Below are 140,780 nucleotides of genomic sequence, written 5' to 3' on the forward strand. Positions count from 1 at the left end.
GAACTCCGGGTACCGATGTAAAATCAAGACGACACTATATACACTTGGCTCACTTCTGTAGGCAAATACCTATCAAAATTGAGTAACTTGAAGTAATAAATTTCAGCTGATTGTCGCTTTAGCGGCAAGGTGATTGCGAAATCGAAGCAACATAGTTTGGCAATGTATGGTAAGCAGTCGAATGCAGTGAACGCGATGGCCTTTGGCAGCAAGTAAGGGAACCGTCAGTATTTACGACCTGGGGGTCCTTTATAAGGGGGTGCTCAAAATGTTTTTCTTTGTCTTACTCTGTCCTCAATGAAATAATGATAAGTTGATTATATATATTTTACTCTGATACATATTAAATAAAAAGAAAAATACTCTAACAGTACAAATAAATATCAACTAGAAGGAAGGCAAAAAACTACAAGTAGGTGGTACTACTAGCAATACTTATTATGAAAGAGAAGATAGTGACGATGAGAATGATATCGTTGTTCATGTACACAATGGCACCAGCGACAGTAAAGATGAGGATCAACACTGGTGATGATGATGTCACACAGTAGTTTTCTGCAGTCATTACCAGGGTTGGAAGGAGAGGCTGGGTCATGGAGAAATGTTCTCGACAGATATCACTATAAGTGCACAGGATGAAGGACAAAACTGAACTGTTGTGAATTCATCCTTTATATTACCATAGAAATGTATATTTTATTTGACTTGAGTTCAACAACCATTTGGACATTTAACCATACCATAATGACATGCTACCCATCCAAATTTAGCAATACTATATGGTCGGAGACTGCTTATTAGTGAGCTTTTATATCTACATATTGTTACATGGGCTCAGGTAAGCCAAACTTTCTGTTAGAGAGGGGGTTACTCAAAGTCTTCATGGTTGGCTGGGGTGTGACTCAAAATTTCGGAGTTTCTAATGTAATTCCTCCGACCCCAGATCGTAAATAATGACGGCTCCCTAAACAGCTGTGAACGCCTGAGTCAGAACGATCGGGACCAGTATACGCACTGCTGTATCTCAGCGAAAATTTAGAAAAAAACAATGGAGCTACTGCTAAGAAATTTACAGACTCTTGGCTCTTGATGCATCAGTTACTGAGCTTTTATACTGGTAAAAAAGCATTCTGAATACAGCGGTAAATTTCCTCCCAAACGAGAAAGGATAACACGTGGGCATTTTGCAATGGACGCTGTCAATTTTACCTTGCTGCAGGCCCCACACCAATCTCGGCCCGGCCGCCCGCTGCACTTATACAGTCTACTACCTCCATGTAGTACAGCCTTACAGGACTAGTAGCCGGCCAAACACACAAAAAACAATGTCGCAGTGTAAAATCCGTAGGTCAGAACCGTTGATCATAAATTTTTAGAACCAGTGATGTTTAAAAGTTTTGTATTGATCACTTCATTTAGGTTTATGTGAATGACTTTCTCATCGAGCTGCAGCTGCGTCTATAATTGTCCCGGGCATTGTCCATGCAAATTTGGGGCCTGCCTTAGCTCCCTCCGATCGTCTGTAGACTACAGCCAAACTCACAGTCCTGAGCAAATTGTACAGTTGTGAAAGTCAGATATATGTATCATGAACTTTATACAAAAATATATAAACAACAGAATCAAACCAAGACGTTAGTTTGCTGTCGGGCCGGGTGCGCAGGGGACGACTTTGCAGTGAGGCCGGGATCTCTCTTGTGTTCGAACTTCTAAGCTTACAATGCCTGGAGCTCCATCGCATCGCAGCTAGCCGATAATTGTACTACTGTAGTCCTTGTGAGGATTAGATACCCGTTACGTTCGATACTATTTTGAAATACTTTTAAATTTAAAGCCTAAGACTGATGTACTGCATTCAAGATATAATTTTTCCTTTCTGAGCGTTTTCAATTACGCCGTACGGCAACGATATGCGAAGTTGATAGGCTGTGTTGCCTGCAGCGTAGCCTGGCCGTACACAAAACTTCCTTTGAGTAGACGAAGCAGAATCAGTCCTGTCATTTTTTTAAACGAAATTTTCATTATACTACATAATGGAAGAAACGACTAGTTCAATTATTACAATGGTGAAGTGTTGAATTTTTATTCATATATGTTTTTCTCTCTCAATTCATTTAGCAAACTTGATCTCCGTGCCATCGGTCACAACGTGCAGTGCCTTGCATGAAGCTTACAATCGACTGCCTCCGTCTTTAGTTTAGCTGTTCAAGAAGTTTGTTTGCACGGCTCATTATAGTCAGAACAATCTGTAAACACTTACATATTTATATCTTTCCGGTATTTCACCCAACTTTCGCGCGTTTTTAGCTGAGTCTCCAGTTTCGATGGACCAGACCTTTTCGAAGAGCGTATGGTTTCTACGGACGCCACAGTAAAACTTGCGTAGATGTGGTTGAGCATGCGCGGTGGTGTGATTACGTTTCGTTTCGTGTGTCAACAAAGCTGACTTCTGGTCCGGACAAGAAGTCATTTTGCACTCCTTTTACTGTTAATCGTGAGGCGGGCTAGGCATGCAAACCATGCGATTCAGTATTAATTATGGTCTACTTTCACATACTGAGGATGTCATTTTAATCAAAAATATGAAAAAAATTGTTAAAAGTTACAAATACTGGGGCTTTAAGACATTATTTCACGGCAAATTATGCAAATGAGCCATACCCGGAACTGCTTTGTTTTTGTAAACATTGCCTACAATGTTACGATCGATGAAACTCGGCGATTATTGAATAATTGGGCACGTAATTCAAATATCCTTCCAATCTGCTGTCTCAAAAACAAAATAGTAATCGCAGATATATTCAGGAGCCTCCAATTTTACCAAAAATTTACTTGCTTCCAACAAATATTCGTTGTATTTGCCAGCGCGATCTAGCGAAGCTTACCAAAGGACTGACGAACTGACCTAACATGACCTCACTTTGTGAGTGGCTGGGCCAATCAGAGAGCGTCTCACAGTTGCGTCATCAATGCCTCTTCACCGTATCAAATATCCGTACGCCATGGCCGATTATTGCATTTTCGTCAAATTTGAGAGGACATATGCAATAATAACAGAACTTCATGACCTCTGCTAGCTCTGTTACGTACAGAAGTTATTTTCACTCGTTACGCGGCCTGTTCTGCAGTATTTTTACTCGCTGCGCTCGTGAAAATACCGCCGCAGAACATGGCCGCTTCCACAGGCTCTAGAGTCAATGCAGGCGAACCGCTAGCCGCCACTGATACAATAAAAGCTTTTGATTTTTATTGTATCAGTGGCGGCTAGCGGTTCGCCTGCATTGACTCTAGAGCCTGTGGCCGCTTCACTCTTGGAAATAACTTCTGTACGTCACAGAGCGCGCGCAGAGGTCATGAAGTTCTGTCATAGTGTCCAACATATCGACACAACCTGTACGTGTGTAACGCCAGATGTTACTGTCAACAATTAATCTGGAATAGGATTCATTTGTCAATAGCAACACCGTATATTGTATACAATGTATTGTGATATTATTTGTCTTGATAGAAGAGGGCAGAATTGCACTCGGAGCAATTTCGAAAAGTTTTCACAAGGGGTGTCTTTAAATGTAAACATACTGGTCTACACTGTAAGATGTATAGAACAAATGTCAAAAAAAATTGAGGAGGGTGCAAACGCAACTGCTCTGAGGTTGCGGTCACGATTTTGAGAGCTATGGCCAGTCGTTGGTAAAAATGCACGTTTCACATTGTTGAAGCTATCGTGCTATGGGGAGTTGTATGCCATTGTACATTATAGAACCCAAACGTGTAAGGCAAACGTGCATGACTAAACACTGTAAAAGTCTGCACGTTAGACATTTTAGACACGTTAGGTCCGTACACGTTAGGTTTGCACAATACACGATAGGTTTGCATGATTGGCATGATAGAAATTGGAGTCATGTGGAGAACCTAAAATGACATACACGTTAGACATTTTAGACACGTTAGGTCCGTACACGTTAGGTTTGCACGATACACGATAGGTTTGCACGATTGGCATGATAGAAATTGGAGTCATGTGGAGAACCTAAAATGACATACACGTTAGACATTTTAGACACGTTAGGTCCGTACACGTTAGGTTTGCACGATACACGATAGGTTTGCACGATTGGCATGATAGAAATTGGACTCATGTTGAGAACCTAAAATGACATGCACGTTAGACATTTTAGACACGTTAGGTCCGTACACGTTAGGTCGGCACGATACACGATAGGTTTGCACGATTGGCATGATAGACTTTGACTCATGTTGAGAACCTAAAATGACATACACGTTAGACATTTTAAACACGTTAGGTCCGTACACGTTAGGTCGGCACGATACACGATAGGTTTGCACGATTGGCATGATAGATTTTGACTCATGATGAGAACCTAAAATGACATACACGTTAGACATTTTAGACACGTCAGGTCCGTACACGTTAGGTATGCACCATACACGATAGGTTTGCACGATTGGCATGATAGATTTTGACTCATGATGAAAACCTAAAATGACATACACGTTAGACATTTTAGACACGTTAGGTCCGTAGACGTTAGGTTTGCACGATACACGATAGGTTTGCACGATTGGCATGATAGATTTTGACTCATGATGAAAACCTAAAATGACGTACACGTTAGACATTTTAGACACGTTAGGTCCGTAGACGTTAGGTTTGCACGATACACGATAGGTTTGCACGATTGGCATGATAGATTTTGACTTATGATGAAAACCTAAAATGACGTACACGTTAGACATTTTAGACACGTTAGGTCCGTAGACGTTAGGTTTGCACGATACACGATAGGTTTGCACGATTGGCATGATAGATTTTGACTCATGATGAAAACCTAAAATGACGTACACGTTAGACATTTTAGACACGTTAGGTCCGTAGACGTTAGGTTTGCACGATACACGATAGGTTTGCACGATTGGCATGATAGATTTTGACTCGTGATGAAAACCTAAAATGACATACACGTTAGACATTTTAGACACGTTAGGTCCGTACAGGTTAGGTCTGCACGATACAAGATTGGCATGATAGAGTTAGACCTTACCGTGTTTGTAGGCCATCACGTGACTCTTGAGACATATCGTATAAAGTGCCGACCTAAGATTTACGGAGCTAACGTGTCTAAAATGTCTAACGTGTATGTCATTTTAGGGTCTCCAGATAAGTTGAATGGTACAGTCATGATATACACGTTATACATTTTAGACACGTTAGGTCCGTACACGTTAGGTTTGCACCATACACGATAGGGTTGCACGATTGGCATGATAGATTTTGACTCATGATGAAAACCTAAAATGACATGCACGTTAGACATTTTAGACACGTTAGGTCCGTACACGTTAGGTTTGCACGATACACGATAGGTTTGCACGATTGGCATAATAGACTTTGACTCATGTTGAGAACCTAAAATGACATACACGTTAGACATTTTAGACACGTTAGGTCCGTACACGTTAGGCGTGCACGATACACGATAGGTTTGCACGAGTGGCTTTTTTGGTCACGTTAGTTCCGACCTAACATGTCAAACATGCACTACTAAAATGTAAAAATGTCTAAAATGAAAAAATCCCGACTTCTGGCCATGGATGGATTTTGAAAAATTTCTACTATCGGCCTCTTGTTACTCCTAGCTCCAACCCCACCAGGAAAACCGCCACTAGTCCTCTTTCCAACGACAAAAGCTCCTTTTCGCAAAGCCCGCAAGCCACGGAATCACGTCTCTTACTAAGGAGTGAGCGAAGAGAGTAATTTCTTAGACCTTTCATCTGATGAGTAAAAAAATTGCACTACCACCCAGACGCTAATGCGAAGAGAAAAAATTTAAACCGCTTGTGAACAGCTTTATGATGTGAATAACTTTGTTTACTGCCCTCAATTGCTTTCTCAATGTGTAAGCTTACCTGCGGGGTCGTGGCGGGAATACTGCTAGTTTTCAAGTATAGGATAAAGCCCGAGTACGAGGGCTCTTCTCGTACATAAAGTCCAACCCAACGATAAAATGTCGAGGCCGCAGGCCGAGACATTTTATCGTAGGGTTGGACTTTATATACCAGAAGAGCCCGAGTACGAGGGTTTTATCCGACTTAAAAACTATCGCCCCTAACTGATATATTTTCGTTTTCAATGTGTTTACGTCAACCGTCCCCTTTGTCAATGTAACATGTTTAGGATATGAATTAAACCTTTTATTTGTGAAATAGCTTCTAATGTAATGGAACATCCTATAAATGTCCTAGGGCACATCATATAAATGCCCTAGGGCACAGCAGATTTTGTGTTGCAGCTGGTTTCCGCTGTGTTACCAAATTTGAATATTAAAACGTACCAGATGTCTACAGAATATGACATGTTCACTTTTGATAGGACAGTAGTATACTACGGCGCTGTCATTCGTTTCTGGAATTTTATGACCAAGGCTTAACGAGTAAATAAAACACCCTGAATTGAGCACTCTGATTGGTCAATCAACAGTGGATAGTTTTTAAAGACATTTAAACGTTTAGATAGGCGCCCTCATCTTTATGATGTGAAATCTAACGTGCACCTGTGGGGTCGTGGCGGTATTACCTCCAAAATGTTTAGATAGGCGACATCATTAACTTATTTTTCTAATGTTTAAAATATCGCAGTGAAACACAGATACTGGAATGGAAAACACAGGCAATTACGTCCGGCAATCGTTCTGTAACGATGTTCTTTATTTGCTTATATTGAAAAAATCCAGGATCGAAGGATACAATCGAACAGCTTTCTCTATATAACATTCATAGCTACCCCCTCACAATATTCAAAAATCCCCTCCTCTTTTGTCCTCCTCTCTACTAATACTTCAATTCTTAAACTCCCCTGGTCCTTGCCAGGCATATTGAAAAGTTCAAACCGCCCTCTCCCGGGTATAAAAGCTTCCAGCTGTCCTCTCCCAGCTCTGATTTTGACCTTCCTAAGTGAACCACTACGGTTTACCATTTTGACCTTCCTAAGTGAACCCTCATAGATGACGAATACCCCGTTTACCGCCTGAACAAATGAATAAAATTCATGTCCATTAATGATAAAAATACTTGCCCATCTTTTCTTCTCCCTCTGAGTAAAAAAAGAAAAACATGCCCGCCCACAAAAATAATTAGAATATTTATCAAAATGTTAAGGCGACTATCGCCTTGAACTTAGATAAACTTTAAACCATAAGCAGTCAGCATATTCTACGCAGCATATTTTCCCCAATATTAAAACTTTGCATTTTTATTAGACTGACAAACCGTCGCTTGGCTTTTCTTGGCAACAATTACTGGCTGGCCAAGTGGCCAAGGCGCGTTCACCGCATGATCTACATGATCTACGCAACAGCCTACCACTTAGCGTGACAGTCTGCTGAAGTTTATTCCTTCAATTTATTGTTTTGATATTTATGTGCCCACAGAATTGGAACAAGTCTACCGCTTCCAAAGTATTGTAATTTTTCTTTTCGATTTGTGACACTTTTTTTACGGAACGATCAAGTAAGTCGCAACTCAGGCCGCATGTAAAAAGTGAACTCTCTAGATGTCTATGTGGGTGCATGGGTTGGGTATCTTGTACATTTGTATGACCTGTCTACATGACCGCTCAATTTTTAAAACATGGTGGTGAGATATTTCAACTATGGAAATCATAAATAATAGATGAAATTGGCGTCGCTGACCTTAAGGTTGTCATAAATACTCAATAATTGCTGACCTGACGATGGTTTATGGCTGCGTACTGGAGTGTTTTGACCTGTGTACGGCCTACTACGAGGGTAACAAGATTGTTCCATCAGCTCATGATCAGAAATCAAAGCCGTAGAGGTGACAATAGCTTCACTCCTCAAACAGAGCATAACTTCATTGTTGTCAAAAAGACTGGGCATGAGATGTTGCGTGTTACTGTGTATATACTGTGCAGAAATTAGGAGCAATCGTTAACGCGTTATTTGATGCTACAGTACTTGCATTAGGATACCGCAGTTTACCCACAGATACTTGCGGGTATTTTCATCAAAGTTACACCGAAATTTATTTCAAATTTATGCGCACAAAATTTGGGCTTTTTAAGTTATTTAATAAATGAGTGTGTTGCTTTTATTAAAAATTTAATAGAGGGTCGTTGATTTATATGGAACGCTTTAAATTAGAAAAAATGATGTTTATATCATATAGGACAAACAATGACTAATTGTCTCCATTGTCTAGGCATATTAATAATGTGCTCATTGAGACTCCATGGGTGTCTTTCCAATTTTTGATGAAAAATCAGCTACATTGTTTTCCAGTACATGGAATTTGTGGAACCCGCTTTTTTGGATGATTAGAAACACGTATATCATTCTTTTCATACTGCTATGTTTGATCCATCATAGCAGATTTTTTAACAAATCAGGGTAGTCTTAGTCACATGACTTTTTGAAGGGTTGCTCGTTCTCCACAACTACGTGTAAGTGATGAGCGAGTCGGATGAGAAGTACCATACAAGACGAGATGACTTTGTTCCCCATGTCCACAAAGATCATTCTTCTACCAGGTTTTCTCTGTCAGATAGTGAAGGTAAGGTCAAAAGTTATGTTGCTATCGACAATGTAAATCGTAAAGCGCTTAGTCTTCCGCTAAATTCAATCTCTTCATATGCTACAAGATCGCTGCTCCCAAGGAACATGCCCGGTCAATGATCAAGATGATGGCGTACGTTGAAAATGCCGGCCTGTCTTAACTTTTACCACGAGCATCTCTGTGCAGAATCTCAGGGACTGCGTTACCATCTTACGCCTCTGGGAAGTTCAAATGACACTAATGCACCTCGACATTTGATACTTGGAATATCGAACGATGTTTTAATAATTCCAGCTTATTGACTGACGATGAATGCACTACTGCAGAACAGGAAATGTGATCGATATTAAGGTTCCCACAGCAATTAAATATCACAAAGATTAAAAACTTTTCCAAACTCTTGGTGTATTTTCATTAAACTAAATTAATCCGTTGATCCTAGAAGAATTATAAGAATATTTGCAAGGCATGTTCATTCATTATTTCTGTTCAATATCACCTATACCCATTCATAAATAAAATAAACATCATGCTAATGTCTTGAATTCGCTGTCTCGCCTGCAAGGTTTCTGATGATCGTATCATATTTAACGTCAACAAGCTTACAACATCGGTGTCACTTAATTTTTCGCATAGCTAAAATTACATTATATTGTTGTCATTACCAATTTGCATGCACCCGCATATAATTTGTGACTTGCTTTTCGACAGGTACATACCCAACAGTGCATCGGGACTGGGTAAGTATTCTTTTCAACGACATGGCGTGATACAAATCTACCCGATATTTTTAGTGAGCTACTTTTGCTGTATATCTTACAGGGATCGGTGACACACTTTACCTGCACGCTTGTACAGGCTGTAGAGAAACTGAATACTTGGTATTTATTGTCTACAAGACGGGAGCAGAAATAATGGTTGAGACGCAGGAACAATATTGAAATTATAGGCTAGCTCGTAAATCCAAAGTTACCCTCAATTTGCACTAATGTCGTTGGTTGAGACGCAGGAACAATATTGAAATTATAGGCTAGCTCGTAAATCCAAAGTTACCCTCAATTTGCACTAATGTCGTGTAATGGAATGGTGCTTTGTTGTGAATAGATCTTTTATCTAACACTAAATACAGGTGCATGTACTTCAGTTTTTGAATAAGGATAGGAAATCACCGGCTTGCGCTAGGCTTGATCGCTGAATTTTCAATATTATTACAATTTTTGCTTAACAATTCCAGGTGTGACGATTCCAATCAGGAAGAAGTGGAAACTACTTCATGGCAGATACCGTGAGTTCATTTTCTGCAATTCCTTCTCACAAAATTCGAGATCGACCCTGTCACCGACAAATATGCGTCGGAAAATATTCCATGCTGCGTTCATTAATTCCTATGTCCTGTTGGAAAATACTGTGAGCAAAATCGGTCTGAGCTGTCGTCTGGAGTAAGCTAAGACGTAGTAAGACCTTTGCACATGCCTACGAGGCTGCACCGACAGAGACCTGTCAATGCCTTTATGGACACATATGCATAATATCTACCTTTTGTGTTGCTATTCTATGCACAGAAATTCATTGTTTGTAGGTACATGTGACATTTTTCATAGCAAAAGACTTCTGACCAGTGACTACCACGAATTTAATTTCCAAGTCATTATTTTGGATGATACTGACCTCAGCCATCAGAAAGGTTGGTTGTTTCTATGTGCAGCAAATGCATGTTCATTGTTGTCAATCACTTGAATATACCTGATTGACTTTCTGTTTTGAATTTTATCTGACTTTCAAGAATTGTTTCAAAGTTGAATTTCACCATATCATCATTTGGTTGGCCAGGGACCATTTAGGCAGTTGAATTTTTATCAGAGATAAAAACATCGCTCGTCAGTAAACGCACGTCATTAAACGCACTCAATGCTTAAAAACGATTTGCAATAGGATACTATACATTAATTTCACAAAATTACAACATCTCCTAAAGGTAAATGTTGAACGAAAATACAGTCAACATAAGAGGCCTTTTGATGCAATACGATCACACCAGTATTTTCCCGGTCAGTGAAGATTTCCTCCAATATCAAGTTTGAAATGTTTCACATTTTTCATTGTCTGGGTTACAGGGTTATCTGCGCAACAGCCGCTGCCATTGCAATTGTCGCCGCTTTGGTCGTCGCCGTTGCCGTATTCCTTTGTAAACGGCGACAGAAGTCCGTCGAACCAGCGACTCATGAGAAACCTACGGAGCTAAGTTCCTCGTACGGAACATTCAACAGCGATGAAACCGAAGAGGGTGATTCTCAAAAGCCCGATTCAACTCAGACATCGACGGGTGAACCAGAAGATTCAGCTAACATTGGCCAATCGGAGCTTGCTAGCGATCTAACCGTTACTCTGGAGGACGAAACTGTTGCCAGGGCGATTGCGGACGCTGGAAATGGGCGAGGTCGGAGCGAGCAACGGCCCTTTGTGCGTGGTAGAGTCGACTCAGATCAGAAACAAAGCGACAAGAATAAAATGCATCGCGGTGAAGGTCCAAATATGGAAGATGTGAAGGCAGCTCCCAAGCTGCATCCTCGACCGCTTATCCATCAGCGTCGTAGCCGTTGGCAAGCCGCTGCTGCTGTCGAACGTCCTCCGGGTACGAAAGCTGTGTACATGCCGCCTTCGATAGACAGACAGTACGGAGTTACTGTGTTCTTGGCCAAGACGCCAGAGGAAATGGAAACTGAACGTGTCGCCATTTCCAAGACGGACAGAGCTCAACAAGCCGCCGTTCGTTCAGAGACGGACCGAGTACGTCAAGCCGCTGCCCGTTTTGAAGCAGACATCGAGCGTCAAGCTGCTTCAGCAGCAGCTACTGCCGCCCCTTCCAAGGGTGTACCTACAATAGCACCACAAGAAGCGAGGGAGAGATTCCAACGACCACGGTTGCGGAAACCAACTACAGAGCCTGTCAAAAAAGAAACCAAGGAAGAGGACTGGAAGAAGGATGGGAAAGGGAGGAAAAGATACGAGGATAAATTTGTGCAAACTGATTCGTCCGATAATGAAGAAGAATAATAAACGACAATTATTGAAATGTAAAAAACTATAAATAGACAATTAAAATTTAATTCAGCTTTAGTTCCGAACAGGACGGTTTATAATGCAGTTGAATACTGGGGTTTATGTCATGACTCACCTTTACAACTTAAAGCTACTGAATTTCAATAAGTCAGTGTTCCTCAGGAAATATATTCTTTACTTTAATTTACGATCAGCATAACTTTTACACCGAGAGTGCAAAATCGACGTAGGATAAAATAAATGACATGTAAAGTCCAAAATCTCCCGCGATTTTATATCTCTGACTCACTGCTGTCTGATTTCTTAGCCTGCATTTTTGACAATGCTATCATTTATACGACGATGAACACATTTCGATGGCGGTCGCATTTCCATCATTAACCAAACCGAGGTCTATCTGCCGTGACAACGCCTCGCCTATAAGCATTTTACATCCGGGTACCTCGACGCAACTCTTTCACTTTCGTTTTTATTGTCGAGGATGCATGCAAGCCAGGTCACTCGATGACGCAGCAATGAAACGGACGGGATGTACAGAAGTAATATATTGAACTTAAGAGCATGGTATTTATATAGTTGATAATCTCTTACAGTTGATTGGTCTTATATAGTTGAATGATGATCATTGAATTTTACAGTGTTTTTTATACCACTGACGATTTTATACGTTTTATTGAAGACAAATCGATCCGGATCAATAAAGAGAACAAATATCTAAAACTGGTGAGGAGGCTAAAAGGTTGTCAGTCTGTTTGTTTCAAAACTCATAATGTATGAAGAATACAGACTCCATGAACAACCGACAAGATGTGGTGGTCATTGCAAAGTGACCCCGATTTAACATCAGACTTGTGTGCCTTACTGTACCGCTTACCTATGCGTTGATCGGTCAGCAAGGTTGTTAATAAATTATCAATACTTGCCTAAATAAACAACATCGGTGAATGTAAGGTCCAGGTCGATTGATCAAATTATTGTTGACCAAGGTACAAAGCCGTCAGATGGACTATCAATTTTGGCGGACTGACGGAATTTGAATCATGGATGGACGTGCGATTTTCTGAGTGTCGGAAAGCACGTAGTGTTTTTCACCCTTTTTTCATTCACCCTTTTTTCACTCACCACCACCATCACCGAGATTAATTGATAACGATGGACCTTCACATAAATCTGTAAATAATGTTTTATGGTTGTCAAATTGAAGGCTGCGTTGACATCAAGAATATATACAGCACCCATATATAAAATGTCTCGTGGTAAAATATTGTAAATTCACATAGTTGCTCAAAATTTTCAAAGTAGCATTTGTGAATTTTGCGTCTAGATTGCAGACAAACAGATTACTTCATTATTATAGAGGAAAAGGGAAAATAACCTTGCATCGTAATAGCGATAAATCTAGACTCATTTACGCAATGAGTCGAGTTGCATTGACAAGCTACGCCGTCATGTGACTATATAAGACGTACGACCCTATGAATCGATCTGGTTGGGGACAAAGGTTATCCCGGGTCACCTTTGTATAGTATGTGTGTTGGAGGGAACCATGGTTGTGCCAAAACCACCCCTAGCTCTGCTCTTAGTGGGCCTTTCTCTCCCCCTTCTATTTCTTCAGGTAAGTGTTGGCGGCTGTCATCTGTGGCAGTGTGATTCGATCGCCTTGAACTACATACAATGTCTGCAGTTCGTCCTTATCGCTAAGGCCACTCTGTGTATGCCATACTCATAGATTGTAGACATATCATACTCGTTGCGCATTCGTTGGGATTTTGATGTAGTGTAGTCCCTTTGTAGTTCAATTACTTGGCTAAGTTCTTGTCCTGTCAATATGTTGTAAAACTACAAAACGAGTCGAAAGTGTCTGAAAAGTGTGTCATAAACAAACAGGTCCTTCGCTATGAATGGCATTACTGTAAGCTGAAGGTGGCGGCCAAGGTCGATGAACTTATGGCTTGTGTGTGTGAAACCCGCTCTAACGATAGTTAATATGGGCGTCTAATCTTTAACATATATCTTCTCAATGTACAGGTCAATTGCCAGACATGCGAACCAAGGTAAGAGAGAAATCGAACTACTGGGCACGTTGCCATGTTTTGAAGGTTGAAGCTCTTTTATGCTGTTTATTATAATATTTAACCCTTCTTTGTGTTTTCTCGTGAAAGGAACTGCCTCAGCTAACTAGTTAGTGCCTGTCTGTTTCACAACACCTACACAATATTATATGCTCTTTTCGGATAATGTCAAATTTCCTTTCATTCTTCCCGTATGTGTATATATATATATATATATATATATATATATATATATATATATATATATATATTACATATATATATATATATATATATATATATATATATATATATATATATATATATATATATATATATATATATATATATATATATACATATACATTACAAAAGTATTCCGTAATCATCCTTGGGGATAAGACATATTAAGACACATTGAGCAGTACTTAATGTCACATCGATCACTTGTCACATTGATCACTTTTGGGCGGTTCAGCCGCCAATAGTTCTGTGCTGGTAAACAGTGGAGTTAAAGGATAGTTATGATGGGGCTGACATAGAAAATAGCATGTGACTGGCGTTGAGTTGGGAGCATGACGATCTTTGTCGCTTCGAGTTGACAAAAGCTGACATTTGAACTTTGTCAGACAAGTTTGTGGATCTGGACACAGTCTGTGACCTATATTATAGTCGTCGTAAATTCTTAATGAGTAGTCAGGCTTGACAAACAACAGAGTGAGGTGGTGATATCTCGTGCGACAGTGAGTTTTTAATAAGAGGCGATTTAAAGTTGATCTAGTCGCTGACAGAGGGTTCATTGCATTTAGCTCTAGGGTGAAAGTGATACCAACATATCGCAGACTGTTGTTGTACTGGCGAAGGTCAAACATGACTTTATTATTCGCCAACACGAAGGCGTAGTACTGCTGAGGGCGGATATTGTTTGTGTTGACGCACATCTTTGGAACATCCACAGCACAAAGACGTCTACCTTCATTTGATGTAGTCTATGTGGAAATTCAATAAGAAACCAACGACACTCGCCCCTTTCCCGCGGCACGAAAAAAATTAGGAATATTGCCCTCTGTAAACAGCTTTTTGCTGCAATGCAAAGATTTCGTAATTTTTAATAATTAATTTGACACCTCTGTCCAAACACTCAAAAGACTCGATTATTTTTATCTACTACACAACTTGTGTGTGCTTCATAACAAATAAATTCAACATACAGGCAACTGTCAAGCTCGGATGATCTTTCCTGTAGTACATATACAGCTTAGCCCGTAGCCTTGGCAGTTGCCTCTCAGTTGTTGATCTACATGAAAGAATACGCCCTCAATGTCTGGACAAAAACTTTAAATTTATTCCGAAAGGCTAATATGTAATCATTTGGCTTTATTTCCTCTAGGTGTCCAAGAGAGCAATATTGCTGTAATAACAACACATGCTGTTACTACAATTGTACAGCTAATCCGTGAGTAACACTTTCACAGCATTTCAGGTTTCAGAGAGCAAATGTATATTTCATATTTTGTGGACAAAATGGATCTTGTCATTTGGTGTTGAACGTGGCGTTCAACAGAAACAAGTTTATAAAGTTTGTCGCTTTAAGCATAGACCCTCGAGGGTCTATGCTTTAAGCATTGGTATAGGCGCAGCAGTCCACTCGATTTCCAACAAGCTGTATCTCAAAACGGCCGAGGGGCAAAAGATTGAAACACAGACTTCGTTTTTATTGATTTTAAGTCTCCAACTACAGTTCATTTCAACTTATTCACTTTCTTAAAGTTCACTGAACTATTGGTAGGACAACGTTGCACACGTTTCTGCGCTCAGTCGGTTAACAACATATACAGAAAGTGTACGCACGACCAATAATTCGCGAATTTAAAAAGTTCACAGACGAAATCCATTTGAGTTTTGGCAAGATTGTTAAACAAAGAACACGAAATCACAGGTTGTGCTCCCATTAAAGGTATACAGTCACCAGTAATCTAAATAATACGGTCAAAGGGGCGTTCCTTGGTATCCAAAATGCCCATATGAGGGCGCTGATTTTAAAAAACGGCAAACCGCTTAAAATCTGTGATTGGTTAGATTTCCTCTTTCCATAGTAACTGTGGCAAAATTGGAACAGGTGATAGTATACCTTTAATGACCCGAATCTTTCGCTACAAACTGATGTAGAAGGCCCAAAGTGAGTTGTGTTTGATCGACGCGCGTATCACAGGAAAGCCTGCGCGTCAACCCTTGTTTTAATGTTTCTGTGGAGCAGTATTAAGGCGATACCAAAGGATTCAAATTATTAAGCAACGGTTGCTAAGGATAATTTCCAAAATAAATCAAAATGCAAAGCTTTCATGGTTTTCTTTGCATAATAAAGATTTACAGAACCATACGATTCCAAAAGACGCAGGTTTGTCAGTGACGTCAACATATACAAATTTCCACAGCTCTATGACTTCAATAACCCTAACAAAAGTCAGCTAAATTGGTTTACAATTGAGAGAGTTGAAAGATTTTGAGCATTTTCAAAATACCAGGAGTCGAAAATCCATAGAAAACAACGGAACGGTATGATTTTGCACGTTCAAACGTGCGCGTTTGGAACGTTGCCAGCGATAGCAATTAAAGTCGCAAGGCGGCAGTGTGCTTCAGACAAAGTACCTTTGCCCACAGCGTTCAAGTGACCAAAATTCAATACAACATGTGAACATTAACTGTAAACATATGTTTGGAAAGTAAACTGCCTACCCGGAACTAAAAAGAAAAATTGAACAAAATGCACGTCGTCGCCCAATCTTTTGAAAGCAGCCATGGCCAGAAACAATCCTTGTTTCTTTACCTGACAGCGGCCTACCACCCACAGGCTGTAATTTGTCGGTAACATTTTCATTATTGATATCCTACAAAACAACATCAAATTCTTACTCTTCTTCCTGTAGTATGTATAAACACAAAACATGAGTCTTGCAAACACGATAGGTTGGTTACATTATGAATGTTATTGTTGACAAATGGATTATAGTCCGGACTAGAATTCAGTTGTCAATGGTGACACTGGACACAACACAACACAACAAACCGTGAACACGCGCGCACATACAAGCTGTATTGACAAGGTAAAATCTGTAGACATTTCAAAATTATTTTGGAAGTAGTAAAAGAAACTAGATCTTCCAAACGGAACAAAAAGTGTTGGAAAATTCATAGAAATCAGAGCTTATACAGCTTGAATTACGTGTGTTTGAATTCAAGGAGTAAATCACTGCATAATAAGCTTATTCATCATATTAGCAGAGCGTGCTGAAACCCTGCGCGCATGCTTTGCTTAGCGATATAACGCGTAAATTTGAAAAGAAAGCTCGTTTTCATCGATTCGAAAGTATGGTTTTAACCCATGTCGATATCAGAGATGGCAAGGGGACTATTCTTTGGGAGAGTGTTTATTCATCGTTAGAAGTAACGTTATTAATGTGTTCAAAATCTGCAAACGTCTCCTTCGGCAACCTGAGAAGTGTATTTTCGATTCTGCGATATAACCAACTGACACAGAGGTCGAAGGTGATGTTTACAAATGTTTCAAAATACTAAACACAACTTTGGACCTGCACTGGCTAACTGGCAAAGAAAAGTTGCAAATGGATATGGTTCACTTTCGGAATAAACTTGTTAATCTTTTACAGATGTAACGAGCATACTCACTATTGTTGTGGCGAAAACAAATGCTGTACCGTCGCTTGGTATTACGAATGGTGGGCATGGTAGGTACAGCTATATGCTTTTTCATTACTTGATTTATAGTAAAAAAAGTCTGAGGAAATTAGAAATATCTACCATCACTTAACGGCGTTTATTTTTCGTTTCGCTCGTAGGTTCTTGATCGTCGTTGGGGCTATTGCGCTTTTCATACTTTTCGCAGCGGTTTTTTACTACGGCTCAAAGGCGTGTGAGAAAGATTCGCGATCGTCGAAGAGTTTCGGGACAAAATCTGACCAGACGGGGACCCCGAGCGATTATGACAGCGGAGATGAAAGAACCCCGTTACTAGGAGGCGAAAGTGCTATTTATACCGAAGAAAAGGAAGGCAAACGTAGTCCACCGAGGACTGATTCAATATCAGACAAATCTGAATCTGAACCCGAACAGCAATCAGCCCAAGCGTCTGAACCCGAACAAGAACCAGAATCACAAGAGGATCTCATAAATTTAGAGTCTACAGCACCGCCACCCCAGGGACCAACTCCAGCATCCCCTCCACCTCAAGGTGCCTCTCCTTATCCAGTCCCTACCCAGCTACCCCAAGAAGATTTACTGTCGTCAACCCCTGTTCAAAGAGCTGCGACAGAAGCTCTGCGAGGCCAAGAGTCCGGGCCTGACGGACAGAGGCCCGAGTCGTCGACTGCAACCGGGGATTCTGGCGGCGACGCATTGCAAATGCAGGACGTTTCTCCAACACCATCGGACGAAGAAAAGACTCCTGGATCACCACAGATAGAAGAAACAAGCTTGGATGATGCCCCTCGGGAAAGGGAGGGAGATGTTTCCCCGCCCACGGAAAGTCAGCCAGAACCTCGAAGGGAGGAAGAAGAAGCCGATCCTGCCGGTGCCCCAGTTCCTCCACAGCAACCATCGAGTGAACCAGTAGAAAAGTCAGAAGAACCCCTACAACCTGTAAAAGATGCGACGGAGCAAGAAAAGCAAACAAGAAGCGACCAACCCGGTACGGATGACCAGAAACCAGAAGAAGAGGAAAACCAGTCTCGTTCGCCGGAAGGTGAGGCAACGCCAGGAGACAGAGATGCAGTTGTGGACAAAGATACTGACCAATCAGAGGAACCCAAGGCAGCTTTAAAGGAAGAGGATTCAACAGGAACGGACCCAGCGAAGTCGCAGGTCGATACCGAAGCCGAGGAACCTGCCAAAGAAGAACATACGACGCCCTCTGATGATGGTAGTCAAGAGGGAGGCGATCAGAGTGCCGAAGAAACTGCAGAAAAGAGGGACCAGTCCACAGATACGCAGGAACAAAAAGAAGAAACTGGGGAAATGCAAGATGAGAAAGAAACGGGTGATAGCGAGGCTAAGGAACAGACTACGCCAGAACAACAAACAAAGGAATCAGAATAGCTCTAAAAATTGATTGTTAAAAACCGTGAACAATGTAAACAAAACAATACATGAACCGATGAATGCCCATGTGATCGCCATTATGTGCCAGAAATGACACTTAATTATCTCAGGTATCAACGAGAAGAAGCCAAGTAACATGAAATATCCTACTTCTAAACTGGTTCATTGCAGATTAAGTTACATCAATATACTCCTTTAGACTTTGCGTCGACCAATACAGGTCCGCAAATATATAACCAAAGACTTACATAGATCCGTGTACACTTCGCAGTTACTGATTGATTCATGATCAAAATATTTATTCAGATGGGTTAAGGTATTGTTCCATCCCTATCAGTTGACTCCGGATCCCGGGCTCTGGATTCTACACGAACATTCCTTCAAATTGACGGGGTTTACATTTGCAAACTTTCACATTTTGTCTGATGGTTTAACATTGTAAAAATTACTTGCCAGTCAAACAGTATGCAATGTCTCATTTTCAGAGTGCTACATGATGCATGTTTATTAAATGTCAACTGCGTCTTTTAGATGAAAAATTACAAACCGCATATAGTCGACGTCGGCTCTATTTTTGCGGTGATTTCGTCGGGGACTAACATTCAATCCCGCACATTTAGATAAACAAGAGCAAAATGTTTAAGCAAAGTTGAAATTCAGAGCAATATTCGCCAATGTATCCATGCGTTCAACAGAATATTATATATAAGCTTATATATATATATATATATATATATATATATATATATATATATATATATATATATAAATACACACATATATATATGCTCCAAGCTCAGACAACAATACCGGTATACATATGAACTGATCGATCGGAATGTTAATAGGGTTTTAGGGTCAGAATCGGGCCATATAAAATGTTGATTGTGATTTGAGCGCAGACAGGTGCGCAGTTCTCTACTGATTACGAATACCACTTTTCAAGTTTGGCATCAGCCTCGTTGTCATGGAGTGAACTGCCTAACATGTGACCGGCGATATCGCTATCCGGGATATGCTCGTATTGTACATGTTACCTGCCCACCTTGAGTTTCCACAGAAATATAAGCGTTCAGCAATCTTGCTAAACAGGCTTTACAAGAATACACGTGGCATTTAGCAGCTCAAAAAAACACTTTTATGTCAAAATCTGAGATGCCCTATAAGTTCCGTTACTATATCCACGTAACCTAAATTATGCAGTAAACTCAGTACAATCAAAGTAAAATTATTGTACAATATCAAAAGACTAGTCAACAACGCTGTATAGTAACCATACTCGATAAAAATTCTTATATAAGGTGCTAAAAGTCTGAATCTTTTTTACCGAAATTTCTTGACTCAGTTTTATGGATGTAATTCCTAATGCATTCAACATTTACTCGCTCTCTGTATACACGATTTTTTCTAATACCTTTTATAAATACCGAATGTAGGGTAGAATTTTTCTAATGCTGATTTATTGATATGTTGCAAACTGTCTTGTCATGTTGACAATCGTACAAAGTGGTATATTTTTAGCGCTCATGTATGATTTTTTTGTAAATAATTGTGGTGTATTTTGTATATGATTGCATGTTGATGGATAGAGCTGGTGTTTTAGCATTTTTAAAGTGGCCTTATAATGAAACTAAATTTTTGGATGTCTTTGTCACAGTTGAGAGGAATATATCCTTTATAGAAATCCGTCATTGTTGTCATCGTCATAACTACGATATGATTGTGATCATCGTCGTCATTCTCACTCGGTTATCATCATCGTCATTATTATTATTATCATGATCATCATCATTATCGATGTAATCGACAAGAAGAACTCAAATATACTCGGTATCAAGAAGCGGTAGGAAGATTCAAATGTGAAGAAAAATTGTTGCCCATTGACGTGTATATATCCGTAAAATAGCCTTGATAACATTGTTCAACATGAAAGAAAAGAAAAATTAAGACTTCTGCCCAATAACGCTTGAAAAATCCCTGCCAGCGTAAGTTACCTCGATAGTCTATACACAATTTACAATCTTCGGTTTTAGCGGGGACGATTCTCATAGATCACGTGACTAGTGGTTCAATTACCGAATATTTATCCAATAATTACTTACTGAAATGATATAACTGAAATGTTAACACAAGTATTATCTCTTGTACCATTCGACTTCCGTCATTTTCAAGATGTAATTTGACCTATATTCATATTAGCGGAGTAAAGGGTTATCTATCATTGGGTGGTGTTAGATTCAGAAAAAGGATATTCTCGCATGTTTATGAAGTCATTTTAGGGCTTCGATTCAAGTATATAGTTTTGAGTATTTTGTAATTAAACTTCCAAAGCATCTTTTCTATACCATACATGTAAGATTTCGAAGTAACGATACAATAAAAATAACTGTGTAAATATTTTCATGCCGTTGATTCATTTGTTAACTGTGATTGGAAGTAGCACCATTAATTTCCTGGTGAGTTTGTGCTTTGTTTTAGCCGACAATTCCTTGCCACTGTGCTGATCACATCAAAAACCAAGTAATAATCCTAGTACGTGTATTCAGGTTCATTTCCATGCGTAACGGTATCCCTGCATCATTTGATGTTGTTGGCAAACGTACTCATTTTTAAAAAATAAGTTGTTTGTCTATAGAGATAAGCAGACTGTCAGTTATCGAGTGGGTCACCTTTCTGGTGAGCAAACTTCAGCTTCACTAGTACTATAAATATGAAGTACAGTCCCTCCACTTTGGTATTATCAAGCTATGTATATCTGTCAAGCCAGGTGAAACTCAGAGCAGGGCAGAAGAGCGCCCCCTGCAGCTGCCTATTTCAAGCAATAAGTGGGCTTTGAAGAATTCGGAAACATCAAGAGGCAGACTTTGATATCTATGACCCCTTTGGAAACCCATTCCATATTACGAGCAACACGACGCGTGGTTTTGCGAAAGCATAAAGTTTATTAGGTAAGTCCTCTTCTATCACACGTAACTGAGAGTTGTCAGAATAAACATTTTACTTAACATATTTGAGAGATATCCCTATACTTAGGAGACAAAAGTAAACCAATTACCAAACTAATAAACTTCGCAGTTTGCGGAGCTGTACTGGGTACAGACGTCATTGTCTGTGGTTTCGGAGTACCCCTTTTCCGTGTGAAGTTGTGCTCCTGCAAGGAAACAATAGATACGATGTGACACTTCAGCGATTCTAATTGAAACAAGTTTGCAGCACTCACAAAAAAACTAGTCACTCAACCTTATACAGTTATTTCGACGTTAATAATTCAGTGACTGCTCTTAGTATGCAGTGTCTTCAAATCATAACATTAATATGCACGAATGCGAATATCAAATGGTTTTCTGAGAACACTGAATGAGACTTGATAAAGCCATCCATTCAACTACAGAGAAACTCGGCATATCTGGACAACTTCAAAGAATTCAAGTTTTAAGTTCTCATTGGGGATATCAAGTGAACGTCTGTAATTTTTCGAACTCCTTGTCGTGTGTTCCAATCACGTTTCGTTTTCTTATTTCTTTCTGTGCTAGAAATATCCCGTTCCAAAGTTTTAACGTGTCCACGCAGAAGTGGTTTGGATATCGTTGTTGATCAATCTCGTACATCCGTTTGGGTGCCGCATCGAAACAAGCTGTTGTATATCGAATAACTGCCTGCGTGCGCAGCGAATTCGCTCACAGGTAATCTGCATTTCGCCACGGTCACTCCACAGATATAACCGTGATTTCGCGAAGAATAACTTTGCAAAATCCAAAGGTATAGTTGCTGGCCCGTTGGACCAACAAATACGTACCTTCAATCAAGTTGTGTAAATTGCAATAGTTTGTACTGTAGTCCAGATATGCATAATCTAAATCACTACTCGAGGTTCCCTGCAACAAGAAGAGAGTCATAATTTCCAACATCAATTGAAAGTTCGAGACATGAAGGCGTAAAGGTGAATTTTCTCTTTCACTTTATCCCGCCAAGTATTAGAAACCAGACGAGAGAGAATTTCGATGACTTAAAAGCTATACGTTTTTGAAGGTAATGCAGCTCGGAAATCAAAGTTTTGGATTTTTATTTGATGTAATTTTGTTCGAAATATCATTACGCTATTCATTTTCGTCAGAAAACCATAGAAGTAAACTACCTAAATACTTGACGATATCTAGTATAAAAATAAACCCTATTCTTTGGGACAACTTTACACGGCAAATGTATATTGCCGATTTTCACAGAAACAAGACTGACGTGAAATATCAATCTTCTATGCAAGTTTCGAATTCAGTTCGCACAAGCCGTAGATCAGCAAAGAATTTGGACCTTGTCAAGGGCTGTCCAAAAGAGCTTCCTAACGGACTGTATTGGGGTGGCCGATGTTGTGAGGGCTACCATCTATACCCTGGACTGGTTACTGAATCACTTGTGAACAAATCTACTGTCGGAACAGCTTGGGCACTGAACATTACTAAATGTCGACAAATCCCACCCTGAGCGTTTGATTAACTACCCGGGATTGAAGCAAAGGATCTCTTCTTAGACATGCAAATGAATATCGAGATTAGCAAATGTCCATCATGTCTTTCCGACTTCGTCAGAGACACGCAGTGTTCTTTGTAGAGAAGGATATTTCTGCTGCAGATGGCAATAAAGAGAAAAGCGGGGGCGCACTCCAAATCAAACTGAATGTACCTTTACTTTGCAGAGTCCGTCAGATTCATCCAGAATAAACCTTAACGAGTCGACATACTTATTTACGGGCGTCGTGTGCTTCCCTGTGATAGCGCCACCATCGGAAGATGTCAACTGTGAGGAAAAGTAAGTGTGAGTAATGAGAACAGAGAAATAATATATGACAAGTTGATACATGTCGTTGATTCTATTATAGGCTTTCCTGTGACTTTCTAGTGGCATGTGGTTCACAGACTGATAAAATTGTTTATGGATAATGGTCTCTGCCTTGGCATTGCATGAAAATAATATCCCTCACATCAGTCAAATATTCAAGGAATTGCGATATCAGTGAGACCCATAATGCCATTTTTATCAGCAATAATGTAGGCACTATACTGAAAATTATTATAGTGTACCTCGTAGAGACATTTTTCTCCGCCACTTTCACAATTTTCTGGTCCTTTCCATTTTTGCATTTGGCTCACGATGCGATCGTGTACTTCCTGACATGGTAACTCGAAGGTCCTATGGATGTCGGTGTGAGGAAACAAACAAACAAACAAAAGAAATCAGTAGAAAACGTGTTGATATTTTATTGAAGCTATGGAGAAGAAAAACCTTAAATTATACTATTAATGAAATGGCAAACGTATTTCAGAAAGTTGAAACGACCATTGTTGCAGAACCTGTACCTTGGAACAGTTGTAACGCTCAATGTGTTTTGGTTGTACAGTATGATTCAGGGATTTTGAAACTATACACTCATTTAAACAAGGAGGTGCCCGCACATATGAATGCAACATAAAAGAGTATTTCGGTAACCTGTTTATTTCACCAATACATAAATTAATAACTCGAAAGCAGACATGGAGAATTGCAATGCCACATGTAATGGTATCCACAAGCTTGTTACAGTTCGTTTCAAGGATAACTTGCGAATGATAAAAGTTACTCTTCCTTTGATGATCCTTATCCTGTACAAAAGCTAGTGATGGGAAAACTTTTGGCAACTGACAATGCAGTTGGGAAAGAAGAGAGAGAGAAGGAAAATAAGATAGGACCATTTATGTACGATGTGTTTAGATCTTCATTTTAACAATGCCTCTGACATTTGGTCAACTTTCTCCAAGAGACTGAAGTACGGTAGAGCTTATTCTCTGGTGCTCGTTTTCTTGACTCCTCGATAAAGTGTTCATTTCAAAAAAAGGTATACCGGACACTTGATAACTAAAACGGGGAGTCAATGTCCTATCAATCATTCGATACCATAATCATATCGATACTAATCGGTAAACAGAAACGCAATCTTTGATGTCCTAAGAATATTTGCAGTACTTTGATGAACGGGAAAAACTGAAGAACTGTTAGCACACTCTGAACAGTTTCACAGATCAACGTAATCCTATAGGCGGTCCAGTTGCTGCGTAAAACCATGGGAGGGCGTACTAACGACATCTCAGTGTTTTCACAATGATGACTAGTTTCAGTGTTCTTGAGGCGCACTGATCAATGTCTCGCCTTGACATTTTTCTTCTTGACTTAAAAAACAACCGATACACACTGGGTCTGCCATCAAAGCCTGGCTCACAAAATAGAGGTAATGTTCAACATGCAATGGCATCCAAGCATTCTAAGACTTGTATATACCGGCGATGATGAGGAGAAATCAGCATTTTGGTTACTGCGCATGGCAAACGTATACTTAGAGAAATTATCAAATATTTCAGTTTAGGACACCGTGAACGATAACAGTCTGTTTGAGGTTAATGAAGGCATCATACTGATACCGTTGATAAGAAAGGAGGTATTAAACGAATATGACCATATCGACAAAATGAATTATGCATCAATTCACCATGGCCTTCACGAGGCTTACTAAACAGATGGTATGCCCTGCTCACGATTCATTGGATGATAACAATATATCTGTTGCTGTTCCCAACTACGCATAAATGTCAACGAAATATTTCGGACCATGTCCCAGCCTTTGTACATCATGTGTTGTATAGCCTTTGAAGAGAACAAAATCAAATATGAAAGAGAACTCCAAAGACTTGTGCAATAAGAGGGCTAACAATCGCTCTCTGCCTATGGTGTCCAATCCATGCCAAAATTACTACTTTGATTTTACAACACAACATGCCATTCCGGATTCTGTTTTACAATTCAACATGCTATTTCACAACACAACATGCACTTCCAAATCCTATTTTACAACTCAACATGCTATTTCACAACACATCATGCACTTCCAAATCCTATTTTACAACTCAACATGCTATTTCACAACACAACATGCACTTCCAAATCCTATTTTACAACTCAACATGCTCTTCCCATTTCATTTGACAACACATCATGCACTTCCAAATCCTATTTTACAACTCAACATGCTATTTCACAACACATCATGCACTTCCAAATCCTATTTTACAACTCAACATGCTCTTCCCAATTTCATTAACACATCATGCACTTCCAAATCCTATTTTACAACTCAACATGCTCTTCCCAATTTCATTTGACAACACATCATGCACTTCCAAATCCTATTTTACAACTCAACATGCTCTTCCCAATTTCATTTGACAACACATCATGCACTTCCAAATCCTATTTTACAACTCAACATGCTCTTCCCAATTTCATTTGACAACACATCATGCACTTCCAAATCCTATTTTACAACTCAACATGCTATTTCACAACACATCATGCACTTCCAAATCCTATTTTACAACTCAACATGCTCTTCCCAATTTCATTTGACAACACATCATGCACTTCCAAATCCTATTTCACAATTCAACATCCCATTCTAAAACTAGCTCTGCGGAGCAGGGCAGTGTTACTGGCTATCGAACAAGATTCAAAATGGCGGACGCGAAATGGTCCCATCGCACAGAGAGAGAAATGCAAACTTTGCACAAGTCTAAAAACGCAGCTTAGCACATTGTGTATCTAAACAAAATGAGCGTGCTCGAAAACTAGGATCGATCACGATTATAAAATAAAAATTGGCTGTTTTTGGAAAAGAAACTGCGCGCTGCAATCAGCAGTTTTGTCTATTGTGCACCGTGCGTGGGAGGCTTATCGTGAAAGACCGAGATTTACTATATGGCGCATCTGATACGGATATGGTCCCATCGCATCGAGAGATGACAGTGGGCTTTGTGTAAGTTCAAAAGCACAGCTTAGCTCATCGTGCATCTAGACAAGTTGAGCGTGCTCAAATAGGAGATCGATCACGATTTTGGGTGAAAAAAAACCGAGTTTTCGGTGGAGAAACTGCGCGTTGCAACCAGTGGTTGGTTTTGCCTATGGCGGTCAGCAGGGCTGTGGTGGGAGGCCTTTAGCCGGCAAAGGGTGGACCATTGGGGAGTGGAAAATTTTCGGAAAAAAAATTCCCCACAAATTTCAATAAAAATAATCAGCCAAAGAAATAGGATTTGGAAGTGCATGTTGTGTTGTGAAATAGCATGTTGAGTTGTAAAATAGGATTTGGAAGTGCATGTTGTGTTGTGAAATAGCATGTTGGATTGTAAAATAGGATTTGGAAGTGCATGATGTGTTGTGAAATAGCATGTTGAGTTGTAAAATAGGATTTGGAAGTGCATGATGTGTTGTCAAATGAAATTGGGAAGAGCATGTTGAGTTGTAAAATAGGATTTGGAAGTGCATGATGTGTTGTCAAATGAAATTGGGAAGAGCATGTTGAGTTGTAAAATAGGATTTGGAAGTGCATGTTGTGTTGTGAAATAGCATGTTGAGTTGTAAAATAGGATTTGGAAGTGCATGTTGTGTTGTGAAATAGCATGTTGGATTGTAAAATAGGATTTGGAAGTGCATGATGTGTTGTGAAATAGCATGTTGAGTTGTAAAATAGGATTTGGAAGTGCATGTTGTGTTGTCAAATGAAATTGGGAAGAGCATGTTGAGTTGTAAAATAGGATTTGGAAGTGCATGTTGTGTTGTGAAATAGCATGTTGAGTTGTAAAATAGGATTTGGAAGTGCATGTTGTGTTGTGAAATAGCATGTTGAGTTGTAAAATAGGATTTGGAAGTGCATGTTGTGTTGTGAAATAGCATGTTGAGTTGTAAAATAGGATTTGGAAGTGCATGTTGTGTTGTGAAATAGCATGTAGAATTGTAAAATAGAATTCGGAATGGCATGTTGTGTTGTAAAATCAAAGTAGTAATTTTGGCATGGATTGGACACCATACTCTGCCTTCCAGGAATGGCTTGACAGTTCACACCGTGTTATACGGCTGAACATAAATTAGTTTTATATGTATTTTCTTCGGGGTAATACACAAAAAACGTCCGTGTACAGCACAATTCAACACACTATTACATGTAACAAATGTACACGTCGATCAAGCACCTATTCATCCAGCTGACGTTTCTGTGCATGGGAGAGGTGACTGCCACCACAGTCACCTGTGGTCTATTCGATATTTCGCTCTGCGTCTATGCGCCTCATAGAGGCGTGTACATATGCCTTCTTCTCAGGCATATGTACACACGTCTATGGGGCGCATAGATGCAGAGCGGAATATACCCCAGGTGACTGTGCTGCCACCATGAATTCATCTCCATATCGTTATGTAATATGAGTTTGGAAATGTGTGTGCTCATCTCTCATAACTCAAGTCTTTCCGAGAAGATGAAGCACTAGTAACACTCGAAATTATATCAAGATTTTGTATTGTTATGAATCAATATAGCTTGTTTAATAAATGAGTTGAGATGGCACGTTGATGGGTTTCATAATTTATGAATTTGCATACCGCACGTTGCATTACGTCATCAAATGACGACAAAAAAGTGCTAATAAATTCACGCATACGTCGACGAAAACGGCGTGCAGGATGTATCTGCCAAATCGGTGATGGACAGAGAGGATAAACTCTGAGAAACGGACCAATTCAAGGATCGCAATTGACCCACAAAACAAAATACTGGACAGCCATTGTCACACATGACAGACATCGTCAGTATCCCATCTGCTTGTATTATTGTAACCTGAAATAATTTACATAATTACTAAAAAATCCCCGGTTTCTTAACTTACCAATCAACTTTGCAAGAGGCGTGTCTTGGATATGCTCCAACTTTGATCAGACCGAACAGAAATCCGCTGATAATTGCAAACTTCACAACCATGGTCGTACTGCGGAATTGCTACGAAATGTGGATTTTCGCACTGTTATTACCCTTTGACCTGATTTAAATTGGGCTCTTCCGCCTTTGCACGACACCCATGCAGGACGTCAACACAACAGACCTGACCTCGACAGAGTTTGTCTTTGGTTACGGGGTTTTCCTTTTTCGGTACACTGATGACGTTCAGTCTAATTTCAGAGTTGCATACGATTTCAATTCATTCAGGACATTTTTTAAACAGGGGACTCGGTGTTGGAATGGGTTTCAAAGTCCACCAGGGATGTATTTTCGTTCCTCTTCGTTGTAAATGTTCTGCCATTTTTACTTGAAATATTTTATCATAATCAACTAAGTTTTTACATCTAACCATTGTGTCGAGAAATCTATGCGTTTGCTATTTGTAAAGGGGCAGGTGGGTAATTCATTTATATCGTCACTAGCTCTGTGTATGCCTTCAAAAATGCATGAAAACACTGGAAAGTGTAAAATGCTTGTCCACTGTCCACCTGAATGATGATTGTCAGCTGTTGCGTCGCAGGGAGACTTCTTGTGTTGATTAATCGTTATTGTTTTCAGAAATTTTAAAGGGCGAAGGTTTCTCACTTCTCCGGTGGGAAATTTTGCATCAGTCAAATGATTATTGGTTATCATTCTATGGATGTGATTTGCCCAACTCTAAAATCAGTGATAAGATTTACACTTTTCTGTTCGAAGGACATTATATTTTGCGATAAGGAGGAATTTTGTGAGGGCAAGAAATGAATCACTGTCTTGAATACACGCACTCGTTCCTTGAATTTAACAAGACATCAATCCTAGTGTTCCATATTCAGATGGAGAAGAAAACAAAAGTGTCCAATTCTGCGGTGTACAGCATATATATTTACAAAAGAATTAAGAACTCGAACGCATTCTTTTGGCGATTCATGTATGAAGCCATAACAGGGATGTCAGTACAAAATGGTTCTAGGGTGGGAGGGTGGGAGGATATCTTTCACTTAGTCCTGTATCCCTGCACCGTGTGTATTCCTGCAGTTTTGTCTTTGATCTGTGGTCGAAGGTCATTGTCTGAGGTCAGTATCTGATATCGCCATGCGGCAGAATTTAGATGACACTATCTGTTCACACATGAGTAGCGATGCAATTCACATACCTCCTGGCGAAGTTGTTCCGTCGCTGAAGTAGGAGATAAGTTTACAACAAAGCTGTGATCTAATTCGCATATTAAGACAAAAGCGCTTTCATAAATTCAGCTTTAAATTTGTACTTTTCAGAGCCATCATTAATGTGGTTTGAACATTTTTTTCCATGTGCAGAAATAGTTAATTATCCAGATGTTCTAGGTACAAAAATAACATATGCGAAACAATCATCTGATATTTAAAGTGAGTTTTACCAACGATGAAATATTCTGCTGACACATTTGAACTGAATTTCGAGCTGTTTATTTACGTTTGTACTCTTTTGATTAATACTGGTCCCGTTTTATGATTAATTCATTCTCTCTGTATAGACATAGCTGTAACGTTTACGGCACTCTTCTGTTATTTTGGGTTTTTTTTATTTTATCCCGTCATTTTGACAGCGTCAGCCGTTATTCATTTTTTTAGATTTGACTTTCATTTCCGGAAAGATTTGCAAAACGTGTTATTATCGATAGTGTGACAGTCACCTTCACAGATTGATACCTCTTGATGTATTTCTGACTATACTTCAATTCGTTGAAAATGCCAAAATTCAACCATAACGGTTGATTACTGATAGGTACATCGATGAGATGTTGTTATCGGTAAAACATGGTGTGTGAAATTGATCTTGTCATTGCTGATTAATAAGGGTGGTATACGCCTCGAAAGTGAAAGACTTAAACCTTTGCGCTAATTTTCTCAACAAAACTTTCAACCATTCTCAACCAAATCAAGAATGAGGGGCCGGGGGTCAATCGTTCAAAGTTTGGAACCAACGAAACAATTTACCCAACATTTACCGACGTTTGAAATTCAAAATGGCCGCCATCCGGATCCCCGTGTTATCTTTATTGGGGAAAAATACAATTTTCAATTTTCAAAATACTAAGACACTGAAAATTTTCTCACTCAAAGAGCTTCAAAATGAAGCCCTTGAGAATGGTAGACCAGAGAATTACTGTAAACATTTGACAGCCCAAATATCTGTTCCCGAGGCACATTGTACCTTTTATAAGCTTATATGCGAAGCACATAAGGGTTCGCAAACTGAGATACGTCTTGAGGAGGCAATTAACAATATTCACCGACTTTCTCAAACTAACAATTAGTTACCCTACAATTTTATTCACTCTTCGGTTTCTGGATATTAAAAGCAGGATAATTAATATTCATAGTTCTGTAGTGATCGTATGTTGATAGCTTCTGTGTCGATGTGCAGTATGATTAACCTGACATATGGCATGAACATGAATTGGCTGGGCGGTGAAAATATTGTAAAGCAAAATTATAATACATCTTCCAAAGTGAGATTCTGATGGTAAGTGGAGAGGTAGAGCTATTCGAGGCGTGAATATAATAAATGAATGAACACTCGTGGCTTTTGCATACCTCATGGAAATTAGTATGTGTAGTACTAGAAAAATGAAATGAACAAACTGTTTGTAAGCATATTACATATTAGTTAAGGCGTTACTTACTGCAACATCAGAAGGCCGGGACTCTGCGACATTTTGTCCCTGTTCTTAAAACTTTTACGGTATCAAATTTGGTAATGTTTATTGATACAAGTTCTTTTTGTCGACATCCATGCTTTTTTCATACCTCTGGAACTTTGTCATTTTTTTCGCTTCATAGAAATGTGTTATCAATATGGTCTCCATCGTCACTGAGAAAGCGAGTTTTCTTCACATCGCTTACAAGCATGTAAACTGTTTCATGAAAAAAAACCAACATCGGTATCGTGGATTATCGAGATTTGCAGAAATCTGAAATTGGGAACTAATCCGGACACAGATGATGTGTCTAGCAAGTGAAGGTTAAAACAAACGTGTCTGCCTCTGCATGATTCGTCCACTTTTGAAAACTATGAGCCGGCGAAGGACCTGGTAACTAAGGTAAATATTGCCACTAGAGGCGCCTTTGGTCAATCCATACCGTGGCAATGGCACAATGATGTGTTTGCTACGGACAGATGTTTTATTCCTGAAATTGTTCAGAATGACACATTTTTAAAATCAAGAAATATGGCACGGGAAATTTATTCAGAAAACAGGTGGTACATGGTTGATCTTCTACAAGAAAGAGTTTAATTTGTTCAATGTCAAAGGACAGCCTAGTGGTTTTGTGTGTGAAAACATTCACGAAATGTTGACAAAAAAGCATGCAATCCCGGAGAAAACGATGGACATCTAAACAGGCTGATACACGTCACAATTAGCACTGCTATATTGGGTACAGACGTTGTCTCCCGTGTTCTCAGTGTAACCCTCGGCTTCGTTAAGTTTTGATCCTGCAATAGAAATTAATTAATTGTTAAGGATCTTTGATATTTTGCTGTTTTCTACATTGTATTATCTTGTGTGCAAAATGACGATTTTTTTTAAATCAATCGCCGCAGTACCAAAGTCAACGACCTTCTTAATCAGCTACAATGGAGTGGGTCTTAGCGTTACGTCCTATGAATATCGGTTTTGTTCAAAAGAAAAATAATGCTAAATTGTAATGGTGTTTGTGATGTTATCTTATATTCTTCCAAGCATGTGAATAATAGATCAACCATTCGGCACGAAAACACACTATCGCTGTGCAATCGGTGAAGTTGATTCTTGGCGTACATTCAATTTCATTACAAATTGATATGCATAACAGCTTAACACGATAAAAAAACGTTCGATTTAAAATACGAGCATGTTTTCACGAGAAGACTCTTATTTTGTTACCGCATATAACAAATAACTGACAGAAATAATCAATCGTCTAATCTGCTACTCCCTATTTCTGAAAACAAATCTCTGGCCAGAAAGACGCCGGGAATACAATGTGTTAATATTGAAGGATGGGCTTCCAAAGGATGATAATTCATCGGTTGCACGTCCAGGGAAAAGACTATACGGTTATGGGGTCTATCGGTCTCTTCTTAGAGGACAGTACGTACCTACGATCAAATTATGCATGGCACAGTAATTAGCGCCGTTGTCAAAAACTGCATCCTTTGCGGAACGCGAGGAAGAGCCCTGGAGGGAAAGATGATATTTCTCATTATCCACATTCTTGTAAGAAAAAAACAATGGGCTATGAAAATGAGCAGGACCATATAATATGATACCATGACAGATGTATTGTCTAAATAAGGGAATGTGATATTACAGTCACACCATAAAAACATGCCATACATACAGCGACAGACAGATGGACAGAGAGACAGATAGATAGATAGATAGATAGATAGATAGATAGATAGATAGATAGATAGATAGATAGATAGATAGATAGATAGATAGATAGATAGATAGATAGATAGATAGATAGATAGATAGATAGATAGATAGATAGATAGACAGATTTGGTTTTTATATATATATATATATATATATATATATATATATTGATGATTGATCGATCAATTGATTGATTGATTGACCAGTTGATGCATGGATAGTCAGATAAATTGATGAACACAAAAGGGAAAATTAAATGACCTATTTGCCCGGTTAAGTACATACCTTTAATTTACATATTCCATCAGATTCACTGAGGACCATTGTAAATACATCAACATGTTTTAAGTCAGGAGTTGTGTGCTTTGCTCTCAAAGCTTCGCTGTTGGCAAATGTCTTCTGCAAAAATAATAATCATAATAGATCTGATAAGACAAAACAAGGTAGATTACATCAGTACGGTGTTTGAATTTCGATTGGGTGTGCATCAACAAGTCACCTTGATGTATTGGCTTATACTTTCAAGAAATAAAAAGTGTGTCAGAAATTGTGTGCACAGTAACATAAATGACGTCATGACATCACGACAGTGACATTGTCATACTCTTTCCAAATGAGATATAATTTGAGAGAGCTCCGTCAAACTTGGCTGCGTGTTACACATTACAAGAACTGTAAACTATCTGTTACTTAAAGTATTAAAGATCGTAGATTTTCATTGTTGTAATTTTGCTACATACGGTGTACCGGCATTTGATTCCATCACCGCAGTCAGGTCCCATCCATGCCTTCACTTGGTCTCTGATACGATGGTGAACTTCTGTGCACGATAATGCAAACGTCCTAAGCACATACACACATAAAATGAAACAATTTTGGTGTTCACTGATTCATGGACACTGTTCGCTGTTATAGAAATTTTCAAGTATTATTAGAACATCATTTTTTTACTGTCATTCTCTTTCGACAAAATGGACGGATTCAAACTGTAAATGCACTAATGCATATCTATATATTTTGCCAGCTATGAAAGCGAAAAAATTCAAGAAGGTTCTTAGACCAAAACAAAACAAAAATCTTACATAAGCTGTATAGAAGGGGGTGTTGCGTAAAAAAATAAAAATGTACATGTTCGCCAATGAAAATGGTGTTGATCTGACCCCTAACGTACATATGCTGGTAGAATTGGCATTCTCAGAACCTCTTTGAGAGGGATGATTCCCGTGTGTTACTATAGAGCTATCCTCAGCAAAACCTTTATTTATTGACACGTCAACAATACCGGTAAGAAAATTATATATCGATATGTTGTGCAGACAATAAAGTAAGACAATAATAATAATAATTAAGTCGCGAAACATAACAAAACTCCTTATTCATTTAACAGTAAGTTCTACTCGAAATATATAATCAGTTCCACTCAGACTTACCAGTCAGCCTTGCATGAAGCGTGCTGTGGATAAGAAGTTTGGTCAGCTCCAAGACCGAGTTTAGCACAAGCGATGAGAAATCCGCAAATTATTGTTACCTTTACCAACATTGTGCGGAGGTTTATAAGACCGGGTTGCTAAAACGGAAGTTGTGTAATTCAAACATATTGGTGCATAAAAAAGCGACCGGGAGACCAACATATTAATCAGGCTGTTCCAAAGTCGATTTGCACCCATGTCCGTCTTCTCGTCTGTTGAAGTCTCGTCTGTTGCAGGGGCGGCCGGATGAGAGCTCCGCAGAGCAGACGTCTGTTAGACGGATCTGTGAACCGATAAAGTTCATGTATGTGGCCTGTTTCTGTCTTTTAAAAAAGACGAGGATCCCCAACACATGAACATAATTTTCAACCGACAGCGAGTGCTGCGTTTACTACGTCTTGGATTCGGCGAACTGTGGAGTCCGACATTTTACCATCTCAGAAGAGGAAAAATCGGCGATCATAGATCTACACTGACATTTGTAACCTCCACAAATGTAATAATCTCCACAAATGTAATATCAACCACAATTGTAATAAAATGCACCCATAAATGTAATATCGCCCATAAATGTAACAAAAATCAACCATAAATGTAATAAAAACACCAACCACAAATGTAATAAATGGTAACCATAAATGTAATACAAAAATCACCCATAAATGTAATACTTGTCAACCATAAATGTAATAAATCTATTGTGTCGTTGCAATTGAGGAATTAGCCCTTAAATATTTATCTATGTAATAAGGAAAGCAACTCCACACATTCATTTCTTAATTGTTTGCGTTTAGTGTGTTTTGCATATTTGAAAGTGTATTTTACGTTTCCCTGTTTTGTGTACAGAACTGATTGGTCATGGCGAGACACAGCTGTAATCTGAATGTCAGTGCAGTCTCTACTCCAGAGTGGGGAAGACTGTATAACACTACGATCCTTTAACGCCGTTTTTTCGAAAATTGCCGTACTTTCTTAATCAATTGCCTCAAATTCGTCTTCAGTGGCTAAATTATGTGGAATAATCGATAGATTGTCTGTATTCCTATGTTGTCCCACTTGAAGTTTGTTCCTTCACTAGGGATGCCAGGATGTCTAATTTTGTTCTACTGTGTTCAAGGTAGTGTTCGTATTGTTTTTTACTAGATTGAAATATATGTTCTCGTCAACATGTTTTGTGTCGTAAGTTTCTGTTATAAGGTTTTATATTTCTCTGCTATTTGTTCTGAGTCATCTGTCATAAACTTTGTGTGGTATCACTGATTGACGAGTTATTTTGACGCTTCCTTATTATGTAATTATCAGTGTCTAGAACTGCTGTTCCACTTCCATTATCTAACGGTTTGATCAATACCTCGCCGTTTTCTGTTAGCGTTCTCAAAGTATTCTATTCTGTGTTTTGGAAAGGAAACCTAGTTTCAGGAAAGTATGCAATAACATTAAACTAGTCTTATTAAAGTTATTATTTACTCAGGGCATTGATAAACAAATGATCACATATGCAAGTTCAAGTTTATTACGTTTATGGTTGAGTTTTATTACATTTATGGTTAATTTGTTTATTACATTTGTGGTTGCGGGTTGTTACATTTATGGTTGACTATTTTATTACATTTGTGGTTGATTTTATTACATTTGTGGTTGATATTACATTTGTGGAGATTATTACATTTGTGGAGGTTACAACATTTGCGTGTAAGAAATGTTAGCATACGATATATAGGTAGGAGACAGTAAACTAAATGTACAACAAAATATGTAAATATTCATTGGTCATTTTAGAAAGAAAGGAGACGCCCTCTCTTTAACAGCTCTGACAGAAACCTGACGCGATTACTCAGTCAACATGGTGAAACGATATTTCAATGAACGAAATAAATAAAATTTCGTTTTTTAATAGATGACTTTGTTTCAAGTTCAAAATCGTCTTTAGGTATCAGCCTACTTTCTAACAGCCCGGAACTAATCGGAGGGATTTGTCCGTGCATGGAAGGACGAATTTTTCATTCCTTTCCCCTGGAAATTCCCGTAGTGGTACAGGTTTAATCCTTGCCATTCATATTAAAGATTTAGATCGCACATTTCAGTGGTCTATGAGCTTATTTTATAAATATTTATTTTATTTATCTATTTTATAAATGGATTTGCCGAATACTACATCTAAGCGTTTATGGTGTCTAGACACACATAATACGCTGCGGTGCTTGTCAGTGGGTGGATGGATGGATGGATGGATGGATGGATGGATGGATGGATGGATGGATGGATGGATGGATGGATGGATGGATGGACGGACGGATAGATGGATGGATGGACGGACGAAAGGATGTATTATCAGAGATGACCGATGGGTTTAAACTTGTTCGTCGACATCACGTATATAGAACTGATCACTACGTAGCCAAAGTCATTGCTTTGAGCCGGTGCAATAACCCTTATATCGATCTAAGGGTTAACTGAAACGAATGAATAATGACAAAAATAATGAATAATGAGAAAGAATGTGGATGTGGACACGTTGGTCACGTTATGATTCACATATGTCGGACAAAACAGAGCTTGCATTCATCCATTTTAATAATTGATACTTCCAAGGTCTATTTCAGGTATTGTGTGCCATGACGTCATCGATTGTTTACACCCATACGGTTACCGTGCAAAAATAATATCGTAGGGACTCTTATCTTGGGATAATTATACCATTGACATTTGCGATTTATGAACACATTTCAAAAATAAAGGTAATGTAATTGATACAAAGTCTTCTCAAAATTCATTTAATACAAAATATACCGGCAAGAATTGTGTTGGAGCGATTAGTGTAAAACTAAACACAATTATATTTACTGTTTTCACCCATGTGAAATCTAAGAGGAGAGGTTTTATTGAAAAAGAGACGTAAACATTAAGGTCACAGGCAGTTTACCAGGGTCATGATCTTAGAACATGGATTGCCAATGTATAGTATCAAACACTGGCAGAACAACATAAGAGTTCACATGTTCGATAACTTTTTTACTAAATAGCATAAATAAATAAATAATAAATAAATAAATAAATAAATACATAAATAAATAAATAAATGTTGTTATCATGTTTAGTGTTCGGCTAGCGGACGTCATTTGTGAACAAGGCTAAGATATCTCACATTCAAACTGTGGCGACTGTGAGACGCATGTTGCAAATACAAGATAGGTAGCACCTCTGACTTACAGCCTATCAAAAGGTAGCGCCTCTGACTTACAGTCTATCAAAAGGTAGCACCTCTGACTTACAGCCTATCAAAAGGTAGCACCTCTGACTTACAGCCTATCAAAAGGTAGCGCCTCTGACTTACAGCCTATCAAAAGGTAGCACCTCTGACTTAGCCTATCAGAAGGTAGCACATCTGACTTACAGCCTATCAAAAGGTAGCGCCTCTGACTTAGCCTATCAAAAGGCAGGAGAGCAATGACGAAAACAAAATGATCGTATACTTTTGGATTTGGGGCGCTGTACAGCGTACCTGACCGAGGGACCAGAATCCTCACATGTTGTCATTGGATTCGGACAGTTCTGTAACACAGAGCCTTCATTTAATCGTTATGTTTATAGAGCTGCCAGTCAGTGCTGGCGGCTCCTTGTATACTTGCATGCATGTATTATTATCGTTTAGCTGGAGGAAAACATTGGATTCTGGGCGTGCACTCTTTGTCCTTGTAGCCACCCTTGCGAGACTTTCATGTTTGTAATAGATCATGGGTGCTTTTGTAGATTGTGATATGAAAAGAATATCTTGCCATATGAAGTTATTAGAAGTTGTTCTTAGTAATTTACAGAATTTATATCTATGGAAACCCAATTAGTAAAGTGTACACTTATGCTAAGGTTACTTTACGGGAGTAAACGTAAGCGTGATAACTCGTATTCGCATCAACAATAATATGATTACAAAACAACAACAACAACGTATTAGTGCTCTTCAATTTTAAGCACAAACACGGTTAAACCAGAGTACTAATTAAAAAACCCCAGTGAATAAACCAGCAATGTATGTCTTCTTTCGTTTTTCTTACTTAAGAAAAACGAAAGAAGACATACCTTAATAAGGTAGAATGTGCCTCGGGGACAGATATTTGGTCTACGAATTTTTTACAATTCTATTCTGATCTACCACTTGTAGAGGGGGGCTCATTTTAAAGCACTTGGAGTAAGGAAATTTTTCACTTTCTTTATTTTTTTGATAATCGGAAAAAAATGTTCACTTAGGCCTATAGTTAACAAAAGGATGGCAACCATTGTGAATTTCAACTTCGGTAAATATTAAATAATTTGTGTCTCTAGCACTAAACTTCGTGCGGTGACCCCTGATTTTTATTCTTTATTTGGTAAGAGAATGTTTGAAAATTTCATTGAGGAATGTTTGAGCAGAAGTTTAACTTAAGTCTTTCACTTTTGAGGCACTTACTACCTTAAACAGCACTCAGATCAGCAATATACTGTCCTTTTGACGGATGTGTCCCAAGTCTTCGGTGCATTAGAATTTGAAGTTGCCGCATGATGGCGGGAGTCAAGTGAGTATGCAAATTTCAACAGCTCTGCTGAATCATAAACTTTCGAGAATTGTTTTCTCGGGGTTCTACGGTGAAACCGATGCTGTTTTCTAAATTTGCTATCAATAGACGCTCAGTTTTCATCGTATTTTGACCATTTGACCTTCTCTTGGTTCGAAGTATACGTACTTTGTCATCCCTCTCTCCTCTGGAGCTCCCCAATAGCATATCCAAAGGCCTAGTTCGAATTTCGTACCCCTATGTGCATGTTATAGCTGCTCTTCTTAAAGGGACAAAGTCGGCCATTTTTCATGAATTTTGTTTGATGCGAAATACTACTTATATTGTTTGACATGTTGAAAGATACTGAATGAATTGGTAACTCTGCATATATTCGACCCCGGTTTTAGACACTATACATGAAACCATCGCGAAAATGAATTATTGGTCATGACAATTAATTCACTTTCGCGATGGTTTCATTTTATTTGTCGAATATATGCATGGTCGTCTATTCAATCAGTATCTTTCAACATGTCAAACAATATAAGTGATATCTTGTATATCAAACAAAATTCATGAAAAATGGCCGTCTTTGTCCCTTTAACACAGAACCCATAGACATTTACTGTAACAACTTTGAAACGTAGTCCGTCGTTTTTTTGCTGATACGGAACAATCTACGATCAGGTGATACTCTTATACCATTTGGCTTCCGAACAAAAATAATGTCATGAATATTAAATTAACGCATGACCATATGTTAACTAAGTTTACCGAGCAGATGGGCTCAGTACGCATCAGATGGTCTTTGAAACCCGAATTTGGAATATGTTTGAACCGAAGGCTGAAATCAATAATTAATATGTTCATTTCCGATAAAACGAAGGAAAATCCATGGATACAAACGGTTGCTCACTGTTTTATAAGGTAATACTTGAACGAGTCAAAAGTTGCAAAATCTTCAGATTTCATTTGTAATGTTCGCAGTTGCTGCAATCTTAGAAATCTTGACGATACTTTGTTTTCACTGATACTTCTGTAGTTCAGGACACATCGAATGCTATAATATTTTCTATGTCGGGCTTTTCTACATAATTCGGCAGTATCGGAATACAAGGAAAGGAAATGATGCATTGTCGAATTTAATAAGACATTGCAATTCTAACAGCTGGCATCAAAATTACCCATAATACCATCAAGGCGAAGTGAATCAGACCCCCTAGCCCATCAAGTAAATGTATTTCACTTGGAGTTGACTTTCAGATTCTCAGACTCAGATTCTCAGATGTCAAGACTCAGATTTAGACCTCAGATCTAAGGTGTAACATCGATTAGTTACATCAAATCTATACCAGTTATGATCTTTAATATGAAACATGTGATAAAAAATGACAAATTCGACAGATTTACTGGTTACTCAAAAAAAAGGAGCCGTAGTCGAAATTTGTAAATTCCGGATTTATGGATGGAAATGATCATCTGTTTGATAAAAAAATCATTTTTAATGTACTGAGATCTGCCTTTCTGTATCAAAATATGTTTTATTTTTGATTTTATTTCACTTATTCTTGCGTGAGATACTTTCAAGATTTTAATTTTAATGTGAGATGTGAGATACGTCAAGTTTCTCAGACCTGAGATCTGAATTCGAGATATGAGTCTGAGAATCTGAAAAGTCATCTCTACCATTTCACTTGCTTCTTGGAACAAGTTGCAATATCAATATGATGAAACCATAGATTGTGTCGTGGTCGTCACTTGGAAAATGAGGAATACGATTGATCAAATGCGGTCTTTGCTTCTTGAGCACTGGACACTGCAACAATCATACAACAACTGCGGTAAGTGTTAGGACTTATCAACGAGCGTTGTTGCAGACGTCACTTTTAAGCAGTTCTGTAAGATCTCTACAAATAGCTACTATACATGGAATACAACCGGATAAAATTTCCAATCCAAAGCAGGCCTTCACCTTCTCTGTCTTTCATAAATGTAATTTCATTTTATCGGGAAGAATGACGAAAGATTCATAAATTGACTCGTATTCGAAGTCACAAAATGAAAATGACGGGTCTGATGTTTCAAAGCTTTTGGATGACATGTTTCGTATGAAATGTATCGTCGTTCCAATTAATTTGTTATTTGTATAATTTTGTTAAAGTTAAATAATTAAATTCAAAGGTTTTACCATGTAACAAAACATTAGAATGACCCAGAAGGCACAATTTAATCATATATTTAATTCGACGAACAGTTTATTTCCTCAGTAATCATTAAGATATCACAACGTAACTTAAAATCTGTATCTAAATAGAATAAAATACCATCTCACTTGACTTGTTGAACTGTAAATGGAGCTATCGAGAGCTTGTTCGTCGAAAACTTTTCTATGATCATGAAAGCATAGCAATTCTTGCGTTGCCTTAGTAACCACCTTTTTGTTATCCTTTCTATGATGTCATAAATTGACTTTTACATATAATATTTGGTCTAGTAGCGTATTTCGGACAATTATGCTAAAATGTGCACTGTCCATTAATATAGCTTAAAACTATTTTATGCTTCACCTCAGTTTTAACACTCAGAAATAATGAGTAAATTTCCACGTAACTTTTATTTCTTGGGGTCACGGTAACGCAATGAGTTCAAACCCGACACATTCCGTAATTCTGAGCTATATTACACACGGTCATTTTTTATTTTGGCCTCAGCATACTGTATCTTTATTTCTGAAATACCCAATCTAAAGCATAAATAACCTTTTTTAATCAGACTGTCAAATTACGAGGGTTTAGGGAAGAAAACCGTCCGAAAATTGTCGCACTACTGTGCAGTTGAGGACAAGTGAGCAGAAATGTGCGAGACTTAGTAGGTTGTCTAGGCAAAGCATTGCTGTGAAAGGACGCAAAAATGACGTGTATGGTGGATCCATGTTGGCAAACCATGCTGAGAAATGGGTACAGGGACACGGCGCCATGTTTGCCGGAGATTCATAATTGAAATCATTTCGAATGACACGTTTTAAAGAAATGTGTGGAAGACACTGTTTATTGCGATTACAATTTGTATGTAATAAATCTATCCCAGGCTATTCTCAAATGCTAATTACAATCATTTAGGAAAAAACAAAGTTACACTGGTGTGTAGACTTCGCAGTTAGCCACGCTGTACTGGGTGCAGGCAGTGTCACCTGAACTCTCGGTGTAGCCTTCGGCTTCATGAAGTTTTGCTCCTAAAATAAAAAAGAAGGAAAAATGGAGTTCAGTACAAAGTTGTAGTAGGTGTCGTCGATTATTTAGCAATAAATAATTTATCGAACAATTTTGCATCACTTGTTCAAAATGTGACAGGATATCCAGGACCGACAATAGAGTAGACATGCAAACTACATCACCCTCAAGTTTATATTTGGTCAAATCAGCAACATGTACATAGTGTACGGGACCATTGTCTGTATATTTTGTGTGCTAGGTTTAAAAGAATATTCCATTGTCAAATCTCGGCGGCATGTTGAAATACCAGTTATTGAGATAGAGAACACAAGCATATATTATCCAACACTTGTACGGTTATCTTCGACTTACGAATTTCATAAACTAGTGATAGTTAATATTTTATGCGATGATGATAGTCGACGTCAAACCAACCGGTATTTCTCGGAGACTAGACTTCAATCGTAAATATTGTGAGAAAGTACTGACAGAAAGTTTTGGCCATGAAAGGGACCGTAAGTGTAGTCTTGTTGACATTTTCAAGTAATCGGTACGTCTCAACGAGAATTTCATTGTCTATTACATTGCAAATGGTAAAGTTATACGTTCTCAGTATTTTGCTGGTAAACACTCTTTATATGTATGGTAAACATTATTATTGTTTGCACAATGCATTATATACGGATATGAATGTTTTATTGAACAATAAGAATATGCCCTATCATTTACGATTACGTATTGACGAGCAGAATACTGGGTATTTCAAGTGTGTTGGGAAGCAAAAAAAGTGACAAATATGTGATGTACAGAACATAGTCACAGCTATTGTCCCTTGAAGTATGCTATGATATCGATACGCTGTAAACGGAAATTCGTATTCGAAAGTGCTAATTAAAAAAAACAAATAAAAGCCCAAATATCAAAGGTTTTCAGCCAGAAAAGCTGGGCCAATTCAGGCTTACTCCTCCAATCGGCTTTTAGGGACGTTACATACCTACAACCAAGTTGTGCATGGCGCAATAGTTCGCACCGTTGTCCAAAGTTGCAGACTTAGCAGTACGGCTTGAAGAACCCTGGAACAACAAATAAACAAACAAATAAATAAATAAGAAAGAAAGACAGAATAACCCTGTTATCAACAATTATTCCTTCCGAGTCTGGCGCTGAAATTGGACAAGGTGAAAACAAAACTTCTTGAAATCATCTGTTAATTTAAGTATACTTTTATGTTATGTTATTATGATCAAACCACTGATCTCTCACGATTGTCGTACTGTTTCCATGTTGAATCAGAAACTCAAAAATAAACAGAGGACTAATCAAAAACGTAAATGTATGAACGAAACAATGTAAAACATAAAGGAGGGGTCGAATCAGACACGGTAATTCGGAATCACGTGATACAAACCGGAGTCACGTGACACAAATCAACGGATAGATTGCGAATACAAGGACAGCGTACATCCGATGCTACACTTTATTTTTCCTGCCTAGAGGAGAAGATGAATTTACACATTCGAAAGTTACACGATACATTACCTCCGTTCCAATATCAAAAGACCAAGTACATATTTGAAATGTCAGAGATTTAATATGCAATGGTGATTTTTGCGTAAATTTAACTCAACTTTGCAACCTCCGCTAAGATCCAGCGCTTTCTTCCCAATGGTTTGGAACTTTCCGATGAAATTCACTTACCTTCAATTTACATAATCCACCTGATTCATTCAAGACAAAGGCCATAGCGTCAACAAACAACAAGTCAGGAGTAGAGTGTTTTGCTCTGATGGCACCGCCGTTGGAAAATGTCAACTGAAAGGGGTTAATATGTACATTAGTAACTAGATAAAAAGGGGGAAAGAAAACCAACTGTACACGATCAATTGAATTAAAAGGAAATGTCATTGCAGAAATGCTTTTTTTCATTCTTTAAAATTTAAATGTAGTTTCTGTTTATACATAAATAATTTAAAATTCAAGGTTCGTGTAAGAGCGCTTTCATATTAAGGTGATTACAAATTTCGTCTCATCTCCTACCGTTCGCGTAATTGATGACTCACCACAATGCATGCAATGAGAATCTTTTGTCTTGGAGATAGACGCGCCTCCGCTCTCGTGCAGTACATTGGATCTCAGCGGGCCAATCAAATATCACAAAGAAGCTGAAATATGTTAATTACTTGCAACTTGATTTTTGTTTGATGTTGACCACATACCTTGTAATTGCATTTGATTCCATCACCACAGTTGTCTGGGCCCTTCCATGCCTTGATTTGAGCCTTGAGCTTGTCATGGACTTCCGTGCACGGTAATGCAAAAGTCCTAAGAGTACATACGCAAAAATAAAAGCACAACGGTTCAGGAATTTACAGAAATGTTTCATACATTCTGCCAGTTTGCCACCCTACCCTCTAAAAATCATGAATAAGCGAATGAGTGTAGATATCTTAATGTGCCGTACATTGATCCAATTGGCTCGGAAACATTGAAACTATAGAAGAGCGACATCAAACCCATTTCTCAGTTTCATAAAGCATGTAGACATGACAGAATTATATCATCAGCGACATTTCCCCAACTACTAACTGTACATAATATATGATAACTGAGAAAGAAACAACAGCTGTAAATTTTGATAATAATTCCTGTTCTATCAAATAAAAATATATCATTATTCTCTTACCCATTGTGAATACTGTATGCCACTCAAAATACCGTGCGGTATGCATGCTATTGTTAACGAATGAATTCCAGTGTGGGCTAAAATTTAATTCCTTGTCAACAAGGACGCCAGACATTACAAACTCGTATTGTACTGACAAGTTGTACACTGCATTTGGACAAGATATAGGAAGTAGTACGAACAATTGATTTGACAGAGAACATAATGACTGGACAATGGATCGGAGTCACAGCTTATGGAGATTAAAGGATTGGATTGACCTTCCCGTGACCCAGGCATCTGATGTAATCTTCAAATACAATGGACAAACCGATGGTCACATACGCATTTCAATAATTCATATTTCCCTAGCATGTTTTGCAGCCGTTCTGGTTTCACCATATGCATTACATATGATCACCAGAATTTCAGCATGCCCAACCTTTAAATAGCAACATATGCTTTCTTGGTTAAAAAATACTGGTAACAAATTTTCACGTAAAGTTGACTAGATTTTGTCCTCTGACATTTTGTAGTCTTCCCTTCGATCCGGGTACTTTTGTTAACAGTAACATTTACGGTCGCGATGGAGTGTATTTGTACAGTACTTATATCTCCACCTTACTTCAGATGATAGAATATGTCATAGCACATGTTATCAAGCGATTACATTTCCTGAAAGTTTTCTACTAATCCAATCCATCCTTTTCATTTTGTAGAGTTGTGGGTTAGTAAAGAAGATCCATTCAACGGTAATAATAAGCAGAAAAACAAAAAACTGATTACCGAGGGGCTGATGACTGGGCTAACGCAAACGACATGTTATTTGGATGGGGAGGTAGCAGACGACCGTACCTTGTAAAAGCAACCGTATTTCCTCCCTTTGATCATCGTCTAGTCCAGTCGATTTTACGAACGTTTTACAGAAAAACAGGCTACTATAATATGCACTCTCTTTTTCTTTTAGAAAAGCATTGCTGTAGCAAATTCTCAGCAGTTTTGTCACGGTATTAAGCCAATCAGTGGTGGTTTAACGGAAAAATTTATTAAATTTCTGCACACGTTGATCGTCTATGAACTGGTCGGTGACACACTGGAGGCCTGCACAATATTTCAATATCATACACATTATGGTAATAGTCTAGCTATTGCGACGATTTATAACTCTTTTTATCAGATAATCTCTTCGGTTAGGTTTAAATGAAAATTCAACATTATCGGACTTTAAACCACTGGCATCTTCAGTTACTTATCTCGCGGGCAGATGTTTTCAGAGAGTACACCAGATGGTCTACGAAAACAGGCATGGACATCACCACCTTTTACATTCAGCAAGCCGAGACCTCGATCACGTGATCAACGACCAGGAATCATACAAGTTCCGGGAAAAGAGAACTTTATCGTTCTTCGAGACACCGGAACACGATTGAGACTAATTTGGGAGTGTAGAGTAAAAGATTGTAGTAATGTTGGATTAATAAACCAACAAATTTCAGCTCATCTACTTTTCTTTTTTCGCAATTCACTTGTTTTTATGGGTAATTTGTAATATTGCAACTTTCAGCTATAGGGCACCTATACTTTTGATAAATTTGAACAAATAAAAGATCATATTCTCCCAAATTAGGTCGAATGGTGTTAGTAATAATATAACTGAAGTCATCGAATGGCCAAAAATTTTTACGGTGGTTTGCTGTGCTATAAAGACCACAAGCAAAAGTTTGACAAATAATACCTTCCATAGACCCACATGTCAATTACAGAAAACATATTTAACGATTAAACCAGAGATGATGCCCCGAGATATGTTGTATTAAACTTTGGAAAGTTACATGATCGTATGGTGTCCTACAGATTACGTATATGTTCTCGGAACAGGTGCCGTTGCTGCCGTTTTGGCAAAAAAGTATTTTTTCATTTGAAACCTTAAGTTTAATGTAACATTTTGAGAAAGGAGTAAATATTTCACGTGAGAACAAAGCTTTATGTATAAGTCACAACTCGACAGAACAAAGCTTTATGTATAAGTCACAACTCGACAAACTGAAAGTTACAAAGTATGTCGGAAACGACGAAAAACTTCGCAGGAAAGAAGAATACCCTAAGGAGCTTACCAATCCGCTTTGCATGATGCGTGGTTGGGATATGACGTTTGGTCAGCTCCGAATCCGAGTTCGGCAAAAGCGAACAGAAATCCACAGATTACGGTCAACTTTACGAGCATCTTGGCAATCTGGCGGGCTAACCTGCAAGTGAACAATTTTTTTGTGAACTGCAAGGTGTATATCGTCACGTCATTTGCATAAAGTACCATGTGACCTGAAGTTATGCTGTTCTCCCTTCAAACTAAACCCACGGGGAATTGAAAGTACTTTGATAGGTTTCTTCATTCATGGATGGTAAAATTGCCTGAGACGACTGGACATCTTGTATTCTAGTTTGAAAGAAACCTGTACCCTATTTTTAATGCTAGCAGAAAAATTTAGTCCAACCGAATTTCCCACAATGTCAAATTTCCAACAGAGGGAGGGAACAGCCATGGTTCCACACCTTTACTTTCTGCTACCATGAGGTTGGCATACGGTGCCAGCGCGGTGATGTACACAATAAGGATGAGAATTATTGGTTAAAATCAACGTTTCACCTTCCCTTTTGTGAAATTTTCGCCCATGAATGAAATCGTTTAAAATAAGTACACTGCCATATTGACAGAGATTCCTAGCATGCATAGCTGCTTTACCACCTTTCAAAGAAACTGCTCACTTCTCCAAAAACAAATGAATCTTGCGTTTTGAAGAGCTATTTATAGAAAATTGTATGGATAGAAAAAGACACGTCTACACCGTATGGCAAAGAATTTAAAAGTGTTCAGTTAAAAATACGGCGTTATGACACGTCGCCAAAAATGTGCAACATAATTTGGTGAGCAAACGGCTGGCCAATCGGATGGCGCTATGTATAGATTACAAGGCGTATCATCTTTGTAGATCAAAATGAAGATAGCGTTAAAAATCTTTATTTTTAGATCTGAGAATTAAACCATTTATAGGTAATCTAGTATTTCGAATAAAATATTCAACGTATAAATACGAGAGAGTTGGATGGACAGGAAGCCCGCTGTAGACATATGATGTGAATATCTACAGTAAGTGCAATGTAAACAACACTTCAATGAGTTGTTTCGGCCGCTGCCCGATTCAAAATGTATGGAGGCGTATGCCAGGATAAGACCTGTGCGGCCCGTACAGTTTTGAAGATAAAGATGCGTGTAGCCAATTTCACAGTCACTTTATATCATCGTTTCGTTTTTAAACTGTTACATTCTTGACATTTTTATTATTTTCTGGTATTTTGTTGTGTTGTGAAATACACGTTTCTGCTCTGAAGCATCCAAGCATGTCTAGAGTTCATCTTGTTAACCGTAGACCCTCCTAAAGATTTTTGGAGGGTCTATGTGTTAAACTATCTTTTGGCGTTTAATGCCAAATATGGTTGTTGGTACCTGAATTCTAGTTCGGACTATAATATGTCAACAATAGCACTGCATGGTGTACAGAATTCGTTGTCTTCAACACTAGGGTAAGTAACTAAGTATTTCAACATACCTTTGGGAGAGTAGAAAATGTATTCGTTTCATGGAAAAATAATGAAAATATTATCGAAATTTACAGATATTTTTCCTTTGAAACAAAGGAAGATTTAAAAAAGGAATGTTGTGTTGTTTCGGTTTGGATTTTCACAAATTCTGTGCTTCTGAATTCAAACTTGTTGTCACAAAAAACACTACAAAAGAGGTTGGGTATCAATTAGCAAGACATATTACTATTATAAATGACAAGCCATATGTTACAGATTTTGACAAAAATTTTGCATTTGCATTAACTTTGTTGCCCGACATTTACTTGCTAGTAATTTAATTCCATTAGTGAAATACCATTCTTCGTTGATAGAGTACGTATTTCCAGGAGACTTCGTATAAATCTCACTACACAGTATTGCCTAGATTTGATGAGTAAAAGCTATTCGATGCCACCATTTAAATCACTTAAATTAGCTGACATCCGGTATTTGCAATCGGTCAGAGTGTTTAAAACCATCCAACTCAGTAAGCGTGTTGCTAATCTGATTATATTCGTGAAGGGGAGTGTGTGTGTGCTTGGATGGTAGAAGGGGGAGGGCGCCCTGGATCGAATTTCTAATTTGGACGCCTATCGCTGCGTTCTGCTTCACCTCCGTATTGTGTCACTGGTGGTAATATTCCATTTGCAGTTATTTAAATCTTCTGTTGGCCGATGCAAATGATGTGAAATTTTGGTGAACAGATGGCGCTAATCGACGGGCGGTCTGGTTGATGCGATGACGTGGATTCAAGAGGGAGCTTTCACTAAAATGTGGAGACGGACAGTGTTGCTTGGGCGGGAAAATTGGCATATCGAGGTACATTTCTCTTTCTCCAGGATGATAGTGTTTCGTGCTGTGATCTGCTCTATTGATGAAACTAGGGGATTCCTCCAAAGGCAATATCTTTCAAGGTTGACCAGCTGGCCAATGTCTTCAGACATGGTGAATCTCGTTGTTTTGATTTATAAAGGGTCAACACGAACTTCACCAGTGACAAACGTGTTGTAACCCAAATACCCTTACTGCAAGTATTTCATGACGTTTTGAGCTGAGCACATATGAATACGTCTAAAATCAGTTGTATGAATTCGAATGGGAAAGATTCTAGCCTACCGTAGGTGTTCAAACAGACAGATACCATGGGATATGATTTTGCTTGATCTAGGACCCCCCCCCTTCAAAACGGATGTAATGAAACTCAAACTACGCCAAAGGGGCTATTTAAAAGCGTTAATCAAAAGTCATACACCACATCGGCTATTCCCCCATTCATAGGTTTCAAAAGAGTTAAAACCGCACGGTCTCTTTCTCCTAGTTTGGTTTATAACCTACTACATGGGATAATTGTCTCGTACAAGTGTCTGTGGTGAGGGTAGTAAAATGCGGTGGTTAATTTGCTATACGTCAATTTTCGAACGCTACAATGCGTTTCGGTGTATTGCCTTCATTGAAATTTCCTGGTCACTTTTCCGTTGAAAAAACTAGTATTTGGGTGATGACTTCATAGTGTACGTTTCTGAGTAATGAGACTAGATTTTGTAGAAACCACCATTGGCCAAACGTTTCAGTTTTACTGCAATAATAAGGTAGTCCATTTATACTTATTGAAGACGTAGTGGATAAATTCCCGAGGTGTATATGTACAACCTGTTCTTAAAATTTGTTGATCTCGTGTTTACACTACTATAGGAGACTCTCATGCAATAGACAGTAGAGGGGCAACTTCTACTTTACATGGTTATGCAGTGACACTTCGATAGCAGCGTCACGACCAATCAGATTCTCTCTACTTGCACCATCAACATACCGGTGTACGAACCTCCGAACAAGACTTCAGCCAAAGTACCGCCATACCCACGTAGTTATCACACTAGCGATGCTTTCATCATCAAAAGAAGTGTAATGGCTAATTCTGAGTAATATATCAAACTTTTACTGAAAAAAATTTACAGGTAACAATGGATTTCAATACTTAAGGTCTGCTGATGGCTTTCTTGACGTTCTCTTCTCACTTCTATTTCAATAATTTGTATTATGTATAAAGTAACTCGTCATTTAAGCCCACTTGGCTAAAGGGTATTATTCTTGATGTGTAAGTCGTCCTCATATTACTGAAATTAACTTACCTATGTAACTTAATTGTATTCATTTTTACCTTACCGATTGCTAGCATTTTTATGAAAATAAAATAAACTCCGATTGGTATCATTTCTATGAAAAAAGCAAACTATCAACAATATCACTAGAATAGCAAAAATTTGTATCCTGTCCTGATGAGCAGTTCTCAATGATCCATTTTTGTGAAATTATTTTAAAATGAATTTTTTTCAAAAAAATTAAACGATAGGAATGTTTGACATAAAAAAATCTTCCTGTAAAGGCATTTCGAAGTTGCATTGAGTGCGCCCTCTAGTAGACTGTACAGTTGGCAGAGCTGTACTGTGTACATATGCTATCGCTGGTGGTTTTGGTATAACCTTTGACCTTGTGAAGTTCCGCCCCTGGAAGGAAAGACAATATTGTCAAGACCAACGGTGAGAGCTTGGTAAGTACTCCTGTGTTGGTTTAATCACATTCCGCATTAATTTCCTTGTTTTAAGGCAGATGAAAGGTGTTGTCTTATTAAAAAACTCGTTCAAACTCGTTTGTTCCAGCAAGTTATTTCCTATGGAGGGGGCGGACTAAAAGTTTTTGGGCGCCTAAAAACTGTTTGTTCATACTTTGCTGAAGTAAGCTAAAAACAATTCTCTTTCCGAAACAAGGGTACAAGTCAAGGGTCATTTCACGTATTTTGGGACTGAATAAGAACACAACTTAAAATTTACCGACATTTGAAATACAAAATTGCTGCTATAACGTGTGTTAAAACAGGAAAAAATTAAAAGTTGATTTTTCACAAGACTAGAAAGTGAAAATTTCATATGTTAGACATACAGACCAACGAGGAAACAGAAGCAACAGACTAGCAGAGTATTGTGAAATATCAGTCTACGAAAAACTGTTACAGACGTGAATTCTACATCCTAGAGAACGGCAAAGTTCCCCGGATTTGAAATGACAGAAACCGTTCAATGTACCCTGGATGTTATGAACTTTGGAGACTGTTTCTCCAAGTACACATTTCTTTGATATCATGATCAATACATACCTTCGATTAAGTTGTGAATATTGCAATAGTTAGTGCCATAATCCAAAACTGCATACCATACGTCGGAAGACGAAAAACCCTGAAATGATAAATTGGAAAATGCACACATACGTGAAAAGGGTCAAGTTAAGAAAAATATTAAAGGGTGATACGGACAAATATGGCCATAATTTGACGGCAAATCAGGAAAACTACTTCGTACAGATGCAACCTTGCTGTGTAAAGTTTTTGGGTTTGAAAGTGTTAAACAGTCTTGATATTGTTAGGCAACGAGTTGTAGCAACTGGAAAGAATACAGTGCGGGCAACTCTGCTGTTGGTGTTCCAACTCGGACTTTCTCGTACTTGTTGTATAAGGGAATATATTAACGCACTGCTTTTGGAATAAAAATAGTTTCATTCGGAAGGAAGTGATATGTCAGTCAGACAAATTTGGGATAACAAATATTCACTTATACATACCTCGGCCTTGCAAGTCAGGTTCGCATTAACGAACGTAAATGTGAACGTATCGACATATTTCTTAACAGGCGTCGTGTGTGTTCCTTTTATGTAAGTTGCGTTTGAAAATATCACCTGCAGAACAAAGAAAAACCCAAAATATGATGAATTAGGTCCGAAAATGTCTCACTCCTGTACACATGAGGCAAGACTACAAATACAAGCTTGAGAAGCAAATAATCAGGTAGCATTAAAGGTTGCCAATCATAAAAGCTAGCGTACTGGAAACGTATTTCTTTATTTTAGAGGGGACGGTAAAATCCAAATCCGTTTTGTGTGCGTCAAAATCACAATGAGTCCTACTCTAATAAAATAATGAAACAAAAATTCAGAACGCTAAAACATAATAAATACGATATATCAAGTGCAACACATGCAAGAAGAACAGAAGAGAAACTCGACATTAATGAGAAAGAATGGACAGCCACGAGACGCGTATTCGTGAGTGGTTTTGTACGTGTTGACTCAACTAAATGTGACTATAGGGCTCCGATGTAGTCCTATCTCTGCGTTCATAGAGAAAAAATGGGACACAAATTACGACAGCCTAAAAACCAAAAATAACATAATTTGAACTCTGATAGAAGAATACAGACTACTGGAAATTGAAAAAGTATTAACGTAAAGTTTGTTTGATGCATGTGTAGATTTTGCACAACATGTGCGTTAAAGACAGGCACTAGATACTAAAAAACAGTAGCTTTCCTGAAACCAATTTCACATAAAGGGGTTTCTTTTTTGGGGGGGTTGACACCAAAATGAAGGAATTACGTTCTATAATGTGTCAGCTTGCATGATCGACAATCCCTTGCCAAATCTTGTCCCTAAGTTTGTCAATAACGCTAACCAATACTTGTAACCTTGAACAGAATCAACACTGCGGCAATGCCTTCGGAAACTGCTGTTCAGGTTAGGGGCTAGCGATGTCTTCGATTTTAATGCGTCATCTAAGTAACCATTACATCATAAATAACCGGAAATTTAGAGTTTCATACCTCGTAGAGACATTTTTCTCCGCCGCCTTCACAATTTTCCGGTCCCTTCCATTTCTTCATTTGGTTCACTATCCGTGTGTTCACTTCCTTGCATGATATGCCAAATGTCCTGTTTAAACAGCGAAATAACAAAACAGGAATGACTGCTCAATGAAAATACCGACATTAGTCAGAAAAATATGGGCAGTTCATCACGTGACAGTAATGGTGAGGCCTTTCTAAAATATGGCGACCCATGTTTCAACAAAATCACCATTGTCCTTTATACTCAAAAATTATTTTGGAGAAGCTGAATGCAAAAACAACGTTGAATGCACAACAGACCACCTGTCAAGTCGTCCTAGAAGTTCAAGGTCATCAAATGCGGGGGAGTTTTCTCCTTCATCTTTCGAAGGATAAACAAACAATGCAAACAACAATGAACGCGGGTCAGCGTCATTTGTGATTCTCACCCATAGACATCAGAAATGTGAATTCAATTATAAAATCGTCTTCACACTGCGTGAAGATTTTTTAAAGCTCCATAAACTGTATCTTTTGGCTATTTTTTCAGAACTTTTGTTCTGTGGCTTCCCTACACTTTCTACATTGAATACCTAAACTGTAATTTAATGCCAAGTATTTAGCATATCAATACAACCTATATGAGTATAATCTACATTGTTATTGTTGAAAATTGTATTCAAGTCCGGACTAGAATTCATTTGTAAACAATAAACAATGATCACCACACACATATAAGCTGTGTTGACTATAAGAATACAGCGTGACAAACAGATTAGGGTCAGACACGGCTAATGGTAGGCTGTTGCGTAGATCGTGGGGTGAACGCCTTGGCCAGCTAGTAACGCAGTTGATGTGAAAAGCCAGGCGACTGGGGCCAGTCCATTGCCCCCCCCCCCCCCCCCCTAGAAGTGAGGAGGAACTCACAGTACATTTTTCTATTCATGACGGGCGAAAACTCATGCCCAATGCGAAAATATTTTAAAAGATTTTTCCCCTGAAAATGAAAAGAGGAAAGCAAATAAACGTGACGATGGATGGAAGTATTTGTGAATGGCTGGATAGATTTCTTTTGACAGCGAGCGCAAGCTCTTCCAGTTGTCCTCTAACACGGCGATTTATGTTCAGTAAGGAACACACTATAGCTACAAATGTAAGGAGCAAACTAAATTCTCGTAATTTTAACGGAAAACAGTGGGCTCTCGAAAAAGAAAAACATCAACTAGTCTCCGGGAGGGGGAAACTTGAAGATGTCTTGACACGTCCATATTCACACGATTGGAACTAATTTGGGATAATTGGATGTTCTTATTTTTTAAATTTCTCAAAATATCCCAATTAGTTCCAATTGTGTTTATATATAAACCAGTTGTTCTAATGATTTTACCATACAGAATTATGTTGTACTGGACAGCAACTTGAAGTAGTGTCTGATACACGACAGCTATATCGATTGAATTGAATACTTCGTTAAGAACGCTAGTCACACAGTAACGACTGCGATAACTTGCCCTGGAATCTTAAACCATAAATTACAATACAACAACCTAAAACGTGAAATAGCGAAAGTTGTTTGACCTATGGAACAATGTTCACGACCTTGATGACCCTTCCGAGGCCAGGGATAATGGGCCCTTATCTATACGATATATGCCTGCAGTTGCCTTGACTCGAGCTTGTTGACGTGTGCTAACCAAACAATAAAGACTGGAGCACAAAGACAAGGAATGCGCAATATGAAGCCGTGTAAGTTGTAATTTCGACCAAATGCAGGTACCACGAACATCACAGCACCTGCAGCTCTAGGCCTACAAGTACGACCGCTGTCTCTCACACTAGTACATGGTTCATACCACAGACATCCAGAGATGTTGGCTGCGGTGTTTCTCGACATGTTGGTGCGAATGAGCACGGGTAACTAATTTTCCTGCACAGCAAAAGTGTGTGGTTGAAGCAAAAGTGTCGTAAAAATTCGCTGACGACACCACATCACAATATGATGATGACGTAGTTACGAAGAGGCGTGGACAGCGATTTGTTTACCTCGGCCTATAGCATTGTATAGCCATGGTATAGCCATGTCTCTGCTGAACAGAAACACCTCGGAATCTTACCAATCAACTTTGCATGACGCGTGCAGTGGATTTTGAAATCCATAACCCAGTACAACACATCCAAAGATTAATCCACAAGCAACGGCGAACTTGGCGTGCATATCTGAACGGTGACTGTGTCTTCCAACACGTGATATATTGTCAAGTTGTGTTACTGCGACGCTCCTGTGATGTGTCTGCAACAGTCACGGGATCAGGTGATGCGAATGTTGGCTATTCTATCTTTTAACGGCACCCACATGCAAATTACGCCATGTGTGGTGATCATCAGGAGGGAAACCATACGTACTATTTTTGTTTACAGGAAGTTCTTTGAAATTGTTCTCATTTAACAGACCAATTAACAAAGAAAACAGGGTTATTATTATTTCCTATATAATAACGAACTGAAGGAGAATCAAGTATTCCTGAACAAGTAATTACATGTATAACTTCAGCCGTGATTGTCAGGCAAACTTGAATAATCACTGGTATTTATATGGTTTTCAATGGCTTTTATTTATAAACATTTGGACTACAAAAACGATATCTTAATCTGAACAATCAATCAATTATTATCCATCTTTTACGTGCAAAACTGTATACTAAAAGATAATTCATTCACACTTGATTATCTTTGAAACACGGGATGGGGATGACGTACCGAGCAGCTCTCCAGGAGCCAAGACGCACTATAAACGTATGAAAGTTTTCATGATACGTTTTTTTGCAACATAAATTGTCCAAAATCTCTGACTAGCGTGAGTGGCAAAGTCAAATGGAATAAAATAACGGTACACGATTTCGTACTTTCAACCTAAGTTGTTTAAAATGACCATGCACTTCTTGTAAAAGTGTTCTATTGTACATAATGAACACTAAAACCAAGAAAAGGTTTATCAGCTGCGACCAGAAACGGAGTTTGCAATGAATACTGCGCTCTATGAGTTCAAAGTTCAAAGTTTTTTCAATAGATATCACAATCGGCGGTGGCGAACTGTGTACAAATTTTGTTCTTGGTGTCTTCTGTGTACCCTGGAAGTTGAAGAAGACCAGCTCCTGAAAAAATTAAAGACTCATGATTTAGCAGATGTTTCAGAAATAAAAATTGTGTGAGTTAAAAAACAAAAGCTGGATGAGATAAAATCACTTCCCAAGATTCAGGACAGATTAGAACAATGGTTGAGCTACCATCACTGATAGCGTATAGATGATTGTGTCACTGTATGCATAGTTTGTGTGTGTATTCAAGTATGTATAATTATGTGAATATACAGTCACAGTGTATCAATAGCTGTATCTTTTAGCATTATTTTTGTGATTTTTCTTCCAAACTGAAACAAGTTCCTGGGAATGTACTCATTGTGGGGTGTTTATACAAGTATAATAAACTGTCCACTTGGACTGCATGTGCAATTTTGAACAAGATAATTAACAAACATTTGCCCAAACGTAAAATGGCGCCCTCATTCAAATAAAGAGAAAACACTGTATGCCGTGCGACGAGCACATATGCATTAGAAATCTTCACTGAAACAACAGAGTAGTCCAATATAATGCACAGTGCTGAATGTTTTCCACTGTGACACCATATGCTTTGTTTTCTTTGTAATATTACCAGTTTTTAAAAAATTGCAGGAAAGCAATATAACGGTTAAAATTTAAAATTACTTGTCCAATTTTTCTGTAGTAAAAGATTATATTCTTTAAAATTTGTACAATTTAAAGAAAACCCAAGAAAATAGAAAGCATTTTTCAGGTCAATACATTTCAAGAGTTACAGCAAAGCTGCAGACAAACAGTGATTGGAAAGTGGTTACACTACTCACTGCTTATTTCAACAATGCGAACACTACGCTGTGCAGCAGATCATGAAAAATACAACTTGTTTTGCAATTTTGGCTTTATTTAATTAAATAAAAATAAATAAAATTTAAATTGAATAAATAAATAAATTCCACTCTGATCTCATGAGCAATATTAATCTGACTCACCAGATATTATGTTGTGTAGATTGCAGTAGTTTGTCCCATAATCCAAAATAGCATACCACAGCCTTGACCTTGAAAATCCCTGCAGAAGAATATTGTATAGGTCGTAAAAGAGAAATATTTTAAGAAGTGTATATCATTGGTAATGTTGCCAAAAATCTGAGAGCAAATCTGTCATACTAGGAAGATGAAACGCTATGGTTAAATAACGAGAATGAATACTTACTCACCTTTACATGACAGCTTGACCCTTCAAAACAAAGTTCAAATGTCATGTCATCAATATATTTTTTCACTGGAGTGGTATGTGTTGCCTCGATATATGTGTCATTTGAATAAATAAGCTGAAATGTACAATAAAGCATTAAATAAGATGTAAGGCTATAGACATTCTCGAGCATCATGACTCATCTTTAATGATAAGAATCTGCATTGAATGACTGAAATGACAAAACTATTGAAATGGCTTTGTTGTTATATTTTAGGTATGAGATACGGCATTGATAAATAGCCTGGCTTTCTTGTACCCCCCCCCCCCAAAAAAAAAAAAAGAAGAAGAAGAAGAAGAAAACAAAACTGAAAGCTAAGTAAAATAAAAATAAAAGCTATATTTCTTTTTTTGTTTTATTTTGATCGTTTTGCTCCTTTGCTTGTCCAATATATTCCTGAACTGGTGTAATGCAAAACGTTCTGACTTTTAACTTGAATAGGAGCTGATCATGATCTCTCTCAGCTGAATGACCGCTAAAAATGAAAACACACAACGTTATCATTGACAAAGTGACAGAAGGGAGGGGAGGAAAGCAAAATGGATAATTCTTATGAAAATATCCACCGTTTGGTGGCCTTTATTATGACCTACCTCATATAAGCATTTTTGACCCCCACTTTGGCAGTTGTCTGCACCAGTCCATTTCTTGAGTTGATCCACTATCTTGGTTTTGATGTACGTGCAGTTCTCCAAAAACGACCTCATAAATATAGACCGAAAAGGCGATTATAAATACTACTACTACTAGTACCTGCAGTACTTGGTAGCGAAATGTGTGAAAATGCACACGACGCGTCGAAGACGAGTTCATTTTTCCGCCTGTATCAATAAAATATGTTACTTTAGCTATATGAGGGACGTTTTTTGTGCTGTTCGTGTAATACAACTATCGCAAATGTCACTTTGATATTTAAAAGCACAGTCCCTCTACACACGGAGGAACTGTGTTAAAATTGATGAAAACTGCGGCTCTGGCAATAAACCACGAAGAGCCAACGCCAACTCACCAATCTACTTCGCATTGGGCATGCCATGGGTACGGCCACAAAGTATATGAAGTTCGAAACAGAACGACTAAGCAAAAGAGGATAAAACCGGTCTTCATGTTAGAAATTTCCTCACTGCATCGTGTAAAAAGTAAGGTTGACAGCTCGTAATACACTCCTACAGGGTACAAGGTGACAGCACCACTACTGCAAATCAACTCGCCCGCCGCCACATCGTATGATTTGTTCTGTCCTCATGTTGACCTGCGTAGATGTTGAATTTTCTGATTTATTCCCCTACCAGAGGGCCGTCAAAGTGGAGTAGATTTGTCCTATTACGGCATCTGTGATCGTTCAAGAGTATATATGCCCTTTTAAAAATTTTATTGGCTCAATATTTCATTTTTCACGACGCTCCTTCCGCAAAAGATAATTTGAAATTAAACATTAGTCACTGCCACAAAGGGAGTAAGATATCCTCCCATAACAGCCGATCACCTGATATCTTCGAAAATGACGTATTTCACCTTCGACCTAGTCGTTCGTTTTTAAAATGCTGCTTTTGACTTTATCTTCCATCTTTCTGAAATATGAAGCAATAAAACTTTTATTCATTTCTATTTCAGAAGGAAAGCTTCCATGTCACAGAGCGAGATTTATTTTATTTTGAGGAAAATACCGAATGTATCAATAATTAATGTTGAGGGCGCTTTGTACTTAGCAACCATTCCAATATGGCGACTGTTTAGGGCAGAAATACACTCCGTGGAAATAGTAGGATACGCAACGATTTTGCGAATTTTGGTAATCCGCAAATGCTATTCTGAATTTCGGAGAGTGTGATCATTTCAAGATTCGGATCTACTTTACTTAAAAACGCCATCTGAATTCCTTGGAAGTGGATCGAGCGTATTGTTTACATCCATTGCACTTCCACAGGCACCGAGGCCCGTACCCAGTCAGCAGGCATTGGCAACCTACAACTTGTAAACGGATTTCATTGTCGGATAAACAAGAAGTTACCTTGCTGCTTTTTGAAATAGTTGCAGGTTTATATCCTTTCGAATGATTGTAGACATTGAAATGCGTTCATAAAGGTCTTAACTTCACTCGTTCCGTATCGAACGGTATACCTTTGGCATTGACACTGACAGTTGGCGTAGTTAAAAATTCAAAATGGCTACTGAACTTCAGACGACGAGGCCTGCAATTCCACTGGTCGGGCATATCATCACCGATGAGGAAATGGGAATACAGCAGGTAAAGTACACCTAATCAAACAATTTTACAGGCGGAACACCATGACCAAGATTACAAGATTGGTTGAGATGTCTTTACAGTAGCTGTAAAACGTGCTCGTATCTCAATAACCCAAGAAAGAAAATATTACCGCTTGGTTGATGACGATTACGTCTTTGACAACGATAATTTCGAAAATAAAGTAGTGATCAAATTCCTTTCGCCACGGATTTATGTTCTTTACGTGCATACATGATGATCAGATAGCAGTTGTGTTTGTTGGTACTCTACAGGGAAGACTAGAATTTCAATTGATAATAGGTAATGAAATGATGTACATCTTTTACTTGCAGGGAACAAAGCTGCAAGCAGTGAATCTTGGGAGAACAGTCAAACTACTCACAGATCCTCACTCTGTAAGTATCTATATGGAGTCAATATTTATCTGAGTACGAAACAGAATTAACAATATGGCAGTATCATAAAATCCAAATTTCTAGGTAAAACTAGCTATTAAAGGGGAAATTATGACATCCATGAAAGTTTTGATGAATATCTCAAAACCATGGAAAATTCTTCAAAATCTGTGTTTATCTGTGCGTGGCTTCATGTTTGGAGTAAAATTGACTAACCGTAAGGTTTTATAGTCACTGAGTGTTTCATAACATTTTGACTTCACACTGAATTTAGAAAACCATGTTTTCATGAGCAAGTGCAGATTTTTAATATTTTTACCCAAAAACGGGTATATGTTTAATTCTTACATGTCCTGTCAAAGGGACTGAAAAGTTTTCATAATTCTCAAAACAAAACAAAAAATAAGGGAAAGTCATTCTTTTTCATAAACATTATTACGTATGCAATGTTGCCAATTTGTCATTCTTGATTTTTTCCCTTACAGGCAAACATGTACGAACGACATCTCCATTCTATGTGGAAAGTTATCAGACACTATAAACATGGTTTTGTATCCTTTTCAATGTGCAAATTCTTGCTGTGTATAAACTGTTAACAAAACAAGAGAAAGATGTTGTCTTGCTTGACTATTTGACAGCTGATTTCATATCACCATCGTAAAGTCTAAGTGATTTGTGTAAAGTGACAGAATCAACTGTTTAATATTGTGTTTATCTACTTAAAATAATAAGATTAAATATTGATGACTAATTTTTAGCTCCCATAGCCATATGTATATATGGCAATGGAAGCTATTCTTATAGGCTAGGAAAATGTCTGTATGTATGTATGTCTGTATGTCTGTATGTCTGTATGTCTGTGTGTCTGTATGTCTGTATGTCTGTATGTCTGTATGTCTGTCCGTCAACATCAAAAACTCCAAAACCGCTGTACATTTCATCTTGATATTTGGTGTGTACATGGATGATGGGCTGTAGATGAGATTTTGTTCAAATGAAGTTGTCATTGCCAAAAATATGCAAATTAAGTGAAAAAATGTAAAAACAGTCAAAATTGAAAAAACTCAATAACCACTGAGCAGATTACATGAAAAATTAGCATGTAAGTACTTTGGGCTGACATGAAATGATTGTGCGCATCTTGGGTCAGTATCTTGGACTTGCTATTTTTCATGAATTTTTTTGTAATTTTCTCCCATTTTTGGTCAAAAAATCTCCTGCTCTGAAACCACCAGTTCGATTGATTTGAAACTTGGTATGGAAGTGCATAGGAGTGACCTTTCCCAAATTTGGGCGAATCGTGGTGAAATTTGCATATTTTTAGTTTACACGTCCATAGACTCCCATGTATAAGGCAGATCTCCATAGACTCCCATGTATAAGGCCACAAAATATAAAAATTTAGTTTCTCATCGTATTCATATTGCAAAAAGGATGCAGTGACACAATTTTTAGTCCCCACTGATGAAGTCCAGTGAGCTTATAGATTATGTCATGTCCGTCTGTTCGTCCATCCGTGAGTCTATCCGTTCACGCAGATATCTTGGATATTTTGACAAAATGTCATGTGACCTTGATGACCTTTGATCTCAAATATACATATTTGTCCATAACTCAGTAACCACAAGGGCTACCACCCTTCATATATGGTATGATGGGACAGCTTATGACGCCACATATTGTACCTCATTAATTATGCACATATCTAATTTTGAGCGAGCCAATAGAGCTAGAGGTCTGATTTTTGGTATATAGGGATAACTTAGCAAAACAATTTTTTTGACAAAATGTCACGTGACCTCGGTGACCTTTGACCTCAAATATACATATTTGTCCATAACTCAGTAACCACAAGTGCTACAGCCTTCATGTATGGTATGATGGGACACCTTATGACGCCACATATTGTACCTCATTAATTATGTGCATATCTAATTTTGAGCGAGCCAATAGAGCTAGAGGTCTGATTTTTGGTATATAGGGATAACTTAGCAATACAATTTTTTTGACAAAATGTCACGTGACCTCGGTGACCTTTGACATCAAATATTCATATTTGTCCATAACTCAGTACCCACAAGTGCTACAGCCTTCATGTATGGTATGATGGGACACCTTATGACGCCACATATTGTACCTCATTAATTGTGTGCATATCTAATTTTGAGCGAGCCAATAGAGCTAGAGGTCTGATTTTTGGTATATAGGGATAACTTAGCAATACAATTTTTTTGACAAAATGTCACGTGACCTTGGTGACCTTTGACCTCAAATATACATATTTGTCCATAACTCAGTAACCACAAGTGCTACACCCTTCATGTATGGTATGATGGGACAGCTTATGACGCCACATATTGTACTTCATTAATTATGCACATATCTAATTTTGAGCGAGCTAATAGAGCTAGAGGTCTGATTTTTGGTATATAGGGATAACTTAGCAAAACAATTTTTTTGACAAAATGTCACGTGACCTCGGTGACCTTTGACCTCAAATATACATATTTTTCCGTAACTCGGTAACCACAAGTGCTACACCCTTCATGTTTGGTATGATTGGACACCTTATGACGCCACATACTGTACCTCAATAATTATGCGCATATCTCATTCTGAGCGAGCCAATAGAGCTGGATGTCTGATTTTTGGTATATAGGGATAACTATAGGAGAGAAATTTTTTGACTAAATGTCATGTGACCTCGATGACCTTTTACCTAAAATATATGTTTTTGTCAATAAATAAGTAACCACAAGTGCTATGTCCTTTGTATTTAGTAGGATGGGAGACCTTATGACAACACACGCTTTACCTCATTAATTATGTACACATCTAATTCTGGGCAAGCGAATAGAGCTAGAGATCTGATTTTTTTGGCATATAGGGATTAATTAGCAATATAATTTTTTTTTTTCAAAATGTCATGTGACCTCGATGACCTTTGACCTTGATTATACATATATATGCATATCTCAGTAACCACAAGTTCTATACCCTCCAATTTTGATAGGATATTAGACCTTAAGATGTCACATCTTGTACCTCATTTATAATGCACATATGTATTTCTTGGCTGGCCAATACTGCTAGAGGTCTGATCTTTTTTCCCGATTTAGAACCGTAACTTAGACATGCCTCATGTGTTTCAAATTGGGAACAACGACATAGACCTATGTGCCCATAGATCTCAACATATACACTCCAGTGATACTTCTTAATGACCACATTTTCCTGCCCCATCAAGACTAATACTCCTATTACAAGTGGGGACTATGTCATTGTAAATGACTTGTTGATTTAATGGTTGTATCACAGTATTCGATATATCTAATTCTGTATTTTTTCCATTTTATATTCTGAATAATTACATTAAACATATTTCTCTGTCTCCAGTACATTTCATTTAAGTATTTTCACTTCATGCACTTTATCCCTTTCACACATGTTCAAATATCTGACCAGAGAACAAACACTAAATAGTCCAGGATGGGAGCTACAGTGTCATTGACGCTATTTTTCATTATGCCATTATTCATTTACAATGGGCTTTCTTGAGTATATTTCCGATGACTGAAACAGTCAATGTGTGATGGTACACACTGACAGTGATTTCCTGATAAAGCGGATAAAAACTTCCCTAAAATTAACAGCAAGTAACCAATGGAAGATGGGCCCAGAAAAAACAAAAACAAAACAGGTTTCACGAACACATATCAATACTATGTCCTAATTTAGTCTGAGAACTTATTTGGACAGTTTTCATTCTTAAAAACATAGAAAGCATCTATGCTGGAACCCAATGAACAAAGAAAGACCAAGAAAAATATTAAGATCAAAAAAAGTTTTCAAGATTGTCATTCCTACATATAAGCTCAGAAGAGTTTGTTCACAAGCATTAGAAACACTCTATAGAGCTGTTTATGCATTTGAACAAAGGTTGTTCCATGACCAAGAAATCACAACTGCACAAAACTCTGTTTTTTATGAGCCATAGTTATATACATATGTCAATAATGCTATTTCAGTGACTTATTTGACTCTTTATAGAAGGTTAGATAGTACATGTACTTATGAAGAATATATCCATGATAAAGATGACCGCTATTTAATAGATTAATAGATTAATAGATTTCTACAGTGCCTGTATATGGTCTATTACACATTAATATCAAACTGTACTTTACTGCTATCTCTTGTTCATAATATATTTTTTCATCTTTTGAAAAAGTCAAATTATGACCAAAGTTTAAATGTGTTTGTAATATGCCATGTAACACAATCCATCAGATGCATGTTTCCTGGTTTCCTTGACATACAACTACCAGCTTATGAAAGATTTAGTGCAAGTGTTCAAGATATTAAATGTTTGCGTAGACAGAGTGAATGAACATCCAGAATACATTGATCCAATGTGTGAAATACTAAAAATTTGCAGGTAAGTGATACCCAGAGTTTCTTACATGTCAGATATCAGAATTGCATTTTTGTTACAAGTGCTATGAGAGCATTTTAATATGAACTCTTAGTTCATTTTATGAGATTATATGTGTGTAGAATCAGACATGGCAAAATAAACTTAACCTGCAAAGCACACTACTGACTGCATTCGTGTAAATTATTTCTCTTCATAATATGGTAGACATGTTTCATGCATGTGTGATGAGAAATTGCATTTACATGTATCCTTTGCCAGTTTTGCATGTGAAACAAGTGACACAACTTACTGTACAGGTATTTTCTGAATGACTATAATGTTTGATATCTGTAAAAATCTCACTCGAAGTGTCACTTGCACATATATGTTTTATCTTTCAAGATAAACCACACAGTATCAGTTTACATCACAGCTATGTCGTATGATTGTTTGAAAGGAGTGACATAGAGAGACTGATATTTTTTTCCTTTGCTTTGCTTTCTTCATTTGCAGCCTACCTTTTCTGAAAGAGAAATCTTCTGATGAAACAGCATATGCCCAGATAGCTATGGAATCAATTTCACAGTTAGGTAAGCAAAACATCTATGAACAATAACATCCATACAGTTAAGTTCAATCGTACCATCTTTGGTATTTGCCTGACATTCACAATATGTGACAGTACAGGGCCAACAGATATACATATAGACAAGTCCTTCGATCAATAGAAGAAAAACATAGAAATACAAAGAGAAAAAAACATTTCTGTGACAGAGCTGGATTGGTGAATATATGAGACAGTAGTACGGTAAAACGTGCGATGGGAACAGCTACTTGGACCCTCAAATTTTTACAATTTGTTTCTGATCCAGCACTTGTTGGGGCTCATTTTAAAGCTCTTTGAGTAAGAACAATTTTCACCTTTTTAGTTTTTTAAAATGCAAACTTATTTTTCTCCATAGAGTTAGCACAGTGATGGCAGCCATTTTGAATTTCAAAAATCAGTAATTTCTTTCGCAAGTGCCAACTTTGCATGTTGATCCATGATTTTTATTCTCATTTGATGAGAGAATGTTTGAAAGTACCATTGAGGAAGTTTAAGCAAAAGTGTAAGTCTTTCATTTTCAGTTGCACATCATACCATAAGAATTTGAAGGGTGCTATGTCTATACGTGGTAGATGCGGATATTTGATATTTTCTGAACTTCAGTTCAAAGGTTTCTTTGTGCTTTTCATCCAAGGCTACTTAATGAGGGTTCCAAGTGACAAAGTGAGGTCACAGATCTGTAAGTCACTCATCAGTTTCTATGCTAAAAAGGCATCGGAGAAAACCATAGTTGGACACAAACAGACAACAGAGGAGTACAACAGGGTTGTCATTGAAAGGAGTGACATTGCAGAAACCTTGGTCAAGGTAAGATAGGATTATACTTATTAAGGAGTACTTCAGACCTATTTCAAGTTGAGATCATCAATCTGGTGAAATTTATGAAAACATTTTACATTAATGAAATTTAAACTGGCAGATTGTCACTCATAGGTGCTCTGAGAACTATCTTTTGAGGAACTGATTCAAAGAGTTCCTGGAGCGATGACTCTTCCAGTTTATAATGGAACTACAAGCTGTAGACACCTTTTCTGCAATGTCTGAGTGACTGCAGTGTGTTTGTTGTAGAGTAAAGCTGTAAACCAGGTTTTAGTTTGATTTTCTGAAATGCTGAAATAATGAAAGAATTCAAATCACACTCTGACCAGTTGTTTACTCTACACTCTGGCTGCAAATGTCTTTCATTTACTCTTATTTGTAAGTTTCTTGCAGAAACAGAAACAAAGAATGTTAAACTATAAAAAATTTCCAAATTAACTGCTCTTTCACCTGAGACTGAACAATATTAAAATTGAAAAATCTTTTTATATTTGAGTGGCAAGTATTGCTGGCCATTGCAGGTACAAGTAATATGTTGTGAAAAGTTATGATTATACACATGAACTCCATCATGGTAGTCTGTTCAAAGTTGAATAATCTTCAATTAATTAATTATTCAATTTTTAACATAGGCTTTAGCATTGTTAGAACACGACACTGACATCAAGCTTGAGGTGATGGATGTCCTTCAGAGACTCTCCTCAGCCTCGGCTATCAATTGCGATAAGATGTTACAGGCAGAAGCTGCTGGTAAAATCTGCAGTAGAATGTTGGACCCTGACCCCAGTGGAAGGTACGTGTATAATTACCCCCTCCTGTATACACATTGGTCAGACCTTTGAACTTTTCAGTCAAGACACAGCACACACATGAAGACTTTCAGAATCATTGCAGGTTTTTCAATTCATAAACATTTTGGTATCTTTAAAGAAAATTGTAATGATTGGAATTATTACATATACATGCTCATCAAACCATCTTCATTCATATTTCTGCACTCATGCTAGTTTGGTGACCATGATGTAGTACATGTATCTGACTGAAGCAAGCAGTTTCAATGGTGAAACTTGTCCTACTCACAGATGCTCTTCAGAAATGAAACTTACAGGGTTTCACAGCATCTATAACGACTGCTGTGTCCGGTTTCCAGATTTTTTGATAGCCATTGTTTGGTCAAGTATTTTTCACATAACTTCTTCATGTGACCCTCATTTGGAAGCAAATATTCCCTTTCTTCTCAGGTTGCTTTTCCGGTCGGTAGAAATCCTCTGGAATCTCCTTGATAAAGGTGACAGAAAAGAAGCTGCCAAACAGCTGAACAATGCAGACTGTATAAGGTTAGTTCAGCACACACTTTTACAGGTGATACTTTTGTTGGATTGTCTTCGAAGTCTGCTCAAAGTCAGCATTACCTACTTATTTTTCCCACTCTTGTCTCATGTGTGGAAGGTAAACTGCACCATTAAAAACAATGATTCAGTTAAATCATGTTTTACCGTATTGAGTATGACCACTATTACAAGGCAAATTGGGATAGTAAAAAGTCGGGCTTTGAAGAAAAAGTGTGATCGATATAATGAAATACTGAAAAAACATGAGTACAGGATGTGAAGTATCCTTCACACAAAGCAACTGTCATTTGCATGAATATATTTTGATTATTCAAAAATTGTTGATCTTAGTGTACATGAAAGTTTTCCCATAAACTTCAAATTTATTTTATTTATGAATATCATCTCATCTCCTTGATATGATATACATAATGACATTACGCTGTAATTTTGACAAAGATTTCTATGTATATTACATTTGCTGTGACTATGTAGATTCTCAAAAAATCATTTCAATTGTCTACAAAATACCAAATAGCATACTTTGCCTTGCAGTGCTCTTAGAGATGGCTTTTCAAACCATATCATGCAGGGATTCAGTCACTATAATAGACAGATGAGGTAAGATTTAATAAAACATAAGCAAATACATACAGAATATTTCAAAAAAACAGTTCCTAAGCTTTTCAGAATAACACATACCGGTACAAAGGGATGGTTCCAAGAGTTGATCAACAGTTCATATAAAGATAAAATATCAAAAATACAGAAGGATTTTTAAATTTAAGTGTCTGTGGATATGAAATTCAAATGAGACTGAAGAATTTTGTACTTTCCTAGACAAAATGAGAGGTAGAAATTAATACTAATTATGTCCTGTTTCTGTAGAAATGATCTGTTAGTCATTGCAACAATGGTGGCAGAAGAGTGTCCTGAGGCACCGTTCATTGTGAGTATAAGTTACAATATTTCAGGAATCGTACAACCCAGTTTCTGTTAGCTTTAGTCCATTGGAAATATTAAAATCATAAGAAGACTCTCAGAAGATTTTTGCCAGGGCCTTCTATCAGACATTAGGCTGTCACAGACAATACCTATACACTCATATCTCACATCGGCTGTCTCACAGTGTGTAGTGGTTGAGTTTGACACACACCTATTCACACATCTTGTTCCACTGCATTGTGTAATTTGCATGTCTTGGTAGATTACTTCTCTGCCAGTTGTTCCCCTGTACTGTATCTTGTCTATATCACGCTGTGCAGTGCAACTGAGCTGTACTTGAAATGTACATTACAGAATTACCTCCAATTCGGTACTGATACTGTCTTGCAATGTCTCGTCACCATCATATTTTACCACAGCATCAGCACATAAACTCACAAATTACCCTTTGGTATTTATTTTTCACACATCCCCTTGCAATGTTTGGTGCCAGTAATGGTATATTTGTGACAATCACCCACACATTATAGCCGCACAGAGTATGCATTTCACTATTATTTTCATTTTAATTTTTACAAGTACACACCATGGCATGTATGATTGATAGCATATCGTTGTCAAAGCATCTGAACTCGTTGAGCACATCTTTATCAAGGGCATTTGAACTCTTTGAGTGTAATAATTCCAGCACTGGCACATGCATGGTGTTAATCACATTTTCTGTCTAGCACAAGTAATTTAATGAAATGTCTTTTCTGATTCCAACAATACACCTCAATATCAGGGTCGATTTGTCATATTTTTGGTAAGATTGTAATTAAACTTGTATCTGTTCACACAATTTGCAGTGAAAAAAACAAAAATGTCTCACCTCCGTTCTGTATTGTAAACATGTTACATGTATATTTTGAAGTCATATCAGAATGATCCAAACTCACTGTATTTTCTCTCAACCCTATCACCCCCACATTTCCTCACTGATAGCTCCAAATACCCTGTGGACAGTTCCAAATGGATTGTTCTAAGAAAGCAGTGGGGTGGATAGGTTAAGGGATGTGAAGTCTAAACACACACATGAGCACAGTCTTTTTGGAATTCTGTGAAGCACTACACTGCAGAATACATGTACTTCTTTCTTTCAGTTTGAACACAGTGTTTACAATGTAAGGTATATATCTGTCAGAAGAAGCACATTTTGCCAAAAGCACATTTTACCAGAGCGTATGTTGTAAAATTGATCGGTTACTACCAGTGGGAGGACTCCATCATTTCTCAGTGAATACAGTGTATGAGTCAAAATCAAGTCTTTTAAGATCAGATGTGTGTTTGAACTGAAAGAATTGCTGTGCAAATCATAAAGTCTCTCTCGTATCTTTTTTTCAACAAAGAGCATTGCTACAGGGTCATTGGTACCGCATGTATGGAAGCTAGGAGTCAAATATGCAAACCTATCACATTTCCTGTAGCAAGGTGAAATTATAAAGGGCATTAGAACCCACTGCAAACCTAAAGGCTATGTACACAGAGTAGTTAAAAATAGCCGTTAATTCTTTGATGTTGAAGCTTTAGTGATCTTTATTTTAGATTTTACCATAACTAATGTGAGTTCATTCTGAGTAAAAATTATCCAGAAAATATTTTGACTGTTCTTTGCACTATTAAAAATATATATTTTACACAAAATGGACAGATTTGTATGTTTAATTACGGGTGCAAGCCCCAAGATAGGTCCCCCATCACTGATACACTCTAGAAGTTGACCATGTCTACTTGTCATGTTCACAGGAAACTGGCTTTGCTAAACAGCTAATTTTGTTTGCTACTTTCCAAGAAGTGAAAAGCCACAATGCTTTAGTCAAGCACCTCAGAATTGGAACGGTAAGTACTGACTGCAATCATATATCTTCACTTAAGACAGGACATGTTAATCAAATATAGCTGCTAATCTTAAAATGGACTTCAGTATTTGAAATTTGCTTGGCATCAAGAACAGCACTGACAAAAATACACATATGAAATCACATTTTATCATTACCATTGAAATTCAAATCAAATTCTAACAATATGTGTGCCACTATAATTTGTAAATCCTGATGGGCAGATTTCAGTGTTCTATTTGATGATCAGCTTTACCAAATTAGACCTTTTGACCTCCAAAGTAGTGTGTCATTATTCACCGCTGTCTGATAGAGTCAAGCTTCATGTACATGTACCATAACTACTTGTGTACATTGGTATCATTATTTGAATTAAGGTAAAGTTCAATGTCATGACAAATATTGTCAACCATATCATAGCAATAACCCATGCCCTCAATACTAATTTTTCGTTTTCTCGCTCTCGCTCTCGCTCTCTCTCTCTCTCTCTCACATACAGGATCATGAAGATTTTGAACTGAAAAAGTTACTGATTAACATAATCGTAGTGCTGAGCAAGGACCCCAACATAATACCGGTAAGCTTGCAAAATTTGAAATCAGTATGTTGGAAATCATTAATCTAATGTTTGTCAGTGCAAGATTGAATATCATCATTGAATATGAAAATTGAAAATACTGATTGAATATTGAAATAAATTTCATGTTCATTTTTGTATTTCATACAGTTGATATCAGAAGGAAGAGTCCTCTTGGCCCTATTTTCCTTTGTCCGTAACAATGAGAACATTTCCGGAGCCCAGGAGTGGTCACCGGCTCAGTTTGAGGAGCTCCAACTACACGCCATGGCAGCACTGTCCAGCCTTGCTCCACTTTGTACTGATGACTATATGACCTGTCAGGGTAGCACAAGACTTCTATTGCTCTTAGAGTGGTGTGTCAGCCAAGGTAAGGATTGCCCCCCCCCTCCCCCATCACCTGCCAAACTTTGGTAAAGTCTCATAGTTTTCAACAGTGTGTTTGGGCCAATGAACAGGGAACAGGGATGCTCGGATAAGGGTTCAAATATTAGCATTTGAGCCAAAAAATGTTATACACAGTGACAGCTACTCTTGTTTATACAGAAATTTTTAATCAACCACAAAAGACATGTTGGCTCTGTACTTATTCTTCATCCAATCTGAGAAAAACAAGTATGTTTCCTGTCAATTTTGTTTCCAGATGATTTTGGTGGTCATGGCAATGCTTTCCATGGAAAAGGTGGCCGTGGCAACAAACGGGCACAGATGAGGTATTGCCTGCACATCTTGAGGAGTATGGTTTCCCTTGGAGACGACAGTATCAACCAAGACTTAGTTGACCAGGGCGCCATCAATCAGATCATCAGTAAGTCTCTTGTGTCAGTTTGTCAGTTTTCCTGCAATTCGCAAGTGTTGCCACTCTAGCTAAAAATATTTCATTGAATCAAAATCATGAATTTCTAGAAAATATGCTACATGTGCCCAGTAGCTGTACATGTATTTGTATAATGTCACATTTTAACTTTCAGGCTGTAGTCTTGTACCAAAAATGGCAGGTATTGAAGTTTTAATATTTCCTACTCTATTGTCATTTCACTTCATTCAGCTGAAGTTAGATACTCTACCATGAAAGACAATAAGATTGGATTGATATGATGAAAGAATTAACCCTCTCACCCCAATTTTCACCTGTAGAGATCCAGTTGTGCTATAGGTAACAACCAGATTGTACCATTGTTGTTTTGTGAAAGGGCAGCTTGCCTCATCTCCAGCAATTTTGGCAGTGTATTGTTTTCAATTACAAAGTTGGCCTCCATGGAATGAAACTTCGGTAGATACATGGAGCTTTACATCAGTTGTATTTATTGTTGAATATTTTAATATCTGGTATTATTTTCACCCGATGATATTGCTATTGTCACAGATATCCTTAACAACGCCTGCCAGTCTCCATATGAAGATGATGCCATCGATTTGGAAATCCAGTGTGACATGCTATTTATGGTCTCAGCTCTGTGTGAGGGCGACCTTCACAGGAAAGAGCTGTTTGGTGGGCAAGGTGTTGATGTCGTCCTGCAGTACCTAAAGACAGATCCAATGAAGATCAGCAGTGGCCTGGGTCACCACAGACTGATGCTGGCCACCGTGGACTGTATCTGGTGCTCTGTGGTTGGCTGTTACATGAATGAAGATCTCTTCCTGGAGGGAGAGGGAATGTTCCTACTCTTGGATCTTCTGGAGGTGAGGAGAGTTTACAGAGATCAGCAATACACTGTTGATTTCATTGCCCTAGGTCTCTGAAACTTTGATATATAGCCCCTGGCTTAATTAATTACTCATGGCTCTACACAATTACAAAAGTCATTGTGATGCTGTTTGGCTAGAGGGAAGTGTGGATCATAGACATAAAGGCACTCTCGGAATGACAATAAAACACTATACAAAAGAATAATTCAGTACATTTGTACTCACACTTTTGTAAACTGGATTTGCTTAACTTCAGGGGTGTTGAGGTTTTTCTTTTTAGTCCCCACGGACACCGTCCGGGGGGACTTATAGGTTTGGTCATGTCCGTGCGTGTGTGTGTCCGTGCGTGCGTGCGTGTGTGCGTCCGTGCGTGCGTCCGTCCGTTCACGCAGATATCTCAGAGATGCAAGAAGCGATTTCATTCAAACTTGGTACAAGGATTACTTCATATGTCATACAGATGCACGTCGATTTGTTTTGTGATACGATCCAATATGGCCGCCAGGCGGCCATTTTATTACGATTTTTTCATGTACAGAGCAATAACTCAGACATGTTTCAACCGATTTTATTCAAAGTTGGTACAAGGACATTGACCAATGTCATAGATATGCACGTCATTTTGTTTTGTGATACGATTCAATATGGCTGCCAGGCAGCCATTTTATTACGATTTTTTCATGTACAGAGCCATAACTCAGACATGTTTCAACCGATTTTATTCAAAGTTGGTACAAGGACATTGACTAATGTCATAGATATGCACATTAATTTGTTTTGTGATACGACCCAATATGGCCGCCAGGCGGCCATTTTATTACGAGTTTTTCATGTACAGAGCCAGATCTCAGACATGTTGCCACCGACTTTATTCAAAGTTGGTACAAGGACATTGACCAATGTCATAGATATGCACGTCATTTTGTTTTGTGATACGATCCAATATGGCCGCCAGGCGGCCATTTTATTACGATTTCTTCATGTACAGAGCCATAACTCAGACATGTTTCAACCGATTTTATTCAAAGTTGGTACAAGGACATTGACCAATGTCATAGATATGCACATCAATTTGTTTTGTGATACGATCCAATATGGCCGCCAGGCGGCCATTTTATTACAATATTTTCATATACAGTGCCATAACTTAGACATGGTTTAACCGATTTTATACAAAGTTGCTACAAGGACATTGACCAATGTCATAGATATGCATGTCAATTTGTTTTGTGATACGATCCAATATGGCTGCTGTGTGGCCATTTTGTTACGATTTTTTCATATGCAGAGGCATAACTCAGGTATATCTCAACCGATTTTATTCAAAGTTGGTACAAGGACATTGACCTATGTCTTACATATGTACGTCGATTTGTTATGTGATACAATCCAATATGGCCGCTAGGCAGCCATTTTATTACGATGTTTTCATGTACAGAGCAATAACTCAGACATGTTTCAACGGATTTTATTCAAAGTTGGTACAAGGAGATTGACTAATGTCATAAATATGCATGTCAATTTGTTACGTGATACGATCCAATATGGCTGCCTTTCGGCCATTTTGTTACGATTTTTTCATGTCGAGGGCCATAATAGTCTAAGGCATATCTTAACCGATTTTATTCAAAGTTGGTACAAGGACATTAACCTAGTCATACATACATATGTATGTCAATTTGTTTCTTGATATGATCCAATATGGCTGCATGGCAGCCATTTTGTTACAATTTTTTCGTGTCCTTAGCCAAAACTTGGGCATGTCTCAACTAATTTTATTCACCGATTTTATTCAAACTTAGTACAAGGACATTGACCTATGTCATACATATGCACATTGATTTGTTTTATGATACAATCCAATATGGCCGCCATGTGGCCATTTTTTTTCCGATTTTTTCATGTCCGGAACCATAACTCAGACATGTATCAAGCAAATTTATTCAAAGTTGGTACAAGGACATTGACTTATTTATACATATGTATGTCGATTGGTTTCACGAGATGGTCCAATATGGCCACATGGTAGCAATTTTGTTATGGTTGTTTCATGTCAAGAGCCATAACTCTGGCAAGTCTCAACTGATCTTATTCAAAGTTGGTACATGTACATTGACTTACGTCATACATATACATGTTGATTTTTTAAACAGTAAGATCAAATATCGCTGCATGGCGGTGGTTTTGTTACAATTTTCAGATGTACAGAGCCATAACTCAGACATATTTCCACCAGTATCATTCAAAGTTGGTACAAGGACATTGACCTATTTCATACATACATGTATGCTCGTCAATTTGTTTCACGTCATGTAGCAGCAACATGTCAATTATTGAAGTTTCGTAAGTAGGCTGATATGTCAAGAAATACGTACTGCATCAAATTCATGAAACTTTATACAGATGTTAACTGATGTTAAGGTCACATTGCTTTAACATTGAAAAAGACATTTATCAGTGTCATTTTAATTAATTTGTAATTGCATAAGTAATGAACTTTCCTAATTAGGGTGATATAGCCACAAATTAATACAACGTCAAATGTGATGAAACTTGATACAGATGTTGATCTCATAGTGTTGTAAATCCTGCATCAAACTTTATGAAATATGGTACCAGTGATAATCTGTCAAGTGTTAGAATTGTATGCAAAAATGTTTTGCAACATCATGTTGATTAATTCCTAGTTGACTCATTTTATGAACTTTAGGAGGGTGGCCTACATTGGTTTTATGTTTTCATCACCATGGAACTCATTCTTGGCCATTGAGCGCCATCTGTATCAAAGTATTTTAATCACAGACCTTATTAATGAAGAGGACTCTATCCTCTCAGTGTTGTCCTTAGAAGCCGGGTGCCGGGTAAATAACCCGGCTGTTTTGCATTTTTTCCCGGCTACTTTTAACGTCATTAGATTATTTTATAGACCTGTAATTTCGGGATTGCACTGCCAACTGTTAGACGGCACACGTACGATTATAACAGTTTCGCGACCTCTTTCCCCGCATGGAACTGCACAAACATAAAACAGTTTCTAGATACCCGTTTGTGGCTTTTTGAGCCCGACCTTTTTTTTGTTAAATAGTGTGATTGGCTGATGGACGCACCTATGGTGCTGTCTTTGTTACGAGCAGTGTTATTGGTTTGATTAGTATGAAGGTCATCTTAGGTCATAATTTTTAACGATGGCGTCAAAAAGAAATGTGGCGTCGGCCACTGGCACCTTGCCAATGGAATATTTTACCCGAAGAGAGCCCATTCGAAAGGTATACTTGATTCCAAAAAGATATTTAGTTTACGTATGAAAAACTTCAATTTCGCTGAATTTGTGAGAAAAAAGCGCCGAAAAGATGTGATTTTGATCGACGATTTGAAGTTCATGAGACTGCAGCTAGTTTTCCGCCGCCGCGCTGGCTGCCAACGTCACGGTCACTACGAGTGACTATCTTCTCAACAAATTAAGTTATTCTCAGAGCAATACCGACGCATTTTCTAGATTTAAAAAAAATGAGCTCGTACTGATTATTTTAGAAGCAACTGTTTATTTGAATGTTTTTTTTTTCATTGATTATTTTTACGTAATAGAATCCACGGTGACAGGCATGTGTGTTGCCGACCGGCGCATCATCGTCAACGCGTCACGGCTCACGGCTTCACCTTGGCGCAATACGGGGACAATACGTCGTGGATTCCGGCATGGGTTCAATTTCACTGCGCTTTTCCATGTTGGGTTGCCCGATAGTGTCTTTCGATGGACCCTCTGAATCATTTTTTTTCACGGACTCGTGGAGCAAATTTGAAAGAAAATAGCGTTGTTTCCTTCCGACGCCTCGCTGCATATCTGCTTTGATCAAATTTGGGGACAGCGAGACGCGATGATCGTGCGCGGTTTGCATTTAATTTGTTGCAACATTTCTGTAATCACTCACTTTGTGTCATAAGTTTCAGAAACTGTCGCTAGCCTGAAAATTAGCAACTGACATGGTAACGTGCCTCTGACTCGACGATGCCGATTTTTCAGACTACACTCAGAGAATCTGAAACTTTTTCACATAAAATGAAAGAAATGTTGCAAAAAATTTAATGTTAAGCGGGCACTCATCTCGTCTTGTTGCGCCTAAGCTCAGTCGCGGAGAGTGCTTTCGCAACCGTTTGCGTATAGAAAACTCATAACAATGATAAAATGCGTAGAGAGTCAATCCAATGAGATCGACTCTCTACGCATTTTTTCATTGTTATGAGTTTTCTATATACGCATTTTTTTTCGTAAATGCGAACACTGTTAGAGTGAATTATCTTACCGATGTTGTTCTTAAGAAAAGCGAATGTGTTTTGATTAGAATAGAATGAGTTTGATGGTTTTTGGGAAACTACTATGTGGTAATGAAAAATGGGAAATTAAATGAGCAATGAAATGAGCAGACAGCGGGTGATTTAAGATTAAATGTTACATCTTCACTGCAAATAAAACCATAAGTGTGCCATAAGTAATACAACAAAACAAAATCATGTTTGTTTGTTTTGTTGTATGTGAGCCACGTCTAAAACACAACAAAAGTACTGTTTCAGTCTCAGCTAAATGTCACCTCAGATGTCACCAGAGAACACCATTTCCACTCCAAAATTTCATTTTTCGCCTTGCGAGAGCGGGACACCCCCTCTCGCGCTCTCCCCCCTCGTTCGCTACTAGCTACGCTCACTCGCCGCTCGGTCGCTTCGCTTCCTCGCAGTCCACCCGTCTACTTTCTTAAATTACCCGGCTACTTTTAAATATAAGGACAACACTGTCCTCTTAGGACATGTAATCAAAGTACCCATTAACAAGTGGGGACTGTGTCATCAACGATGACTTGTCTTGAATGGTAAACCTAGCATTTTTGTCATTCCGTTATTATACATTCAATTATCACAAGGAGAATATTTGCACAAAAATTGTAAAATTTAAGAGAATCAGTTTCACACCAGTGAGTTGATCTGTATGGAACAGGAGACCTTGATACTGATTGATACCATCTTTTACTTTCACAGGCATGCCCAAAGAACATGCACAACCTCATCTTAGGTTGTATATTGGACATGTGTGAGAACCCCAAGTCAATTCACCATGTGATGACATGGCGGGGCAAAGAGGATAGAACAGCGCCAAGTCTCTTTGTTGAGATCTGGAAGAAAGAAGAAGAAGCCATCGGTGTCAAGAGAGGGCCTCATGGTACTATACTGGGTAAGCCTTTGAAAAAAATACCACCAAGCTTACATGTAGTTTGTCTGTATTATTTGTCTGTGTTACATGTCCACAATAAAGCAGGCATTGTAATTTCTGAGCAGTATTTGTTGTAATCATAATATAATCTGAGATCACTCTCACTAAAATTATTGTCCAGGTCTGACATTCTATTTGCTTTTTGCTCACCAGTCCACCGCGCAAATTGCTTTCCAGCAGGGGAAAATGTATGATAGATAAGTGTGAAATGCTTTTCTATTGATTGCTAAAGATTACAGTATCTATGCAAATGTGCATGTATTCCATAAGGAACATACCATATGGTACAAGATAGATTAATTGCATGCATCTCAGTTGTCACTTTTAAAACATATGGAATCATTAAATGTAAATGTCTTTCAGACTTATGTCTATGCGTGAAAAATTAATTTTTGAAAAAATTGTATTAGCTATCTTGACTTTGTTGTGTTTCTCTCTTGTTATCAACCAGACACGTCCATGCCTCTCATGGGAGTTTTACAAGAAGAGCAAGGAGTTATTTCTCTGCCTGCTCACTGTCCAAGCCAGGCTATTGTTGATGTGTCGGAAAATATGCGAGCCAAGATCTATGCCCTCTTCTGCAAGATAGGTAAGCATTAACTTTTCTCTGCTATGGTTTATCCCAACCCCATTGTTATTATTGGTGATCATGTACTTGTTTATTTAGAATTAGGGGTGAACAGGTTTATGTTCCCCCTCATCAGTAATGTTCTTATTTCTCTTGATTCAGCCCTAATCATAAACTGTTGTCATTGTCACATGCAAAACCAGAGTTTCAAAAAGTATGCTTTGGCATGTTTGTATGGATGTGTTTTTGTTAATTTTTTGTGTTCATCATCATAGGTTTCAGTGAGCTGCCCGGGTTGTCGACTGAAGACCAAGTCACAGTCACGATCATTGAGAGATACATGGACTTCAAGCTGGGTGAAGTGTGGAGGGAAGTCATATCTGAGCTGGAGCAGGAACGTGTGCGGCCCATCACTCCGGATCAGGAAGCCCTTGAAACCATCAGCAGAGCATTTGATGAGAAAGTAGCAGTGGTTGCTGAGACTCAGGTGGAACTGTTAGAGGGGCAAAAACAAAAAGATTTGGATGATGAACAGGAGGTGTACACTGAGGTAAGAATTGTTGATTGCAGGAAATTGACACAAATAGTCTGAGTGTTCATGAGAGGGAATGGGATTTTGAAACTGACATGAATTAAAGTGTGGCTAAGAAACATTGTGTCAGTACTGTTCACAGTTTCAGGTTTTATACAAAATGTAGCTGCACAGGCACGACATCAGACACTGCTGCTTGAGATGCAGACCGATTTTGTCAGTGTTTCATGCATGGCAGCTGCAGCTTTTAGTCTGAGCCATTGATATGTCGCTTTGTATGTTCATTTTAACATTGGCAGTCACCATAAAGTTGTATTTTCGTTATCCCTGCATGTCTTGAGTAATTTTCAAAAATGCAATCTAAATTTGCAGACAGATATTTATTTCTAACATATTTATGAGAGAACACTGACACTATTTGCAAACAGCCCTATTTGAGTTCCTAACTCCTGTTTTCACATTGCATTTGGTAGAGTTATCATGTCTTTCTCACTTTCCTTATTGGCTACATAATTTACACATTACATTATGTACTTTCATATGGTAAAAAGCTCTCCATAGTATCATTATATTGCAACCATCTTGTTACAACATGAAGGAACTTTGCGTTTGAAATTTTAAAACTGAAGAGTATTTTCAATGTGAATGAAAAAAATTCGATGAACATTTCCTGGGAAATGTTTCATGAACAAACACAGTATTTGTATTTCAAAGACACTTCATCGGCTGTCTTTTAGGAAATATATGTTGTTGTATAATGTACCTACCCATGTGGTAGGGCTCCATGCACTGATTAATATATACCACCAGTAAATGTCATCAATGCATATATCAGGGTTTAGGGTTCTTGATTTCTGTGTTTCTTTATCTTCTCAGATCCGTGAAAATCACCGACAGAAAGAGAAGTCTATCAGAGATTGGAATGATTACATTGCCAGGGTGTCCAACTATGAATACCTCAAGGTAGGTTCAAACTTGATCTGCCCAAGGGAATGAAACATGCCAATTTGTTCTCAGGTAATGCATCCAATCCTCCAGTAAGGTAATGATGTCCACACAAAGGCTCTGCTATTCTTCACTTTTGTCAACATATATTACATTATCTAGAGATGTAGCTGGTGTACTGAACAAATATATTGACCCATATTTCTTACTGCATATAATATCACCAAATTCAGTGTACATGCAAATGAAAGGAATTTTTTGTGTTTGTTCAAATGAATAGTATTTTCACATGTACATCTTCCTCATTTGCAGAGTATCTTTTGTGTAGAAAAGAAGTACGATTTGTGATTGTCGGTGACATTTTTGCACTATGTTCATATGCAATATTTAAAATTGACAACCTTGATAATTTTCTACTCCTCTGTGTCCACATAACAGGACTCCAAGAGAAGAATGGACAGCTCCATAGAAAACTCTAGAAACCAGACCAGATACAGAGAAGTGTAAGTAACTCATCCTTTGCATCATAGTCACATGACATATCTCAACAAATCAAGTTCTGCTATTCATACCATGCCAACTGAACTTTTCACAGCTTGAAACCTTTCACCACCATGGTTTGTCACAAACCTATTGTTATCAATATGTGGACCTGTTTACAGGGCAGTGGGGTGAACAGGTTAACCCTATTCATCCTATACCCCTCAATACAAGGCCAACTCTACTCTAAAAATACTGAAGCTATATCATGATTTTAAATCTTGACCAAAAGCCATATACTGAACATTCAGATTCAGTTGTAAAATTCTACAAAATCCATATTGTGCAAGTACTGCCATACAATAAATCCATTGAAAATAACAATGCCATTTTCCTTTTTACAGTGAGTTGTTCCATGCTACAGATGAGCCAAATCTACAAACAACAGTAAGTTGCCTATATTTGATACTTTCAAAGCCCAGGTCTTCACCATCCATGCACCTTTAAACTGCTCTGAGATGTTTGTGAAGTTTTGTCACAGTAAATTCTAGCATTGCCGTATTCCTCCGATTCTAAGACCCCCTTTTCAGAACCAAAGATGACGAAAAAGATATGGGGGGTCTAATAAACGGATGTCACCGCGAAATCGAACGTCGAAGTTAATTTATGCTAATTTATGCCAATGATTTTTTGATTCACGCTGCAGACAACTCATACTTTGTGATATCGACTCATGGCCATGCTGTGTAGATACTGGCAGTCGAATCTGTGCAAGTATAAATTAATGGAGATCCACAAGTCTTGAAATATAACGTATTTGCTTCTTTTACTAAACAATTCGATAGCATTAAATCTTTGTATTTCATGAATCGATAATCACCACGAAACTTTGTACAACAAGTACGTTCCTCAGCAGCAGCTAGCTCCCCATAGCATGGCCACAAAGGTCAGACAATGAGTGAAGGGAAAGTCCCTGAAGTTCCGCTGGCTGTGATTGGTCAATTTACGCAATAGGTCAAAGGTGTCAGTGCATGAGGTCAAGGTAAAATTCTGTTCAGTGGGATGGTGTCCGTCCGATGTTTTCTATGTACAATTTTCATTTACTGTACTCCTTAAAATAAACAATCAATTACACGTCGTGAGATTTATTATTTTGCTCCTAGTTTCAAAAAGTCTAACCGTATCTCGAAACGAAATGTGATCTTACGAACAGGCAGGCTCGAACAGGTAAAGTGTTGAGGCATCGGCTGGCCGATCCCGAGACGAAAGATTGCTGCGCCAATCTGCTTTATATTTGATGTGTTGAATTTTTGGCAATACACCCTGAAGTTTTTTTATTACTTGTATCGATGACCGAAATGTCTCCTGATGTGGAATTCAGTCATCTATGATCAACTGTTCGGAATATGGTACGATCATGCACGTTTTTGTTCTAACTGTAAGTGTATGAAGTTGGGTATTTTTCCCTCGCAAGACTTCGAAAGCGTGCATAATGTTGAAAATCTGTTACACTATCGTTCTACTCATTGCTGGGACTAGTTCAGGAAAGGACACAAACAAATGCCGTCCAAACAATAAATACCTTCATTATATGAGAAAAACTACAAAATTGATGAAACATATTAAAACGGAAGAAATTCAAAGAATTTTCAGTTCATGCGCAGAAGAAACTTTGGATATCGCGTTTCGTTTGTCAACACAATAATTGTCCTCTTCATCTAAGTCAAACCAGTCGAAGTCGATATCGTCGTCATTAAGTCTTTTTGAAAGATTTTACGATGCCAATGGTATTTCTATTTTCACTGGTTGCTTATACGGTAAAGTTGAACGTAAGATAAAACTTGCAGCGCTTCACAATGATCACAAAGGAAAACTTACGTGATAGAAAACTGTTGAAAAAATCTTTTTATACTTTAATGGTAAATTTGAACGTAAGAGAAAACGTGCAGCTATTCACAATGATCACAAAAGATACCTTACCTGATAGAAAACTGTTGAAAAAATCTTTATAAGCACACCATTTAAAGAGCAACTTTTTCATGTGCCGTAGTCTTTTGCCTCAGTAGTATGAAAACAAAAGTGTAAAAGTTGAGCGAAGCAAGTTCAAAGCTCGTGTCATTAACACGTCCCAAATTTTCTATTGATAACGGCAACAAAAGGATTTCCCGACATCGTTACAAGATCCTATAAAAATGCGTCGATTTATCGTAGACTTTATTTTCTGAAAAGTCATAAGACAGTGCACGGTCGTCATGGGCAAGTTTTAGAAAAAAGTAATTATCAAAAACATTCTCGCTGTCGGCATGCCTAACTACCGTCGCAATCAGCTAGAACTTGGTTTGCCGTATGAACTTCGCCGAGATGCAGACAACATACACGATCGAAATGCTGTAGCCGTTGCTCAAGATGGTTGCAAAGTTGAAAGTTTGAAGCGAGATGCAGCACTCATACCGGGCACGGTTACTTTCGAATATCATCGATCGTGACGTGTCAGTCAACAAAAATACTACTTGAAGGCAAAGAAGAAAGCATTCATCCATTCTCCAAGAGTTGGCATGGCAGAGAAATGTCACGTCGGTGTTTTGGCAAATAATGCGGCTGTACCTCTGCTAAAGCAATCAGTCCGAGGTACTGTTTTCACCGTACATATTCACTTAAACAGACCAAATCATGCCGCTGACCAAAAAAAATGAAACTGTCCTTTTAAGGGCCACAACAGTCTCCAAACTACTGATACCCAAACTTTTTTGTGTTTGTATGAGTGTAAATTGTGTTTGTTTGATCGTGATGAAATGAGCGAATCGTACTTGATCGACAAGTCCGAAAACCCGACAATCCTAAATGTTCATTTCATGGTAGCCAAATTGCATCGAAATGTTCGATTCGTACATAATCAGATGTTGAAAAATCTGCTTATTTTGATGGTAGCAAAATGACAGTAACGAAAAGACGATATCGTACTAGATCGAGACGCTAAAAAATCCAACTCTTTTATATTGTTCATTTAGGTAGTGAAATCCAAGTGTAGTTTTATCGCCAGGAAATTATAGAACTGTTCCCGATTGACATGTTCCAAACCCCAACAATAGTGTGCGTGTGTGTGTGTGAGGTTTGATACTTCACTTTGACACTTGTTTGTGACTTTGATAAGCAGCGTAGGTGTTGTGGATATTCTGGTCTCATTACATGACAATGGCTCTATTGTTCCAGTCAAAATTCGGGTGTACCCCCCTGGGGGGTCTTATAAACGAACTAACAGCTAATTACGAATTGATAAAATAATCCTGGGGGGTCTTATAAACGGGCGGGGTCTTAGAATCGGAGGAATACGGTATCATGATGTTTTGAAAATTGAAGTAATGTACCAGCCTCATCTGTCTTTATTCAACAAATTGCAATTATTGAAAATATCACAGTATAAAAAGAGCTACTAGTATCAGGATTTTTTAACACTTCTCACAACTAAACAATATTTATTGAATCAGTTTGAAATGAAAACTCTTTCACTCAACACATACATTGCCAGATTGACTTACCAACAGAAATCCTTGAGACCCCCCTCACAACTATTTCACAATGGAAAGTCTATGTCATTGAAAAAATCTAGGAGTAAGTCAAATCTTTTGGGGATAAAGGGGAGAATGAATATAGCTTTAGTGATGGTAATTTGAGTGAAACTAGCACAGAATGATTTTGTTAGTTTTCATGTCTGGATTGTATGTTAAAAATGTATGATGGCGATGTTTGTGAAAAGGAAATATTAGTCTGTGTAAGAAGTTGGTGTCATAATCATTGACCTCAGGGTCACATATTGAAACAAACACCACCATCTGTGTTTCATCAACTCAGTCATACCACAGTCCCCCCACCATGTGAACTGTACACATGACCATCAACATTTTGAAGCAGGCATTCACAGAAACTCACTGCAAGGTATCCATCCATCTAAACTGGTACTAATTCCATTCTCCCTGCAGACATTCCAAGGAAGACACATTACAGTGGCCAGCACACCTCTGGAATTGACCGGAGCACCAATCCTCAATGCTCTGACCCAAGACAAGGACAAGGGTGTCACTCTCAAAGAACAGACAACAATAATTGTGTGATCTTATCAGTCCCAGTTTTCCCAACCAACCCTGCATTTTAATGACCATAATTTGAAATCAAGAAGTTCTTGATTGTTAAAATTTCCTATTTGAACTACTTAAGTACATCTTGAAAATTTGTAAATATATATAACATTCAAAAGTGTGCAACATTTTTTGTATCTATTGAGCACATGATTATACTAACTATAATAAATCTCTTCAACAAATTGAAATATTTTTTGAAATAATATCACTTTGTAAATATACACATGGATTCCATAGTGTAGTATTAACGGATTCCAGACTTTTGTTTGATTGAAGTCATAGTGGATTCGTAGGTGGCGTAGATTTTACGTATGCACAGATTGCATTTATACCATTTGTACAACCACAAGAAAAGCACACAGAACTCTCTCAGCATAGCCCAATTTTCTTTTGAAACCTGTCAAAACCAAAGAGAACATGGAATATGGTGCAAGGATTGAACGGACATTGTGGACATATTAAATTGCAGAAGAGGTTTAATGTTGGAACTTATTATGACAGGTATATAAAGATTATCATATTAAGAATAGTAACACAGCTGTCTGGTTTGACTCCTTTGCAAGCACAGAAATGTAACATACACCACCTCCTGTTTAATGTGAGTTTCTATGTTTGAAAACAAACACTAACATAGTGCATAATATTATTACTGCAAGATGTCAAATTGTACAAGTACTGTTTGATACCAATACTACAACTGAATGATGGACAGCTAGAAATAGCTATGTCTGCATGTACATGGTATTTGGATGTGTATTTTGTTGTCATGTGAATTAACACAACAGAACAGCACTGTGTTATTATTATACAATGATTGTCTTTATTTTATCAGAATAGCCTTTTATTTCTCTGTCAATATAAATAAAGAAATTTTTGTAAATACAAAATATGATTGAATTATTGCTTTTGTTTTTTCTACACTTTTTTAGGCGGAGGAAAGAAACTTTGGAATTGCTGACCAATGTTTCTGCGCTTCTGTCTGTATTAAGTGAAGACTTGAAATTATTGTTGTTCTCCCTCACCAGCAAGATAAAATTACCAATACCAGAAAATATTAAATATTTAAAAGTCAAAACTTTAGGGTGTTAACTTTATGGAATGGCTCTAATCGTAAGATTGATAGCGGAACATTTTCCAAACTTGATTGCCATATGTTATGATTGTGTCTTCAACATGTTTGGAAATTTATTATGCTTATCATGTAGCTATCCTCTTGGCTCGTTTGAGTGAAAACAACAGAGATATGCTAGGTCTACAGATCAAAATATTTGCTAATGTGATTGGCTGTCACCCTTTTCTTAAATTTAAATGGACCAATCAAGATCACAAGAACTGACCGACAGATACTTTGCATAAATTTGAACCAATCAAAACACGGTAACAGATATAAACTGAAGTCATGGAAGCCTACCAGAGAGGGCTACATGTAAATTTCACCAACAAATCAGAAAAGAAACAAATTTCAGCTTTGGAGCACAGATTTGTTTCTTCATTCTTAGAAGGACATGCATTCTCTCTGCCCTGGCTTCTCTGTCAGCTCATTTTCCATCCCAGCATTCTTATGTAGAATGGATAAATTGCATACTTGAATGTAAACTTCTAAAGTATATTTTGAATTTAAGTGTTTGATGTTCCTGAGTTGCGAAGGAGTTCATGTTTGAGTTCCATTTTAGTTTCACGATTCAGCAATGAGCTGGGCCGTATCTGATGTGGTTTCCTTCACAATGTCTTCATAAGCAGGGGGTGCGTACTCTGGTAAGGCCACGCTCTCCGGACCAGTCCTGCTATTTTCTATGGAATGAGAGAATGAGATGAGAGAAAAGGGCAAATAGTTGAATAATTATTCGTAGGACAACCTCAAGTCAGAATTTGTATATTTTTGTTTGCATTGACTGCCAGCTGTTCTATAGAATATGCATCAGGGACAGATATTCGGACTGTCTAATTTTATCAATACCTTTTTGGTCTATCACTTGTGGGGTCTCATTTTTTAAAGCTTTTGAATAAGAAAAAAAATTAACGTCTTAGTTTCTCCAAAATCCAAAATTCCAAAATTCTATTTTTCCCTATAGAAGAACTGCAGGGATGGCGGCCATTTTGAATTTTAAATATTCGGAAATCTTAGGTAATTTGTCTCTAGACTCTAATACCCAATTTTGCATGGTGAGCCCTGATTATTAATTTTTGATTTGTTAAGAGAATTGTTAAAAATTTCATTGAGGAAAGTTTGAGCAAGAGTTCAAATCTTTCACTTTCGAGGCGCATACTACCTTAACTATGAAAATGATGGTACAGATGAGAACAACAGCACCCAATCACATTGAGTCCATGTTATCGAAATTCATAAATTCATCATGGGACCACAAAAATCATTTTTTTGTGTTCTGGCTGAGGATTGAGTAACAAGAAAATGACTGACAAACTCAATTTTGTTAGTTTCTGAATTCATGCAGGAATGGTTTTGTATAACTCCACGAATAGTTGGCCAACAATCACACAGTGATTGATTCAGAAGTAAAATTTGAAAGATCTTCAACAAAATCACAGATCCTCCAAATCATGCCATGAGATGTTTAAATCATAGTTTGAAAAAAGGCATCAAACATTGTTATTTGTTAAAATAGCCAAAATGATATATGATAGCCAGAGAAATATTTTGTGTGATTTTTAGTTTCAATTACTGGTAACAGTCAATTGGGCGCCAAAAAGCTGGTCAGTTTTTCATCTCGCGATGTTCTCGTCCTCACTTCCAGAAGCAACGGTTCAAAATTGCCTTTGTCACAGTATACAAAAAAAAATTGAGACTTCATTTTCTAGGCTAATATTTGACGTATCAGTCTCGGAAATGGCAGTCTATTGAGATAGTGGTGAGCGCCACCAAACGTCGTACTATAATTTACCTGCTGTTTCTTCGTAAGTCGGCGGTGCCAACACAACTTGTGTTGGGATTTCGATGTCTGTGCTCTCAGGATCTCTTCGCGTGTGTAACGGTCTGTTCCCTCCAACGGCGAGGGCACAAATATCACCAGTCATTTTAATTTGAATATCTTTACACGTAAATTTTCGATAGATCTGGAGAAAGAAAATTAAAAAGTTCTGAGATTTCAAAAATGAATTATTTTCATGATGCAAAAATGTTGTGCACATTTTAAAACGATCTTGATCAGCTCTAACGGTCTATGGATAGACATTCAATGTCAAAACCAGACAAAAAGGCTTGTCTCCGAAAGAGGAAAGCAAATTCTGAACATTATTTATTCAATTTAAGCAGTATTTAGTTAAATTAAGTGATGTGTAAATACAAGAAACAGTATTCTCATATATCCACTAAGGGTATTACATTGCAAGTCTTCAACCCTTGATCGACTCCTATAGCATTTAAGGTAGAGGTTCTACCTCTGTTCCAGGGACTCGGAATGTACCTACTTCAAAACCCTTTTTTTAGATATTTCGACCCACTTCCAATTATACTGGCATACACATACACACTGTCGCTCCACAAGGAGGGACTTTGGCACACAATGCCGAATTCTTGCCCACTCCAATGAAATAGCTAACATCTGACCCACTCTTACACTCAACCCTAATTGCCACCCATTAGGGCAAACATGGGTGAACATAACGAATAATCAGTCAGTCGTCATATTTCCATCCATAAGAGCACTCCCCACATCCGGGATCTTTACAAATAAGAAAAAGTGTGACGGTAACCACACACGAATAAGCTTATATCACTTACAGTATACGTTGGACACGACAGTAAACAGCATGGCAAGCAGCAGACCCAAAAATCGAACGTTTCTGATGAACAATCGAAGCAGTGTTGATATTTTGTGTGGTTTGTGATACAAATTCGACCGTATTTACTGTAGTATGAGCCATTGCATAGAGCGCCCCCATCCAAGGTGTCGGCGAACCATGATTTGACAATGTCCTTGAAGTCGAACTGTAAAGCATGGTAAAAGAAAGTAGATTCAGTTGACTGACGTCGAAAGCAGGTTATTGTGAAGATATAGGCAAGGAAACATATATACCATATTTGAAATTCAAGATGGTCGCCATCTTTGTGTTACCTCTATGGGGAAAATGAAGTTTTCGATTTTCACAAAAATATGACAGTGAAAACTTCATTTACCCCAAAAGCTTCATAAACGAGCCCCGACAAGCGGTAGATCGGAAACGTACTGTAAAAAGCGAGTCCGAATATCTGCGCATTCTACCATTAATGTCGAGCTATTAAAACAATCAACAGGTTGTTTTTAAACACGTCCTTGTAGAAATTGCAAAATTTAGAGAAAGGCGTATTCAACAGATTGCCGGATCTCTAATAGGTCTTTAACCAGCGTCGAAAGTTGAGGGGCAGAGATGATGTTCCGAGCTTGATTTTCTCTTCAGATAATATATCCAACAATACGTCTTTATTGAATCAGTGACAGTGGAAGCGGAGCGCTTCTACTGTCTATGATTGAATCGCCAACTTCATTATAAAGCTTATCATACTATTGTTTGTCTCCAAGGACACGGCGACTAAGAGGGGTCATTGGAGACACCGCATATAAATCATTTTACGTATACCTTTTGATCTCGAAGCCATCAGAGTCCCTTTTACGATTGAAACTGTCTGTTCCGCATTTATTTTGAAATCATCAGCGGACTGTGTATCTTTTGTCGACTGACCTTGACGTGCGAAACTGATAGTTGGCTTCCTCGGAGGACGTTATGATGGGTAGCTGCAACTGTCATGACGAGTCGGAAAAGGAATCCTCGTTTTTTGTGATTCAAAACAACGTAATAGTGATGACAGGGCCGAATGTTAATACAGCTCGGTTAACGCTAGTCGGACATTGTTCTAAAACTGCTTTGTTTGAGTAGTTGCACTTACTACTTAAAGATCCATTAGCTGTAACTTTGGTCATTTTTTTATTTTGTTTGTTTCTGTGTATCATCTGCAGTTTCTGGTGTGAATCCCTGAACCATGGAGAAATTCTTAATATTTAGCTCATAAATATACCTTATATGCGTATAATCTGCATTGTTATTGTTTAAATTGTGTATTCAGGTCCGGACTAGAATACATTTATCAACAATAACAATGGTCATTTCACATATACAGGCTGTGTTGGCAAGCAAGACACCGGGCATTGGTCATGATGATCGGATTATAGAAAAATTCTGTAGTTGATACATTGAAACATAGTAGTGAAAAATTAGTCAAAATTTACAGCTAATGTCCCTTTAAAGCGCTCTGATTATTACGTCTACGCTCCCGGTCCCTGCTACACATTCATTAATTCGAGTCCAAGTCATGCAAGTCGTAAAACCTCATTACATTGCCATAGACATTTTTCAGTGTTTTGTTTTACATAAACACTGACACTTGCGTCACCCAAGCTATAACACCCCGTCAGGTGCTTTCATTCTTAGAGTACGGTGAACTACATGGTGTTCCTGTTTTTGAGAACGACTTATTTATAGTAAGAGTTAGCGACATAAACAAGCCTAAAACATGTCTCAATATGCTTTGGGTTGACGGATCGTGTTTGGGTAATACATCGCAGTTTATGGACAGAATAAAATAAAATAGGGAGGAATTATAAAAAGTTACGGCTATACTCCCCGGAAGACAAGTTTGCATGTATAGCATATATTTGTAACGACCGCGAGCGATGGACTTTATAAGCTGTAGCAGACATTTTGTTGAGTGAAGTGTAACATCTCGAGTGTCCATGCGGGGATGATTCAGAAGAAACTTATACTGCACATACTCTCGCGGAGAGGTGCCACAACTACTCGAGTGCGATGCCCAGGGCCAAAACAATGCAGGGATCGGTGTAACGAGTATGGATGATGATGTCTCTACATGTCTTGAAGGACTGTCTTTGAAGAATTGTGAATGGATTCAATAGAGACACGGTAATCGTGTACTCGAAGCTTAAGGGACCTGTAAACATTAAAAATTCATGGCTATAGAGTGGCACAAATTGGCAGCATTGCTTTTATTTCAGATTCATGCTCTAGATGGGTACAGATAACGAGTATCTCTGACGCACACCCTTGGGCAGATGCCAAATCGATGTGTGTATACAATGTTGTTTTGTCGACTTTACCTCCAGTGCAAATTTGTCTCCGTTTCTGATGCATTTTCGTGCCTGGTCTAATCCATTCTCCAGCTGTTCCTTGATTCGGGGATGGCTGCTGTTCACAAGAACGGCGAAGTAGGCTGTGATGTAATTGAGATAGGGTGCGCGATCATTTCAATTGAATGGGATGCAAAGCATGACAGGGATTATTCGCTCTACTTCACCTTTTTAGACGTCCCAGTGTAATTCGATTTGATTCGGAGAAAGGCGAAATTCAATGGTTTTTACAAAATGACGGACGAACAGACAAGCTTAGAAGAGTGCTGCAAACGACAAATCACAAAATGGGCGCGCTACCTAGAATGTCTGTGTCAAACGCTGCTATGACTTTAATAGAATGCAAATCGCCCAAGCATTTATTAGAACTTTTTTTGGTCTTTCCCTTTGAAATAATAATCATTCATTTACTAGGTCATCCATTCACCCTAACATCCAAAATTTATTATTAACATCGTGGCTCTTTTGAAATTTTCGATTTTTTTCTGTATTTAGTTGCGTAGAACTACCTCCTTTACAATACTCACCAGTCGTAATTATTCTAAAGTTTCCCGATCGTTTCCTATTTTGGCAAAATACGTCGAAAAACATTGGTTTTGAAAGAAAACCCCCTACAAATGCTTCAAATTCTTCTTCAGTATGTACATGGATGATTCTGCAACATAAAACGTAAAACGTCCATCGGAGGTTATATATATATATATATATATATATATATATATATATATATATATATAAACATATATAAACATATATAAACACGCACAGACACACAGACGCATACACACAAACATATACATGTGTGTGAGTGCGTGTCCGTATTTGTAAACTTTGCGGAACGGATAAGACGTTTGATGTGTTATCTCTCGCGCGCATCCTCACCGCTGCTGTCATTCAAAGTGATTATTCTGACAAAGTGCTCGCAATGAACGCCCTGAGGCCGAGAGTAGCTGCCAGATCCGATAATGACAAGTTTACTGAAATATCATCTGACGTGTTTATCGTTTCTCCATGTTCATTTCAAGTTATTGACACCCAGGACAGCTAAAGAGATATCTTTTGCATCCATCTAGTCATCTCACAATGCGTAGTATTTTTCCATTTTAAGAATTTTGTCAAATTTGATGGTAGTCAGTAGAATATAGGTTGGTGAACCAATATGTACATCAACCTAGGCAGCTCTGCCAACGGCTGTCACGGTGGCATATCACGTCGACCAAATCTAGCGCATGCGTAGTTTGAGCATCACGAACGATAACAGGCCCGCTCTATTTGCTCGTCTACTTTTAGAAATACAAACTCGTGATACAGTTGGGCGCTGATATAATCTCTCCGCTAGGAAAACATATCATGCATATCTTTATCCAACTGCCGCTATGCCAAAGGCGGTATTTCAATAACGATGTCTCGGTACCGATAATCCAACGTCGATCGTTTTTACAGTCTTTGTGATCAGAATATTAAACTTTAATACTACTAAATAGAAGAAGATTTTTCGGTATTTTTAAAAACGTGGACATGTAACCGTTTGAAATAATCGACTAATCTATATGCGCAAGTCCTGTCAAATTGATTATATGTTGAAAAATATACGTTTTGATGTGAGATGGGAAGTATTTGACAAAATTATACGCACAAAATAATAGTCGATCACAGAACAGATGACCGTGCTTAAAACAGAACAGTATCGTTATATTTTTTCTGTCTTTTTTTTCAAACAAATCAGAATTAGTAACGAACAATGGCGGCAATTTGCCTCGTCGAGTTGGTCGGTGTAGAAAACTGCACATGTAGATGGAAGCGTTGTAGGGAGTTGATAATGTTTGATATACAAGTAGGAGGAGATTGTTTATAATATAAATAACACAAAGGACGACAAGCTCGCTTAAGTAATTGACCTTTCACCGTCATGTGACACAAAGGGTAACGAAACGTAAACTACAAAAAACTCAGATGGTGAATATTATGGTATGTAGGGTCGCAAACTTTTCACCAGAAACCCGCTTTCCATATTTCTGAGAAAATGTCCATGTAAGGGGGTTAGTTGAATTGCTTACCCTCCCTTCGTATCGGGAAAGTCGTCGCTGTGTTTATCCGAATGAACGAAGACGTTGACGCGGCTCGGGTCCTGATGTATCGTCGGCTGGCCCGCTTCCTCGTTCCAGCGAATGTCGAAAAAACTGGGCAGTCCGTTCACAAAGTCCTCCATGAGCGCCACCCCTATCATGGGCGGCTGAGCTGGGCGAGACATTTTCAAGGAATATAACCTACCCACACCGCGATTGAAAAAAGACGGCAAAGGGCAGATTAATCAAGAACACGGAAAAACCCACTTCCCAGTTTTTGACAGTGATCTCCAAAATTTCTATCTGCGCCTGCGCTGAGTACGGATAAAATTTTAACCAAAGGGTGCAGCGTTGTGCTTGTATCGGCTTATATCGTTTTCGGACTTGGTACTCCCTGGCTAATCATTCACGTCATCTTTATTTGTACGAAGGCAACACACACTAGTGATTAACCATGTGTTTACTGCGACGTTTATTGAACTCCCAACTCAGCGACCCCACCAGTCAGTGTTACCTATTTCGAGTGAAGGCTTTTATTTTTGAAACGATTCACAGGATAAACCGCAAAGAAAATGTATAATAACGATATAGCAATATGAAAAGACAGACGAAGTTTGACATGCTTTGCGAATGGTTACAGTATACCGTTATAGTCGGGAAAATTGTGTGGCGATTTTCTAAATAGATACTCCCACTATGCGACGACTGGCTTCAAACAGCAAGGCGAATTCCCGCACAATTTAATGCCTAGAAAAATTAGAGAAAAGGAGCGTTTCATCCATAAACGATGATTTTTGACGATCTGAAATATTAGTGTTGCGGATTACTTGGGACTGTACCGTGTGAGTCGTTTCCGTTGCCATGGACGCTCAGCGGCGACTCTTCACAAACTCCATATTTGCAAAATCCAAATAAACCAGTATATCATGTATAGGTCATGAAGGCCGATATCACTAAATAATTGAAGTATCATTAGCCGATATATACGATGGCCGAGAGAGTTCTTCCAATGCAAAATGCAAAATTCAAAATGCAAAATGCAAAATTCAAAATGCAAAATGCAAAATTCAAAATGCAAAATGCAAAATGCAAATTCAATACTTGGAAACGAGGCTTGACAGACGCCATCTTGGTCGGATATTTATGATGGCTAGATTTTCATAACTATTTTGAGTTCTTCATCAAAGATTGTTTTCTCATTTAATAGTTTCCATCTCAAGCATTTGTTTGTAATCTAGGCCGTGAAAAGTATCAATCTGGCGACCACATATTTACAGCGGCATGGTTGATTTTCTGATGATATGACAACAAACGGATAGGTTTTTTATGGGTTGCCTATACTGGGTAAAATACTTCCTTTTAGTCAATATTACGATCTTCTCGGAATAGAAGTGTTAGGGATATGACAAGCCATCGTAACCCTAACAGAAAAATAGTGGTATTTTTATATTTGACCGTGTTGACCTAATATTGTATTTTTGCCCAATAAATATTGTATGAGTATCAACACAACATTCTCATTCTGACCCTATAGTATGAACACATGCCCGGCATCACAGAGAAACATAGACAATCTATACTATTTGTCTGTGCCGGCATTAAGAATCTCAACATAGCCTGTTTGTGACTAATGGCCATTGTTATGCTGAAAAAATTAATTCAAGTGATGACTAGAAATTATGCCCAAGAAATGATAATATTGCTGATTGTACACATGACAGCTGTGCTGAGAAGCCAATTTCATTTCAATTTCAGGCCAACCGAATTTTAATGTCGAAATCGTAGAAGCAATTCTGAAATATTGTAATATTTCTTTCCGTGATTGTCGTTTTAGAGTTGGCATATCGAACATCGCAGTTTACATGTTACGCCGTGCATTATGCTGCCAGCTATATTTGATGATAATATTGGAGAACTAAACTCATATTGGTTTAAAAATCCAGCACCTATGCATTGTTCGCATGAAATACGTGCAAAGATGCAAAGACCATCGCTTTACAATATGCTTGGAATAAATCGAATATCGACATTTGGTGTAGAACAGGGAGTTTCATTTGTCAATTTTTCATTTCTAATGCTGACCTTTACCTGACGTCACAAATCGGAGATTATGCCAAAAATAATAAGCTTCAGTCAGGCATATTTAATTACAAACGAGTTACTCTGCTTTGTTTCCGAAACAGAGATGGTACATAGTTACCAGCCCCCCCCCCCCTCCCATCCCAATAGAGCTGTTTTGGAGTTGCGTGTGCCAGTGTAGACAAAGTTTCAGGGTAACTACTTTTTAGCTAGATGCGTTCCTTATTCAGAATAAAATAATCAATTGATGGGGGTGATAAACACGTCATCGATTAGCAGTTCTCTGAAGCTTAATGTCTTTTCTTACTTTCTTTTTTCACTTTTCCCGGGATCAAGAAGTAATTTTATGTAACTATAATCGACAGACAGCTGTTCTAGATCCATAGCTGTACTTGTGCCATACTTTCAGATCAGCTTCAGGCCGAGTAAATAGCGTCTCAGCATAGACACTATCGTTTTATCAGAAAGTATCACAACGGCAGGAAGAAGTGCCTTTTTAGGCGTGAGCTATAAAAGAAACCGTCGACAGTATAGGCGCGGGCGGATGTTTTGTATAAAAGGTATTATAGTCTGAGTGAGACGGGATCATCACTAAAAATATAAACAAGGTCGGGTCAAAAGCAATATCGAAAAAATGCATATCCGAAATAAGTGGCTGTGTATCAAATAGCAATATTCGATTTTGTTGCTTGCATTAGACAGAACACGTCGCACAAGAGCAACTACTTCATGCGCCATATTGCTAGTCAACACTCGTAAATATCAATTTAAAGCCGATTCCTCACAAATGTTTTTCTCTTTCCAAACTAGAAAAATGCCTGGCCCCAAAATGTATCGCGCATCTCGAGCAATTTAATTTTTGAATTCGTTCACAAATTTTTATGTAAAAATTTCTTGAAAACGTCATTTCCTTAGGTCTGAAATCCAAAACAAAATGCAACTTAGACAATTTTTCGTGTCTTTCTGTGCAAGATTTCCACATTGAAATATGGCTGGGCTAAAAATGCCATGGGTTAATAATGTGGTCGCCAGATTAATACCTTTCTTGTTCTAGATCACAAACAAATGCTTTAGATCGAAACTATGGAATGAGAAAGCAATCTTTGATGAAGAACTCAAAATAGATATGGAAATCTAGCCATCATAAATATCCGACCAAGATGGCGTCTGTCAAGCCTCGTTTCCAAGTTGCATTTTGCATTTTGCGTTTTGAATTTTGCATTTTGCATTTTGAATTTTGCATTTTGCATTTTGAATTTTGCATTTTGCATTGGAAGAACTCTCTCGGCCATCGTAGATATAATTATCAGCCAATCAGTTTTCTGTAAGTGCGAGTAACGACATCCGGGTTCGTTGAAGCTTTGCCCTTGCGCATTACGAGGTATAACTTTACTTATTTATTAGCTATAGTCACAAGTGTTGAGAGGAAGACGGTTTGTCAGCTGTCACTACACGAACTGGAGTTTAAGTACACGTGTACTCCTTTTCCTGCATTTAAATCTCAGTCTCTTCGAGTTTGTATCTCTGTTTGTTTGTGCTGTGTGCGTGTCCGTCTTTCTGTCTGCCTGCCTCTTAGTCTGTATCTTCCTGTCTATCTCAGTTTAAACCTATTTTTATCTACCAATCTATAAATTGGCTATTGATGAAAGTTAAAACATGTTCGTTAACAATGAATATTGCAGTTATGTTGACGCGATGCATCTAATTATCATGCATAAATTATATTGTTTGTAAACAAGAAAGTTGCACTCGCGCAGTTTTGACGGCCCCCTCCCTTTAATCGCGATTTAATCATTTTTGAAGACATACAATTGTTTGAAAAGGTGAGAACAGCGTAGGCCAATCAATACACCAATCTTTCCGGAGATACAAAAGTTGCATAAAGGTTTTCTTTGAGTTTGCCGTGACATTGACAAGCTTTCTGAAATGAGTTGAATGATGCGTTATGTACATTCTGACTTCGCAGAGGTGGGTATTTATTTATTCATGTTTTTAACACTCTCTGTATATTGTCTAAACCACCTTTCTTACTGTCAATATCGGGCAGTTTACCTTGCAAGATTTTCATTAATTTTGCATTCAAGTTCCCTAGTACTGTTTGCACAAAAGAAGTGTACGCCGGATAACTGGTTAACCAGACAACGAAACTGTGCACTGTCGGTAAACCCTCACAGCAGAAGACAGAAGAGTACCCTTACAGCAGAAGAGTAATTTTGTAAACCGATGCAATGCAAATGAATACATTTTAAATATTCGTTACGTTAACAGCTGGAATCCCTGACATGATAATTAACGGACACCTCGATGTATCGAAGTAGATCCGCCGGAGCCAAACGGAAAAACTGTAGTATAGCGAGAAACACTATAGACAGCAGTAACGAGACAACATTACATTACACACAATGAACTTAAAAAGTAAAGTAACAAGTAAAATATAGAAAAATTTACAGCTCACTATGAGATACTTGGTGATGTCGGGTTACTCACAACAATTTGCACATGACAGTCAGTCAAAGTCCCTTGTCTGGTACAAAGCGCGTACGTTGACGGTCGGACGTCGACTGTTGACTTTGAAATAGGACTCAGTAACATGAATGGTCACCATCGTCAGCTGGAATGAAGCAATGGCTGGTAAAATCAGCATTGTCTTCGCTTACACGTAACGCTGGTCAAATGTGCTAACTCTTCATCCTGGAGACACAGTCACAGTTCAGAAGCAATACATCGATTGCATACTGTGACAGCGCTTGAAAGAGAGAGTAGTCTCGCATATTGGCAGCAGTGATATGGACGGTTCACTGTCAGCTGAAGGTAGAAACTGATATTATTTCAGGATGTTCAACAGTTTGAAATCTTAAGCATCGTTCACATCTATTAAAATGTTCCAAATTCTTGTCAAGTTCAGTCAAGTTAGTGTTACACTATCACGGAGCATGGTATAGCATGATCATCATCGAGGTTGCGCCAAAACTTTGAAATAATTGGACTACAACGACTGCGCGAGTTTGTTGCATCTGCAAATGTGAATAATTACAATTGCCCAATCATATACCATTTGGCGGATCTGTGGTCCAATCAGCAATTGCTTATCAGTTTATTCACGAATAAATATTCACATGTGTCCAGTTGTATTGATTTTTCGTTTTGGTCGTGAATCTGCATTGCTGGTAATGAGTTACGTGAATTCTGTAACAGGTACAGTCTTATTGAGAAAGTCGGCCTTTGGAAAATGTCATAAAAAGCTCGCTAAATTCGCAGTAAAAATTCATTATGAAACGAGAGCTTAAAGGTTAATGAGAAATATCTGTCATAGGGGTCTCAGTTCAGTAAAAATCCGAGGTGCCGAGTTTGCTTTAGACCTGTAGCAGATTGAGAGACACAGAGTCACCGCTGTTACACGTTAACCGCCTCGTACTCGTACTATAACTACCATTTAATCGACATTGTATTCAGTTACCGTGCATTTCTCGGTGACATTTTGTCCCATCGGTCATCAGGTGCGCATGCGCGATATTTGATGCTAAAAGCTACCTTTTGATTCCGCCTTTCCGTGTACTATACGGCTACACCACTGTATGGAAACGTTGGTGATAAAAGGGGCAAGACATTCGCGTGTATCCATAGAACAACAGGAAATGCCATTATTCAAAGACTCGTCCTCCGAAATGTATGTTTTTACAGCAGAAAGTGCGATTGTTTTATTCCAATGATCTACGTGCTTTAATTTTGATCTTGAAGCCGTATTTCACTTGTATACAGGGGTTGAAGGCAATGGTATCGATCAAAATTGTATGATTTGACTTCAGACGTGACATTTTTCTATCAGAGCTCAGGTAAAACCCTGTTTTTCAGTAACAAAGCTAGTGGGACTCGGAATATTTTGCAATTGCGTGGCCTACAACACTATAAACACTCTGGAACCGTCTTTTTGATTTTTCATATCCGTCTACAGTCAAGTAAAGATGTAGCTGAAGATGAGATGGCTTGTCTGCACTGTTTTTGTACCGAAAATTAGGATAGAAAGCGAGACCAACGGAATCTAGAAGGTTTGCTTAAACCATCTTTATACTGAACTAAACGATAGAGCTGAAATTTACTCGTTTATGAAATTGGTGTAATTAGTAGCTTCGTCTTTTACTCAATGTATACACCGTTTTGCAGAAATCACTGTTAGGTTCAGTGCACCTTCGCTATCAAATGCTTAGTGTGATCTCCAATGTTCCATAGTAAATTCATTCATTGATTCAAAAACCTAATTGGTCCGAAGCATTAAACAAACCAGATCACATTATCACGAATTGCACGTAGTTCAAAAGAAACCTCTCCTGGGTTATTTGACGTTCACATAAGCATATACCGACGTCTTCGGGCGTCTTCAGTAATCAGAGCAGTCCATGTCAGCATCCAGTATTATATGAGTGTGATCAATCACGCAGAATCGGGACCTCTAATTGAGTGAGGGAGCTTTCAGTAATTACAGGGGGGTGGGCCGGGGGAATTTCGCGCACACCTGTACCGTAAAATGTGACCCTCCCCCTATCCTCCTGTCTAAAATGTGACCCTCCCCCTTGTCCGACATTCTAAAACTTGAACCCCCCCCCCCCAACCACTGCGGTATTCTCCCCAGGAATAACTAAAACAGTATCAGCTAATTTACATAACAATTGGTTCAATTGTTATGTTAGGGACAAATTACAGAGGGGAGGGCTGGTGTTTTTGGAGGGACAGTCGCAATTTATCACGCAAAAATTTTTGAAGAGATATGGTATTTCATACATTTGAGGGAGGGTCACCATATTTTGTGCAACTATAAGAAGGCAAGTTGTAGCTGATTTAGTGCTTCATCCAAAAATATCAAATCATAATACATAGAGTATCAGGCAAATTATTGACAATTTACCCCAACAAAACATACTATATCTGTATTTTATATATGTTTGGTAATGTATTTAAATGTACTTTGCTTGAATAGGGAAGTAACATGTGCATTTGTGTACAAGAAATTGATTTCTGAATTTCATCTTAAAAGTTGGTTCACTATCCATAGTGTCTATGATGAAATTATGAATAGTTGTTTCCAATACAAAAATAGGTAAATCTTTGCATTTGTGAAATCTTGATTATTGATATTAATTTTCTTGATTAGACTAGAGTAGTAACAAGTCTATGGTTGTGTAAGAAATTTGATTTTGGAATTTCACTGAAATGTCGATTCACTATGCATTGCGGTGTGTGATGAAACTATGAATAATTTTTTTCAGTACAAAATTAGATGAATCTGTGCATCTATGTATGCTTGATTATTTAGATTATTGTTCTTGATTAGACTAGAATGGTTACAAGTCTTTGGTTATGTAAGAAATTTGATTTTGGAATTTCACTGAAATGTCATTTTACTATGCATGGCGGTCTATAATGTGTACGTATTTTGTTGGTGATTTCCTATTCAGGAAATATCACATGGACAATCAAAGTTTTGGTCATAAAATCAGCTTCTGTCAAAAGTGACCCTCCCCCCAAGATAGGTATATAAAAAGTGACCCCCCCTTGAACAGTTTTCTAAAAAGTGACCCCCCCCCCCATTCCCCGGCCCACCCCCCTGTAATTACTGAGCGCCTTAATTTTTTTCTTCGAATTCCTCCGGCTGATTTTCCCGACACCGTTATCGTTGCAAAGATGAAAATGTTTACAATGGAAAGAAAATTTATGTGCCCTATTACCAAAATGATGGAATGATATTAAAAGATGCACGACGTATTTTATTCGAAATTGAATCTAAAAACGCGGATCGGGTATTTTATAAGCCGCCTTCCTCAAACACAATAAATAAATTCAATGGAAAGTAAATTTGTATAGATACAATGTGTTAGATTATACTGCAAACACAGAGGATCTTTGTGTGGCGCACATCTTCCCAGTGTGTGAAATGGGTTACCCTCCGTAGAAGTCTGGCATTCAGATGCCGACATGCCACTATCTATCTCGTCCTTTGTTCAGAAATGATCTGTTGAACCCGACTCATACAGGTATATTCTGGATGAGTCTTTGTGAAAAGTGTGATACAGACGTTCTATGCAAATTGAAATGTGTGCGATTTTTATTCACCGAAAAGCCAAGCTTCGATGTAAAAAATGGATCAGGCTACTCTTTTGAGATCCTAAACCGCGCAAAGGCACTTCAGTCCGTGTGAAACATGAGTCAAAAAATAAAAAAAATTCTCGAACGGGAAACACAATATGACATCCACAGTTCGTGTGTTATCCATGTCGTATGAACTGCATACGTATAACGAATCTTGTAGAGTTTGTTAACGGAAAGTTCCACGGTATTGGCTTAATCTGGAACCGACAACTTTATACGGGGGGGGGGGGACACTTTATACAGGGGAGGGGGGGGGGCCGCAAATTCAACGAATCGTTTATTCAAGTTGTCGGTACAAAATGCAATCACTGACATTAAACGGATTTACCCTATATCCTTTAAAATATATATCTTAACTTTTCCTAAAAGTGGAAAAGAATATTGATACGTAAAGACAAAATCTTCGGAGAAAAATGTTCACTAGCGATTTGTGCGTAATGATAAAAATAGCCGACACGAATGCTGGTAATACCAACTCTTTACGTGTATTCAACTAATGCCAAATGGAAAATAGATTACAGGAGAAAATGTCACGGGGGATGCAGTTACCAGCAAACAATGGGGACAGAAATGGAATGTAAATATACAGCTGATTACGTGACGCAGGAAGGTATTTTCAACATCCGCTTTATTTCATAAAAATGTTCATTTATAAACAAATATATGGATAATATTAATATATATTCAGGAACCTAGCACAGTCATTACATGATAAAAAGCTTATGACTTTTATAAATATGTACAATGCCATTTAATATCGGTTGATGAAATTCTAAACCATGATTCCAATGATAGTTTATTGTACATCTAGAAAATATTCAAATTGACAGAGAAAGTCTTAATTAAAATGTCACGAAGAACGCATCGACGCATTAGTAATTAATCACGTGGCCATGAAACGTACGTGTTGTTAATTTCTGATAATGTGCGTTTCACAGTAATGGCGATATCAGTTGAGTTTTGGAATATTAACACTGGCAGCTATTATAGACAGAAACTCAGCTCAGTACAAACTTTGAATACGCACGGGGCTTCAACTCCGCACAACATCTGACTTAAAGGGAAAAAATCTCGCAAAAAGTTCGAGTCTAAATACCGCACAAGGGTCTTTTTCTAAATACTAAATACAGGAGATGTCAATCTTGTGGTCTAGGCAGTAATTTATTGACCAGGTCATTTTGATTTCCGGGGGCGAAAGCCTCCATGAGGGCGCCAAGTTTAGAGACGGAATGTTCGCGTCATGAAATTTTGAAAAACTTCTGTCGTCATATATGGAAAAATTGTCAATGGAGATATATTTACTCGTTTCGGTCAAGTCAATCACAATGTTAAACTTTACGACTTTTTTCCCACAAAATCATAATACTTCATTAACCTTAGTTGGAAAATGTCACCTGGAAATTCAAAGGTTACGGGTTCCATTTCCCGTCTAAGCTCCATCTTTCAGTCGATTTCAATAAATCTAAAATAGAAGTAATTGTTTTTTCTTTGTTGTACTAGTTTATATTGGATTCAGAATGTGTACGTGAGAGACACTGCTTCGTATAATTAGAGGATTGTCCCGTTTAGCTTGTCTCCTCTAGGCTTCTCCTTTATGACCTTCCTAGAACTTGAATAAACATACATTAAACCAGCAACTATAAGGTGTCAATACAAAATCATTTTCACGATATAAAAGGTCGAGAAAGTTGTCATTCGATTTAATATTTTATGTAGCAATTAAAGGGAAAGAAATCGGCGTCTTTTGGGTTTGTCAATGGTATGCCATAGTGTTTTCCTTTGACAGGTATGAATTCTGACAAAGACGAAAAGCTTATGACTTGTTTAAAAAATTATGACAAAATGCGCATGCTCAGACTCAGTCTTGAGTGAGGACCGTTTCCATCGTTAATGGCCGTTTCGGCTAGTGGAATGGTGTCCGTAAAAAGAGATGTCTCTCTACCGAATCCATAAAATGCAATAATGAAACATTAAATTGTACGACGCTACAAAACGCAAGTCTGACACCGACGCACGGTTTACCTTGCGGTAGTTCTTCACAGAACCAGGCGTGTACCAGGTGTTACCGTGGTAACACAGGTTTTCGTTCGGTCCCTCTGGGACTCGATTGACCTCCTAAAAAATGTCTGCAAGGTCTAGTATCTTAGTGAAAAATGATACAAAGCACACAACCACTGCACAGACAACATGATGCCGTTACCATACCAACGATGTTCAAGTTCGATAGGGAAACAAAACCTACAACAAAACGACGACATCTTGACTAGATTTCATTGTACGTTCAAGAAATGACAGAATTACTAGTCATTTTTATTTGTGCGTGGACGTAAGAGAATTGTACCTCATTCACACAAGGAGTGTCGTTGTACGGTGAAACGGAGCGACATTTTCACAGAGTGACTCCAAGGTAACGCATAAATGTTCAACGCTAATGCAATTATACCGCATGACGTCAACAGTTCGTACGCTCCCATCGACGTTTTATCGGTCTCTACTCAGATGATGTCATCGACGTCAGTGTCGCCGGGAACCGGAAACGACAATTCAATAAATATACCGTCAAAGTTGACAGAACGGTTGTGTAATGCGGTTCACTTTCCTTTCATCAGTCACATCACATGTCTTTCTACAAAATACGCATAATTTTATCCTTCTGGTGGACCGACAACTCGCTGTTCTTTCCGGATACGGAGTGCGTCCACCGTTTAACTCGCTGTCTGACAGTAGCCATCTTTGAATCTCTGTTTCCGAGAACGCTACTGCTGATTGTCGAGTCGTTATCTTCTGTGGCCAGCTCCTCTTCAATGTGGTTCTTCAGCATGCCTGCCTCTATCTCGCCCGATATTAACCCCGTGTTAAGCTTCACGCTGTAGCTGACGTCTCGGCAGGACAGCTTACGGTAGATCTGTTGATGAGTCAGAGAAAAGTGCATTTACGGATGTAATTGAAGATTTGTGTTTTCTTGATTGCATGTATTGTTTTGTAATGACGACCATTGACAGAAAATTGAAAGAACGGGAAATGGGTGGAGAGAGAGTTGAGAAAAACAGAGTACTGGAAAGAAAGATAATGACAGACGTCAGTTTATGAGAGAGAGAGAGCGAGAGAGAGAGTTTGGAGAGAGAGAGACAGACAGACAGACAGAGACAGAGGTGTTGAAAGACAGACAGAGAGGGGGCGGGTCTCGGATCGTAAACATCAAAGAGGAAAAGAGGACACTTATGTTCCCGCAACTTGTTAGTTCGACCTGTATTACAAACTAAATGCTAACAATGACGTCATCATCATATTTATGATCCGGCTGCAAGATGAGGAGGAGAGATGGTTTTTGTTCTTAATCGTATCTCAGACCTCTATCTTGCACTGAGAAATACAGAGGGAACACAAAGTTAATTGTTATCCACAATAGTGTACGTCATAGAATGGAAGAGTGGATGAACACTTGCTGAAAGAGTGAAAATACCACATGAAAATAGCAATACGTCATTACTATAAAGTCTGCGACATGGTGGGCAGGCACAACAGCAAGGCGAGTCCCTATACTTTGATCATAATTAGCGTCGATGCAATGTCGATTCAACTGAAAAGCTTCATCTATTCCTCTTTGAAAAGTGAAATTCTAATTCAGTCTGATGAGTTCAGATTTGTTGACCCTTGAACCGAGGTGATAGGTTACAAGGGTTTCAAGAACCGACACACCCTTACCATCTCTATGACTACACTTCAGTAACGTTCACATCAATATCGTCTTTGAGTTGAAAACAAAACTCCTTTGAAATATCCTATTGATCGCGTACCTCCCTATCTTATAACTCGTCCGGGTTATTTTATCAGTTTTCAATGTTTTCATTTTATTGTAGTTTCGTTTCTTTGCGTTCTGTCATTTTTAAAGAATAAATGTCCCATCATGCAACACAACGAAGCACTCGCTGCGCCGTGTCACCGGTATCCGAAAGGAGTTACAGGCGGTAGGAAATGCCTACCTTGTTCATGTTGACCTCCTTTTTGCGCACTTGACAGACCTTGTAATCTCCATGGAAACAATTGACATTTCTTATCGTGACATTTCGAATACTAGGAAATCCAAGGCAACATTTCTGAGAGAAAAGGACGCCCGTGGCGAGTCAGTTGATATCGTCGCCAAACTGTCTGACCAAAATGAGGACGGGGAATTGCAGGAAATAATGGTAATTTAAGCAAGAAGTTTTTGCCAAAAAGCACGCCTTATTCAACTTGCCTGTTTAATTTACGCGGGGACTTAACAAAGAGGCCCACTCAGATTGTTCGCATGCGCACAAGAATGCTCCCCAGAGCTACCGAGGCATGCGCGATATTTAAACTTTTCACTTGAAACGTGCTTACTTATGGTAAATTTGAAACTTTACAAAATGGAATAGGAGGGGAAATTGGAAGCCACGCCGTTATCTTGAAAATCAGAAGTCTGAATTGCCAAAATTAAGCAATGTTTTTAAACTCCAAATTGCATGGCCGTTGTAATGATTTCCTGATTTACCTATCTGGAAGATAAATTATTGAAAAGATTTTCTCGGAAACGAGATGATGACGACCGAACGTAATATATTTTCGTTTAATAGAGCTGGTTCTGTCAGCTGGGACCACGATCTTATTACCATTTCTCCTTATTGCCACTACATTCGTTTTCTTTCCCTTCTGCCCGCGGTCATTAAGGTGTCATTGGCCCATTGCTTGCTGAGACACATGTGTAATAAAGAAACTCAAACGCGATTACATCTATACCTTCGAGGTGACAAGATTTGCAGATGTGGCATCGAGCGCCATCGGCACAATGTGGAAACCGCCCACTACTGCATCGCGCCATTTTATTTGAAGCACTTTGACCAACAAAGGGCTTTCATTGTGCTTTGTGTTACTCTGTACTGTGCATCTAGAGAGGGTTTGGAAGTGGGAAGTGATCGTATACATAGTTGATGATAGTGGGGCAGACAGAGAAGTCCAAGCCGCCGGATAAAAATCACCATACAAGATTAGATGACAGAAAACTTTACTGGGCCCCGCTCCTCGGGCCCCTTCTCTTTCCGATGGTGCTATTAATTTGCACCAGCTGATTGGACATAAAGTTTATACCGTTAAGCAGGGAGCTTTCGCGATTTGCGGGCTTTGTTTATGCAAAGGCGGTCGTTAATAAAATGCCGCACTGTAAAGATGAAACTGCCGATGTTACTCTCTAAATACTTATGAGTTTGCATATTAAGGAGCGCCATAGCAGTCTTGGTGATTTCTCTCCTTGGCAAACGTCTCATTTTAATGTTTTTGTCCTTATTCCAAACCAGGTTAAAGGATACCACATATATGTACCTTCTTCCATTGTTTACTACTACATTGTGTTATACTTCTTCACCTATGTAATAACTCCTCATTGATGAGACATAAAAATTATATACTCCTCATTGGTGAGATATAAAGATTATATAAATGTGCGTAATTGTTCCTTATTTATGAGAAAATTAAAGAAAAATACCTACCATATAACAAGGAAACGAAAACAGGCATAATGGCGAACATATGACCCACAGTGGACAAGTCTGATCCTTGAATTTGAAGATCGTTGAATATTTTCGACAGTTTGAGATAGAGATTTTCCCCAAGCCGCACCGACAATCTTCCAGTCTGTCATCTTCCTCTTGTATTTGGATTTTGCTGCGCAGGTACGCTGAAATCGAGGCCCGGAAATCAAACTGCGCACGACAAGGAAAAAAAGGCGGGAAAGAGAGATTTAATCGAAAAGAAGTTCGAGGAGAGAAACCAAATGAGTATAAATGAGATGATTCAATGTAAACCCAGTATTCTCTCGGGACAAGCTTTGCCAGAACACTGCTTAACGGAAAATAAAGAGGGGGGCTCTTCTGGAAAATAATTCATGAGTGAAAAGCATTTAAATCGCTCGATTATGCAAATACCAGTTCCACTGGGGATAGTGTTGGTGATTTGCCACCGGACTTCAGTCAGCGCAGGAACAATCCGACAATCTCGACTCTCAATGCATGATTGTTTACAAAATGCAGAGCGTTTTTATTCCCTTCACAATTCATATTATTTTGCTGACTAGGTAGAAAGCGCCTCGAGGACACATTTTCGGACTCTCAAATTTTTACAATACTTCTCTGATCTACCCTTGCGTGAGCTCATTTTAAAGGTTATCGGGTAAACAAAGGTTTCACTACCTCAATTTTTAGGAACCCGAAAATTCCATTTTCCCATGGAGTTAACGTATAGGGCAGGGGTGGCGGCCATTTTGAATTTCAAATATCGGTAAGGTAATTTGTATCTCTGTTACAAAAATTAGCACGGTGCCCTGATTTATGCAAGAGAATAGTTAATATTCCAAGGTAACCTTGAGCAAAATTTTAACTCTTTCACTATCGAGGCGCGTATGACCTTGAAGGAAAACTAGGATCTACAAATGACAGTAGAGACACCGAGGAGTGCTCTTCATTTCGTGGTGATCAAGAGGATGGCTGTGAAAGTGACGTGTTGACATCTGTTTTCAGAAATACATTTTGCTGTGAATTGTTGAAAATGTCTACTCTATACAATTTGTCTTCTCTAGACCCTTCAGATGAGCGAAAAATCTCTCTTTCTTCCGACCCATCCCATTAGAATCATTTCTGACCGCCAAAGGCAGATATGATTTCAAAATGGGGGTCAAGTTATAGTCAAACGGATAGAAGTCAGGTTGAAAATTTCACCTCATTAGCGTGCTTGAGTGAAAGAAAGAAATGCATTTGCAAACAGGGAACTGTTTGTCAGAACAAGTTTCATTCGATGAAATCTTCGATTCGAAACGAGCCCTTCAGATAGTAATATTAGATCAACTTATTTGCGTATGGGTTAACAATTAACAGTAACTTTTCATATTGTTTTGTGAGCTCAGTGACACGCGCTTTCCTTCTCATTGTAAGCATGGCTGCCTTTGCGAAAGCCAAGTCAGCCATTTCGATATTCAGCGCAAACGTGACTTGGCGTACATTCTAGGGCCTTGCAAAAACACCCCGCCACGCCGCTGGTATGGTTGCGTGCTGCCTACGCAGCCAAAATGTTCTCCCGGGAAAATATTCTTTGCAATTTCTGACATTACTCGCACATGATTACTATTCCCACAGGCGATCTGAAATTCTCGATTCTTTCCCGATAATCGGCAATTCGATTGTCTGAAATTCGTTACTCGGGGTTACCCGTCTCTGAGCTGAAGGTTGTGTGAAAATTGAGTGAAAATTTTACACGGACAGGTAGGCTAAATTTAATTTTATTTTTTCGAACTAAAATCAATTTAAGGGGCACCATCATGATGGCCATAGGCCGGTAGTGACTGATTGTTACAGGTTTTAGTCACGTTAGTTCCATTTATCAACCATATTAATTGTTCTACCTTCAAACAAAAAGTTAGACTGCCTTGATTAGTATGCATCCGTATAGCTGATGAGGGATTTCAGGACGGACTTGAATTCATTTCAAGTTTAGTCTTACAAGAGAAAACAAATTTTAAACATCGAGTTTTCCACGACACCTTAACATTTTGCACACAGAAAAAAAGCAACAAATAATTTTACAGCTTATCTGCGAGTTTTACTGACCTCCAGGTAAAATTTCTTGTTCTCTCTCATCAACTTTTTGGCTTCCTCCAGTCCAAGTTTGAGCTCACGTCTAACGGACGGGTGTTGAGAGTTGACATACAATAAGGCGTCCCCTGTTGAATAAATAAGAATCACAGTGATTGTAAGGCAAAGTGTAATAAAAACGGATCTTTGAAACATCCGACAGAGTCTATCATTTCTTTGTTTAAGTTTGCTATTAATTCCTTAACTTTTTCATATTATCTGCAGCGTGTTGCCTTTCAACTTCACGCACGCGCAGATTGAGGTTGCTATCAGACGACATGACGTCAAATATGCCATCCATATTTCGCATGCTCATGGTCTTTCACTGTGTTGGCACCGCGCTATGCTATGGCAACAATTCAGAAGATGGAAATACTATACTATCCTAAAACATCGTATCACCCAGTAATTGTGATCTGTTTCTTTAATACGGGTGAACCTAAGTTTTATTTCAAGTAGCTTCAACCTTGGCAACTGTAGGTTTTCTGTTTCTTGTTTGGCAATATTATTTCAGGATTTAAGAATTCTCTCAGTTACTGTTTTCAAGAATTCTTATTGCTACAGTACAGTTAATTTCCCCAAAATCTCAGCTTAAATACACGAACGCTATACTTTTAATTACCTGAAACACGCTCGATCAGCCAGAATTACACACCGACATGGAGGAATTTTAATTAATTTTGGTCAATTATTGCTTTAAGAAATTGAGTGAATTCTCATTTGAGATCTTTTTCTCAACGTATTTACATCAAGCCCTCCCACAAACCAGCTGTTACCGGTTTTTAACCTTGTCATAATGTCATCGATACAAATGGCGCCGCTTTAACACTGATCCGTTCGGGAAGCATTTGATTAAATATCTTGAATTACAGGACACCGAAAACGTTCAAATATGAATAAAATCCACCTCTACACTATTAATTTGATCATACATTTTCCAAACCCACGGGCGTAGAGTTCGTTGGCACACTGTACACCCGCCTCCACATGTGGCAATAACCTCAAATTAAGACAACCACAGCGTGTTGGCAAAGAACTTTTCAACTGAATACGCATGGGCAGAGTCCTGTCCCACAGAGCGGAGTCATTCTCAGATATTCAGCTAATATTTGTGTGTGAGTGTGTGTGTGTGTGTTTTGTGTGTGTGTTTTGTGTGGAGGTAGAAAGCCACATAATCGGCGTTTCAAACCTCAAAAATTTCACTTTAAACGTACCACACATAAACTGTGTGAAGTATCTTCATTACTCAATGGATACTCGACAATAGTGTTTCTACTGGTATTTTATTGATGTTACTCATCGGTAGTTTAAGCCCCTCTTTCGGCACAAACCGACTGATTGTGATGGTATCTGATGACCTTGAGGGTCACTAACGAAACAGGGCAATACCGTAATAAATGCAAATAATGCAGTCTTTCGATGAAAAAAGTTCTATATGGTGAATGGTTAGGCACTGCTCATATTTACCAAAACCAACGCGCCACTACGCGTCTGGAAAACTGCACAAACGCAGATTTCATTTTTTAAATTTCTTTCGATTATTCGTGCCCATTTAATCAGCTCTGGGAGAGGTCTAGTCAAAGTGCCGCGGGCATCGGCAAATGAAGAGGACTTTTTGAAATAGACGCCAAGAGATGACGTCATTCAGCCACGTTTCCATATCTTAACGAAGACAATTCGATGCTGTTCAGTACTGTGGTTTTATGTTTTACTAGTATATTCAGGGCATTCGTCGGAATTAGACTAACTTTGGGAATTGGAAAGAGAAATCTAACGTGGATAGGAAACAAAATTGCAAAGCTCGTCTTCCAATTAGATCAGGGTATTTTGCTTGTCGTCGTAGCAACGTGTTCCAACTGTCGCCGATGGCTCATTCCCACTCAAACGATATCAATTTTATTGCTACGAGTAATTTTGCAAAGGTCTGGGCCCTTGAGCAAATTTCATCTGTACAGATTCGGATGGTTTGGTAGCGGCGTTTTACAGTTCACAACACATTAATCTGACGCCTGTATCCAAGTGATAAAACCTATTGCAAAGCGTAACATCGTAGGCGTCTCTTGCTGTTTCCTTAACACATAGACGATGGCAAGGGCAAAAGCATGTTACATGACGCCCTGATAATACTCGGTTTCCCAAGACGGGGATTCTACGGATTAATCTAGGCTTGTCGTCGAACGTAAAACAATTTCATTTGTTCGCACGCGGCAATATTTTCCTGTTAGAATATGCTCTTATTTCCAAGCAGAGAGTAGGCAGCGCAGACGTGCTGCACTCGGCTCAGAAAGCGTGCTTAATGGGCTGGGTTGTGGGTGTTGATAGCACTAAAGGTATTGAGCATTTAGCCCGCGAAAAAAGAGACTCTACAATCCTCGATAACTATCACTTGACAGTCTGTTTCCTTGGCGACAGGAAACATGTACTTGCCTCCTGTCGAAGATGTCCTATACACTCATTGCGAAAGTTGCTTGCGAGTGACACAGTTTAATCTCTCTCCTCCCTCCTCTCTCTCTCTCTCTCTCTCTCTCTCTCTCTCTCTCTCTCTCTCTCTCTCTCTCTCTCTCTCTCTCTCTCTCTCAGGTCGTGTTTGGATCAAGGAAATTTATAAAATGGGGGTGGGGGTGTCAACGAGCTGCTCTGCGCATGTCAGTAACGTGAACGAGATATTCGAAAAGCCTGGTTCCGTGTTTCACAAAACCCAAGCAACAACAAAAACAGTTTAACAATAAATACACCTGAACTATTCACTGTTTGACTAGATGGAGTAGGCTGATAGGTCAGAATATGACAATAGATCATGATTGCGAGAAACCATCGACTGAATCCGAAGATAAATGCCCGGTGTTGTAGAGCAGTTCATCTCTTCCTTTATGTTGTCAAAGCAACTTATGCCAACTCCGATGACCAATGATCGTTTGGTTTTTAAATTCTTCTCCTAAAAAATAACTCTCGGTGTAGATAATCGGAAAAATTTAATCAACGTGACTAAATGCATGTTTGGTGCGGTTGTCATCTATCATTATTTATATGTCCAGCACATGAATGTATTCAAAACACTTCTTTCTCAGATCTTTCCCTTGCCCTTGACACTGAAATTGCCAGTATGGATGTTTAAGAACTGTAATTATGTGGATTAATGGTACAAAATACTGGCTAAAAAGGTTGGTGTAATCTTAGTTCTCATATATGCTAGCCGCGTCGAATCCTAAGGAGCAATTCTTTCTGACTTCAACTTCCTACTTTTCTATTTTTAGTTTCCAGCTGTTAATATTAGTCAAGATGAGTCCCTGAAATCAAAATTAGTTTATATTTATTCCCTTTTTTCATCCAGTCGAAAACATTGACGTGGATCTGAATGGAAGTTCCAAGAGCGGCTATCACGTGATGTGCGCCAGTTTTCTCAGTTTTTTCGTAAGCTGCCGCAATGCCTGCCGGTCATTCTGACCGAGGAAAAACTGCATTCCATCAAAGCTGACTGCAAGCCTTCAGGTCATACTAGGAGCTGGAGATTCACTTCTTTTTAAAGAAGATCCCTTCGAGGCCAGTGTTTCCGGTGACCACTTTATACATCAAGCCTTATATGCAATCATATCTGCGATCGCTATATTGATGGAGTGTTTTCGTCACACTCCTTACCTACAAATCTATGCCTACGATTTACAATCCGTTAGTCTTGCAGGCTGCATCTTCAATGATATTAAGTCAATTTTATTCCTCAGCAGTAAGGCACGATCTTATACTTTTATTGATTCGCCCCGCAAAATCGATAGCTTAAAAATCCAATTTAATTGTATCTACGTTTCAATTGCGCGCGACTTACTCTCCAGCCTGCCCCGGTGGCGTGACCCTTTCAGTCGGGTCGCTAACGTAGCATGACTAATAGACTTGAAACAACGTCCAACTACTTCAGTTCAACGAACGTGTAACTACACACTTCATTCGTAATTTAAGTGCTGATCCGATCGATATTTTCTTTAGGAAGTATTCCGCCCTGTTAGCCTCTGTCTTTGAAAGCGTATACCTATGACATCCGTGCGTGCCCTGAAGATAACGGATTATCAAACGAAGGAAGGTATTAGTGTGGGGTTGGCGACCGGTGCCTTGTGTGATAAAATGTTGAATCTGTTGTTGCTGCTCTCTGTGCTAATGATCAGATTTTTTTGATTATATTATTAATTTGATAAATGTTGTTTTCCTGTCACTATAGTTATCATCATAATCACCACCACCACCACCACCACCATTTTATCATCATCATTATCATCATCATCGCCGTCGTCGTCGTCATCATTACAATAATCATCATAATTATACAGGAGACTTGGGTTCGGCTGTTTGGTGACCAGAGACTTCAGGATAATTCAGACGATGGTTCAGGTAGCTTCCAAGACATTGAAAAATACCATGACAACTGCAGTCGTTAAATCAAATCTTACAGTGTTTTAGGATGAATAAGATAACTTCGCAGACGATGGCCATAATTCCCTAGCAACCGACAACCTGCAGGTGATTTGCACAAATCAAGGTCCTTGAACATTCCGTCTATGTGGAGTCAGCACAAGTTGGTGACCGTAGAAAACTGACAGAGATAGGTTGGATTGAGAACGTAGGGTAATGCCTTTATGTTCGCTGATTTTCCTTTAATATATTCCATACTTTACCCATTTGATAATTTATCAGTCGTGCAAGCAAGATATGTCAAACACTGTTGCTTGGTTTCACGACACAGCCTATTGTCCTGGCTGGTACGCGCCAACGCCGCCAACTCAACCAAAGCTAATCTTAAACCCTAGAACAGCAATTTTACAGTCTCCCTGTCGTTGGCGCTTGCGTACATCCGATACAAGTCTCGGTGGTTTTTGTTCTGGCTTCTTATTGAAAGGGCCTCCGGGAAGTTGCAGTACACCTGTCGACTTTCTGCAGCAAAGGCGAAAGGTCTGGTGTCCATGGCTATTAATTTTAATCCCACCGATGACAGGGTAGTATTACATCATCGATAGACAACTTTGAATTGTGTTAATACACATGGCATTAATAGACAGAGAAAGACTTAATGATGAAGAGTGTATGTTATTGTAAACGAAGTCCTTGCGGTCCATTTGAGCACTTACTTTAAAAATCGCCCTGTAGCGAGCGAAGCTCTATTATTAGGTTTCATGACTGGCAAGTTGCACAATGCCATGTTTCGTCTCTTTGGCACATATAATATATATATATATATATATATATATATATATATATATATATATATATATATATATTACTGCCAAAGACACGCAACATATATATGTATATATATATATGTATAGAGAGAGAGAGAGAGAGAAAGAGAGAGAGAGAGAGAGAGAGAGAGGGAGAGAGAGAGAGAGAGATGACGACTGCAAGAATGCCACTAACACCCACATTGTCCAAAACGACTTAAACACTTCTTACAGATAATAACATGATACGTTTGGCGATACGTTTTGCGACGACTATAATATCCTCTAGACGTTTCATAATGTCCCCCGTGTGTGAAAAATTCTATTTGATGTAAACCTCAAATACCGTGGTCCAGCTACTGAAAATGTTCGACCTTGTACTATTGCCGAAATGAGCTCTCTGCGCAGTCTCATTCGACGGGAATAACCCAAACTACTTAGCAGCTGAGAGTTAAATTTCACAAAATGTCGCTTTAAATTATATTACTAAAAACGATTCTTGTCGCAACATAATTTTTATTCAAATGTTCCTGAGTGTATCAAGCACCAAATACCAATTTATCACCACTAGGACTAATAGCTGGGCGGATATTTTAGAAAGACGAAATTCAAATTTGCAGCGTCATGTTTCAGAGAAGCAAGATGAAGACGTGGTTGAAATATTTATGTGCCACTCCGCTGATTTTGGCCGACGGATCTGCTAGTCTACTGCCTAAGAACGTTTCAAATTATCTACAGTCTGAAAGGCTATTAATTTTTGTGCTCAGTGATTTGTAGTAGTTATCTGACCTCAGAATCTGTACATTAGCTTTGTTGTTACATCCACACATACAGATATGTACAAACATATAGTATTACATACATACATACATACATACATACATACATACATACATACATACATACATACATACATACATACATGCATACATACATACATATGCTGTGATTAATAAGTGACATTACAAACCTTCAGCGGTGTAAACTCTAGCAGGAAAACACACCTCGACTTTCTCCCATTTGAAATCTATGATGAACGGTTTGCTGAGTAATTTCTGTGTCAGTTCTTCTAAATCTTCAGGTGTGCGCACCTTGAACTTCCTGTAAAGTTAAAAAAGGACAGTGATACCATTATAAACAAAGATGCTGGTATCCATTGTAAGCGTAGGTACTCCATCTAACATATCGGCTGGTTGTGAGAATACGCTAGAGCGATGCTTTCTTTGCTAAAGTGTTCAATGCCTTCGATTTGATTTGATGACTTCTGTATTTCGTGGTCGAGTCAACCACTGGACTGCGAGAGCATTCTGCTCACCCGCCATGCACCCTACAGATATTATGCCACGACAGTGTCTCGTTAGACGAGTAAAGAAGCCAATGAGAGATCATGAAAATGTGACTTGCTTTTACGATGAAAAGCATAGAAAGTGTCCGTACACGAATGACAAACACTTTACAGGCGATAACTAAAGATCTGGCCTTCCACACATTGCGAATTTGATTTTATAAACATTTGATAATTTTTGAGAGTGTATGTTTTATAGTTCTTTATTTCCCTTGCTAAAACACGGTCGGCAGGGTGAGTTTTTCTTTCAATATTCCGTGATAGCTTTCAAGGTTTGCAGCCGACAAAGACATTTGCGTGAGAGCTGATCATACGCTGTAGCACGCAATACTTTTCATTTGGCGGGAAGCGCAATTTCCGTTGCGTTACAAGGAGGACAAATTCATTCTGAAAGTTTTTTTTACCTGCAAACTGCCTGACTAGAAATAAATAATAGCTTGCTGATTGGAAAGCGGCGAGTCTCAGTTTCAATGAATCCCTGATATTATTGAAATTTTTCCAACACGCTGAAGTTAACCTTACCGAGTGGAACATGAGTGACAAGTATCTCAGCAGGCAGAGAGGTGGAACAAATCAAATATTCCAATAGAATATTTCTTTGATTGTAAGGGTTAATTTACACTGAGTGTTTAATCGATACAAAGTCTGCCAAATGTCCTTGCTTTTTTAATTACTGTTTTGTTTGCTAGCTCTTTTCAATGTTTAGTTGTCTTGATATGACAAAGAGAGAGAGAGAGAGAGAGAGAGAGAGAGAGAGAGAGAGAGAGAGAGAGAGAGAGAGAGAGAGAGAGAGAGAGAGAGAGAGAGAGAGAGAGAGAGAGAGAGAGAGAGAGGCAGGCTATAGTTGCTGTCTGTGTTTTGGGGGAGATGAATTACTAACGAATTCCAGGAACTAGATATTCCATCCGGTCAGCTAATAGATCTAGCAATACTACAGCGATTATGAACGTTCCTGGAGCCGATACAAAAGACCCCACGTCACGGTACCATTTTAATTGGAAGCTCAATTGTTCTTTTAGTTACGTCATCTTTTAGGCCGCATGTCCGTCGACTTGTTTTGTTGTAAAACAACAATTTTTGAAAAAACAACGACAAAAACAATACCATGAATTTCATTTCAATTTTAATTCCAGCAGATACAGAGAGAGAGAGAGAGAGAGAGAGAGAGAGAGAGAGAGAGAGAGAGAGAGAGAGAGAGAGAGAGAGAGAAAATGCTATAAGTGTTTAAAACCGCTGAAATTTGAGAATATAACATTACCATCTCGGGGTGTATCCGGGGCGAATTTCAAACAAGAAGTTAATTCCTTAATAATGCACATAAAATGTTTATTTGATAGAATAATACACGGCAGCGAAAACGGTTGGTGTGCATGCTTAACTGTGACACAAGGCACGAAGACAACTTGAGTCAAAGTTTAGAACCCACACTTGTGTTTATCAATCACGTTTTCCATCCACTAACACGTCCATCACGGGTATTGAATATCAATGGTCCTTCTTCGTTGGTACCAGATAATGAAGATTTAGTTTAACGACTGTCAAGTCTGAATTTCACTCCTTTCACGGTTGTAGTTTTTGGTTTTTTAGTTTAAATAGTGACGTCAATTATTGTCGTGCGGACATAGCGACGATATATCATGGCGGTGTAGTCGGAACGGGGTATGAAAAGTTTGATAATTCTTAAAAGAATCATGCGATTTGAATTTCTAATAACTTGACTATCCAGTAAGTTAATAACTTTTCATGTTGGAAATTTGATTCTTCCTACCAAATTAGTTGAACTTCAGTTTTTAAAATGCCACATGAAACCCCATAAAACACATCGCCCTGTCCCTCACTGATCGTGCACAAGTTATCTGAATCATGTCTTGGCAATTAATCATAAAACGGGTGGCTCTCTATAATTAGCAACAACTTTTAGAATCCATTAGTTCCTTTAACAACTGCACGATTGCTGCAGCAACATCTGCCGCATATAGATTCAATCGTGGCGTCTAATGGATTGCCTCGTCCGGTCCATTTATAAAATATTGTTGCGAACACCGCGGAAGAAGGAAAAGTCTTGGATGAATCGTCCTGTGGGATATACTACCATTGGTCAACACATTCTCGGCTTTCTTGTACGACATTCGCGCGGGAAAGTTTAAAATTTTACCAAATTCATGGCAGCAAGTTGTGTCGAAATGACTGTTATAGTAGAAGTATCAATGGAGTGGAGAAACGCTTGCAGTTTCTCCATCGAAATTATATTGAGTCAGAAAAAGATGTGACTTCGACAAGAATGGTTGACGTTACGCCCTACATTGACATACGAAGGTTCCATTAAGATATATCCGAAGTGGAAGGGTCAAAACTACGATTTTGGTGACTAAATCAAATATGAGCAATGCATGATGGTATATCATTGACAATGACATAAATTCCTAAAATTTATATCAATATAGAGAGTATATTCACTATCAATCACATTATAGGGTGGCAGTTCAGCGCCATCAAACACCCGATGACGAGACTGAATCCTGGAAAAAACTTCACTGTGGTCCCTCCACACGGGACTGTGGGTTTACCTGTTCTGCACATGTGACATGCTGAAAGTGCTTCATCTTTTCGCTTTGCCATAACTTTCACCGTTAAAAAACTGAACAGAAGGATTTTATTCTGGTAGTTATTTTTATTTTCCTGAACATTTACATTTGTTATATCATTCAGCCTTCCAGCAGTAGGATTTACTATATAAAGGGTTATGACTCAGTTGTTTTGAAAACAATTAAGTTGCGTACTTTCGAACTTAAGGTCAAGTTAATTATGGAAGACAACATAATATCACTACTGTGACCGCAAACGTCACCACTATTATCCAAATTTATGGTTACAGCTGCGGAAAGATAAGCGGGATTTAGTGTCAACCTACATTTATGGACAGATGCCTTCGTCGCGCGTCATTCTTGCTCGCCTCTGTAACGTATCTATATACGGTAACCATAGATGACGGTTTTGCAAGGCAAATTTTCGAGAGGCTTTGTTTTAGCAACGTAGAGATTTTGACGTTGTCCATTGACCTTTTACGTGTCTTTTACTTATTTTATTTTCCTGTTTGATGTATGGTGGGACAGTGATAGCGGTGTTCGACACCTGTTTGTCTCTACCATTCACCAGCTGCTTTTATAGATTTGATATTCTACAGTTTAACTGTTGTGGTGTTTTATATTTTCTGTATAGTTGATGTTTTGTCCCTTTTCCCTTCTCCATGTGAAATTAATGTATGCCAGTACAGAAGTATAATAAAAATAAAATAAATATATGAATCTCACTCTCTTCGGACTAATCTATTCCCCCAGTTGCCAGTTGAACAAATATCTAATGAATTTTCCCATCCACGCCCTCGCTGGTCAACATTGCCCGCCCGGTCATCTCTGGATATCTCCGCTGTTGATATGTGTAAAATGTACCCGCCCGCGCTCACTCTCAGAAATTGTTCGTGAACACAGTTTCTCGGACAGCTTTGTCAGCCCCTTTTCGTCTATTACGTCACGTCACAAACATCTGTATTTGTTGACAACATCCACGGTCCCTTCGGACCTGCGTCATCCAACCCAGGGGAGACGTTAAACCGACTGAAAACAGACCCCCCCCCCCCAATAGTAAAGGAAATGTATTATTGTGTCAGGTAGCGAGTGGGGTATGAAGTCCGTACGTTGTTAAAGACACAGTTACTCCATAGTAGAGTAATCATGTTCATGACAATTTCAATAGGATGGTTTTTACGCTGCCATTGTTGTCGAAATACTTGGTAATGACCCCTTATGAAGCTGTTGACTCGCCATAGTGTCGCCTCTACGCTTCAAGATCAGTTACAAAAGTTTCGCCTGTCGATATCCCTGCCCGTCCTCTCTCCCTTCCCTGACGCTACAACCACGGTCCCTCCACACAATCATGTTCGCTATAGACAATCAGGTAGCAGCGGCTCAGTTGCCAAACGACCCACATTTCGTGAACCCGTTGGGCAAACCCTTTGCGTCACTTTGTTGATTCTCACTTGACAGACTCCAGGATGTACATGGTGTCATGGAGGTAGGAAGAGACTCCATGATGGTATAGAGAGGTGGCAACTACAAACAGTATAGGTGTATCCACCTCCTCCACTGTCTATGCGGTAACAAAGGGAAGGACGTGAATATTTGTCAGCTGTATATGTCACTGCAGGATGAATATCAAGATCTGCACTACTCTCATTTTGGCGCGGATTAACGGATTAAATTACGTTCTGATGGTGAACGGAGGTTCACGCCGTCGCTCTCACCCATGCACACACGAAATAATACGCAATAGCGAGGTACAACGCCCGCACGAATATCACGTACAACACGACACATGAAATAATTAAAAGCTTTTTCAGTATTTTGAGAGCAGAGCCAATGGCTAAACGACCCTGGAATATCTTCCCATCGGAATAGTTACTACGTCCAGGGATAGTGAAAAAGCAAGTGAAAAGCACCTTCAAAATTGCGAAATTTTGACATTGGTATCAAAATTGCATGACGCTTGCGTAGTATATCATCGCTGTCCACGTAGCAACTACAATTTAGCATCAAGATATGATCATAACGACTGGCTAGGTTATTACTGCTACCCTGTTCAGTAGTTTTCGCCGGTTACCGTTTTCCAAATGACACCTGTAATACTCCAGGGCATTTGGCTCATCAAAAATAACTACCTATTAACCGGGTACGACGATCACTACATTAGCATCGGCAGTCAGCACCAATCTCTACGATCCGTGATTTTTTGTCAAATCCGTTCATGCTGGCACGACAAAGCTGTAGAAAGACAGTAAGCACCAATCGCAATGAGTGTAGGTGAAATAAACATATAACAATCGACTATTATTCCCATTACTGAATCCATGGGGTTATAACAGCCATAGAAAATGGTGTTTGTTTCCGTTAACATGCCCCCGGGAAAGACGGTAGGTCAGCCGGGAAGTTTGTTTTTTATTTTATATTTTTATTTAGGTGTAACCCACCAAACAACGACAAATTAGGCAAAATCATTTGAGATCGTTGAAGATGTCGGAGATCAGTGGGTTTATAAAGTGTGTGTCAGCTTTAACGGAAACGCACACAATATTTTCACTTAGCCTACACAATCTCAGGGCTTAGACTCCATTAGTTTCCAAACTGAATCTTGAAAGAAGGTTCAGTTCTTAGAACCTTTCATTGATCAAACAAACTCAAGCTTTCGGTATGTTAATCAGTTAATTCAATCCCTTGCTTCTGTGTCGCTAAATTAGATTTCCCATGTTTTTCTTATTAGCACTCAAATCTGAAAAGAAATATGCTTACTCCCTCTATCGCCACATAAACTATTTGCATACGATACTGTAGTATGATGAAATTTCACCTTTCTCTCGGCTTATAATTTTTCTCATCTTTCAATGCACATAATCAGATCACTGAGTGCGACGATATCAATGTCAAAACCACATCTCGCAAAAGGAAGTATTCATTAAAATCTTGAAGTGCAAGATATGGGTGATTAATTGAAAAAAAAATAGATTTCACCATAAATATTTATATTTCTTTGAACGCACATTTGATGTTCAATTATTTTCTCTATTCAAACCAAACTGTCACAAATTATCGCACCGGGTAAAAAATCGACTAAGCCTAGTATTAGACGGTTTCCATGATACAAACCAGATAAGGGCTTCAATTTTTCGTCGCTTTATTTCTAAAGGACAAGCTTAGAGATGCCATCGCCAAAGATGTATACAGCGTCTCTCGTGTCTTGGTGTGCCTTGGTGTTAGTGTCGGTTGCGATGTTGTGTATGTCTGCCAAAGCATCGTCATGTCTTCTAAATGTCGAAGCATTCTGTTTTAAACAATACCTTACAGACGTGGCTATCGATTCAAGATCAGCGAAATTATCACATCACAAATATCAAAAAGCTCTTCAGATCACGCGAGCCACCATTTCGTTATCACAATTAGTGATTCATAACTGACCACTTTCGAAAAACATTACAACATGTCTTATTTTACAATGATCGCTGTCAAGGTTAACATAATTATGTTCTTTTCGTCAATAACGTTCGCAAAGTCTTGAAGAAATGAGTTACTGCCGTTTAATTATAAATATTATTATTACAACAATAACGACAACAAAATAATAATAATTATTATTATTATTATCATCATCATCATCGTCGTCATCATCATCATCACTGTTGTTGTTACTATAGGCCTAATGATAATTATCTTCCTGTCGTTATATTTTCAACTAAATCACCCTGAATTCTTCGTTCGAACGAGCAAGATCCTAGAGTAGAGAGAAACATCCCGGACTGATGTCAGTTTTCATGATTTTCGCCCAAGGCCACTGATTTGTGTTTGTCAATTTCTGAAAGCGGACACATAGTTCCATTGACTGTAACTGTGGGATTTCCCATTTATTTGTGTTCTGTCTGTGAAATCTTTCTTGTTAAACTCTTAAAAATTTTAGTGCCTTTGTCAAACATGTTATATATTTAAATACAGTCTGTATAAATGTGTGTAAAGTCCACACTATATTTTAGTCCGGACAGGAATTCATTTAGTAAACAACAAAACCGCATATTGTTCACATTTTGTTATGTTGAGAAGGCTAATAATAATTTATATTGGAACATATACATAAGGAGAAGGAGAATACAGAAATACCTTTTATTTACAGAACAGAAACCATGAAAAATATTATCAAAATTACACTCAATGTCCCATGAAAAAACCTTGTCGAGCAGTCGTGCAAAAATAGATACGTATGCATTAACGAAACCAGAACTCATTTTCTGTTATTTACATTTCATCAAAAGCTATCAGGAAAACGCTATAAAATGAAAGGTTATGCGAACCCCATGGGACATGCAAATAACTGTGTAAGTCCAGGGCCCACCGAAACTATGACACTTGTACTTTGTTCATCTGAGGAGTGAGCGTATTTTAATACAAAACCCGCTGGTAACCGTAGAGACAGCGAGACTAACCCAGGTGTACAATGTTTCGAGCAAGATTTTCAGATTGTGACGTGATAGTTTGCAAAATAAATAAACCAAACAAACCAGACGGTACGGTACGTCTGTCACCATTATTCTGATCGGAGTGACATACTTCTCTGAGTGGACTTCATACCCTGTGAAAGTCACCCAACCCATACAAGGATATTATTTATACCGCGGCAGAAGTATAAATCAGCAATAGGAGATAGGGCAAGTACGTTGGTCACTGCGGGCCTAGAAAAATATGCATGTGTCTGTAAATGGAGTTCGCTGAATCAAAGAGATAACGCATGGAAGTAAAGAATTGGGACGGACAGTTGAAAGCACGACAATGAAGTATACATTTCACACAAACTATATCATATTTCTATTACAAGCTCAAGAGAGGTTTTATTCCCCTGCATAATTCCGTTTGCACTATTGCGTGGAGCCCTGTCGGCTGACAACCATCGAAAGTGGTCCATATTGAAACTATATATGGGCTAGAGTCAAGTCAGGGAGTCGAGTAGATCATGTATACTGTCGTGATCGTTCGCTGAAATGCTTTCAACGTCTGGTCAAAGTTGTGCTGTGAAATGCAACTAAAATGTCCCAGCGCAAATACACCTACAATACGCTGGAATCCGCGCACAAACGCCGGGAACACACAAAACTGTGTAGACATAGAGCTATTGTGAATGATGATACGGTCACTTACCCTTTTGAAGCCGACGCAAATTTTTTCTGGTAGTATTCTGACCGTAAAAACATGTTGACATCATCGATCTGTCTGCTGTCTATCAGCTGTGGTACTGGCAGTAGTGTCTGATTTTCTTCCTTGTTTTCACACAGACAAGCACTGACGGTGTCGTTTGTCGGAGTCGCCGACGTCTTTCTCCAGCCATCGCGCAGCGAGTCCGACAGTATGCCGAGTGGAACGTCTTCCATCACGGTGAAAGTGCGTTCCGTCAGCGTTCGGTAGCGAGAGAGATGCAGTGCTGTGCGGCTGTTATCAGTAGCACGGTGCGGTGGCGCGGCGGCGTCGTTTCTCTTGCGATGTTGACACTCTATTGAGTCATCAGCGGCGGGCAACTCCTGGCTTGTTGAGCACTGTTTACCTTTTGGAAGCCGCGTGAGGTGTGTAATTGATTATCACCCATACCCGTTCACAAAGAAAAGCATAGCATATCATTAGCGGGACTGCCGCATATCCACGAAGGAATAGCGATTTCCGGCTTATTATCATCCACAACCAATGAAAGACTCGAATCACTTCATCCACGTGACCATATTATTATCATCGCAGAGCCCCCACCCGTCTGCTCATCGACCTATCATGCCTATGAGGGCGTCTATGACGTCACACTGACGTTAGGAAATTTATGATGCGTGGAGAAAGTGCTTTGAGGCTATTCACTTGCAGGCCTTGCAGCCGGCCGAATCTGTACGAGCAACTCATTTCATAGATTTGGTGAAATAATCATATGATCACCGACCTTAAATTATCAAATATCTGAGTTTCAACCATAGACTCCTAACCAACCATAGTCCTTCATTTTTCAAACGAAAAATAGTTGATTTTAAAGAATCCAGTAATGTGCAGAAATAAAGGCCAATAAACAAAGCTGTACGATTTTTTAAAAAGAAATTCAAACCCACAAAAAAGTCTTCAAAGAAATGAGTGGTCACCCCGTTCGGACGCCTACCCCCCCCCCCCCCTCCAAGCGTGTAGCTTTCATTTTTCAGCGAAATCGTTAGCAAGGTCAGCGGGGTATCCAGGGGTTTGAAAGTATTGACAAGAAACTCACGTTTGCTTACAGGCTTTGTGCAAGGCTTCAGATTTCTTGCCTTTCCTCCGATGGATGGCAGTCTTTGGATCTAATTTATGCGTCCAGTCAGTATCTTTTTAATGCTAGGTTTGCATTCCTTTTTTTTAAAATACTATGGTAAATGTCTTCAAAACCGACTTTTAATAATCTGCATGGTAAAAGGGAGAGATACGATATTTATCAAATTGATTTATTTACATATTACCGTCTTTCTAGTATCACTTTCAGAGTTTTAGTATTGGCGCGAAATCAGTCTCCGTCAATTTGAAAACTTGGCGCAACTTGACATAATTACTCTTCCATGGAGCTTGGCATGTTGCCAAAACAGGGCACGTCTTACTATTAGCGCAAAAAGCACAGTCAAAGTGCCTCAAGATTTAATGTTTGATCTAATCCAGGGTAAATTGCTGGATTAGTTTATCATCCTGCAAAAGGCCAACCTTCATCTAGAGAAATAGTTTCTGCTAAGACCGATAGCCCCCGTAGATCAAAAATTAACGAGGTTTTCCCGGGTCACGTCTTTTCTCGCTATGAGCGGTATCTCATCGGTCAACACTTCTACGTTCGCAGATTAATGCTCTGTGTAATCACTTCCCTTGCGTTCGTAAATTACAAAACTTGTATATGGTATCACTTCGTGTGGATTACTTTACGGAATTAAGGCGACCGCGAGAGAAAATTCGTGCGGAACGAAGAGTAACGGCAGCAATCCGTCATTTTCCTTTGCAATTTTAAGTTTTCTTTAGATTCTTTCATTAACTCCGAGAATTTTTTTTCTCGGGTGAACTAATTTCGGCGCTGATCGACACCGCGCCCTCATTATTACCCCGTGTTTAGCGATGCTTGCGGGCACTACGGATCATAGCCCGCTGATTAATGAAATTACATTTATTCATATGACGTTTTACCTTGTTATTTTTAGCCTGGAGATTGTGAACCGGGTATCTAATCACTAGGGCAGTTTCGCGCGTCTCGCGGCAACCTTTGGCAAGCTGTACACGGGTTGTAAATCATTCATTGTTTGGCACGGCCGGTCGGCTCCGTAACATAAGATGAGATAGGATGAACATGTTACTTAAGTCATAATGCATATTAGCGTTCAGCATATGCATTATCATATTGCACTTGATATAACTTAAAAATAAAGCAACAAAGAAGAAAGTATTGCCCCCCCCTTTGGTCAGTATTTATTGCGATTTATCGATAACGTGTATAACGACGAATCCTATGAATGCCGTTGAAGGTCATGTGAATTTCTCTGCCAAGTATATCACGGGCTACAAAGATGTTATCAGTCGGGTGAGCCTAGCAAAACACGGCGATAAATCCACACGTTTACGTCACCAACATCAAGGGCATAGTAACCTAAAGTTGATGAGGTGTGTGAGAGTGGAAAACTGCGCCAAAAGGACCTATTTACGACATTAACGCTTCGACTCGTACACTCTGTATTTTATTCGGACATCAATCACATGACGCTATGTACCACGATAAACATCACCGGTGTTCCTCTCACCTATGTTCATAATAATTCACTCAGAGATATTATCATGACTTACTTCTTAGTCGCCGACAGATAAACTATACTTGTTTTATGGACGCCCGATGTGGCTGTGACATCTTATTCTTTGCCGGCTGTCTTTACAAACATTCAAAGCAATGTCCAGAAAGCTCATGCCTTAGTGCGCCTCATAACTGAGGCAACGAAATAAGCCTCGTGTCGGCACTGCGTAAAAGTGTCCCAATCTCCGCGTCTCAGCTATCGATTTGTCACTTAATCACCGTTTATTTAGTGATTTCGTGTGTAAAACATGAAAGGAAGGGTCGCTCCTTACATTACCTCATTCAAAACATTTATTTGGTGTTCCGTGCATAGAAAGCTAACTGCCCATTTGATACACTAGTACGTGATTGTAAAAGCGCCGAGCAATATTGCACACCAACACGTGTAGGCGAACTACGGTGCTCGGCACTTCGAAGAACTAATAAGAACTCATATATCACAGAAAAGCGGGTAAAATCTTCTAAAGTTGCCAAACTCAAAAGTGCGCGAACGAAACACACTGAGGCGTCAAGATGATGGCGAGTGTCACATAATTTTTTTGTTGTTGAAATACCTGACGTCACTGTTTGGCTCTTATTAATCGTAAATCTTTCTCATAAAAACAGTTGTGTCTTGCCCCTTGTTGACCACAGTTATTTTGCTTGTTTTCAATGTGAGTATATTCAGTACCTTAGCTTGTGTCCGGGAGTGCAGTACAACTAAAGTGTTAGGGCTTACATTTTTTGGGCCTGATGTCGACCCATAATACACTCCATGCGAAGACTGAGATCTGTTGGAAAGCCCTGTATACAAGTATAGTGGACACAACGAATGTCACTGACAGGAAAGCCAGTTACATATTCATTTATATTGAACATAATAGGATCGGGATCCGACCTATAAGCCCATTATGCATTAAAACACGTTCAGAAAAGTGTCGACGATCTTTAAGGGCGTCTTCTCCCAATCGAATATATATAATCCCTTTCTAGAATCTATACATGGAACGAAACCTGCTTATTTCTAGAGACTTCGAGCGCTCTTGCAATATAAATACTACAAAACTATTGCCTATATACCAACGCTTTCATCATTGTTACCTGTGCTTGTTTTTCAAGTGGTTGCTATGGAAACGCCCATGAGAGTATGCACCATATGGTGTCGCCTTGATAAATGCGAAACTTGGAGCGTGGTTCCGAAGAAGTACAGCAATCGCGTTGACTTCGAAGAAAACATTTTTTGTAAAGAGGATGTGCTATTTTTCATATTCAGAAAAGCCGAAATGTTCTTGCACCTTGCACAACGGCGACAGCTTTTGCACTCGTCACAGGGTCGGACCCAATGCCGCCGACAAAACTCGGAAACATGTTTCCGTGTGTATGTTGTGATTACAAAATGAAGATTTTTATTGTGGAAGAACACGATGTTGTGTTTGGTAACCGGGTGCAAGCTGTACTTTCTCCATTTCTAAGAAAAACTGAATCATTTTTAAACAACTAACAAGTACTTTATATGATGTTTCACTGAAATTGACTGACATCCTTTATACACAAATCAAGAAGTTGATTACGTCGCCGTCGTGGAAGGTGGCCACTGACATTATATGGGAATATGTATTTGAAATTATTGGGTAAACTATTGAAAAATATCAATAACCGCAAGATGAATTTTTTTTTTGAAATTATACAACGTAAAAAAATTATACAACGTACATTGCTGGAGGATATAAAAAGTGGATTGACCCATGTTGGGATTTATGATGGAAACGTGATATTTGCCATGGCAAAATCACTTCATACATTGAGAAAGCGCCTTTTGTACGCCCACAATGTTTTGCCCAATACAACGATATCCTTGTGAACAAATTAAATGGAAAAAACATAAAAAGATATATGACTATACTAAAGTGGCCTTGTAAACAATCACGTGTGTCACAGTGACAAACAAACGCGCGCGCACACACACACACACACACACACACACACACACACACACGCAGTACCATAGATTGCTACAAACAGGTCAAATCGGGTCAAGACCTGTTCTTGTGCAAGCAAAAGACACTTCGAAATTCACGGCCAACGGTACATCAATCAACGGGTGACTTGGTTTCGGGCGAGTTGGTTCTGTGCGAGTTGGAAAAGGTGTGAGTTAACTGTAACTCGGTCAAATCAATGCAAGGTCCTTCCCCCGCACAAGCATGCGCGAGGAGAGAGGTTAAGATAATACTTGAACTTGGCCGTACAACAAGGAAGTCATGAACGTTTTTGAACCATGTTTTGATCGATCTCAATGACAGAAGGTGTCAACGTGAGTTTATGTCACGCCAAGGTGTAACGGTGCAAGATATCTGTACTCTAAGTCTTCGCTGATCGTTTCTTCACAAGAAACCAAGGTGAAATAGGCGATGAATTAGCTAGGTATCCTATGTGAATCTTGAGAATTATGACACAGTCACGCGTACGCAGGTTCTGAAACAGAAATTCCAGACCCTTTTACAACACTGTGATCATAGGACTACTGCTTGCAATCAAACCCTCTCAGCGATTGATAGAGATCTGTATATCAGCTCCTGTCACTAATTTGCTGACACAGACCTGTACCACTGGCTGTGTCAGAGGCTGCACAGGGCCTGTGTTCGAGAAGAGCGAGCTCGAATGTGCGGAGAATTTTTGAAGCGTGAATATGGCGGGAAGAACCGACATATTTTAGTAGGCGATGTTCAGGAATCAAAATTTTCTTATTATATGTACTTACAATGATAACTGTCAAAACGACAAATATGACATAAACAACACAAGCATTTTAATATAATTTACCATCAAGAACACATCATAAACATCTAATACAAAACTTCCATAATTTAGCAGTGCAGCGTTACGTATAGGACACACATTGCACGTGCTTCTGACATGCGCCACATGTCGGCCTTCACTTCCAAGGAGAACGCTTTCGGGGGTCTACGGAATATGAAAATATCAATGCACTAACGAGAAAACCAGAAATTCCAAATAAAATGTACCGACAAGCTTGCGTCAAATGTGCTTTGCTATATGGGCCGCGTCAAGCAAAAACACCCCTGATGTCAGGTCACATGATTTCGAGAAACATTGTTGCAAAAATTGATATACAAAGTTGCAAATTGATTGTTCTATTTTGTTTGAAGATCCATCGAAAACACTGTATTTTGCTGACTATAAACAAGTGAAGTCGCTTTTACTTCGTTCTGAAGTAATCGCAGATAACATTTTACCCACAGAAATATCCAGGTTGATGTAAATAACAGAAAAAACAACATAAAGTTAAAATTATATTTAGCGTGAAATTACGACTCGAACCGTTTCCGCGGGAACGTGGTTTCCCGCCTTACAACAGATCGGCTGCTACATATCATTGACTCGCAAAGCCAAGTCAGTGTGTCGACTACGTCCGCAAACTTGTGTTTTTTTCCAAGTATGTCTGCAAGCTCATCCGATAATATGTCCGGATTGGACCAAGAATTGGTCAATTTATTGCTTGATCGTCGAAATGACGTTTTAGGTGATCGAGAACACGCCGAATTCGAAGTAGTTCCAGAACACGAACCAGTTGTCAGCCATCCAGCCGCGGTCCCCAGTCACTCGGAGTCCGGCCAAACTGTCGACGATGTTGATGACGAAGAAGGCTTTCGCCAGCTAACCCAGGGTGAGATTAGTCAACGCTCAAGGGATTTCGTAGCGTCAACATCGAGCCGTTCCCAGACAATGGCGAACGAAAGTGGTCCTGAAAATGCAGACATCCTTGATCCCCTGGATGAAGCTACAGCTCGTAGCTTAATGGAGGCTGGCTGCGGATGTAACCGCAAATGCTACCAACGGCTGGACTTCGATCGTGTTCATGGGTACCGTCTCGATCTCGCTGAATTTTCGCGGCAGGAAAAGGACATTCTGTTGCTTGCCAAGCTTCAGTCTATGGAGGTGTCTGGAGACACTGCTAGAGGGAGAAGAGGTCGTGTCAACGCTTCCGTTACACGTTTGATGGCCAAGAAATTTGTGAAAAAGCTTTCCGATTTGTTCATTTCGTCGGTAAGTTTTTCTCAATGTCCTCATCATAAAAGTAAAATTTATTCATACGTAAATGCAACCTCCTGAACCGCTTTAGTTTGTATTTACGCTAATCGTAATCGGATGACTTTCCAATGCGATAACGAAAAACGCATGCTCAAGTTCACGTGAAATTTTTATTGTCAAATGTCTTGTCATGGGCGACTTTTCATTCCTACGAATCCTAGTGTACACCCGGATCGTTTCCTTCGGAGATGTCGACAATGCACAGAAGAGTGTTACCGATATACATGTATTTCAACGACTTTTAATAATATATTTATATGATATCGCCGTTTCTATCAAATTTTCACTCGCATTTATCTGATTTCATAGAGGTCAGCTGAAGTTTTGCCAATTATTACTCAGACGTACCGTGATGTATCAACAATGATGCCTTGTATTTGTATAAAAATGGTGGGACGGACGTCAGCATTAGTTCGGAGGGGAGTAGGTGGGAGCTGTCTATGTTGTGCTGAGAATTTTCAGATAAGGTAAATCACCTTGTCTCATTTTCCATTTTCTTTTCAGGTTCTCAGTCCTTTAAAAACCTAAAGGCCCATTACAAGGATAAGGGAGTTCTTCCAAGAGTTCACGGATTAAAGGGGAAGAAAGCTCATAATGCTTATTCATTTGAGGTGAGTGATCTAAACAAATTATTTTGTGCTCTCCAGTGTATTATGAATTCATGTTGTTCATTCATGTTACTGTAGCTATTTTGAAAATTATTAATGAGTGCATGCAATCATTGCAGTAATTTAGAATTTTATAATCATTAAAAAAAACCCAGAAAAGAATGAAAAATATTTTGGCATCATTGATCATTATTGTGTATAATTTGACAGCATTGACTTTAAAAATATTCAAAAGAATAATTTCTCTGTATGTAAAGCTAATAAACTACAATAATTTTTACTTTTTATAGTTATTTACAAAGTTCTGATATATTTTTACAGACTAAGGCAACATTTACTATTTCATTGATTTTAACATATTTAAAATTATATTTTTGAATTTTCAGGTTATTGCTGATGTTATAAAATTCCTGGAGCAATATGCGCAGGAGAATGGTATCCCCATGCCAGCTGCACCTCGTGGTCGTGACGGTGTCCCACCAATTTACCTGCCATCAAGTTTACGAAAAGAGGACATTTATAAGCAGTATGTTGACTCTTGTAAAGCTTGTAGTCCTAGTAAGCAGTGCGTTGGCTTGACAACATTCAAAGGTGTATGGAGCTCCTGTGCTCCGCATATCCAAAAGATGAATATTCGTACAGATGTTTGTTCTAAGTGTGAAAAGTTCAGACAAAAAATAATGTATGCTGTAGTGAGGAAGAAAAGTTAACCCTGACTTCAGAATACAATGACCATGTTTGCTGTGCAAAAGCTAGAAGAGAATTTTACAATGAATGTGTCAGTAAGTCATCAGTAGAGGTCAGTGCAGCATCTGGTGTTGAAATTGGTTCTGAGCCTTGTTCTAATGATTTATTTGATGTCCATTATACTTTTGATTTTGCTCAAAGTTTTCTTCTTCCTCATCAAACTAGACAAGTACCATTGTATTTTTTGTCACCTTTGAAAGTACACTGTTTTGGAGTGTGCAATGAAGCCCTTAAGTTTCAGATCAATTATTTATTTGATGAGACAGATTCAATTTCAGTTGATGAAAAGAGTCATGGACCAAATAATGTGATCAGCATGTTAGACCACTTTTTCAGCCATTACAGTTTAGGTGAGATCGAATGTAAACTTCATGCAGACAACTGTGGGGGACAAATAAGAATAAGAGCATGATCCATTATTTTTGTTATAGATGTGCTAAGGGCTTACATGAAGAAATAAGTTTACATTTTATGGAGCCTGGTCATACAAAATGCATTTGTGATGCATGTTTTGGCAAGATGCGTCAACTATATCGTAGGTCAGATGTTGACTTACCTGACCAGCTAGGTGATCTTGTTAATGCTAGTGCTCGGGTCAACAAGGTACAAATGCATAGTCATTCTGCAACTTGTGAGGAAATTGTTCAGTGGTTTTCATGGGATAGTTATTTATCTTCATTTATGCGCCCACTCAAAGGTATCAGAAAGTATCACCATTTTAGATTTGTAAAGGCAGATGCTGGGGCAGTGTATGTAAAGAAAAGTGCCAATGATGAGGAAGAAAGAATTAGTTTGCTCCTTCCTGGTAAATCATGGCCTCCACCTGATGATTGTCTCCCTGATAGATTACCATCAGCTGGTTTGAGTGCAGCAAGAAAGAAAGATTTACATGATCACATACTTCCATTTGTAAGGCCACCATTCAAGGAAAGTTTCAAATCAAAGTTCTGTGTTTAACAACTTCCAGTAATCAGTCATTTATAGTAATACTGGAAGAGAGTGAAGATATCACATCTATGTCACATGATGTCCCCTCTAAATAGAATGCATTTCCTTTATTGACTTGACCCCACTCTGTAAAATGTTCCTTTGAACTACATCAGTGATATTATTGAATTGTTTCATAGCCTTGATGGAAAATTTTCATATCAACTCCCATGTACTGCCCTCAAATATCTTCATTTCATCTCATACATGGCAGACCCTCACACTAGGTAATATATCTTCATTTCATCTCACACATGGCAGACCCTCACACTGGGTCAAATATTTTCATTTCTTCTCACACTTGACCCTCACACTGGGTAAAATATCTTCATTTCATCTCACACATGCCAGACCCTCACACTGGGTAAAATATCTTCATTTCATCTCACCCATGCCAGACCCTCACACTGGGTAAAATATCTTCATTTCATCTCACACATGGCAGCTCCTCACACTTGGTCAAATATTTTCATTTCTTCTCACACTTGACCCTCACATGAGGTAAAATATCTTCATTTCATCTCACACATGGCAGCCCCTCACACTCGGTCAAATATTTTCATATCACACTTGACTTGACCCCACTCTGTAAAATGTTCCTTTGAACTACATCTGTGATATTATTGAATTGTTTCATAGCCTTGATGGAAAATTTTCATATCAACTCCCATGTACTGTCCTCAAATATCTTCATTTCATATCTCACACATAGCAGCCCCCTGACACTGAGAAAAATATCTTCATTTCATCTCACACATAGCTGACCCTGACTTTATTTCATCTCAAACATGTCAGACCCTCACACTGGGTAAAATATCTTCATTTCATCTCCAGCTCTTTGTAGGATATCTCAAATCTATCTCATTCAACAGTCCTATCACATAAGGCAGAATATTTTCAATCAGTTATTTATATTTAAGCAATTCCTGAGAGCACTATTTTAATCTTGTGGATCTGCACATGTAACACATAACATTTATCTGCTTAGCAGAAAAGTGTATCTTGACACCTGCTTAAGGAATGTTCAATAATGAATGTGCATCTTTTGTCAAGAAATTTAAGAAAGAACTCTATAGTTTTTGAGGTCATGATCTCATTGTGGTTACCACTTTGTAAAGATATAGGAATATATGTCCATGAATTTTGTGTTAACAGGACAGCAATAAAATTACAGATTTATTTTACAGAAAGTATTTGTTTGTGAAGATCTTTATTCTTGTTGAAGTGATTGAAAATGTGTTGTTAAGTATGATTTTTGTGTAGCAAGTGTATGTTGTAGGTGTTTTACCTCTTTAATTTCATTGGCTACGCCGCCCCCCCTTTTTGAAAATGTAGTGATCCGTATTGTCTTAGTATTTATTCATACACCCCAAAAAGTTTGAAACTTGTAGAAAGCTTTCATTAATTATTTAATATTGCTTAGATGTATTTTAATATAAAATATGCAATTATATTGGTTATGAAGGTCAAAGGTCATATACAAGTAATTATGATGGGAGCACGTAAACTTATCTAAAAACAACATAAAAATGTTAACACTTATGAAAATTTGTCATATTGAATTAAAATTTTGTATTACTGTATGAATCTATTACATTGACACATCCAAAAATTGAAAAAATGTGAGTCCCTTAGTATTCAGTCGCATCATCCTACACTAAAGCTGATACCAGCACCCCTATCAAATAATGGTGCAATCCAATACCAAAATTATCTTGTATACTACAATTTACATCATTTTCTTTTAGTTTGGCTGGTTACTTTTTATTATTATTTTCATTGAGTGATTTTTTTCCATCCATGTGATTTCGTGTTATTTTATGCAATGAGCAGTCCCATCCATATCATGAGTGGGTCAAAGGTCAAACAAAAGAGACCTCTAATCCATACTTATAGGATGAATTGAGCAAATCTGTTTTAGGAGTACAAACTACTAATGGTCCAGAATCAAAATTTAGTAAAAACTCAAAATCTGAAAATTTTGACATCAGGGGTGTTTTTGCTTGACGCGGCCCATTATTTGATCGACAAAATGGCGGGATATGTTCCAAATCAGCTTGAAATTTAGAAAGACGGCACATTTAAATGTCGAATTTCACAATTTATCGTACGGTGTTAAGAGTTTAAAGCTATCGCATATATTTTATTCTACATATTATTTCAATTTGATAAATATGGTTTGTGGCCTTGCAAAGGAATATTTCAATCATTGAAATTTGTTTTTGAATAAAGTTGGATAAAATTCATTACAGGAGAGTATATTAACTCGGAGTGACTGATGTAGTGTTACGGAAATGCGTTACAGTCACCCTGAATGCAAGGCATTTAACCGTTGATATATGTACAGTAAACCACCCGACAGTTTACATGTTTAAGTGTGGAAGAAGGTCTTCCTATCTGTTTATCTGTATCTATCTGTCTGTCAGTCTGTCTGCATGCATGCATGCATGCATGTTTCTATGTATTTGTATGTATGTATGTATGTATGTATGTATGTATGTAAGTATGTATGTATGTATGTATGTATGTGTGTGTGTGTATATATATATATGTATATATATATATATATATATATATATATATATATATATATATATATATATATATATATATATTGTACGACTTTATGATGACAATAAATTGTTTGTTTGTGAATGAAATTTTGATTGCACATTACTTGCATGGATTAGCCATTCGATCTAAATGCTCCGTCCTACCCAGGGTGACAACGGATGGACTGATGTCCCCTTGCTATAAAACCTAATTTGCACGACTGACAATTGGTATAGGGGAAAACACGACTTACACAAAATAATTTCAATCAAATACAGAAAATAACAATCCTGTTTTTTTCAGTTATTGACGAAACCAGATAAATTATCAAACATGAAATAACTGAATTATTGCATCGTTATTGAAATATGAATAGCAATTTTGGAATTTGGTGAGCTTCAGGCCTAGATATCGCTTTAAAATCCAAAACTATTGAACAATTAGACTGAATATCTACACATTAATCAAGTGAACGTGGATTCTCAGTAAATGTGTTTATGTGAGCAGCAAATAAGATCACCTGCTGTTTAAGAGAGCAAACACATATATCCACATCATTTACCTAAAATCTATCAACCAATATCAACCAGCATCAAGGCAGTCAACACAAAGTGCGGGCATACGTTTGACGCAATACTGACGCAAGCATATACTGAGCATTAACGGTGTACAGTCAGTATCGAGTAAACGTATACATCATTGACCAGTCCATATCTTGATCAATGTATTTTTTACGGTGATAACAATATCTGCGTCACATAATTGCAACTCACGCCTAGCCGCCTCGTGTCCACGTGTTGAGTTGTATTGAGGTGTACCTCTTATTGTCGTAAAGCAATATGATCAATGATAAATCAGTGTAGGTGTAATATCCGGAAGTAGCACTGCAGGTCCAGACCACTGTTGGAAGGGAAAAAAGCAAAGTTCGGCCTTCTCTTTACATTTGCTTGCAATTCATCGAAGCTCATCAATAAACCTGCCACATAGTGGTTAGCCGATCCCCACAACTTGCTTCTGCGTGAGGTGTCGTTCAGGTCTCCACATGCATTGCTTGTCTTTTCCCCTTCATCTATTTCATAAGAAAACTTGGAACAGTGAATTAATATGGTAAGATTGTACCAACAACTTTCGGGAAAATCATAATTTTAGGGGCCAAGTTACTTCGTAAAGCTTTAGAGACCCCATTAGAACCTGAATGTTTTCGCGTTGAGGTTTTGCCCTAGTGTACTTTAGGTACATCTTACAAATTTTCTGCCACAAGTGAATCGAGTGGCCACTCAGAAAACACGGAAATCAGATGATTATAAAAAAACATCGCATCAATGGTTAGATGAAGATAGTGTCCGCCTTGAAATTAAATCACAAACATCTGCTCAATCTCTCCTTAAGTAACCAGCCTCTCACCAAATCAAGGATAAAAATCGGGGGTCACCGAGTAGATTTTTATATTAGAGAAACAAATTACCCAATTAATATTCACCAACATTTGAAATTCAAGATGGCCGCCATCCCTATGAAAACTTAATTTTTTCCAAGACCTTCGAAATGAGCCCCCCCCCCCCCCCCCCCCCCGTGATCTAGAAAAAAGTCGTAAAAATTGAAAGTGAAAAAATCTGTCCCTGAGGCGCACTACAACCTTAATACACTCGCCTTGCATAAAATCCCGGAAGGAAAACATCTCTATTGATTTCCCGTATGCAAGATCCTCGTGTTTGCACACGTGTGATATCTGAGATCAAAGTCAACCATGGACTTGAAGCGGACACCCAGCAATTAACTCTGCGAAATACGATCCGACACTATGTGAAAGTTACTTTCATTGTTCCTTTATGTAATGAGAAAGCAGGGTCAAACTTTACACGTTCTGTTCACACGTGTTTTCTAGGAGCAGCACGACAGAAAAATAGTCAAAATCCAGACTTTTCTCCAAGATCGAATAAAAATACTCAACAGGAATAATTTGTAAAATGTAACAAAATAATTTGTTTTCCGAGAAGATACTCAGTTGACCTATGGCTTCCTTGAAAATGTTATCGTATTTTTTCCGCATGACCGTAATGGATCAGCAGGAGTCCAGGTTGTCTCCAAGACAACTATCTTTCCTCTCATCCTTCTGAGAAGTGTGACGGCTAAACGTAAAAACAAAGTACGGAGCCTTCACAAGAGACTATCTGTACTCACGGTATGAGTAATAAGTGATTCTTGGTATTAGGGATCGTCAATGATGATTCAAGTTGTCAAAGTCACGAGTCAAACTCACCAGGGACATGAGAGTAAAGTACCTGACTTTTTAAATGTGTAAATAACTATCAAAGAACGAAGCAAAAGAAGAGCGTGATTGATGTCGGAATAAAACCCTCAGTTACGCGACTACTTTGGAAAAATGTATTCTTACAACCGATGCAACTGAATCAGCAGGGGTTACAATGTGGGGTTCTCTCCGAAGAAACATCCCATTCTCCCTCAGAGAAAGTGGGACAACAAAATTCCGTAACATGGATTCCTCCAGCTCAAACCTTAGACCCGACTTTAATTGAATTCAACAGTGATGTCATATACGTAGGCAGATATAGTTTTATAGGGATTAGCCGACAGATATAGTAATGCAAGACATTCAACTTTTCTATGGTCCCTTAGTCATTCATTCATATATATATATATATATATATATATATATATATATATATATATATATATATATATATATATATATATATATATATATACTTATTTTTTTTTTTAATTTATTTATTAACTAACAGTTGTCACGTTTTTGTTTTGTTTTTTATTTCACTTCTATTCACTTCTATTAGATTCACAGGTCCTATCTTCAGGGTCTTCACTATCGACTGCCAATGTGTCAGCATATCATGGTTAAAAGAAGAATGAGGTCGCTTCCAGAATTGCATTTTCATGTCTGCCGACATGTGGAGAGTTTTTTATCTATAGTTAAAGACAAAGGCATGCACGAAACATTTGCGAAAACTTCGAAACTTGTGGAATTAAAATTTGGGAATGGATAGTCCAAGACAGACAATTAAAACATTTGGGAAAGTGCTCATAAATACAGTGCATTAACGAAGAGAAAAATTGATTTTTTATTCTGACAAATCCGCGACATTACACGAATTTGGTTCTTGTATCTATGGTCATAATGTACCAAAATTAACGCGAGTCGCCTCGGGTACGACAAAAGGTAAACCTCTTCCATTTTGACAGCGGTATATTTCATTACGCCTGATATGCTGATCTTTAACATACCTATCTCTGACGAATGATTTTCAATCACAGATCAGAATGATGAAATCATGAAAATTGCATTAACGAAGAGACTTTTTTGCAAATAGTTTGTGCCGGTTTTTCACCGTCCAGTCAGGTGAATAATTTTTTGAAAAAGGATCAGCGTACAATGCTTTAAACACTTATTGTGTTACAAACATATTTTTTTCCCATTTGTGACCTAACCTGTATGCCAAGATTAAATGTTCTATCCCTAAGGCGACTAAGATAAGATAAAGAGATCTGATCAGTCTTCACCTTCATTCACTGTTAGTGGCGACGTACGCCATGCATACCCTTAACCTTGACGTTTCTATTCTCGCCTCCACGATAGGATATAGGGTTCAAGCAGAGGTTAGGTAGCGAACTTTTCCGACGTAACTTAGAACAATTATAGAGAAAAAAGAACCTGTGCCACATTTCGGCCAACCAGTAAACCGACTTGCACTATTTCAAAAAAGAAATTCGACACAGCCTTAATTACAATTTTCATGATTTCATCATTCTGATCTGTAATTGAAAATCATTCATCAGAGATAAATATGTTAGAGATCAGCATATCAGGCGTAATAATGAAAAATACCGCTGTCAAAATGGAAGAGGTTTACCTTTTGTCGTACCCGAGGCGACTCGCGTTAATTTTGGTACATTATGACCATAGATACAAAACCCAAATTCGTGTAATGCCGCCGATTTGTCAGAATAAAAAATGAAATTATAGAACATAATGCGGAACGTGTCCATAAAATATATTTCTTACCAATATGTCACACACACACACACACACTATATATATATATATATATATTATATATATATATATATATATATATATATATATATATATATATTATATATATATATATATATATATATAAATATATCAACTCATCTCAAACCGCATTCTAAGATTCTAAGGACATGAACAACAAGTAAAATGAAGAATTACTTCTGAGTAATTGGATATTAAAGATTCAAACTTCCAAACCACGGCGTAGGACTCTAATAATCGATTTTTTTTGCTTTTTGGACACAATGAAACCCTTTAATAGATTTTCTTATTTTCGCGAAAATTCAACATTTAATTTTTCGTCATGTGTAAACAAAGAATGACTACTCTGTTTAAATTTCAAACATCAATAAATTATGGGTAGCTTGTCTCCTCAATGAAAATGGTTGCATGGCTAAATTTTATTCTTGATCACGAGAGCGAATGTTTCATTTTGGAGCAAAACTTAAGAAGAATTTAAAATTTCTACTTTCGAGGTGCCTTTTTTCTTAGTGTCTTTAATTGAAAACGTTCTTCTCGTCAGTTTAATGCGCCTCGGATTTTCATAAATAAAATCCTTACAACACTGTTCTATTCTACTGCTTTCATGGACTCGTGAATAACCCACTTGATAATTATTTCGCCGCATTCATCCAGGCCTGACTGTTTTTCAACACATCATAATCGCAGGTTTTTAACGAGCCATCAACTCATCTCAAACGAAGGTTGTAGATAGCTGTTTTTTCGTCGACGAATCCTAGTACCATCTGCACCGATTGTGTCCAGTGCCTGTCAATGGACTTCGAGAGGCTAAACAGAGCACGGTCGGTGTTCAATGAGGTAGATACGACTCGTCTTTAAGGTTTTGTAGATATCCACAGCTGAGCGCTACATTTGAAAGATTCGCTTGATCTTTCGGTCATTTGAAATCTGGCATGATTATGATGCATGCAAAGCAAGCAGTTTCAATGCCGCTGAGGCCGTTCGGGTTTTTTGTTTGCTTTTTGTTCTTTTTTGCCATGAAACATCACGGTACTGGCACGACATGTATAATTGAAAGACTTAGCACGATATATAGATTGAAAGGCTTGTAAAGCCTAAAGTACCGGAACCGTGCCATGATTAAGAGCTACCTTTTACCTTTTACAATTGCAGTGAATGTGTTGCGGGAAAGGAAATGATCATGTTTTTATATTGTGATCTTAAACTTCGTATTGTGCAATCATGAACGGTTCAGTTGTTTTCTTTCCGTAAAATGATCATCTCACCCTGAACAATAGGAGGCTATGAAGCTTGTTTTTAACAGTATCTATTCAATTTGAAGACTCGATTTAAGAAAATCAATGACCGGTCAAGGACAAAAAAGCATCTCATGGGAACCCTGAGCTCTAACGATGCAGTTACCGCCATCTTTTATTATGACTTGAAATTTACGAGTTCACTCCAAATCGAACTATCGACAGAAGGTTTCAGTCTATTTACTGCATCTTCATGTATTTGCTCTATTTAATCTCCTTCGCCATTAAATGTAAAGTATTTTACCCTATTGTATTGTAAAGTATCGAGCTGTGTCGTTTTTTTTTTTGCATTGTAATGTATTCTATTGTAAACTGTTTTGGCATGTTGTATTAATTGTCTTGTCTTTTGCTCTGTTGTGTCTTGGTGTGTTGTATCGTGTTGTGTTGCATTGTGTTGCGTTGCATTGTGTTGTATTGCATTGTATTGTATTGTGTTGTGTTGTGTTGTGTTGCATTGTGTCGTGTTGTCTTGTGTTGTGTTGTTCTGTGTTGTCCTGTGTTGTGTTATGTTGTATTGTGTTGTGTTGTGTTGTGCCGTGTTGTGTTGTGTTATGTTATGTTATGTGGTATTGTGTGGTGTTGTGTTGTGTTGTTTATATTGTAGCGTATTGTATTGCTTCCTTTAGTGTTGTTTTCCTTTGCCTTGCAATGTGCAGCGTGGAGATCGAAACCGTCTCATTGACAAAAGAGACTGAACGAAGGAAAGTAAAATCAAAGAATAGTCAAAACCAATGTAATTTACAGACAGAAAACACAAAGGGCGATGCTTATATTAGTTTCTTTTTTGATACAATGGCATTAAAAGACGAGAATATCCCACAAAACCACTGAACCACGAGTTCATTGTATCCATCTGTCACATGGTGAGCTATTAAGTACAAGCGGAATTATTGGGTCGCATCGACGCTGTGTTGGCGCATGTTTTTAATAACAGACGTTAACAAAGATATTGTTTGCGCTCCGACCCCTCTGCCCGGTGTGATTCCGTGTCTATTGTCTGCGGCACCATATTAACGATGCATCTGTGCCAAGGGGTCAAACTGCATGATATTAAGTGCACTGTGGGT

General features: G+C 38.4%; 11 protein-coding genes across 11 annotated transcripts; 4 read left to right on the top strand and 7 right to left on the bottom strand.

Annotated features, from left to right (window-relative positions):
• Window positions 1–8,493: 8,493 nt before the first annotated feature.
• LOC139141019 (uncharacterized) lies at window positions 8,494–12,382 on the top strand. The gene is made up of 4 exons (XM_070710584.1): window positions 8,494–8,592; window positions 9,307–9,335; window positions 9,830–9,880; window positions 10,710–12,382. The coding sequence occupies exons 1-4, from the start codon at window positions 8,503–8,505 to the stop codon at window positions 11,647–11,649; spliced, it is 1,110 nt and encodes a 369-aa protein (XP_070566685.1). The 5' UTR covers window positions 8,494–8,502; the 3' UTR covers window positions 11,650–12,382.
• A 680-nt stretch (window positions 12,383–13,062) lies between these two features.
• LOC139141021 (fibrous sheath CABYR-binding protein-like) lies at window positions 13,063–21,220 on the top strand. Its single transcript, XM_070710585.1, has 5 exons — window positions 13,063–13,270; window positions 13,684–13,709; window positions 15,097–15,162; window positions 17,375–17,452; window positions 17,564–21,220. Exons 1-5 carry the CDS (start codon window positions 13,202–13,204, stop codon window positions 18,816–18,818), a joined length of 1,494 nt encoding a protein of 497 aa, XP_070566686.1. The 5' UTR covers window positions 13,063–13,201; the 3' UTR covers window positions 18,819–21,220.
• Window positions 21,221–21,740: 520 nt separating this feature from the next.
• Window positions 21,741–28,715, bottom strand: LOC139141022 (uncharacterized). The gene is made up of 5 exons (XM_070710586.1): window positions 28,556–28,715; window positions 23,897–24,005; window positions 23,499–23,612; window positions 22,618–22,696; window positions 21,741–21,972 (listed from the first exon to the last, which is right to left on the bottom strand). Exons 1-5 carry the CDS (start codon window positions 28,645–28,647, stop codon window positions 21,881–21,883), a joined length of 486 nt encoding a protein of 161 aa, XP_070566687.1. The 5' UTR covers window positions 28,648–28,715; the 3' UTR covers window positions 21,741–21,880.
• A 3,142-nt stretch (window positions 28,716–31,857) lies between these two features.
• LOC139141023 (uncharacterized) lies at window positions 31,858–34,671 on the bottom strand. Its single transcript, XM_070710587.1, has 5 exons — window positions 34,483–34,671; window positions 33,793–33,895; window positions 33,338–33,451; window positions 32,770–32,848; window positions 31,858–32,124 (listed from the first exon to the last, which is right to left on the bottom strand). Exons 1-5 carry the CDS (start codon window positions 34,590–34,592, stop codon window positions 32,024–32,026), a joined length of 507 nt encoding a protein of 168 aa, XP_070566688.1. The 5' UTR covers window positions 34,593–34,671; the 3' UTR covers window positions 31,858–32,023.
• A 7,412-nt stretch (window positions 34,672–42,083) lies between these two features.
• On the bottom strand, window positions 42,084–47,212 carry LOC139141026 (uncharacterized). Its single transcript, XM_070710591.1, has 5 exons — window positions 47,042–47,212; window positions 44,482–44,587; window positions 43,964–44,077; window positions 43,260–43,338; window positions 42,084–42,285 (listed from the first exon to the last, which is right to left on the bottom strand). The coding sequence occupies exons 1-5, from the start codon at window positions 47,149–47,151 to the stop codon at window positions 42,185–42,187; spliced, it is 510 nt and encodes a 169-aa protein (XP_070566692.1). The 5' UTR covers window positions 47,152–47,212; the 3' UTR covers window positions 42,084–42,184.
• Window positions 47,213–50,465: 3,253 nt separating this feature from the next.
• On the bottom strand, window positions 50,466–55,517 carry LOC139141027 (uncharacterized). The gene is made up of 5 exons (XM_070710592.1): window positions 55,309–55,517; window positions 53,192–53,300; window positions 52,158–52,271; window positions 51,697–51,775; window positions 50,466–51,049 (listed from the first exon to the last, which is right to left on the bottom strand). The coding sequence occupies exons 1-5, from the start codon at window positions 55,407–55,409 to the stop codon at window positions 50,958–50,960; spliced, it is 495 nt and encodes a 164-aa protein (XP_070566693.1). The 5' UTR covers window positions 55,410–55,517; the 3' UTR covers window positions 50,466–50,957.
• A 264-nt stretch (window positions 55,518–55,781) lies between these two features.
• LOC139141028 (uncharacterized) lies at window positions 55,782–58,794 on the bottom strand. The gene is made up of 5 exons (XM_070710593.1): window positions 58,557–58,794; window positions 58,141–58,249; window positions 57,509–57,622; window positions 57,282–57,360; window positions 55,782–56,346 (listed from the first exon to the last, which is right to left on the bottom strand). The coding sequence occupies exons 1-5, from the start codon at window positions 58,652–58,654 to the stop codon at window positions 56,255–56,257; spliced, it is 492 nt and encodes a 163-aa protein (XP_070566694.1). The 5' UTR covers window positions 58,655–58,794; the 3' UTR covers window positions 55,782–56,254.
• Window positions 58,795–59,248: 454 nt separating this feature from the next.
• Window positions 59,249–85,260, top strand: LOC139141024 (cilia- and flagella-associated protein 69-like). The gene is made up of 22 exons (XM_070710589.1): window positions 59,249–59,795; window positions 60,128–60,190; window positions 60,676–60,741; window positions 64,519–64,628; window positions 65,121–65,197; window positions 65,849–66,021; window positions 66,666–66,826; window positions 67,275–67,370; window positions 67,920–67,985; window positions 68,253–68,313; window positions 70,095–70,187; window positions 70,686–70,763; window positions 70,914–71,133; window positions 71,407–71,571; window positions 72,130–72,446; window positions 77,481–77,673; window positions 78,164–78,301; window positions 78,556–78,830; window positions 79,689–79,775; window positions 80,196–80,260; window positions 80,642–80,684; window positions 84,215–85,260. The coding sequence occupies exons 1-22, from the start codon at window positions 59,712–59,714 to the stop codon at window positions 84,344–84,346; spliced, it is 2,763 nt and encodes a 920-aa protein (XP_070566690.1). The 5' UTR covers window positions 59,249–59,711; the 3' UTR covers window positions 84,347–85,260.
• On the bottom strand, window positions 85,171–92,968 carry LOC139141025 (uncharacterized). The gene is made up of 6 exons (XM_070710590.1): window positions 92,568–92,968; window positions 91,038–91,165; window positions 90,481–90,593; window positions 88,113–88,319; window positions 87,274–87,445; window positions 85,171–86,164 (listed from the first exon to the last, which is right to left on the bottom strand). Exons 1-6 carry the CDS (start codon window positions 92,759–92,761, stop codon window positions 86,049–86,051), a joined length of 930 nt encoding a protein of 309 aa, XP_070566691.1. The 5' UTR covers window positions 92,762–92,968; the 3' UTR covers window positions 85,171–86,048.
• Window positions 92,969–101,405: 8,437 nt separating this feature from the next.
• On the bottom strand, window positions 101,406–123,214 carry LOC139141029 (uncharacterized). The gene is made up of 5 exons (XM_070710594.1): window positions 122,710–123,214; window positions 114,605–114,735; window positions 108,410–108,522; window positions 106,301–106,513; window positions 101,406–103,701 (listed from the first exon to the last, which is right to left on the bottom strand). The coding sequence occupies exons 1-5, from the start codon at window positions 122,937–122,939 to the stop codon at window positions 103,423–103,425; spliced, it is 966 nt and encodes a 321-aa protein (XP_070566695.1). The 5' UTR covers window positions 122,940–123,214; the 3' UTR covers window positions 101,406–103,422.
• A 5,628-nt stretch (window positions 123,215–128,842) lies between these two features.
• LOC139141313 (uncharacterized) lies at window positions 128,843–131,062 on the top strand. The gene is made up of 4 exons (XM_070710940.1): window positions 128,843–129,184; window positions 129,340–129,427; window positions 129,977–130,083; window positions 130,467–131,062. Exons 1-4 carry the CDS (start codon window positions 128,843–128,845, stop codon window positions 130,788–130,790), a joined length of 861 nt encoding a protein of 286 aa, XP_070567041.1. The 3' UTR covers window positions 130,791–131,062.
• Window positions 131,063–140,780: the final 9,718 nt, after the last annotated feature.

Source organism: Ptychodera flava, chromosome 9 (genome assembly GCF_041260155.1).
Source record: "Ptychodera flava strain L36383 chromosome 9, AS_Pfla_20210202, whole genome shotgun sequence".
Taxonomy (NCBI): domain Eukaryota; kingdom Metazoa; phylum Hemichordata; class Enteropneusta; family Ptychoderidae; genus Ptychodera; species Ptychodera flava.

Coding starts and splice junctions, on each gene's coding strand:
- LOC139141024 (XM_070710589.1), top strand. CDS start 59,712: ATGGCTACTGAACTTCAGACGACGAGGCCTGCAATTCCACTGGTCGGG. Junction 60,191..60,675: donor TACTCACAGATCCTCACTCT/GTAAGTATCTAT, acceptor TTTCCCTTACAG/GCAAACATGTACGAACGACA. Junction 71,572..72,129: donor CGCCATCAATCAGATCATCA/GTAAGTCTCTTG, acceptor CTATTGTCACAG/ATATCCTTAACAACGCCTGC.
- LOC139141023 (XM_070710587.1), bottom strand. CDS start 34,592: ATGTTGGTAAAGGTAACAATAATTTGCGGATTTCTCATCGCTTGTGCT. Junction 33,452..33,792: donor GAATCAAATGCCGGTACACC/GTATGTAGCAAA, acceptor TTATTTTTGCAG/AAGACATTTGCCAACAGCGA. Junction 32,849..33,337: donor ATGGAATATGTAAATTAAAG/GTATGTACTTAA, acceptor CTTTCCCTCCAG/GGCTCTTCCTCGCGTTCCGC.
- LOC139141022 (XM_070710586.1), bottom strand. CDS start 28,647: ATGGTTGTGAAGTTTGCAATTATCAGCGGATTTCTGTTCGGTCTGATC. Junction 24,006..28,555: donor GCCTCTTGCAAAGTTGATTG/GTAAGTTAAGAA, acceptor CGACATCCATAG/GACCTTCGAGTTACCATGTC. Junction 23,613..23,896: donor GAGAAAAATGTCTCTACGAG/GTACACTATAAT, acceptor TTTTCCTCACAG/TTGACATCTTCCGATGGTGG.
- LOC139141019 (XM_070710584.1), top strand. CDS start 8,503: ATGAGAAGTACCATACAAGACGAGATGACTTTGTTCCCCATGTCCACA. Junction 8,593..9,306: donor TTCTCTGTCAGATAGTGAAG/GTAAGGTCAAAA, acceptor GCTTTTCGACAG/GTACATACCCAACAGTGCAT. Junction 9,336..9,829: donor CAACAGTGCATCGGGACTGG/GTAAGTATTCTT, acceptor TAACAATTCCAG/GTGTGACGATTCCAATCAGG.
- LOC139141029 (XM_070710594.1), bottom strand. CDS start 122,939: ATGGAAGACGTTCCACTCGGCATACTGTCGGACTCGCTGCGCGATGGC. Junction 114,736..122,709: donor TTTGCGTCGGCTTCAAAAGG/GTAAGTGACCGT, acceptor TTAACTTTACAG/GAAGTTCAAGGTGCGCACAC. Junction 103,702..106,300: donor TTTCGTTTCCTTGTTATATG/GTAGGTATTTTT, acceptor ACTCATCAACAG/ATCTACCGTAAGCTGTCCTG.
- LOC139141025 (XM_070710590.1), bottom strand. CDS start 92,761: ATGTCTCGCCCAGCTCAGCCGCCCATGATAGGGGTGGCGCTCATGGAG. Junction 88,320..90,480: donor GAGACAAATTTGCACTGGAG/GTAAAGTCGACA, acceptor CATGCTTTACAG/TTCGACTTCAAGGACATTGT. Junction 86,165..87,273: donor GACTTACGAAGAAACAGCAG/GTAAATTATAGT, acceptor CTCATTCCATAG/AAAATAGCAGGACTGGTCCG.
- LOC139141313 (XM_070710940.1), top strand. CDS start 128,843: ATGTCCGGATTGGACCAAGAATTGGTCAATTTATTGCTTGATCGTCGA. Junction 129,428..129,976: donor CCGATTTGTTCATTTCGTCG/GTAAGTTTTTCT, acceptor TTTTCTTTTCAG/GTTCTCAGTCCTTTAAAAAC. Junction 130,084..130,466: donor ATAATGCTTATTCATTTGAG/GTGAGTGATCTA, acceptor TTGAATTTTCAG/GTTATTGCTGATGTTATAAA.
- LOC139141026 (XM_070710591.1), bottom strand. CDS start 47,151: ATGCTCGTAAAGTTGACCGTAATCTGTGGATTTCTGTTCGCTTTTGCC. Junction 44,588..47,041: donor GCATCATGCAAAGCGGATTG/GTAAGCTCCTTA, acceptor ATGTACTCTTAG/GACTTTTGCATTACCGTGCA. Junction 44,078..44,481: donor GAATCAAATGCAATTACAAG/GTATGTGGTCAA, acceptor AACCCCTTTCAG/TTGACATTTTCCAACGGCGG.
- LOC139141021 (XM_070710585.1), top strand. CDS start 13,202: ATGGTTGTGCCAAAACCACCCCTAGCTCTGCTCTTAGTGGGCCTTTCT. Junction 15,163..17,374: donor TACAATTGTACAGCTAATCC/GTGAGTAACACT, acceptor AATCTTTTACAG/ATGTAACGAGCATACTCACT. Junction 17,453..17,563: donor TATTACGAATGGTGGGCATG/GTAGGTACAGCT, acceptor TTTCGCTCGTAG/GTTCTTGATCGTCGTTGGGG.
- LOC139141028 (XM_070710593.1), bottom strand. CDS start 58,654: ATGAAGACCGGTTTTATCCTCTTTTGCTTAGTCGTTCTGTTTCGAACT. Junction 58,250..58,556: donor GCCCAATGCGAAGTAGATTG/GTGAGTTGGCGT, acceptor TATATTTATGAG/GTCGTTTTTGGAGAACTGCA. Junction 57,361..57,508: donor GGTCAAGCTGTCATGTAAAG/GTGAGTAAGTAT, acceptor ATTCTTCTGCAG/GGATTTTCAAGGTCAAGGCT.
- LOC139141027 (XM_070710592.1), bottom strand. CDS start 55,409: ATGCACGCCAAGTTCGCCGTTGCTTGTGGATTAATCTTTGGATGTGTT. Junction 53,301..55,308: donor GCGTCATGCAAAGTTGATTG/GTAAGATTCCGA, acceptor CTGTTTAAACAG/GACATTTGGCATATCATGCA. Junction 52,272..53,191: donor GAGAAAAATGTCTCTACGAG/GTATGAAACTCT, acceptor TTTGTTCTGCAG/GTGATATTTTCAAACGCAAC.